General features: G+C 34.1%; 6 protein-coding genes, 1 long non-coding RNA gene, 1 other non-coding gene and 4 pseudogenes across 17 annotated transcripts; 7 read left to right on the top strand and 5 right to left on the bottom strand.

Annotated features, from left to right (window-relative positions):
• Positions 1-2,379: 2,379 nt before the first annotated feature.
• On the top strand, positions 2,380-7,455 carry LOC107931203 (mitogen-activated protein kinase kinase kinase 3). 2 transcript variants are annotated; one of them, XM_016863011.2, is made up of 11 exons: positions 2,380-3,056; positions 3,547-3,885; positions 4,101-4,188; positions 4,322-4,384; positions 4,549-4,709; positions 4,813-4,888; positions 5,315-5,374; positions 5,518-5,625; positions 5,733-5,969; positions 6,667-6,770; positions 6,861-7,455. In XM_016863011.2, exons 1-11 carry the CDS (start codon positions 2,569-2,571, stop codon positions 7,114-7,116), a joined length of 1,980 nt encoding a protein of 659 aa, XP_016718500.1. In that variant the 5' UTR covers positions 2,380-2,568; the 3' UTR covers positions 7,117-7,455. The 2 variants fall into 2 exon arrangements, with proteins under 2 accessions (XP_016718500.1, XP_016718510.1); XM_016863021.2 differs by having other exon boundaries at positions 2,422-3,056; positions 3,565-3,885.
• A 7,833-nt stretch (positions 7,456-15,288) lies between these two features.
• LOC107931196 (T-complex protein 1 subunit eta) lies at positions 15,289-21,927 on the bottom strand. Of its 2 annotated transcripts, none has more exons than XM_016863000.2 (14): positions 21,707-21,927; positions 21,356-21,616; positions 20,973-21,098; positions 20,674-20,877; positions 20,100-20,269; positions 19,884-20,019; positions 19,327-19,443; positions 19,082-19,201; positions 18,902-19,000; positions 18,723-18,812; positions 18,001-18,088; positions 17,804-17,892; positions 17,613-17,687; positions 15,289-15,633 (listed from the first exon to the last, which is right to left on the bottom strand). In XM_016863000.2, exons 1-14 carry the CDS (start codon positions 21,719-21,721, stop codon positions 15,535-15,537), a joined length of 1,689 nt encoding a protein of 562 aa, XP_016718489.2. In that variant the 5' UTR covers positions 21,722-21,927; the 3' UTR covers positions 15,289-15,534. The 2 variants fall into 2 exon arrangements, 1 of the variants encoding a protein (XP_016718489.2); XR_005905927.1 differs by having other exon boundaries at positions 15,502-15,633; positions 17,774-17,892; positions 21,707-21,909.
• Positions 21,928-50,879: 28,952 nt separating this feature from the next.
• Positions 50,880-51,518, top strand: LOC107942699 (protein MKS1). The gene has a single exon (XM_016876413.2). The coding sequence runs from the start codon at positions 50,880-50,882 to the stop codon at positions 51,516-51,518; it is 639 nt and encodes a 212-aa protein (XP_016731902.1).
• A 704-nt stretch (positions 51,519-52,222) lies between these two features.
• Positions 52,223-59,796, bottom strand: LOC107942701 (uncharacterized; annotated as a pseudogene).
• Positions 59,797-59,869: 73 nt separating this feature from the next.
• Positions 59,870-62,508, bottom strand: LOC107942703 (lariat debranching enzyme). Its single transcript, XM_041083901.1, has 7 exons — positions 62,375-62,508; positions 61,475-61,581; positions 61,098-61,291; positions 60,794-60,976; positions 60,580-60,656; positions 60,268-60,407; positions 59,870-59,934 (listed from the first exon to the last, which is right to left on the bottom strand). Exons 1-7 carry the CDS (start codon positions 62,506-62,508, stop codon positions 59,870-59,872), a joined length of 900 nt encoding a protein of 299 aa, XP_040939835.1.
• Positions 62,509-65,292: 2,784 nt separating this feature from the next.
• LOC121210795 (agamous-like MADS-box protein AGL61) lies at positions 65,293-66,396 on the bottom strand. The gene has a single exon (XM_041082357.1). The coding sequence runs from the start codon at positions 65,990-65,992 to the stop codon at positions 65,294-65,296; it is 699 nt and encodes a 232-aa protein (XP_040938291.1). The 5' UTR covers positions 65,993-66,396; the 3' UTR covers position 65,293.
• LOC107895170 (peter Pan-like protein) lies at positions 66,193-69,241 on the top strand (annotated as a pseudogene). The gene is made up of 11 exons (XR_005906572.1): positions 66,193-66,204; positions 66,376-66,491; positions 66,588-66,741; positions 66,845-67,026; positions 67,257-67,349; positions 67,446-67,511; positions 67,626-67,658; positions 67,927-68,016; positions 68,242-68,298; positions 68,720-68,815; positions 68,922-69,241. The product of XR_005906572.1 is annotated as a peter Pan-like protein (transcript).
• A 1,703-nt stretch (positions 69,242-70,944) lies between these two features.
• On the top strand, positions 70,945-81,062 carry LOC107942697 (uncharacterized). Of its 5 annotated transcripts, none has more exons than XM_041082359.1 (11): positions 70,945-71,364; positions 72,840-72,872; positions 72,965-73,054; positions 74,680-74,835; positions 75,671-75,863; positions 75,945-76,169; positions 77,076-77,265; positions 78,695-78,853; positions 79,143-79,618; positions 80,435-80,660; positions 80,759-81,062. In XM_041082359.1, exons 1-6 carry the CDS (start codon positions 71,194-71,196, stop codon positions 75,950-75,952), a joined length of 651 nt encoding a protein of 216 aa, XP_040938293.1. In that variant the 5' UTR covers positions 70,945-71,193; the 3' UTR covers positions 75,953-76,169; positions 77,076-77,265; positions 78,695-78,853; positions 79,143-79,618; positions 80,435-80,660; positions 80,759-81,062. The 5 variants fall into 5 exon arrangements, with proteins under 5 accessions (XP_040938293.1, XP_040938295.1, XP_040938294.1 ...); XM_041082361.1 differs by adding an exon at positions 77,749-77,884 and having other exon boundaries at positions 79,143-80,660; XM_041082360.1 differs by having other exon boundaries at positions 79,143-80,660.
• Positions 81,063-91,387: 10,325 nt separating this feature from the next.
• Positions 91,388-100,880, bottom strand: LOC107942696 (uncharacterized; annotated as a pseudogene).
• A 5,163-nt stretch (positions 100,881-106,043) lies between these two features.
• LOC121203501 (uncharacterized) lies at positions 106,044-107,813 on the top strand. Of its 3 annotated transcripts, none has more exons than XR_005905926.1 (4): positions 106,044-106,599; positions 106,682-106,780; positions 106,949-107,124; positions 107,659-107,813. It is a non-coding gene; the product is annotated as an uncharacterized lncRNA (long non-coding RNA). The 3 variants fall into 3 exon arrangements; XR_005905925.1 differs by having other exon boundaries at positions 106,045-106,599; positions 106,682-106,808; positions 107,023-107,124; XR_005905924.1 differs by having other exon boundaries at positions 106,045-106,599; positions 106,682-106,808.
• Positions 107,814-112,619: 4,806 nt separating this feature from the next.
• LOC107949973 (uncharacterized) lies at positions 112,620-125,851 on the top strand (the record flags this gene model as incomplete). Its single annotated transcript, XR_005905923.1, has 21 exons — positions 112,620-112,891; positions 113,384-113,629; positions 114,281-114,338; positions 117,213-117,251; positions 117,356-117,482; positions 117,645-117,684; positions 117,778-117,838; positions 117,961-118,150; positions 118,597-119,673; positions 119,816-119,897; positions 120,083-120,150; positions 120,464-120,514; positions 121,654-121,704; positions 122,763-122,842; positions 122,945-122,999; positions 123,247-123,344; positions 123,873-123,941; positions 124,095-124,283; positions 124,529-124,637; positions 125,140-125,391; positions 125,475-125,851. It is a non-coding gene; the product is annotated as an uncharacterized protein (transcript).
• A 9,430-nt stretch (positions 125,852-135,281) lies between these two features.
• Positions 135,282-144,102, top strand: LOC107939828 (regulatory-associated protein of TOR 1-like; annotated as a pseudogene).
• Positions 144,103-144,179: the final 77 nt, after the last annotated feature.

Here is a 144,179-nt window from a genome sequence, read left to right as displayed (position 1 = left end):
TTACAAAGCTCCCATTATGATGTCCCCGAATCATAAATAGGAAAACATTATTTGGTTTCAAGCACCGATTTCAACTTTGGCGACCATTACTAGTCAGGTTATAAGCATAACTCGAACCTTGACACTCGGACATGACATTCAGTCAATGCATTCGATTTCAACTTCAGTTGTTCGATGTCCTGAGGTGGAAGTACTTATATCGGTATGCCATCAACCTACATCGATTGGCAATCCGGTGCAGATGTTGATCGTAACATAGTATATAGAAGAACTGATGATTTACTCCCTACATTCGAGTCCAACAAGGGTACATTGATAGTAGATATGGCTTTCTGGCAAGTCTGTATTGCAAGTGTCATTTGCATTTCTTCGAACAAATTTGCCTACTCCTCTCCTCCACCAAAAGTAGATATGACTTGCCAGTCTAAGCCAAGGCATGATCTCCATAGATGTCGTCATGTTTGGTGTAAAAAAAGGTTCGCGAATGGGTATGAAATTCATCATATGATCCCAAATTTCGATATACTCTTTGTTGAATTCTCGTCAATTTTCATCGATTTTCCTTCGCAAATCAAGCTTGTGTGGTGTTTCGATGTATTGTTGTGCCAACGAAATTTTTTGCCTCTACTTGAACTGCCGCATCACTCGATCCGATTCGTGCATCTCCACTGTCGCGTAAACTATCAATCGCACATTCGCATCCCTCCTACTCTGAATGGCCAAAAATTCAAGCGGGGCATATTCTATGATATTCGGATCGGCGAGTATGACATCTATTTAAACTATAGTGCACAATTAGCTACAAAATTTTAAATTCCAAATCATTGCTTAATTATTATAGGTTTGAAAAATTCAATAGTTTCAAGTATTGATCTAATAGTAGCTGGATATCTTTGAACTGCTCCGGTTGTCCCACATAACTCCACCCATGGTTTCACCTACTCAAACAATATGTTAATTCCAACATATAATAAATAAACAACATTTACTATGGTTACTATATATTATTATCAAATGAATTTTACTTTGTCACAAATGAGAATGTATAAAGGTTGTCCACTTGGGGACCTAAAAATGGTAGTCGCCACCATACCCATTACTACAACATGAGCAAGTAACTACTGATTGACATCTTATTCAATTCCATCGCCTGAGACAACTCCTTGTACAACGTGGCCAACAAGGCTAAGCCCCAACTTAGTCAACCACTTTATTTAAAGTCGACTAAGTGTAGTAGGCACCTTTTGTATACCAGATTTTGAGATTTATCGAGCATTAGAATGCCCTCGATAAACTTCATAGTGAATGCTCGGGCGTATTATTCTTTTTCGATGTCAATTGTGTCCTTAGGAAGGTCTTTGAAATTATCTTCCAACCATTTCATCTCTATCTGGCCACCTTGAAATTTATTCGGCACCTTCCCTAAAAATGCCTCGCAAAGGTACTCCTTACCAAGAATGACCACTGCCCTCGTAACAATTGACCCATCCACCAGTAAGCTAAGTTGTAAAACAACGTCCTCGAGAGTAATTGTACACTAACCGCATGAAAGATGAAATACGTGTGTCTCAGGTCTCCATCTTTCCACTAACGCGCTGATAAGCGTAGGATCCAATTTAAGCCTCCGAGCATCCAAGATGCATGTAAAAATCATGCATATTACAAATAACCAAGAATTTCATTGTCTGGGCTATTTGATAAATTGTATGAACCCCTCCAAAACATGATCATCCACCTATTTATATCAACAAAATAAAATAATTTAATTTTTTTTAAAATTAAAAACTTTAAAATTAACTTAATTGAAAAACAAAATTTAAAAATTTTCCTTACCATTACCGATTGAGCGGCAAAAATGTGCTTGTAGTTGAAACGAATAATAAAACTTGTTTCGTGAAAATTTAATTAAAATGAATAATCTACGAAATAATAAAATAAAACTATAATATTTTTATACAAATATATTAGTAAATTTCAAATAAATCTTGAGAAATTTGAGAGAATTGAAAGTTTAGAGAGAATAGAGAGAGTTAAATTTAAGAGAAAGAATGAAAAATGATATGATATTTATATGAAAATGAAATAATAGTTGGACTCTTTAAAAATTTTACAGTTGTTACGAAAGCACATCAAGCTGAACGCTCTTTGATACTCTATCTCTAAAATCGATGTATTTCTCTAAAAATAGCTTATTTCTCTAAATTTTGAAAAACCATCTATTTGGCTAATTAAAAAAACGATATACTTATCATATATATATATAGAGACCTTCAAAATATATATAAGAAAACTAATAATTTTATAACTAAATATTATCATTAAAATATGATATCTTATTTTATTTTATAACTAAATATTATCATTAAAATATGATATCTTATTTTATTAAAATAAATAAATGCAGAAATAAAAAGCTATCCTTCTCTCTCTTTTTGTCTGAAGTCTTTCTCATCATTTCCTCTCGGTTTCCTCCTCTCAATATAATTTTTTTTCTGCACAAATCAAAACATTTCTTCTTCTTCTTCTTCTTCATTGTCTTATAGAGAATAACATTTTCTTTTTTAAAAAATGCCTGCTTGGTGGGGTAAAAAGTCGAATAAGAACAAAGAAGAGAGTCAAAATCGAAGTCCACGAGGCACTAGCATCGGAGTAATTAAGCTTTCGCCTAATAAACCAGATGCTACTGCCGGATTTTCCTCCGGCGACGCTGCTGGCAAAATGAAAGTGGCCGCCGCCGCCGCCGCCGATGACAAGAACAGCAACTACTCTAAGAGCTTTGATGGTGGAGGGCTTGTTTTAACCACCAGTAATTCACCACGTGCCAGCAGGGAGTTCAGCGTTGTTGTTGGTTGTAGTGGTGGTGGGTCATCCGGGTTTTCGGGTTTGGATTCGGATTCAGGTGAAAAAATAGGGATTCCTTTGCCTACACCATCCATCTCACCGATGCAGAGTGATCATGTTGTGGGGTTAGGATCTGGGTGGCATTCGGTTTCAAGTGATAGCTCTTCTGAAGATAATCAGATTGCAAATGATCCGGTTCAATTCCTTGCATACAGGTTTCCTTTTCCCTTACATGTATTGGATTCTAAATATTGAAGGATTGATTTTCATTTTTTATTAAAATCTCTGAATTAATATGGGGCAGTTACTGATAATTTTTCTTTTGGTATATAAAGCAGTTGTTGATTAATTAATAAGATATAGTTTTTTTCTGTCTTTTCTTGGGTGTCAGAGTTTGACATGTTCTTTTTTTTTAAATAATTTTATCCATATGTATTTCCTTCCTTTTGGGTCTGCCATCTGTTAATATTTTCAGCTTTTGGAACTGAAATTTCCTGTTAACACTTACAAATTAATCACTGTTTCATGTTCAGATTGAATGTAATTCTTGAATGATACATGTTGGATACTTACATCTGTAAATAATATATCATATGTCTGTAACGAGCCAAATATTCAATATTATTGTATGGTATTGGGTTGTTCACACTCAAATGAAGCATTACCTGTAATGATTTTCAAAGAGCTGACATTAACTGAATCTAGGTCCTATATTGATCCCAGAGGCCAAGGTGAACCTAGAATGAACACGAGGTCGAGAAGCCCTGGTCCGGGGTCGAGAGGAGCAACCAGCCCGACGTCACCTCTTCATCATCAATTGTCTGCGGTTAGTCTAGAGTCTCCTACAGGCAGAAAGGAAGATGGCAAGTCCGTGTGTCATAAGTTGCCTCTTCCACCAGGTTCTCCTACTAGTCCCTCTGCTGCCCTGCCTAGCACAAGAACTTGTGGAGTGAATGAAAATACACCTTTTACTCTATCGAAATGGCGAAGAGGTAGACTCTTAGGAAGGGGAACTTTTGGACATGTTTACCTTGGGTTTAATAGGTAGGACTTGCTTTCTGTATCAGTTAATTATCATACTCTGCCATTCATAAAAGACTTAAGATTTATCTGTCACAGAAATTAGCTCTTGTCATGTATTTCATGGTTCCAATCCGGCTAATATGCAAGATAAAAAAGATATTTACCAACATCTTAAGTATGTTTTCAGTTTCTTCCCATTGTATACTTTTCTAAGATTATGCATCCGCGCTTGACAGTGAAAGTGGGCAGATGTGTGCAATAAAAGAAGTCAGGCTTGTCTCTGATGATCAAACATCAAAAGAAAGCCTCAAGCAACTGAACCAGGTAATAGTTTTGTCTGATTCTCACTGAATAGTGATACATAATTTCTGTTATTCTTTTACCAGTTGATATTGAGATCATTTACAAGTTGCCTCATTTTAGTGTCTGGTTTTCTAATCCTTTTTAATGTCAACAGGAGATAAATTTGCTTAGTCAGCTATCTCATCCAAACATTGTTCGGTACTATGGAAGTGAACTGGTAATTTTTTTTTAAATACTGCTTTAGAAGACATGACATGCAAATAATTCACTTACATTACAAAATGAAAAGAAAGGGGAATGGAGAATGATATTTGGAATCCTTCTCCTGATACCAGTTAATTGTACCTTGCTTCATTGTAAATCTAATTGCCATTTTTTCAGGGTGAAGAAACACTCTCAGTTTACTTGGAATATGTCTCTGGTGGTTCAATCCACAAATTGCTTCAAGAATATGGTGCCTTCAAGGAACCTGTCATTCAAAACTATACAAGACAAATTCTTTCTGGGCTTGCTTACTTGCATGGAAGAAATACAGTCCACAGGTACTTGGATGTACTTCTGGTTATGGATGATTTAGTTGTCTGTAGTGTGGAAATTTAGCATCAACTTTGTTATGTTTTTAAAGCTGTGGGTTTTATGTTTCAGAGACATAAAAGGGGCAAACATATTAGTAGATCCTACTGGTGAAATCAAGTTGGCTGACTTTGGCATGGCAAAACATGTATGTTACCTTATCTCATCTTGGGGATGATAGGCTTAATTCTAGTATACTGAAGCTTCAATGCCTCTGAAATTAGTTAGTAGCTAAGAGTAACAAGTGTCTACTACATGACATTTTGATATGATGCTAGTTTTGATTGTAAAGAAAACAGAGGTTAAAATGAAAATTGTCTTTTGATATATATATCTATATAATATTTATAATGCCTTTTAGACCATCACTTGAACCGCAGTTCTATCTAAGAAGTTAATGTTGAAGTCTTGAGACTGACAGTCTAATTAAAATTGAAAATGGCAAGTGACATTTACAGGTGTAAATCTAGCGAATTGAAAATGTGTAAATAAAAACTGAAAATGGACAGTGATCTTGTCTGCCTACTTCCTTTTCTTTCACCAGTTAATGAACAATTCTTTCTTCCTGATCTAGATAACAGCTTGTGGTACAATGCTTTCATTCAAGGGAAGTCCTTACTGGATGGCACCTGAGGTATTGCTTTTCCTCTCTCGTTCAATTATATGATAACGGAATCACCCCCCTTTTTTTCCACATTAAAAACCTTTCCAAGTCTATTTCATTGCTAATTATTTTTCCCATTATGGCCACTTATTTGTATATTTTTCCGATTTCAGGTTGTAATGAATACAAATGGCTACAACCTTGCAGTGGATATCTGGAGTCTAGGCTGTACCATACTTGAAATGGCTACATCAAAACCACCATGGAATCAGTATGAAGGGGTGCGACATATTAATTCTTAACATCTCTTGGATAATGTCTTTTTCTGGCTAGCTCAAAACTGTTCAGGAATTAGGATCAATCCTTCTGTTAATTCTGAATTCAACAGGTGGCTGCAATATTTAAAATTGGAAACAGTAAAGATATCCCAGAGATTCCTGATCGCCTTTCTAATGAAGCTAAAAGTTTCATAAGGCTTTGCTTGCAAAGAGAACCGTCAGCACGTCCTACAGCCTTGCAACTGCTAGATCACCCTTTCATTCATGACCAAGCAACTACAAGAGTTGCTAACATCAGCATAACCAAGGATGCATTTCCTTATACTTTTGATGGAAGCCGCACTCCGGTATATATTCTTAAGATGCTTGTTTCTGTTTCTTATTTTTCTGATGGTTTTTATTACTCTGATTGTATAGACATCATCTTTTATACATCCTGAACTGATTGATTTAGAAAACACTTGGAACAACTTCTGCTACTTGGTTTTAATTTAAATATCATGAACTTTTTTATCATCATATCATGTTGTTTCAGAAATGGATACTGCACAAACAGAAACCTACTATTTTTCATACAAGGTTTGATGCTCCTGAACAGATTGTGATTTCAAGATGACCTTATTTACTAGAATTTATAATTGGGTGAAAGTTATGGATGCAATCATTACGCTTGTTAAAATCTAAACATGAAAACAATATGTGTATTAAACTGATCTAAAGTTGGCTCATGTTTATTACATTGTTTTGAAATTGATTGGTATATGAACCGATAGTTTCTTAATTAATGTTTCTATACATCAAATTTTTAATGCAATTTCTTTGCTTGTTTGAGCTTCTTCCATGTTTTATGATGCTTTTCAAAATTTTATTTTACTCCTGAAATGCAAATTGATATTCCTTTTCAAGTAGCAGCCATACCTTTATCTTGTTTTGCGCTATTTAAGCTTGCAAATATGAATGAGCATATGTACTTGAAGTTTTCTTATCAGTAACTAAAGCTGAATTTAAGCTAATCTCTCTTGTTATTTTTAACTTTCTGAACAGCCCATATTAGAACTGCAGTCCACTAGAAATAATGTCCCTTCATTTGATGGAGATTATGAGATGAGGGGAATGACTACAACTTCAAGAGCTTTGAGGAATCCGAGGTACTAATTATGTTGTCTTTCATTTCTGCACTCAAAGTTTATGGCACAAAGTTCTAAAGTAACTTGCCTGTCATGTATTCATATGCACAGAGATAATGCAAGAGCAATCACATCTTTGCCTGTATCTCCTTGTTCAAGTCCATTAAGATATGGTGCAGCTCACAAGAGTTGTTTTCTTTCTCCTCCTCATCCGGCTTATCAGTTTGTAGGACAGAGCGGATTCTTGTGTGATATCTCTGGGAATGCTTCGAGACCAAATCCAAAGTACACTTTGGATCCTTGGCTTCAAACTTCACTACTAAAAGTTCAAACACCGAGCACCCCTCCACGAACGAGACCTATTTGAGATAATTGTAAATAGGGGACAGGACAAATATCCATTTCCTCTCCATCCCCAAGTCCAATGAAATTGAGTATTTTTCTTTGATGGAAGGATTCTCCCTCCCTATTCTGGTAAATTTGGCCATCCCATTCTTCTAGCCAACTAGAAAAGTGATTGCATTTTTAGCTTAAGGCTACGCGTAGTGGGAATATTAGGGGACAATGGGAGTTTTGTTGCAGGGTGAAGATAAAACGATGCTCCAATACTTGAACTTGTAACACTCTCGTTGATTTTTGTATATGGAAGGTGGTCACTTAGCCTGTAACATTCTCGTTGTTCTATACTAGTTAATGATGCACGTAATACCGTTACTGGTTGAACAGGTAATTTTGTTATGCGAAACCATCTCATTTCAGCCACAGATTGATGCTTGTTTTTGAAGCAGCGGGAGAAGGGTAACCCCTCCTTTCCCATTGAAGCCTGAGTGGGTCATTTTCCACTTTTCCTTTCAAATCTTACAAATACCTATATCGCCTAACAAAACAAAGAAGACTGTGACCGTGCCAGGTGGTCTGTTTCTGATTGTAGTTGGTGGGGATATAGAGATTGACGAAGTCATTGAATCTGGACTGCTACCGGATCATGTGTTCAAACTTCCAAGGTCAACGCACTAAAGAAAGGCGGCTCCATGATTAACGTGCCCAAAATGCTTACTTGGGTTTTCCAAGGTGTCCTTTTCACTTGCTTTTAATTCTATACCATTGGGTTCGGATTGTTGAAGTTTTTTCCAGATGTTAATTTAGTTTATTTATCTCGCTTTGGGATCCCAGATCGCTATCAAGGTGGTAATTTGCTGTTAAATCTAGTAAATAATTTTAAATAAATATTATTTAAATAAATAATTTAATTTTTTATAATATTTAGATAAAAGAAGCCACAAAAACACAAAAGCAGTAAAAGAAAAAGCAGGCCAGAATTGATGAGCTCCAACCATCGAGACTCTTTCAAGTTGCCCAGGTCCCAGAACCAATTTTTAAAATGTCCTTTGACATTGGGGATCAAATAATGTCCTCTGCCAAGCTTTATGTCAAGTTTCAAACTACCCCCAATGTGCTGGCAGTGACATGCTAAGATTGCTCGAAGTGACTTAAATCTTTAGGATTTGTTCATTACATCAATAGATGGAAGCCCAAATTTGAAAAAAATAAAAATAAAAACTTTGAATCTATAAAAATACCATTCATTTCCTTTATATTTTAAAATTTACATTAGACGAAATAGTGACTCATTGGTTAAACTATGGTTAAACCAATAGTTTAGCATGAAGGGCTTAGGAATAGGTGCCTTAAGAGTAGTATTGGATTAGGTGCTCTAAGAGTAGTATTTTCATCAATATACACTTGTAATCTTTTTTTAACAAATTGGTTAATAAAATAAATTCATTAATTAAATTAATATATTTTGTATAAATTTTCGTCAAATAGTTTTTGCACTCAAAGCAAAATGGAAGCAAATGTTACTCATTGGTTGTCTAATGTTTAACTAATACCAAGCGGTATTAGGTGGTCGGATCATGATACAAAAAGAAAGCTTATATTGGTAGACGAACCTAAACATGTACTTAGTCAAATAGAAAATGAGCAAACTGATTGAAAGACTAATATGTCTTCTATCAAGTCCAATTAGGGAGATTCATTGTCTTAGACATTAGAGCGGATGACTTCCAAAAGATAGAGACATGTATGTGACTAACTGGACTAAATAGGACCCAAGCGGAATAGACCTAAATCTGTTTATGGATTTATTCACTTGTAACGTTCATAGTTTGGCACACCAACCACGTAACTCGTACACTTTAATGTAAGTAAAAGCCCGAGTTCGAATAGATAAGGAACCGAAAGTTAGTGTATTTGGTGTATGACTTCTGCAGTTTGTAGCGTCATTCACAATAGTGGAATTCATAACCTGAGACATAGGTAAATGATATCTATTTATTGGCATTACATGGTTGATGAAAAGTCAACATGGTCATGGGTCTTTTGTTTTTATGATGAATGACTTAATTACTATTCGATAGTAATTGACTTTTCATGATGGAATATGTAGTGGTTACCATGAGATAAAATAGGATCATATTTGGCGAATGTATTTTATCCAAAAGAGATCAATGAGATCTTATGAAGGTAACACACTTATGACAATGTCACTCGACGAGCACTGAATAATTGTTTTCGTAATGGTTTGTCATTAGGAGGAGCTTAATCACGATACTATAGTAGAATGACTTCATGACTAAATAAGTTTATAATTAATAGACGAAAATTCAAAACTTAATTATAAATCATTTAAGCCCTAATTACATATGTCCAATTGATCCCTCCGCTAGCTCATTGAAACCATAAATGAATTGCATGTTTGAATAAAAATGAACAATAGGAAAAGAGAAATGAGACACATTCAGGAATGATTACGTTTTTTTTTTTCCGAAATGGAAAAATGGAATTATTTGAAAATGAATGTAGGTTTCCAAAATGGAATTGGAAATGATGCATTTGCAATTATATATAGATTACTTAAAAATAATAGAAAGAATGAGTTTATGTTTTTGAACTATTTTGAAGCCCGAAAATGAAAATAAATCATTTGGTCACAGTGAACATGTTGAGTTGTGGAATATTGAACATATTTTCTCGAAATTTTACTAGGGGTAAAATCGTTAAAATTTTATCGGGGGTAAAATAGGGATGAGAAATTTATTTTATATAGAATATTAAAATTTATTTTGGGAAATAGAAAAAACAAATCGAGTTGAACTGCATTACAGAGTACTGAGTCAAAAAGCTCAAGAAGTAATTGTAATTAGACCTGATGTGAGAGAGACCCATACTAGAATGTGTTGTTCACCCCACTCCTACTCTAAGTAGGAAGTTGTTTTTTTATTTAAAATAACTACTACAACTCAAGAAGGGCTCTACCTTCTCTTCTTACAAATAGATGGCATCGGTAGGACATAATACACAACTTTGAGAGATTGTTACTCAGCCGAAAAATAGAGAGATTATTCTTAACTATTATATATATTTCTCTAAAATAACAATTTTACCAAATTCTATTAAAGAAGAGAGAATTTTCGTTTTCTCAAAATAAAGAGAGAACTTTTTCTAGTTTTGTGTTTCAATTCAATTGGTTCGAGCCCACGCTTGAAGCAGTTGAAGATCGTTTGGTTGAAAGCTGAGAACAACAAACGTCTGCTAAGCCAAAAACACAGGTATGAATTTAGTTAGAGTTTATTGTTATAAATATCACAAATCGGATCGGTTTTTAAAATTTTAATTTTTCGTTGTGCAAGAAAGCCATTTTCAAATTGGAATTTTTCTAAAAAAAAACGTGTTTGACACCTTCCCTAAAAATGCCTTGCAAAGGTCCTCCTTACCAGGAATGACTACTACCCCCTTAACGACTAGCTCATCTACAAGTAAACCGAGTTGTAAAGCTACGTCCTTAAGTGTGATTGTACACTCACCGCAAGATGGAATGTGTGTGTCTCAGGCCTCCATCTTCCTACCAACATACTGATAAGTATGGGATCCAATTTATAGTCCTGAGCATACGAGACACATATAAGAATCTCGCATCTTATAAATAACGACAAATTTCACTCGGTGTGCTCTTAGATAAATTATGTATGAACCCTTCCAAAAACCGATCATCCGCCTATTTATATCAACAAAATAATTTAAAATTTTTAAAACTTTAAAATTAACTTGATTGAGATTAATGAAAATTAAAAATTTTCCTTACCATTACCGATTACACAGCAAAAATGTGCTTATCGTCGAAATGAAAAAGAGAACTTGTCATTCATGAAAAATTAATCAAAATGAATAGTTTACAAAATAATAAAATAAAACTAGAATACTTGTATACAAATTTATTGGAAAATTTCGAACTAATCTTGAGAGAATAGCGAGAATTGAGAGTTTAGAGACAATGGAAAGAATTGGATTTAAGTGAAAAGAATGGAAAATGTCTTGAGTATTTATAAGACAAAATGTTACTGTCAGGCTAGGCTAAAATTTTATCATTGGCGTGTTTGAAATTTTACCATTGGGGAAATGACTGTAGCGAGACGCGCTTTCACACTCTCTCCAAAAATGACCTATTTCCCTAAATTTTCAAAAAAAAAATGGTTTGTTTGACCAATAAGGTTTTTTTGGCATATATGGTTAATTTAGCCGCAACTTTTTCTTTTAGATTTTTTTATTTTTTCTGAATTTTTTATTTTATGTATTTTATAATGTTTTTTATAATTTTTTATTTTATTACCATTTTTATTTTTTTATAATCTTTTACCAATTTTTCTAATAATTTTAATAATGTTTTAGTATAAGCAATATCTTTCATGTTCGTTTTGTAACACCCCTATACCCGATCCAAATGTACGGATCCGGTATAAGACTATTATATTTGGTGCCAGAACGGTTATGGATGGATACCGTTTAATTTAAACATTTAAACATATTATTTTCAACTTAGATCAACCACATTTAGTCTACCCATGTACATGTCATTTTAATTCAAAATATGGTACCTACTTTTGAAGCTCTTGAGGATGTGATGAGATGAGAAATCTCTTCACCCAATTTTACCTCTTAGAGTCTAACAGTACCTACGCGTTAAAAATAAACGCGCTAAACCGGTGAAGGCTTAGTAAGCACTACAAGAATAAATATGAAAATAAATCATAACAAAATATTTTAAAACTTATTCAATTAATACATATTTGCACACATATAAGTTTCTTCACTTATGCCTTTTTTTTTAATAAAAAAATTAACTTATCTTTTTGTAAGTTATCAAACTTACCTTAACACATTGGTATTTCACTTTTGTTCACATCTCATATTTTTAGCCCAAAGTAGAGTTTATAGAACACACTAGATATATGGAACAAACATAGAGGTGCATTATTATGCACTAATGAATAGAGAGCACGGATGTGCTAATCAGAGAGCACTGACGTGCTAATAATCAGATAGCACTGACGTGCTAATAATCAGATAGCGCGCTAAGGTTTCTTAATGGCATGCCACTAATATCCTAGCAGTTCTAATCCTGTCTACTTGGACAAATTATATCATGCACACATATCTCTTTTACACTTTTTGTATAATGCTTTTACATACTTTACAATTTAATCCTTGTAACAATAATCCATATACTTATATCTTCACTATATTTAATAAATGTAATCTATTTTCTAAATTCAATATTCACCCATAATTCACTAATAATCCTTATAATGTATTTCACATATCACTTCTATATATTTTGTAATTTAGTCCTTATCACAAAATTTCATGTAGCAATATATTTTACTTTTAATAACACATATAACATAATTCGATACTTATTAAGATTCCAAAATACACTACAACATCAATGTTTTTCATTCTAAGTGTTATGCACTTCACTTTTCTATTTCTAATATAAATTTTCTCAAATTTACAATTTAACCCTTAATTTTCCACAACTTAGGAAATAATTGTAGTTTGGATTACAAAATTCATATATTCTTTTATTTTCCACCTATAATTTTCTTAAATAAATTTCATAATTCCATAATCTAATTTTTAATTCTAAGTAATTCTATACCACAATAAAAGCATTTAAATAAGATAATTTAAAAATCTTGTAGTACTTACAACAAAAAGGTTGAGATAATGTATTTTATTCTGCCTTCACTCTTTAGCCTTCTCTTTTCCTTTTTCTTCAATTAGGTCCTTTCCTTTCTTAACCGAGATCTCCGACTCAACGTTAGCTACGGAAATTGAAACAATTAAAATTTATCAGTACACTACAATTTTCATATTAAATATTTCAATTTGTACTCAACCTTTGCTCACATTTCAATTTAGTCCATTAATCAAAACTAACTTTATTTTATTTAAAACTAATTTCATGTTATCATTTAAATCCCACTTTAGACTAATTTCCACTTTCAAATTTCACCATAATCCCTAATTTTTAAATTCTCTCAATTTAGTCCCTATTATTTCAAAACCTATAATTTATTTTACAATTTAATCCCTTTTCACTTCTATCTTAAAATTTTATCAATTTAACCCCTAACACTTCAATTTATTCAACATGAACAACATCTAATAATCTACTAACTTTCAAATTTTCAACATAAATCAAGTAGTATTTATCTCTAGGATTCCGAAAACTCAAAAATTACAAGAAAATGACTTAATTTATCTTACCAATTAAACTTCAAACTTGAAATCTCTAATTTTCCCTTTATCCTTCTTTCCCTTTTCTTTCCTTCCTATTTTCGTTTAATCTCTGTTTCTTTTTGTTTTGTTTCTTTCTTTTTCATTTCCTTTATCTTATTTACCTGTTTATAATTATACATTATAATATATTTTTAACAAATATCTATTACTTAAATAAATATTTGTATTATAAATATATACATATATATTATTACATTTGTATACTATCATCATCATACATTTATCTTTCTTTAATAATAATAATAATAATAATATAAAATATAAATATCTTTTATAATAATAATAATACTAATGTCATAATATAAATAATAATATAAAATATAAATATCTTTTACTTATTATTTAAGAAAATAAATAAATTACAAGTGTATTAATATGTATTTTACACATATACATTATCATCACCGTAATTTAGCATAAATTTATTTATTTCACAATATAATATTTTATTTATAATTAATATAGATTACAATATTATAATATAATAATATACATTATAATTAAATAATACTTAATTACAAAAATCTAAGATTTTTATAAGTGATTGCCGCCTCATTTAATGGAATAGGCTTAATTTCCCATTTAGTCCCTCTTATTTTCTTTTAATCTACAATTAGACTTTCACACGTTATTTAATTTAGTTTTTTTTCCTAATTTATCTTAATTAAGCTAAATTCACTTAATCAAAACCTAATTAAACACACCCCTAGACTCATAATTACTTCTAATAAATATTTACGAATTCGGTTTACTAAGACGAAGGCCTGATAATATATTTTTTTATGCCCGTGAATTTTAGGTCATTACACGTTTTACGGTCCATGCAGACTAATGGTTTGTTTAATAATCCATTGAAATAATTAAATTAACTTAAAATTCATAATTTTAAGTTATTTAAATTTTTAAGCATGCTTGGTACCATGATAAAAAAAACAAATGATAGAATTTTTCAATAAAAAGTGTGAGAAATGATAAGTAGTTACTTATCACTTAATATAGAATTTTTTTTCAATTTTTTTTATTTTATTTATTTTAACATTAACCTTTAATTTTTTTAAATTGCATTTATTAAACAACCTAATTATATCTCGTACATAATTGTAAGACCAAATAGATTTTTTATTTTAAATTTAGTACTTAATTTATTTTTCAGTTTATCAAACATTACTTAACCCCTTCGGAGTTCATGGTTGTCTCTCTCATCAATGTTTACTCTAATATTTGAATTTGTATCTTCCCCTTCGAAGTTCATGGTTATCTCTCTCAACAATGTCTACTCTAATATTTGAATTTGTATACTCCAGTGTAATATGCATTATGACAACATCCAATACTTACTAATTTTTTTTATTTTTTATAAATTTTTGAACTTTCTGCAACTTTTTATATTTATTTAATTTTTAGTTTTTTTTTCAATTAATTATTAATGTGGTTTATGTAAGCTACCATTTGACATCCACATTTAACTTTTTTTTTATCCCATTGTAATTAACTTATAAAAGAAAATAATTTGAAATTAAATGAACCGTAAAAAATAATAAATAAATAAGCTAAATTGACTTTTGTATAATTCTTAGGCTAATAAGATCATTCTGATTTTTAAATAATTTATTGTTACAATTTTCTAATTTATTAATAATTTTATATTTTTATATAATTTCTTATTTTTTTATTAATTTTTATTCTATCTATTTTCTAATTGCCACGTCAAAATTAGAGAGAACAAAATTTTCAAATAAAAAAAGTACAGAGATTCAATATTTATAAAACTATATTTAAAATTTAAAAAAATACAAGAACCTAACATTTTTAAACCTATTTTTAATATTGGTAAATTTTAAAATACCATGTAACTTTAAAAAATCTGATGGACAAATTAATTAAAAACAGATTTTCATTTTCCTTCACTCACAAAAATTCCTTTGAAAAATAAATTTAAGGAACAAGTGTAATTTTCTACAGCAAACGAAAGCACCAGCCACAGTTCACAAAAAATCCAACATTCAATCCCAGATTTTGGTCATTCGGATGCCACATCTAAATAGGCACCTTCACATTTTGGCCCTTAAAACGGTAGTTCATCTACGGCATAAAAGGAAATAACACAACCAAAATTCGATAACAAAAAAATGAAACAGCTATCTCAACGCCTCCTCATTCCTCGTCCACGGCCAGGGAAACCACCTCCGCGACCTCTGCCACCCATGGCACTTGCAGCAGCTTCTCCCTGTGCACTCTCCGACTGCAAAAACACACAAAAGCAATGAAAGAGCTTTACAGCCCTGGTAATGCATTGGCATGCATCAACACCAACAAGTAGTTCCACAAATATGGACATAATGTAGGTCATTCTGCAGCACTAATAAACTTAAGGCCTTTGTTTTTTTTAGGACATAATGTAGGAAAATATTCTCTTTCCATATCTCATCCATATTCTCAAAAATAATTATTATAAAATTAGTGCGTCAATGTGACAACGGATATTACTATTTTAGATTTGTGGTTCAACACATATCTATACCTACAAGCAAATGTTATCAGGAATATTTGCTTGAGACTCAACAATCGCTAACCCCCCCCCCCCGCCCCCCAATCAAGACCAAAAATATTCTCAATTTTATTGTATCTCATTCCTTTTGCTCTTCCCAAAATGCCATTAATTAATCTCAATACATAATACAACAAATTATAGCAACAGCATTATAGATGAATAAGCGAGGAAAGACAAGCGATAAACCAAGTTCAACTTCAATCACTGACCTCAACAATCCCCACTTCTATTAGGAAATGAATAAGATCCTTATGACCAGAGGGAATCCTATAACAACATCATGACTCACAGGTTTTAACAACTCCAGAGAGGCTAGGGATTACGGATAAGAGATCTTTGGTAGGTTACCTGGGGTAAAATTTATGGCACCAATAGAAGCTAGTACAAAGTTTAGTTGTTAAAATTTTTGGGTTTGGGGTTTAAGAGTAATTATTAAGACAGGCTTCGAATTTCAAGTTTTCTAAATAATGAAGGGCTTTGAGTAATTTTAAAATCAAAGAGATTTCCTCAAGTTGGTCAACTGAAAATTTCACATTGTAGCCATCATCCACTTCTCTTTATTTTTCCTCTTGCAACAGAGGTTGTATTAAGACTTGACATCCTTCAAGGACATTTTCGGATAGACAAAAAAGAAGATAATTACATAAAACAACTCGCATTTGAACTTTCATGTCAACTTTTAGGTAGAAAACTAACCCCCCCCCCCCCAAGAGTTCAGAACTACAAACTTAAATTTAACTTTCATCTACATTTGATTATCATGAAATTTTGCATTGTCTACACTAAGGGTATAAGCAAGTCAAACTACTCAGATCATAGATTTATGCGATTGTACATTGCTTTCCATGCATCATTCCTCAAGAAGGGTGATTATGATTATGATTATGATTATCAAAATTTTAAGCCAAGGGTGAGCTCCAATAACTCGATATTTTGATCTATAATACTTAATAATAGGAGGATTTATGAAGCTTTATCAAGTGTAAAAGGTGCACTTATATTTCCCGAGACACTTTTGCTGTCTAGCATTAGAACATACACCTCAACAACACTGATTATGATTATCATAAAGACCAGTGTTATCAAGGGCAAGGCCTATTTGATCAGGCGCAAATCTGGGTGAACTTTTTTTAAGGCAATAAGCATGGAAAAACCACTGCCTGATTGAGGTTCTCTTTTATTTCATTCATTTTTCACTTTTTCCATCAGTTATACCTTTACAGGTAAGAAATGGATAGTATCAAACTCCATATTTCTCAATATCTGAGTATTCAGCTATACGCAAGAACCACAAGGAAATCATGCATATTGACTAATAAAAAAATGCATGTTCCATAGATAAACTAGACCACACTTATGTCTTAAGCTTTATATACAAACACACACACACAAAAAACTAGCACATAAATATATTGTGCTTTACTTCACTCAGGCTAGTGCTTTACACCTTGCGCCCAAGGCAATATAAGGATTCTAGCACCTAGAGTGAGCTTTGAACCCCCTTGATATCACTGATAAAGACACCAATCACTGAAATTCTGGAGCATTTTGGTCCACAAATGATTGCATCATATATAGATATAAGGATCACATGGAGAGAAGCAATTGACACAACACAGAGTATAGAAAAGTATGCATGTGCATCTTAGACAGGGAACAACAGTCATTACCTTAGGATTCTTAACAGTCTCATCGACACTTAGAATAAGACATGCAGCCTCAGTTGCAGCATTGATTGCATTCATCTGTCAGCAAACATTTCAGATGCCAGAGGCACAAAATTTATGAAATTAAGATTAGCAAAGAACTAAAAGGTGAAGAATTAAATAACCAATTGTTAGTCGGAAATTGGTCAAGCCACCTTTACAACTGATGGCTCCCACACAAAGTTTGCAAATGAATCTGCTATTCCGCCAGTGTTGATCTCCACTCCGTAAGGTGCACCCTCACCTGTTCAGAATCTCAAACTGTTAAATGAGAACCTTTCACTGACAACAATAGTTTAAAGAAAAGATTAAAAAGAAAAAAAAACTAAAAAGGACAAGAAAAGAATGAAACCAGATGGAAGTGCATGCTTGTGCCTTAATTTGTTCAACACATCAGTTGCATCAAATCCAGCATTGTCACAAAGCTGCCGTGGAATAACCTGAATATGAGAAGATACATCGAGATGTCAGATACTTGTTTCCATTGTTAAATGCAAAGGTTCATCTTAATAGGAGGCAAAGTTACACCCTACCTTCCTAAATATATTGTCCTCATGATAAAATTGAGGAAGTCATACTATAGCAGCATAATATAGTGATCTCCAAATAAAAGCATACATAAACAAGGACAATAAACTGTATATAGTAACATGGGTAAAATATTAAATCTTCCTGCAGATGTATCAAATACATTAGTCCTCTGGTAATTATTCACACAGCAAGCTCCTTTTGATATGAAAATGAATTCAAATTTGAGTATCGATTTTCAAGAAAAAAATACTAATAACTCACAAGGTTCAGCAAAATCAAGGAGTGAGACTTTAGCATAAAGTTGATGTTGTGGCATGTCTATGTGTAAATGCATGTCAGGTACATGACTTATTTTGCATAAAAAATTTCAAAAGAAACTTTTTTTTTGGTATACAAGAGGCCAAAGCCTAGGGGGAAATTGGGAAGGGAAAATTCACAAGTTCTAAGGACTGAGACCCAGCCTTACAGAATCTATACCCTAAGGAGATGAGGAATCATTTCAGCTAAGCCAGGAAGGAAAAAAAAAAGTGCAGAAACACCCACCTCAAGTGCTTTTGCATAAGAGTTAATAAAAAGTTGAGATTTCCCAGCTATTGTGCGTGCATGCTGCCTCAAGTATCGACTTATCTCCATCTGCCACCAAACGCAAGTTTTACATATCACGATAAAAAATTGTCCTCAAATATGCTTAAAAGTTAACTTGTTATATTGTAAATACATACATCTATAGCACCACCTCCAGCAACTACAGTAGAGTTCTTCAAGGCTCTTCTAACAATCATAATTGCATCATGTAAGCTCCTCTCAGCTTCTTCAATGAACTGAAAATAATAATGCAGTCTCCAGCATCAGCATGAAAAGTGATACATGTCAATAAATATCACTAGTAAAATATGAAAAACCTGATCTGCTCCACCACGTAGAACTATAGTAGCTGTCCGTCCTGATGGGCAACCACTGAATATATTAAATCTTTCATTTCCAACCTGCTTTTCCTCAAAAACCTCACATGTTCCTAGAACCTTCAAAACAGAAAAGAAGAAATTTAAATTCAAGAAGTTCAATAAGACAGAAAAGTTTGACAGGTTAAACTTGAAAATTAAAAGTTGGCTGCATTTTCAGCAGTACATCTAATGAAAGTTGCAACCTCATCAATTATGTTGTTAACAGATGTTTGTATAGTTCCACCAGTTGCAGCAGCAACCCGATTAAGATCTTCCTCAGCTACACGACCAGCACAGAAAATATCTCTATCTGCAAAATACTGCCAATGAACATTCAAGTCAATAAAACTTGAGAGAATAAAAACTAGTCATGATTACTGACAAATATCACTCAAAATTCTATGCAAAAGCAAAACTATCAATAGGTAGAACATAGAATCTGGAAAGAAATAGTTATGATTTATAATAGAGAGAATAAAAACTATTGTCAAATAAGAAAATGCACATGGCTACATTATCTTTTATACAATGCCCAATGAAAGAACTCATACAAGCAGGTAATAAAGTAGCCAGACAGAGAAAGGCCATAGGTCTTTCACCAGATAAAACTTATTTTCACAACCATAAACATGTATTAACTCAATTTAGTCAAAGCATAACCCCAAAAGGAAAATGCTTTAAAAGATTGTGTTAGTTATAATTAGTTAAAGAAACAAGTAAATACAAATGCAGTATCTACGATCAAGGCAAAATCTCATACCTGTGTCGCCAAATCACCGATAGCCAACCGTGAAAGAACAACTTTTGCACCACTCTTCACACATTTATCCAACTTGTCATAAATGATATTCCATTCTGCATCAACTATTGATTGATATTGTGATGGATCTGAAAGTCTGTAGCATATAAGGCAAAAGGCAGAGTCAATAGCCACTTATGAAAAACAATTCAAATCTAAGACAGCAAAAGCTACTACCTTATCTCAGCATTTTCTTTCTCAGATTTCAGTTCCAACTCGATGTTTAACAGAAGTATTCTGGGATTCATGAACTTCTTTGGCTGCTGCTCAAAACCAGCATATGAAAATGTCTTTTTAAAGGCAACACCATTAACCAAAAAGGAATCCCTCATGTTACCACCAGGAACCTAGAAAAAATATATTGATCAATTTTTTATGTGATACAGTGATATTTGATACAAGAAACATAAAATCGTAATTTAGATCCTAAAATCCATATTTTACACAATATAGAAGTTTCTACAAAAAATCAAAGTCAAATGTATGCCCACCTCATTTCCTAAAGGTGCATTGCAACATTTATACTTACATGAAACTAAATCACTAAGGGATGAGAACCTAAACATAAAGAACAGCTAAGCGCTACACTCAGCGAGAAAGTAAGATAGTGTAGTATGAGACACACTGGGTCCAAAATATCATTTTCCATAACAAAATGTATGGCACCAATACAAAAGATCCAAGTACTAAAGCCAGAGAAGGGTAAAAGGCAAAAAAAAAGGTTGAAAATAAGGCAAGAACAGAAGCCTACCTTCTTAATTCCAATCATATTCAACCTATCTTCACTGCCAATAGCAATAACAGCATCCACAACCATTGATGCAAAGAACTCCTTTTCTCCACCAATGAGTTTTGAAGAAAGTGTTGTAGCAGCACATTTAGCTAATAAGCTTTTCTTCTCTTCTAGACTTTTCCCCTCTATACTAACAGCTAGTTCTTTGATCTTCTCAATTGCCTGTCCATATGTAATACATTCAACATAAATAGACTCATAAAGACTACAGCAACATCTAAACCATGAGAAGAGGGGGGAGGGGGGAATAAACTTACCAAATTGCAAGCAGTTCGATAACTGCGAATAAGATTTTGAGGGTGGACTCCATCCTCTACAAAAGGCTTGGCCTCTTTTAAAAATTCTCCTGCTAGCAGTACAACAGTTGTAGTACCGTCACCAACCTGTAAGATACACATGAAAAAAAGTTCTTTAAATCCTCTAAACAGCATGAAAAAGCATTGGATCTCCATAACATCAATACCTTTAATCAGATTCACGATGCGGGATAAAACCAACTTAAAATTGAACTATCAGTTTAGTAATGAAAACCCAATGTTCATGCGACTAGTTGAACTATAACTCAAACTATAAATTTGAGAAAAGGAGTCCGATTCTACAACAAAAAAGAAATTAAAAGAAGAAGAACAATGAGTGTGACCTCGGAGTCCTGAGACTTGGCGATATCAACAAGGATCTTGGCGGCAGGATGGACAATATCGAGGAGCTTCATGATGGTGGCGCCATCGTTGGAAATGGTGACATTTCCTTTGTCATCGTGGATGAGCTTGTCCATGCCCCTGGGACCCAGGGTCGTTCTAACCACATCAGCCACTGCGGTGCAAGCGTTTATGTTGCTGACGAGCTGCGCCTTCCCCTGTGATGTGTCCGTCCCTTCTTTCAAAAGAATGATTTGGGGTTGCTGCAAAGAAGAAAGAGAAACATTTTAGTAGCAGTTAAAAAGAAATAAATTCAAGATGCGAAGAAAATGAGTCAAGAAAGGTGAATGTACCAGCATGGATGCCATTGTTGCTAGGGTTAAGCTTGTTGTTTAAGGGAGAAGAGAGATGGAAGAAGGAAGTGTTTTTAGGGGTTTAACTCTTTCGGAAGGCCGAATTTGGTTGTTTAACCTTTTAGACTATATGCTTATATCCCTTACACTATAATGACTTTTTTTATACTGTTTTTATAGTTTGTACTTAAAATAACCTCTCACACTTCGTTTGTTTGTTTGTTTTGGATGTAAAAGGGTAGATTTGTTTATATGTAAAATGATTTCTAAAAAATAATTTTTAAAATTTAGGTTATATTTTTTAAAAATTTAATATTTTTTTCTGTTTATTGCATAAAATATTTTTCGGTTGTTTAATACATTTTATATAAAATTTTCATAAAAATTGTTCCAAAATGAAATAAACATATTGAGAATTTCTTATTTTTTCATTGTTTAATTGAATTATTTTATATCTATTAAATTTATGTTTTATATTATTTTTGCATATATTGTAATAATTTATTTCTTGTGTAGGGCATAACATGGAATTTTGTAGAAATAATAAAAATAACAATAAGAGCAGCAACAATGAGAAAAAAAAAGTATTATGTTGAATACATGCCATTAGCAAAATAAATAAATAAACAAAAATTTGTGGTTTGACAATCTATATCAACTTCAGGCCTACTTAAATCATTATTCTCTAAGCGAACCTAAGATCCACTTAGACAACATTAATACCAGAATCAGGTCTCCTATCATTAACATTAACAAATTGGTCAACCGACCAGCAAAATGGCTCCCATCGAGCTCAGTATTTGCATTTGCAATCACAGTTTGATTTGATTCTAATATTGGAGACCTTAAGAGTTGAGACACATTCAGTTCCTTTTCTGTATCAACCTGATTAGATTGTTTTTTTATACTTTCAACAGTAGATGCGTTTCCCCCAGGTGATTTGTCAATATTGTCAGTTGGAAAAGGATGACTAAAAGGATTTGACTGAAACACATATTTAGTCTGCAATGACCTTGAAGCTAATGGATTTCTCGGAGGAGTAGGAGAAGTTAAATGATGAGCAAAACTTTCAGCCTGTTACTGTGGTGATCTTCTATCAATGTTATGTGACACACTTGGTTCTTCTTCTATACCAACCTGATCATATTGTTTACCAGTATTTTCCATTGGAGATGCATTTGTTAATAGTACCTTAAAGTAATTTTGGGACACTTCGCTGTGGAAGACTGCTAAGTAGCTTGGGAGTTTGGTGTTTGCTCCATCTCCACCTCGAAGTAGAAAGGTGGTTGGAAACATGAGTGAAGAAAATAACTTCAAATCATGACTGTGCTAAGTAGCTTGGGAGTTTGGTGTTTGCTCCATCTTCACTTCCAAGTAGAAAGGCATGTGTGATGAGATGAATTCCCAAAAACAAAGAGTGAAGCAATAAATGGGAGAAGCATTAGTTAAAGTCAAGTTGAAAGCGACAATAAGTGAGTTAGACTAGGAATCCCTATGTTCTTTAATAATTGACTAAATACAATCGAATACACACAACTGCACTTAAGGAAATTCTAATTTTAGGGAAAGGTTCTTTCATTTCTGGAAATGAGTTCTTATTAGACAGATTGCACATATTCTTGAGTGCAGGGTATTCTGAAGACTAAAAATTGCCAATGTTTAATCAATTCGGTAGTGTAAGTACATGCAATAAAGTGCATCAGAGCATGTATTAGTTGTTCCGTTGCATTGCATTACTTGAGGACAAGGAATAATTCAGGTTTGGGGGTGTGATAACTCTTGAAATGAGTTATAATTCATACTTTTAGACTTAATTAATTGCTTGTACTTAAGTAAAAATAGCTTCATTTTAGGTAATTACATGATCATTTCTAGTCAATCGAGCAGTGCATATAAGAACTTGAGATGATGATTACTTTATTGCATCTTTACTTTTAATTGCTTATGGAAAGGTCTTGTGGCTGATTGGTAAGTTTAATCGAGAAGGATAGCAAAGGATGGAGGTTTGTTGAGGCATTATGAGAGGTTGTCATGGTAATGCTTGTGAAGAAAACGATAAACACCCAGCCAGCAATGAGAGCACTCAACATTTGGTCCCCCACATGCACGTGTAATAAAGAATATTTACCTCAAAATTAGGGAAAAAACAATTATTGGCTGACGACTTTTACTCTAGAGGAAAACCCAAGTATAAAAGGCAATAAAAATGAGAGAGACAATGACGGCAATTTTTATGAGCTTGGATAGAGATCTCATGGTGGCAAGAAGGGCAAGTTGAGCTGACTGTGAACTTTTGTGAAGACGAGCAATAATACACCGAATTAGGGGGATTGGAGTTTTGAAACCTATATTTATTCCTCTGTTCTAAACTAATATTTTGGGATATTGATACGAAAACAACTTTAATTTGTGTAGCCCAGCCATGAGCTAACTTAATACGGTTGGAGTTTGCTTTCGATGATGTTTTAACTTCGATTAATGTTTATTCTCACACCCTAAAATAAGGCCTAGGAGTTTTATAGCCTTCGAGTGTTCGAAATTCTGTGACATGGCATATCAGTAATGTTTTTAATTATGGTTTTTAGAAAATTTAATCAATTCCTAAAAATGAGTTTTAAATAATTTTAATTTTGAAAATAGGACTGGTTTCCAAAAGAGACAAAGTTAAGAGTTTTTATTAAGAAATTTGACCAAATGTCCAAAATCAACCTAAAAACCCCCCATTTTCTAAATAGTTTTCACGTCAACTTCTCTTCCCCCATATTGGTGTCTTCCGTTTGTTTTTCCTTTACTCTCCCAACCAATTTTTACTTTTAATTCCTAACCCTCTTTGATTTATATCACCTTTTAACCTTAAAACCTCCATTTTAAACCAAGAAAATCACCCAAAAACTTCATCATCTACATCATCTTCTCCAAATGTGGATTTTTCTAGATTTGTGTCAAAGCTTGTTTTTCTTCCATTGAAGGTAACCATTCGAATTTCTATTAGTTTTAAATGATATCCGGTATCTTAAACTGAATTTTTAGCCATTGAAATGCATGTTCTAAATAAAAATAAAAAATTGGGTCTTTAATAGTGAATTTCGAGTTTGTGGATAAAAATGTGGTTTCAAAGTGTTTTTCAAATATTTTTAACATGATTAGAAGGTTTCTAAACTTACTTTAAATTTTCATTAAGGATTTCTAAGGATTTAATAATTTTTTATGAAAATTGCCATAAACATGTAAAAAATTTCGATACCATGAATTGAGTGGTTTTGAGTAGTTTAAATGTTGAAAATCAGTCGTAGGTGAATAATTAGATGAATGCAATTCATTTTAGGCAAAAAGATTAAGTATAGATTGAGATATATGAGTTTCAAGTTTGCTAGTCGAAATTTCAGTTTCTTGAGGAATATAGCTTGGGCTTGCATTTTTGGTTGGTTTAAGTGAGTCTTTGGTTGAATTTTGATTGTGTATATTGTGTGGTTAATATGTGTGAAGCATCAGAACCATTGGAACCTTCTACGAGCAAGGCGAAAGACAAAAAAAGCTAGTTTAAGCTTTCGGCTTTTCGACTAAAGCGTAATTGGTGAGTGTTTGGAATTGCTACTTGTAGACATGATTCTTAGTGTTGATTGAGAGCTTAGGAATAGCCTAAACCTCTATCATAAGTTTCGAGTGTAAGCTCTCTATTTTCCTTGTTTTATTTTTGTCAAATTATGCGAATATTTGAATAACTATGAATTGATTATTATGATGCAATATTGCGAATTACATTATATTGTGAGTATATTAAATATGTCGACTGACAGTAATGGTATGGTGTTAGCGATACAAAGATGTGCAGTGAAAGTGTGCAAAAGTCGATAAGTATGTATGTGTTGCATTATGGAATATGATGCTAATGTAACAGGTTTTTGTATGTGATAAATTGATTTTAATGCACTCATATGTTGACAGATATATGATGGCTCAATGACCATTATTGTGGCACTTTAAGTGCAATTAAATGTGAATTTCATAAGCATGCATTGTGTACAATTTTGTGATATGAATTGACGAATATAAACAGAGATGATGTACATCAAATCATTAATTAAAAATGTGTAATTATGATGTGGATATTTTGGCCTTGTGACCTTATGAGACCGTTGGATATAGCTGGCATGCTATAGGATTGTGAGTACTCATCTATATGTATTATGTGATTTGGGCGTTGAGGCCTTGGGACATGTTGGAGAGATAAAAGAATGTGAGCTAAGCTCCATTCAACGAGACATGTTTGGTGTGTTGGAGAGTGCTAGCTTTATGCTTCACTTTTGGGATATGTTTGACTCTATGAGTTAATTGGTGTATTGGAGATCTTGGCTGCTCATTTCAAACACACCTCAAAACCTCTCATCCTTACAATTCTCTCTCACTTTCGCTCTTCAAAACCCTTCATTTGTTCTTCATTTTCCTTCCCATTCCCTTGCCAATTTCACCTCTTGGAAAAGAGTCCTTCAACCATCGTTTGAAGCAGCATTCAAGTGTTTGTGGAAGCCTCGGTTCAACAAAAATAAATGGAGAATGAGGAGCAGAGCTAGTCAAGCCTCGAAGAACCATCAGATTTGATTTTTGTTCCTTATCCTTTTAATTTTATTTTTGTTATTATGAACATGACTATGAATACTTGTGATGTTGATATGTTTAATTTAATTAATATGGCTTGAATTTAATTCATGTTAGGTTGATTACATTTTGTCCACTTAAATTATTAAAATTTTGTTTTTGTTATTATAGGCCTTGGTAAGATGTTTGATTAAGTAAAACCATGACTAAGTTATTATTACATTATAATTGTAAGGTAACTAATGAATTAATTATTTAAACGGGTTGAAATTGTCATTAATTGACACAATACTTAATCAGTGTATCTTTAATCATCTAAGGTAGCTGAGGTTTAAATTAGCGATGGTATTTGACAATACATTAGCCTTGCATAACTTGCAAGATTATTGTGATTAAACTGTTTCAATATAGGAATATATTGTTACCTCACTTAATCTTTTATGTGCTTATGAAGATTAATTAATTGTTTGTGTAACACCCTATACCCGTAACCCACGTCGGGTCGGAGTACAAGGCATTACCTAATCGATTTCATGCATACCACCAATCTCAAGTTACCAAGACACGGTCCTGATTACAACTTTTTCAATTTCTACTTTAAACTTCTTATTATGGGCCTACGAGCCCCACATCGATCATTGAAAATTATTCAGAACCATTCCGGATCCTTAACCAACCTTAAAAATTTTACCCTTAAAACAGGGCACACGCCTGTGTGGAAGGGCAGCACACCCGTGTGACTATTTCGACATCGTTGTGCCGATGACCATGTGGCTCACACGGCCCTAACACTCTAGGACACGCCCGTGTCCCACACCCGTGTGGAATTAAATTCTAATTCACACCTACAGGGGTTTTCACATGGCCAGACACACGCCTGTGTCAATAGCCCGTGTGCAAAAACCTGAGTATTTTGTTTCTGACGTCAGCATCCCTAAAATGTCACACGGCCATTGTAATAACCCATACCCGTACCTGAGATCGGGATAGGATACGAGGCATTACCGAGATTTTCAGAATAATTTCAATTAATTTATATTATTTAGTATTCATTTTCATGTTTCATGTAACATCCTTTTCAAATATTCAATTCAAACATCATATAAAATACGATACAATATTTAAATTGTCATATTTACATGCTCATTCAAGATATACAAACCTACCTGACTAAATTGCAGAAACACCAAGATTTAGGGGCATATTGGTAATTTACCATTTTCCCAAATTTCACCCAATCTTAAATTGATAATTTCATTCAATTTATTAATTTAGATAATAAAACAATTTATTCCCTTCAATTTAGTCATCTTTGACATTTTACAAAATTACCCCCTAAAGTTTTACTTTTATTCAATTTAGTCCATGAGCTTAAAACATGCAAATTAGCCATGCTAACTGAATATTCATATATATTTTCCTCCTCCTCCTCTCCATTCCACATCCTTAATGTATATATCATGCTTACAAGTAACGTTATCAACAATTTCACTATTGACTTATATGTATATTCAAAGCTATCCATCTGTGTCATAGCCACTAAATTATTTATATCTGGAGCTATAGAACTCCAAATTAAGATCCACTAATTTTTTCTGAAACTAGACTCATATATCTTCTTACCATAAAATTTTCAGAATTTTTGGTTTAGCCAATAAGTACAGTTTATTCTTTAAATTTTCCCCTGATCTGCTGTCTAATAGTTCTGACCCTTCTTCACTAAAAATTAATTATCTCCTCGTAAAAAATTCAAATGATGTTTCAATTTATTTCTATTGAAAATAAATTCATTCAGGATTCTAAACATATAAATTTAAGCCCCTAATTATTATTATCCATTTTTTTATGATTTTCCAAAGTCAGAATAGGGTAACCCGAAATCATTCTGACCTTGTCTCACAAAAGTTATTGTATCTCATGATTTACAATTCCATTGCTTACATAATTTCTTTTATAACAAACAAGACTCAATAAGCTTTAATTTCATATTTTATTCATCCTCTAATTCAATTTATACAATTTTTGGTGATTTTTCAAAATTAAACTACTGCTGCTGCCCAAAACAGTTTTAGTGCAAAATGTTGACTTCCATTTTACCCCAAATTTCACAATTCATACAATTCAGTCCTTGCTCAATTAACCCCTCAAATTAATGCTTTTTCTAGACATTATAAGTTATTTCATAACTATTGAAATTCATAATTTCCACATGAAACTCTAACTTCAAACTATTTTACAATTAGGTCTCAAACATTCACTTTCTAATCAATTCTTTCAATAAAACCAGAATATAAACAATTTAAAACTCTAATCCCATGCCAAATCATCATATACTTCCAGCACTCATTCAAAACAACTTCAAAAATTAGACATGGAATCAAAAACTAATGAAATAGTAAGTTGGACCCAATTCTAAAAGTCTAAAAACATAAAAATTTCAAGGAGAAAGCAAGAATTAAACTTACATGAAGCTAGAGTATGAAAACCAACTTGAACCCTCCTCCATGGCTGTTTTTCAGCTGATGAATATGAAGAGAAATGAAGAGAATTCTAGATATTCCAATTTAGTCCCATTTTTATTTAGCCAATTTTGGCAATTTTCCAATTTTACCCTTATTTCATTTATTTCCTGATTTTTCTCAGCTATTGCCGCCTAAAATATCTCCTTTGGGCTTATTTGCACTTTAGGTTCTTCCTCATTTGACAATTGAGCTATTTAATCCTTTTAGCAACTTTTACACCCTTTTCAATTTAGTCCTTTTTATTTAATTAACCACCCAAACGTCAAAATTTTCTGACTAAATTTTAATACTACCTCACCAACACTTCATAAATATTTCTAAAAATATTTATGGCTCGATTTATGAAGTCGAGGTATCGATACCTCATTCTCGACCCAATTTACCTAATTAATTCTTTTAAATCACCAAATTTACTAATTCAAAAATGCTTTTATATTCACATTTGACTCATAGGTATTAATTTATTAAATTTTTAACTCACCCGTCGGATTTGGTGATTTCAAATCTCTATTCCCGATACCACTGAAAATTAGGCTGTTACAGCCATGGCACACGCCCGTGTACTAGGTCGTACCTTTCACACAACTGAGACACACGGTCGTGTTTCTGCCCGTACGTTTATTACCATGCATACTAACTTGAAATTTTTACATGCAGGGGACACACGGCCGGACTACACACCGATGAGGCTGACCGCGTGTCACACACGGCCTAGACACATGCCAGTGTGTCTACCCGTATGGACAATATAAGGCTATTTACCAAGCCTCATTGCCACCCTTGCATACCTATTTTCATACAAATACCAACCAATACCAAAACAAGCATAATTTCTATAATCAAATCAGCCACAATAGACATTCGTTCAACCATGAAGATGCATCTTCTAATTACTCAAAATGAATGTTAGCCATCATTCAAAGCTTAATGCAAACTGTGGGATCTATCCCAAACCAACACATTTGGCCAATTCTCAAAGGCACAAAATAATAAGGCCTAAGTCCTATACATGTCATATTCAAGAATATAAATCCAACTATACCGAATGTTTCGGCTGATAGTGTGATCGATATCTCTGACTTCTGGTGATCCTTGAGCTAGATAGGCGGCTTTGTAAAGAAATGGAAAGGAAAGGGAGTAAGCATAAAAGCTTAGTATGTTGCATATAAATGAATATACCACAACAATACATCGATAATCAACATGCTCATAATACCAAGGTAAGCATAGATATAACTTACTCATTACCATCCATACAAGTCACATATTATAAAATGAGCTCACATCTCATACGTACCAATTAGGTACCTGTCCCACTCACAACACGGTTATACTTTCCTCATTAGATTATAACTTTCACTGTTGAACCATTAGGAACACTACCGGATATTCCATAAGCCTCGCACATGGGGTAAGTGTGCCAATGCCATGTCCCAAACATGGTCTTACACTAGCTATGATCAACGAGGCCAATGTCATGTCCCAGACATGGTCTTACACTGGCACTCGTCTCAATGCCGATGCCATGTCCCAGACATGGTCTTACACTGGCTCTCATAATTTGGTCGATACATGTCCTAGACATGTCTTACACTAGCTCACACAAATGACCCAAATGTCATGGCATGAATATCTGGTTTTCTTCCTAGGGTTCTAACGGGAATTAACTCGTCTCAATTTCAAAATCAATCAAATCTTAATATATCAATTCAATGACAATTCAAACACATATATCAACATTGTAGTTGTGTTATTTACATACAACTTACCTCGGATTACAAAACGTACATGACTAGTCGGTTTAGTCGATTTGCCTGGCCTTCTCCCAGTCTAGGTTCGGATTTGAAAATTCTTGATCTACAAATAACAAAATGCACTCATTTAGTCACTAAACACAATTAGGCAATTTAAAATTTACATCTTAGGTAAAATGATCATTTTGCCCATGGACCTTACCATTTTTCCCTTTCATATCTCAAGCCTAGCTAAACTATTTTTACTCTTATAGCAACCACATATTTTCACCATTTCACACACTTATCACCTATTTTGCAACTTATGCAAAATAGTCCCTTTAGGTGTTTTCATGCTAACACCTTTTACAAAAATTGTTTATAATACAACTAGGACTCATATTTTTCCATAAAAACTTAGCAACTATCACAAATACATCAATGAAAAACCCTAAAATCTTAATTATTTTGCAAGATAGACCCCTCATTTGAAAGCTCATGCTTAAGGATCTCAAAAATACAAAAATCACCAACAATGGACATGGAAATCACTTACTTATGAGTGCTTCAAGTTGCTGAAAAATTTAAGCTACTCCAAGATTACCTAGTGACTCTACATTACCTACTCCAAGATTGTTTATAACACAACTAGGACTCATTTTCTTTTCCACGTTGAAGTCTCATATTTGAGCCACCCAGATCTTTATAAATAAATTTGGTTATCATTTTTATTTATTTCATATTCTAATACGTTCAATTAATGCTCTAGGTAAGATTACTACTTTACCCCTGAACTTTTGATTAATGACGATTTCATCCTTAGGCTCAGAAAAATAAAATTCTTGTAATTTAGTCCTTGTTTCAAGCCTAATTATTCTTATATATTGAGAAAATCCCATGAATTCTATAAAATAACAAAAATTTTCATAATTTCAACACTTTTCAATTTAATCCCTAAAACATGTTTTCACCCGATCTTGATCTAAATTAATAATTTCATTCAACTTTGTAATTTAAATAATAAGATAATCTATTTCATGCAATTTGGTCACTTTTGACATTTTTACAAAATTACCCATAAATTTTTACTTTTATTCAATTTAGTCCCTGAGCCTAAAACATTCAAATTAGTCATGCTAGCTGAATATTCATATATATTTTCCTCATCCTCCTCTCCATTCCACATCCTTGATGTATATATCATGCTTATAAGTAACATTGTCTATAATTTCACTATTGACTTATATGTATATTCAAAGCTATCAATACGTGTCATAGTCACTACATTATTTTTATCTTAAGATATAGAACTCCAAATTAAGATCCGCTAATTTTTCCTGAAACTAGTCTCACATATCTTCTTACCATAAAATTTTCAGAATTTTTGGTTTAGCCAATAAGTACAGTTTATTCTTTAAAGTTAACCCTGTTTTGTTGCCTGATAGTTCCGACCCTTCTTCACTAAGAATTAATTATCTCATTGTACGAGATTCGAATGATGTTCCTACTTATTTATATGATCTTCAAAATTCAGAACAGGGGAACCAGAAATCATTCTGACCTTGTCCCACTAAATTTATTATATCTCACAATTCACAATTTTATTGCTTACACCGTTTCTTCTATAAAAAACTAGACTCAATAAGCTTTAATTCCATATTTTATTCATCCTCTAATTCGATTTCCAAAATTTATGGTGATTTTCAAAAGTTAGCCTACAGTTGTTGTCCCAAACTATTTTAGTGCAAGATGTTTATTTACCATGTTTATAACACCCTTATTTTTTTCTCTACACTATTTCTCAGTACTTTCTCTTATTTTCTCTTCACTAACATATCAAGAACATAAGACCATATACAAGAAAAAACTCTACATTAACATCAATTCCATGTTTTTTCAATAATATTAATCTTAAAAATATATTGAAATCTTGATGTTCGTACCTTGTCCCATTGATTTCAATCTTTAACTTGATTTTCTCTCTTCTCCAGCTTTTATTTCTTGAATCTAACTTAATATCCCCATAGTCTCCTTGTGCATTCTAGATTTCTCTCTCTTCCAATTGACCATTTTGCCCTTTGTGATCTTTTAAAATTCCATCATTGAATCATCACATAATTTGATAAAATTACGATTTAGTCCCTTATAATTCTTTTCCTATTCAATTTAGTCCTAATTCATCCATTTTCCTTAGTTTCTAGATCATTCCACCCTTAAAATATTTTCAATATTAGTCCTTCAACTTTTTTATATTTACACTTTAGCCCTCAAATTTTTAGTATTTACTCTTGTACAACAAAACTTTTCTCACTTTTACAATTTAGTCCTTTCTTGAATTAATATATCATAATATACTTCCTAATGTTCACATAACTCAGAATTTTCCCTTTTTGTCACTTTATTTCCTTACTTTACTATATCAAGGATAATATCTTACTGTAAAAATTTTTGGAATATTACAGTTTTACTAAAGTAATCAATCTAGGAGAAATTTCGGTTATCCCGTTCTTTAGTTACTATAATAGTTAAAGTCGATTACCAGAGAATTACTTATTCTTTAACAGTGACATTGCACATCCCAAATAATCTTCAGAAAAATCTAATATCTCATCCAGAACTCTCTTTATTTGCTAACCAACTCTCGGCTCTGACTACATTATTACTCGTTCAACTGCTGAACTCTTCGGCTTCACACTTGTGAACTTTCTACAACAGAAATACTATAAACAATTTGGGATATAGAATTTTGAGAACGATGAGATGGACATCGTAAAGCCACAATTTTATTTTCTTATGTATACACATTAACATAACATTCATTATTAATAAAAACACCATAAGCCTTTACTCTAACCTTTATAGATTCCTATTCATCATTGACAACTTTTTAATCAGAGACTTGAATATCACTTTCAGCATCATTGGAATTAGCTCAATTGAAAGACATCTTTATCTAAATGATAACATAATTCATTTGAGTCAGGAGATATCACACTATCTCAGGTTATATAATGGCATGTGTTTCTAGACTCCACACATGCTACGTTCAACTTGAGAACCGACTAAATCGTAGCTCTGATACCACTAAATATAACACCCTTAATTCGTATTCATCGCCAAAATAGGGTTACGGAGCATTACTATAAGAACACAACTCATTTGCTACCAATTACCAAGTTTCCAATGGATGTTAACATATATTACACCGACTTAAAGCTTGCTAAGCACTAAGCTTGATCAACACCGACATTAAGCCTATTAGAAAGTAAGCCTAAATAACACCGGCACTAAGCTTGCTAGGCACTAAGCCTGAATAATACCCTATTTGGATATACAGTACGATTCAACATTTAAATAACAATATAAATAGAACTAAATGATTAAATCATTAAAAAGGAATTGAGTATAACTATACATATACATAAACGAACTTACAGGACTGGTTTGCAGTAATTGCAAAAGCACAGGAACTATTCCGCAATCTTTTCTTTTCCACGATTGTCAACACGCTCTTGATTTAAAATAATAGCTTCATTCAATTAACAAAATCAATAGCCAAAATCAATCTTTCTATACAATTTAGTCCTTTTAACATTTTACAAAATTACCCTCAACTTTTCATCTTATTCAATTTAATCCCTAAGCCTCAAACACAAAAATTACCCATTTTTTTACATCAGAACCTGGTCGATTCTTCCATGGCCTCATACCAGCCCCTACCTGTATTTATTTCCTTTTAAGTACAAGAAATTTCATCATTTTAACAATCTAGTCTTTAAACATTAAAATCATCAAAAACTACTTTACAAAGTAGCCCAATCTAACAACAAAGCTTAGAAATCTTTCAAAAGCTTTAAGAAAACAACTTAACTCATCAATGACACAATCTACATTGTTTGACAGTTTTATAAATTAGTCCTCAGGTTAGCTAGGTTAAGCTAATACGAGCTCCCAAACAGAGGCATAGCCAGAGGGGCTGGCATAGGCCCCGGCGCCCCCTAAAATGTAAAATTGTATTTTAGGCCCTTGAAATTTTTTAAAAAATTTAAATTAGTAAAGGTAAAATTTCACTTCGGCCTCCCTAAAATTATAAAAATGTGATTTAATCCTTTACAAATTATAAAAATATACACTATAAAAAATTAAAATTTCATCCGGCGCTCCTAAAAAAATTTTATGGCTTCGCCCCTGCTCACAAACATAAAAATTACTAAAAACGGGCAAGAAAATCACTTACAATATCCAACCATAGCTTGACTGAGCTTTACCCTTCCAGAAATGGTGTTTCTACCAAGCTTGGCCAATTATGGTTTGAAGAAAGTGATGAAATTTTTTTCATCTTTTACTTAAATTTATTTATTTACTAATTTACTCATTTACCCTTATTTTTAACTTAATAAGTAACCAAAATCTTACCCATTTTTGTCCATCACCATTCTATATGTTTTAATAACCCTACTAATCCCTATGCTTAACTTCCTTTATCAATTTAATACTTTTAGCTAATGGAAACCAACTTCCTCCACTCTTAATTAACTATCTAACTAATAAAATTTCTTATCCAAAATTTACTAAGATTCTAATGACCTCGTAAATATTAAATGATTAATATTTACGGACCGACACTTTGGAGTTGTGGTCTCGAAACCACTATTTCTGACACCATTGAAAAATGGATTGTTACACCAATCATAAATTTATCTTAGGGATTTAGACGTTTAGAAAGAAATTTAGATTTTGACACAACCTGAAATGTAGTCAAATCCAAGTCAGATAAAACAATTAAATAAAAAACTAAGATAAATAAAATAGAACAATAAATCAAATATTAGAACAATAAGGAAGAAAATAAAGAAGATAGCTGGAAAAGATAGAACGTGACATGTAGAAGTACTAAGAAGCCTGAGAAATAAGAAAAATCCACAACCCCCTTCAAGTGGCTCTAATTTTCCTTTCAAGGAAGAAAATTTGACAAGAAAAAGTTTGGAGATGATCCCCACAATCTGAAAAGATTGTTAAAAATCTTCTAAAAGAAAACTCAAAAGGAATTCTTGGAAATAAAAACTCAAAGAGAATTTATTAACTTAAAAGAGAAGTTATTGAATAATAATGAAATGATATTTGTGTACAATGTAAAGGTCTTTATATAGGCTAGCTAAATAAATCTAAATAGAACTCTAAAGTATATTAGAACTCTAATTAACCTGAACAAGAAGTAGTTTTAAACTAAACTTTCTTATTGATATAAAACTTCTAACTAACTTAAAATACTTAGTAATTATAAAAAAATCTGAATAATAAATAATAAAATAATAAAAGTTGATAAATACAATATTGGACTCATATATAATAAAAATTAAGCCTAAAACCTAAACCCAATATGACTTAAACTCGAATTAAAAGCCCGAAACTCGTAACTCCAGTCATAATCTCGTCCAGAAATTCTACTCGCCCAGTCTTCACTAAAATGGTCATAACTTGAGCTCCCAAACTCAAAATTGAGTGACTTGTAGTGCGTTTCATAACTAAATGATAGATTTCAAACCCCATAGAGACATCCTAACTAATAAATGTCTGGATCTCATCCAAAAAGTTATTGTAAGTCTATTGATTCCCCAAACATAAAAACTAGCAGTTTCAGTAAATGGAATTTAATAAATTTCATCCATTTCGAGTGTAACGCCCCCACGCCCGAGACCGTCGCCGGAGTCGAGTATGAGGTGTTACTAAGCTTAGTTTAACATTTTTAGAATTTTGGATTATTTGTTTCTACATTCACAGCTTTTAAGCTACTTGCGTCACAGTCACAAGAAAAATCATATCTCGAGTTACGAAACTCGAAATCAAGATCCGTAAATTTTCCCTGAATCTAGACTCATATACCTATCTACTAATTTTTTTATAAAATTTTTGGTTGGGCCAATTAGTACAGTTTATTAGTTAAAGTTACCCCTGTTTCAGGACTTGGCTGGTCTGACCTCTGTTTACTACGAACCACATTTCTCTCTGTACAAGATTCATATGACTATGAGGTTTGTTTCTCCTAAAACTAGACTCAATAATGATTCTTAGGATATAAAATACACCACCTAATTATATCTTTAAAATTTATGGTGAATTTATAAAGTAGGAATAGGGGATTCAGAAACTGCTATGACCCTGTTTCACTAAAATTAAAATATCTTCTAACATATAATTCCTTTACCTGTTTCATTTGTTTCATGTGAAACTAGACATAATAATCTTCAATTTGATATGTAATCCATCACCAAATTCAATTGCTATGATTTTTAGTAAATTTTCAGACTCGTGTCAGTGTTGCTACAGTATTCTATTTATGGCAAATTTCATCCCTCTTATGAGTTTTTATGCACTAAGAATCTTAATAATTTTCCTTAACATCAAACATAATCTAAACTTACCATTTTCATAATTTATCATTATCAAATATTTTCTCAACCATTTTGTCACCATATCATAAGATCATTTACACAAAATAAGTATATTGCTATACATGCCATACTTAAATTTACAAGCCATTTACCAAAAATCTTCCGGATAGTGTGACTGAGCCTTCGACCTATCCCGACTCCTGAACTGGCTTGTCCAAAACTACAATGAGTAAGAAGGAGGGAGTAAGCATAAATGCTTAGTAAGTTCATATGTAAATAATAAATAACATAACAAACAATCAAACTAATCAACATTAGCATATATCATCAACACACTTATCACATTTTTTAATCATTTTTCATCATCTTATTACCTTATCGTGGTTGTAGTCAACACTCAACCCGAGGGTTAAATACATACCTGTCCAAAATATCCATTTCTCATCACTTACCAATACGTCTCTTTTCATCTCGAGTATTCCTCCATTTGAGTAAAACTTTACCCGTTGAACACATCGGAATATAATTTGGATACATGGATAATTTGCGTATAAGTGCCACATATTCAATCAAGCAATCATGTAACCCGCCCATAAGCGAACTCGGACTCAACTCAACGAGCTCGGGCGTTCGCATCCATAAGTGAACTCGGACTCAACTCAACGAGTTCGGATGCCTAGTTACATCTCACGAACTCGGACTCAACTCAACGAGTTCGGACATTCGCATCCATAAGTGAACTCGGACTCAACTCAACGAGTTCGGATGCTCAACCATCCTAGTGACATGTCACTTGTATCCTAATCTATTCCTAAGGTTCAAACGGGATTTTTCTCGAACACTTATCCTTGCCATCTTCCATAGAATGCCGAAATCAATACTCGGTAACAATTATATTTAACAAGTAGCTCACATAATTTACATATTATTTGAAATTAACCACAAAGCATACATTTCATAATGAAATTCAGCATAACACATAATTAATATCAATAACTTAAAAATAACAATTATGCTACATTATTTACACATGAACTTACCTTGGTACCAAAATACAAAGATTTTGCAATTTAGTCCACAATCTTTTCTTTTCCTCGATTGAGGTCGATTCCACGTCTTTCTTGATCTAAAATAACACATTTAGCTCATTTAATACTCACATTATCAAATTAATCCTTAACTCAAATTTTGGAAAAATTACAATTTTGCCCCTAAACTTTTGCATATTTACATTTTTGCCCCTAGGCTCGGGATTAAACTTTATTCCTTATTCTTATGTTTTACAACATGCTGATCACTTTTCTCTTCTATGGCAACATCAAATTCTCACTCTAACATGTACTTGTGACTATTAGGTATTTTTACCGATTAAGCCATTTTACTCGTTTTTGCTTAAAATCGAGTAGTACAAGTTGTCTAACATAATTTAAAACCCCATATTCTATCATAAAACATCAAAATACACAAATTTCACCTATGGGTATTTTTCCAAATATAAACCCTAAGTTGAATTATTGCTAACATAAGTTTAATCGAGCTACCGGGATTCCAAAAACGTAAAGAACATTAAAAACGGGGCTTGGAATCACTTACTATGGAGCTTGAAAGCTTGAAACAAACCCTAGCTATGGAGAACCCTTGAAATTTCGACCTAATGAAGAAGATGGACAAAAATTGGCTTTTAATTTTGTTTTTAATTCATTTTAATAACTAAATGACCAAAATACCCTTACTACTAAACTTTCCAAAAATTCCTTCCATGTCCTAATTTTGTCCATGAACTTAAAATTGGTCAAATTGCTATTTAAGACCTCCTCATTAATATTCCAAAACAATTTCATACTAAAAACTTCTAGAATGCAAGTTTTGCAACCTATTCGATTTAGTCCCTACTTTCAATTTAAGCACTTTAGGCATAGAATTTCATCACGAAATTTTCACACAATCATGCAATCATATCATAATCATCAAAATAATTATAAAATAATTATTTCTATCTCGGATTTATGGTCACGAAACCACTATTCTGATTAGGCCCTAATTCGGGATATTACAACTCTCCCCCCTTTAAGGATTTTCGTCCTCGAAAATCTTACCTGTAAACAGATGTGGGTATTGATTTCTCATAGTTTCTTCGGATTCCCATGTAGCTTCTTCTACTCCATGCCTTTGCCACAACACCTTCACAAGTGCAACATTTTTATTCCTTAGTTGTTTGACCTCTCGAGCTAAAATCTTAATTGGTTCTTCTTCGTAGGTCATATCTGGTTGTAGTTCAATTTCTGTCGGTGAAACTACATGTGAAGGATCCGAACGATACCGACGTAACATAGATACGTGGAACACATCATGAATCTTCTCAAATTCAGGTGGTAATGCTAGCCGATATGCTACCGGTCCAACTTTTTCAATTACTTCATACGGCCCAATAAAACGCGGACCTAATTTGCCCTTCCGTCCAAATCTAAGGACTTTCTTCCACGGAGACACCTTTAAAAATACTTTATCACCAACTTGAAATTCAATGTCCTTTCGTTTTAGATCTGCATAAGATTTCTGTCTATCTGAAGCAGCTTTCAAACAATCTCGAATTACTTTCACTTTTTCTTCAGTTTCTTTTATTAGATCAACTCCATAAATCTGATTTTCCTTGAGTTCAGTCCAATACAATGGCGTTCGACACTTACGACCATATAATGCTTCATAAGGTGCCATTTTCAAGCTCGTTTGATAACTATTTTTGTAAGCAAATTCTACCAGCGGCAAATATCTTTCCCAACTTCCTTGAAATTCCAATACACAACATCTAAGCATATCTTCAAGAATCTGAATTACTCTCTCTGATTGTCCATCAGTTTGTGGATGAAAAGCAGTACTGAAATTTAACTTTGTACCTAACGCGTCTTGCAACTTTTGCCAAAACCGCGACGTAAACATCTGAAATAATCGACAATGGTATTCCGTGTAATCTAACAATTTCTCTAATATACAGTTCAGCCAACTTGTTAAGAGAATAATCCGTACGTACCGGGATAAAATGAGCCGACTTAGTTAATTTGTCAACTATTACCCAGATGGCATCTTTCTTTCCTGGAGTCAATGGCAATCCTGAAACAAAATCCATAGTAATCCGATCCCATTTCCATTCAGGAACCATAATAGGCTGAAGTAATCCCGAAGGCACTTGGTGTTCAGCTTTCACCTGTTGACAAATTAAGCATTTGGACACAAACTCTGATATATCTCTTTTCATTCCATTCCACCAATACATTTTCTTCAAGTCATTATACATTTTCGTACTACCCAGATGAATCGAGAAATAACCACTATGTGCTTTCTGTAGGATCTTTTGAATCAATTCCTCATTCTTCGGTACACAAATCCGATCTTTAAACATTAAGCACCCATCAGAACCAATTTTGAAATCTGACTCTGTATCAACTTCACACTGTTTTCTCTTGGCTTGCAAATCTTGATCATCTTTCTGAGCTTCAGAAATCTCTTGCAAAAACATTGGTTTTGCTCTTAACTCTGCTAGAATCGAACCATCATCTGACACTTTCAACTGAGTGTTCATAACTCTCAAAGCAAACAACAACTTTCTGCTCAAAGCATCAGTAACCACATTCGCTTTTCCCGGATGATAATCAATAACAAGCTCGTAATCTTTCAATAATTCCAACCATCTTCGCTGTCTTAAATTCAAGTCTTTTTGTGACATCAAGTACTTAAGACTTTTATGGTCGGTATATACCCGGCACTTTTCACCATACAAATAATGTCGCCAAAATTTCAAAGCAAACACCACCGCAGCCAATTCCAAATCGTGAGTAGGATAATTTCTCTCATGAGGTTTTAACTGCCTCGAAGCATATGCCACCACTTTTCCTTCTTGCATGAGCACACACCCCAAACCATTTAGAGAAGCATCACTATACACCACAAATTATTTACCTGATTCGGGCTGTACTAACACTGGTGCCTCTGTTAATAACTTTTTCAATTCTTCAAAACTCTGTTGACATTCTTCCGTCCATTCAAATTTAACATCCTTTCGGAGTAATCTAGTTATAGGAGCAGCAATTATAGAAAATCCATTTACAAACCGCCGATAATACCTAGCTAGCCCCAAGAAACTTCTAACTTCGATTACGTTTTTCGGTGGTTTCCAATCAACAATGGCTGAAATTTTACTAGGATCAACCCGTATACCATCACCTGAAACAATATGACCCAAAAATCCAACTTCTCGAAGCCAAAATTCACTTTTACTAAACTTAGCATACAGCTGCTTATTTCTCAAAGTTTGCAAAACTATCCTCAAATGCTCAGCATGCTCTGTATCATCTTTTGAATAAATTAAAATATCATCTATAAACACCACAACAAATTTGTCCAAGTATGGCCGAAATATACGATTCATTAAATCCATAAACACAGCAGGAGCATTTGTCAATCCGAATGGCATAACTAAAAATTCATAATGACCATACCTTGTTCTAAAAGCAGTTTTAGGCACATCCGACTCTTTTACCCGCAGTTGGTAATACCCAGATCTCAAGTCAATCTTTGAAAACCATGTCGCTCCTTTTAGCTGATCAAACAAATCATCAATTCTTGGCAACAGATACTTGTTTTTGATTGTCACCTTGTTTAACTGCCGATAATCAACACACAACCTCATAGAACCATCCTTCTTTTTCACAAATAACACGGGAGCACCCCAAGGTGAAAAACTCGGTCTCACAAAACCTTTATCAGTCAACTCTTGCAACTGCGACTTTAATTCCTTCAACTCTGCTGGTGCCATTCTATACGGAGCAATCGAAATCAAAGCTATTCCCGGTATCAAATCGATACCAAATTCTACTTCCCTGACTGGAGGCAAACCCGGCAATTCTTCTGGAAATACGTCCGCAAATTCACACACAACCGACACTGATTCAACTTTCTTTTCAACTTCTTTTGTATTAATTACATACGCCAAATAAGCTTCATAACCCTTTCTCAGATATCTTTGAGCCGACATTGAAGAAATCACACTAGGCAATGCCTCTGATTTATCTGATTCAACCTGCAGAGTTTCACCATTTCCACACTTTAATTCTATAATCTTTTCTTTTCAATTTATTTTAGCATCATGCAATGTCAACCAATCCATACCCAAAATAACATCAAACTCATCAAACGGCAACAACATCAAGTCGGCCGGAAAGTAATGATCCCGAATCATTAAAGGACATTTCTTACATACTTTATCGATAGTCACACATTTGCCTAATGGATTCGACATTCTAATCATAAATTCTGTGTTCTCAACAGGTATATTCATACTAGACACCAATTTCATGCACACATATGAATGAGTAGAACCGGGATCAATCAAAGCAATAACATTAACATTATAGAGGGAAAATGTACTGGTAATCACATCAGGTGAGGAAGCATCTTCACGCGCTTTAATAGCATAAGTTCTAGCCGGAGCCCTTCCTTCAGGTCTAACTGGTGCATCCCTGGCTTCATTCTTACTGCTTGCTTCGCTCCCAGCTTTTCTTGGATATCTTCCTCTCGAATCCGCCCCACTTGTTTTTGTATTCTGAAATTTTTCTTTTTCAGCTCTCTCTGGGCAGTCTCTAATAAAATGATCCGGAGAACCACATCGAAAACATTCATTTGCTCTACAAGGACCAAAATGATTTCTACCACACCGCTGGCACTCAGGTTTAACAAATCTCGAGTTCCCTACACTGGCTGCCGAAGTAGTCTGGGATTTAGGACCCACATTTTGCTTCTTATAATTCCCATATGATTGCCCAGCTGAAGCTTGGGAACGAGGATTCATATTCCTTGACTTTCCAGGTTGCTGTGAAAATGAACCGCTCATCGGTCTTTTCTTCCAATTTCTAGTCTCAGCCTCTACCTTTTTCTTTTCTTTAAGTAAGTCTTTGGCCTTACAAGCTCGATCAACCAATACTACCATTTCTTTTAATTCAAGAATTCCAACAAATACCTTGATGTCTTCGTTGAGCCCGTCTTCAAATCGTCGGCACATCTTGGCCTCTGTAGGAACATACTCTCTGGCATACTTACTTAATCGAACAAACTCTCTTTCATATTCTGTAACCGTCATATTACCTTGCTTCAGCTCAAGAAATTCTTTACGCTTCTGATCAATAAATCTTTCACTAATATATTTCTTCCGAAACTCTTCTTGAAAGAATTCCCAAGTTATTTTCTCTTTCGGTACCACCGAAATCAAAGTCTTCCACCAATTATAAGCTGAATCCCTCAACAAAGATATAGCGCATTTCAAACATTCTTCAGGTGTACAAGATAATTCGTCAAATACCCGGATTGAATTTTCAAGCCAGAACTCTGCTCTCTCGGCATCATCATCAATATTTGCTTTAAATTCTTCGGCCCCTTGCTTGCGAATTCTATCAACTGGAGTTCTGTGAAATTTCATCAGATCCATACCTTGAGGCATCGGGGGTACAGGTTGAGGAATTGGGGTTGGTGGGGGAGGTTGTACATTTGGGTTCGTACGAACGAACTCAGTGTACCATGCACTCATCATTTGGAGAAAGGCTTCCCGACCCCTTTCTCCTCCTCCCTGACCAACAGTAGGAGGTGGATTTTCAGTCGGCGCTGCTCCTTCAGCTGGAGCTGGCGCTGGCGCATTACTCTCTACTTCATCTGCCACAGCTGGATCGGGATCCATTTACTATAAAAAAATCATTTAAAAAGGTCAGAAGTCGTCACACTATCACAATTTATACATATGGCATGTATAGCAAAATCTGTACATACAACACGTAGTCCGAGAATTGACTAAACCTGCTCTGATACCACTAAATGTAACGCCCCCACGCCCAAGACCGTCGCCGGAGTCGAGTATGAGGTGTTACTAAGCTTAGTTTAACATTTTTAGAACTTTGGATTATTTGTTTCTACATTCACAGCTTTAAGCTACTTGCGTCACAGTCACAAGAAAAATTATATCTCGAGTTAAAAAACTCGAAATCAAGATCCGTAAATTTTCCCTGAATCTAGACTCATATACCTATCTGCTAATTTTTTTATAAAATTTTTGGTTGGGCCAATTAGTACAGTTTATTAGTTAAAGTTACCCCTGTTTCAGGACTTGGCTGGTCTGACCTCTGTTTACTACGAACCACATTTCTCTCTGTAAAAAATTCATATGACTATGAGGTTTGTTTCTCCTAAAACTAGACTCAATAATGATTCTGAGGATATAAAATACACCACCTAATTATATCTTTAAAATTTATGGTGAATTTATAAAGTAGGAACAGGGGATTCAGAAACTGCTATGACCCTGTTTCACTAAAATTCAAATATCTTCTAACATATAATTCCTTTACCTGTTTCATTTGTTTCATGTGAAACTAGACATAATAATCTTCAATTTGATATGTAATCCATCACCAAATTCAATTGCTATGATTTTTAGTAAATTTTCAGACTCGCGTCAGTGTTGCTACAGTATTCTATTTATGGCAAATTTCATCCCTCTTATGAGTTTTTATGCACTAAGTATCTTAATAATTTTCCTTAACATCAAACATAATCTAAACTTACCATTTTCATAATTTATCATTATCAAATATTTTCTCAACCATTCTGTCACCATATCATAAGATCATTTACACAAAATAAGTATATTGCTATACATGCCATACTTAAATTTACAAGCCATTTACCAAAAATCTTCCGGATAGTGTGACTGAGCCTTCGACCTATCCCGACTCCTGAACTGGCTTGTCCAAAACTACAATGAGTAAGAAGGAGGGAGTAAGCATAAATGCTTAGTAAGTTCATATGTAAATAATAAATAACATAACAAACAATCAAACTAATCAACATTAGCATATATCATCAACACACTTATCACATTTTTTAATCATTTTTCATCATCTTATTACCTTATCGTGGTTGTAATCAACACTCAACCCGAGGGTTAAATACATACCTGTCCAAAATATCCATTTCTCATCACTTACCAATACGTCTCTTTTCATCTTGAGTATTCCTCCATTTGAGTAAAACTTTACCCGTTGAACACATCGGAATATAATTTGGATACATGGATAATTTGCGTATAAGTGCCACATATTCAATCAAGCAATCATGTAACCCGCCCATAAGCGAACTCGGACTCAACTCAACGAGCTCGGGCGTTCGCATCCATAAGTGAACTCGGACTCAACTCAACGAGTTCGGATGCCTAGTTACATCTCATGAACTCGGACTCAACTCAACGAGTTCGGACATTCGCATCCATAAGTGAACTCGGACTCAACTCAACGAGTTCGGATGCTCAACCATCCTAGTGACATGTCACTTGTATCCTAATCTATTCCTAAGGTTCAAACGGGATTTTTCTCGAACACTTATCCTTGCCATCTTCCGTAGAATGCCGAAATCAATACTCGGTAACAATTATATTTAACAAGTAGCTCACATAATTTACATATTATTTGAAATTAACCACAAAGCATACATTTCATAATGAAATTCAGCATAACACATAATTAATATCAATAACTTAAAAATAACAATTATGCTACATTATTTACACATGAACTTACCTTGGTACCAAAATACAAAGATTTTGCAATTTAGTCCACAATCTTTTCTTTTCCTCGATTGAGGTCGATTCCACGTCTTTCTTGATCTAAAATAACACATTTAGCTCATTTAATACTCACATTATCAAATTAATCCTTAACTCAAATTTTGGAAAAATTACAATTTTGCCCCTAAACTTTTGCATATTTACATTTTTGCCCCTAGGCTCGGGATTAAACTTTATTCCTTATTCTTATGTTTTACAACATGCTGATCACTTTTCTCTTCTATGGCAACATCAAATTCTCACTCTAACATGTACTTGTGACTATTAGGTATTTTTACCGATTAAGCCATTTTACTCGTTTTTGCTTAAAATCGAGTAGTACAAGTTGTCTAACATAATTTAAAACCCCATATTCTATCATAAAACATCAAAATACACAAATTTCACCTATGGGTATTTTTCCAAATATAAACCCTAAGTTGAATTATTGCTAACATAAGCTTAATCGAGCTACCGAGATTTCAAAAACGTAAAGAACATTAAAAACGGGGCTTGGAATCACTTACTATGGAGCTTGGAAGCTTGAAACAAACCCTAGCTATGGAGAACCCTTGAAATTTCGGCCTAATGAAGAAGATGGACAAAAATTGGCTTTTAATTTTGTTTTTAATTCATTTTAATAACTAAATGACCAAAATACCCTTACTACTAAACTTTCCAAAAATTCCTTCCATGTTCTAATTTTGTCCATGAACTTAAAATTGGTCAAATTGCTATTTAAGACCTCCTCATTAATATTCCAAAACAATTTCATACTAAAAACTTCTAGAATGCAAGTTTTGCAACCTATTCGATTTGGTCCCTACTTTCAATTTAAGCACTTTAGGCATAGAATTTCATCACGAAATTTTCACACAATCATGCAATCATATCATAATCATCAAAATAATTATAAAATAATTATTTCTATCTCGGATTTATGGTCACGAAACCACTATTCCGATTAGGCCCTAATTCGGGATATTACATCGTGCATGTACCATTCCTCGTTTTCTCAAAAAGATTCATCCTCGCATATTGCCTTTGATCGAATCTTGGTTTGATTTGTTGGGCCTCTTATCTTATTTTGGGCCTTAAGGTAGTGTAAGCCCATCACATCCATGGCAACATATAGGTGGTATTATGAGTAACATAGGAGCAATCAAAGCTCAAGTTGGTCGAATGGAGCTTCGACGAACCAGTGGACTTATGACAAAGAGTGTGACATACCTGAATATTCAGACGTGTTTTCTTGTGTTTTGTATGAGTTCTTCGTGTTAAGAGCAACTATGCAATCCAACTCCGAATAGTTATCTTCTATAAAAGATTAGTTGGGGCAAACGATGAAAATGCCCCTACAAATATCAGAGGCACTGCCCCCATTGGAATAGGTTGTACATGATTTTCCCAATTCTGATTAGGAGAACTATTGTATTGTCGTCAACCGTCTTAAATTAGATTATGAAATTCAACAAGAGTTTGGAACAAAAAACCACGAGGACGAGTTAGATATGGTCGACGGTGTTTCTGGTCCAATTGACATAGAGGTCTAGGAGTTCATTTCATTCTCATTCGATGAATAAGGTAAAACTTGAGTAACTAGAGCTTCACGTGACATGGAGATGACGAGGCTCGAGGTAATAATATCCTGAAAAATAAGTTGGGGTTGGCTCGAATTTGATACCCAATGGCTTGTTATATGGATGTTACATCAGTAAAAAATAAGGAAACATTATTGGAATCGACCAAAGTTGCTGGTGCAGATACATCAACAGTGGAACATACGAAGATTCAAAGTGTCGAGGTCCAACTGAAAGTTCTTTTTTTGTGGTGATCGGATCATCCCAACTCTGAAAAAGGGCTTTTATTTTAATTTTCTTTATTTTTCATTAGTTCTTTTTTATTTATTTTAAGTCTTTAATTACGTGTTTTATTTATACCATAATGGTTGCCAAGCTCGTGAGGTGGAAGAACTAAAAAATCAAGGAAGTTGAAAATTTGCAAATTAATAGAGAATGGCCAAAAACAGGGAGTCACATTGCGATGAAGGAGCAGTCGACTTTGCGATGAGGCACCTAATTTAATGACATCACTTAGGAATGTCACGTTGAGTCATGATGTAATGGATTGGAATTTGAAATTGAATCGTGCCGTTGAAACGATGAGAGAGTCGACGTTGCAATGAGTTGACATGTATAAATGACTACCTCTCGACGTGTGAATGTCGAGAGTGTAAATTTGTGCAAAAATATAAATATAAGAGTTAAGTGCGGTTTCTGTAAGTGAACAGGTCAAATTGTAATATAGTTTAAGTGTTACAACGGAAAACTGATACGTATTCTGAGGATCGTATCTAAGGGATTGCAAATTGGAGAAAATCACTATTAAATTAATTACCTAAAATAATTGCTAATCTAATTAAGTCACGAATTAGCAATGTTAATTCAGAATAAAAGAAAGATAATAATTAAAATAAACTAAAATCTATGTGTTTATAATGTTTTGAATTGAATTGAAACTTATTAGGATGATTTGATGATGTTTGGAGATGTTTTAAAGTGTTTTAAAATCAACTCCATGCACAGGGGTTCAAGTATCAAAACATGGTTTGGTTGTACCAGTACAACCAATTTGCTATAGTTCAAGGCAAAAGTACTAATACATGGGGGAGAGGTACTGATACCTCTGCCTAGAGGTGTTCATGGGCCGGGCCCAGCTGGGTTCGGGTCGGGCTCAACTAAAAAATCATGCTCATTTATTGGGCTCAGGTAGGGCCGGGCCTAAAAAATGGGCCTAAAATTTTGCCCAAACCCGACCCAGATAAAAATACTAAAACCCGGGCTAGGCTCGGCCCGCCCATATTAATTTTTTATATTATTTTTATTATTTTAAATATATATAATACATCAAAAATACTAAAAATATCAAAATAAATATTTCCCAACAAATTGAAAATAAATTTTGAAAAATATGTAGACTTAAATAACACTAATATAAATGCAACTTAACAAGCAAATGATTCTAAAATAATAAAAAATTTAACAAATGCCTTTAAAATAATAAAAAAATTAACAATAAAATAAATTTTATACAATATCCAAACAATAACAACAAAATAATAGCAACATAATAGTAAAATGGTAGCAAAATATGGAGAAAACAACAAGAAAATAACATTTAAAAATAAAAAAATATATGCAGATTTTTTTGGTCCTTTAGTGAATTCAGGTCGGGCCCGGACTAAAAATACCTTACCCGAGGCCCGGCCCATTTTTAAATGGGCCTTATTTTTTTGTCCAAGCCCATTTTTGGGCCTATATTTTTGTCCAAACCCTCTCACATTTCGGGCGGGTCTAAGCCAAAACGACTCCAAACAAGGTCCAAATGATACGATCTTGCAAAAAAATCCTTAGAAAGTGATTTGAAAGTGTTTTAGGACTTTGAAATTGTTATATTATTAAACCAAAATGGAAAGTGACTTGATTTTTAAGGGATTATTTTGTTCTAATTTTGTAAGTGTACTTTTTGAGTCAATTGAGAAACTGAAAACTAGTTTTGTGTATTTACCCTTCCTAACCCTTGAACATTTATTTGAGTTAAATTTGAAATGAGTCCCAAGGTTCTAGAAATGTGGCACCATGAATATTTGAAATTCTGAAAATCATTTCATTATGAATTTTTTCCAAAAAAATAATTTTTTAAGTGCAAGAATTATGTTGATGTAACATTTTTTTTCCATATTAATTGTTAGTGCGGGTGAGAGGTGTTACAAATATAGTAAACTCGAAATATCTTAATTTAAGAAATTTGTCTTTCTTTCTTTTCATTTTTGTATGAATTCTCAAGAGCAGTCTAGATTTCCCTAAGCGAAGTGATATTTCTGTAGAGTTCAAATAATGAAATATATGAGGTAATTCAAAATGTATCCACAAAAATACACTTATCTTCTTTCCTTTATAGTAACTTTAGCATTTGTAGGCATTGCTTGTGGTAATGATTGAATATTTGGATCAAGAACATAAAAGGTTTCAATGTAGTTTAAAGAAATTCATCTTATTTTTTCCCTCTTGTATAATTGGTATCATTGAACCATCCAACTTGATCATATATGGATGAAGTTTCATACTTAAAAGTTAATTCGGAATTTATGGTTGTAGGAAATTATAATAAAAAGGCTTAATATTGTTAAAAATATATAGTAAGAAAATAAAAAAAAATTAATGAACTTCGTGAACTACTAAATAATCATATATTAAATAGGTAATTTTGAAGAAAGGTAGACTACATTATTGGTTAGTAAACTATGTGTAAGTTTTTGTTTTGGTCACTTAACTAAAAAATGTTATAATTTTGTTACTAAACTATTCAAAACATTTTATTTATGTCATTGAGCTCTTAAGCTATTTTTTTAAAGTTCAGCTAGCAAGTTTCAAATGACAATTCAATGAATGGTACGATGGACTAGAACCCATTAATAAGCAGAAGAACATACCTTAAATCTAAGTCGATTTAATGGTAATTGTTGGAGATCAGAGGGAAAAACTATTTGAATTTTTGTTCGTAGATTCATGACTTCGAAATTGTTTCATGAAAAAAAATTAAACTGTATAAGAGAAGGAGAAATAAAATTTTCAATTGGTATAGGTAGTGCGAACATAGAAAGCAATATAGCATCAATTTCAATAGCTTAGAGATTTAAATGAAAAATTTTGAATAGTGTAATGATCAAATTGTATTTTTTTAATTAAATAATCAAAACAAAAACTTAAATAATAATTAATTTACCTTTCAAACAAATTTTAAATTGTTTTGTACAAAGCTACTTTATTAAAAAAATATTTAAGTGTTATTATGGAATTTTTTAGCATTTTTACTTTTTTAGTACCATAAGTTTTGATTAACTGATAATTGTAGAAATTGATTGAAATTTTCTGTGTAATACACATTTTAATGATTATAGTTTAATTAAGACCATTAGACACCAATTGGAATTTTCCTGCTGAAAGGGAAGAGCAAAAGACCCTTGGGGCCAAAAGAAGCTTATATGATATAATATGAAAATTTAAGTGTGAAATGTGATTGGAGAGAAATTAGAAATAATTAGGGAAAAAATTAAGAAAGAAAGAAAGAATAATTGCATTGACTTTTCTTTTTGGTTCGTGTTTTCCAAAGTCAAATAATTTTGCCTGAAAGTGTTCAAAATGATTCACTTCAAATCTACCAACAAATTTGGTCGTCCCTTTCCCTTCTCCTACCCCGAAAAACCCGTCTCTTCGCCGCTCATCATCAACCATGGACTCTCAATTCCCCGCCGGCGGGACAACCCCAAGGCGTCAGCTACAAATCCAAGGTCCACGCCCAACCCCACTCAAAGTCTGCAAAGACTCCCATAAAATAAAAAAACCGCCTCATCCACCACCCCACGCTGCCGCTGCTTCCATCCCACCACCCGTTGCTGCAGATCAACGCCGTCGGGAGCCGGTTATCATCTACGCCGTCTCACCCAAAGTCATCCACGCCAAAGAATCCGAGTTCATGTCAATCGTCCAACGCTACACGGGACTTTCATCCGGCAACTTCTCTGGCGATGGTGACGTATCCCCGGCGGCAAGGTTGGCAGTGACCGAAAAAGCGAGTCCAAGCCCGAGAGAGAAAATAGTGGACTCGGGATTTATGGGAGAAGGTGGGATGGAAGAGGCTCTGATTCGGACACCTACAGGGATACTTTCGCCTGCACCGGAGACGTTACCGGCGGTGGCGACTGGGACCTTCTTTACGCCAGCTTCGGAAGCGAGACTGATGTCGCCGTGGCATGAGTGGAGCCCGATGTTACAGGGAAGTGCGTTCATGCCAAGCCCTTCTGCATTGCTTTCAGGGCCTTTAATTTCTTCTCCAAATTCCGATTTTTTTGCTCAAATTTGGAACTTTTAGCCATTCTTTGTTAATATCTACATCAAATTTTGGCTCTACAAATTTGGGGATTCCATTATTAGATTCAGGGGCTTCTTAAATTGTAATAATGTTGTTAATAATGTCTTAATGTACTAACTTTTTTTTTCATACATAGCAGTATAAAGAGACGAAGAGTTAGAAAAATTAGTATAGGATGGTAAATTTGTTTTGCAAGAGATTTTGTGTCTTTTAACTGTAATTTTATTTTAGTGGTATTTGGATTTGAGTTTTAATTGTAAAATTTGGTAGTTTGTTGGATAATGGAGACTGAATTTTTCATATTTGTTTTTGTTTTTTAAAGTAATTGAATTAGGATAAGAAGGTGAGGATTTAGACCAGGTTGGTTCCGTTCAACTTCATCTGCATCCCTGATACAATCATGGGGGTTTGGTTTATTTATTTATAATGATTGTTCATCTTCACTCACTAAAATGTGCAATCATATGATTGACAGCCTTTATTTTGTCGTATTGTATTCCTGTCACATTAATTGGTTTCATTAAAATTAGTGATACATATCATTGAACACAAATAATTCCCCCTTTATCTGTTGGTCCATTTCTCAGTTCTTATGTCGGATGCTTCCATTTTCCAGAAAAAAAGCCTAGCCTAACACACATACACTTTTCTTCTACATATATATAGATGTGAATGCCATTTGCAGAGAAGCATGAGATAGCCAGTTGTTAACACACGTATTCACTTTTCTTTGACTAAATATAGATGTGAATGCCATTTGTTAATCAAAAGGGGAGGGACCAGAAATGTCTGCTATTGAGTAAATGACAATGTTAAATAATGGTAAAGATTGGTACAGGCTTCAATGTTGAAACCAAAACTCCCATGGTTCAAATCTTCAGGGAAAGAATTGAAAGCCCCACAACTTCTTGTTGGACGTGGTGTGGGTATGTTTTTGGCACCATTCAGCACTTCTCCCACGCGCCCCAGGTGCTTCTCGCGCACACCAGGCGTTTCCAGAGCCGGCTGGACCCTTCTTCTCCGTTCTGGTCGCAGCCTAACACGGTCATGTGCCTGATGTGGGCTGGTTGTGCATACCTGGCCCTAGTTCACTTGGTTTGGACCCTGTGGTTCACAAAACCTTAGAAAAACAAGCTTAATCAAGTAAGCATGAGCACTTCTATTTTTAGCCCTGATTGAGCTAGAGCTTTAAAAACAGAAGTCAATCGAGCTCAAAACGAGTTTAGAGCTTCTTACTGCTTGAGAGGGGTTGAATCGATTACACTCCTAATTCTGACTGAAGAGAAAAATACTTACTTTCTGCACAACCAAGAGCTGCGGCAGTAACTGTGGTGAAGAACGGATTACCAGTTCCCACTGCAAAAATGACAACCCTTCCTTTCTCCAAATGCCTCACAGCCCTTCTCAGTATATATGGCTCTGCAACCTCCGACATACAAAAAGCAATCTGGACACATGTTGGGATGCCAATACTCTCCATTGTTGCTAGAAGAAATACAGCATTCATTACAGTTGCAAACATTCTAGTAAAACAAACGCAGCAATAATACAAATGAGAGAGAAGATTACAGTCATTGCATAAAAGAAATTTCGATGCATAATTAATTCTTTCTTTCAGTTATTCTTTTATAGTCTATTAATAAATGAGCTGATTCTTCCTATGTATAAAATAAAATTTCCAATGCCTTTTGCTACTATAACATAGGAAACATCAAATAAAATAAAACATTTACCCAATGCCCAAGAAGATCCATGAAAAATATGATACCCCCGACACAATTGCAACCTACAACAAGTACCTAAAAGGATTTAGTCTCCTTCAGTCAGTCAGCCCATATGACAACCAGCAACTCTTTCTTGCTAAGCAACTTCCTCCCGGTATTTTTAATACCTTCATATGAAAGCATTTTATCAAGTAATTTCAAGTCAGCTCAACTTCATTAATAAGTAAGATTGATACCATCTTATTTTGTAGTATGAATACTTTATCCTGCTCAAACTTCTTTTCGAAATCCACCCAAATAAAGCAGATATCTTTGTTAGTAATCTCCAATAGCAACGCATGATCTTCAATCTAAAGGTTTAATCATCCCATGCTTTCAATGCAAAATTGACAACAATTAAACATTATATTGCAACAATACACTTGCTAAAACCGAAAAAAGTCAACCAACTTTTAAAATGACTAGAGGAGAAAGAAAAAGGGACAAAGTATATAAATGGAAGAAGAGGCTTCGGACTAGCCTCAATGCCCAAGCGCATCAATGATGCAACCTCCCTTGCAATAGCCATTGTAATCTATATCCAAGCAGACGCTTCAATATTATCAAGAAAAGATACAATACACAAGATAAAACAATTATTCACATCAAAACCTTTCTGTCAATGTTTTGAGAGTGATCTGCAAGTGCTTCTCCACTTCCTTTAAGCAAAACCCTTCACCATATATAAGATGGCTTGTCATCCAATTGCATTCCAAAGGGATCCATAGACATCGTGTGATTATGCCTGCTAAAACAAGGTGGTCAAAAACATTGATAACCAAATGTTTTCAAGAATGTTGAAAAAAAAAATGGAGGGTCAGAGAGAAATTCAAGCAGCTGTTCAGCAAACCAAGGTCAGGTGGTTAAAGAATCCACTGTACAACTTCAACAACAACCCACGTGTATGAATCAAGAATTTCATTTCAGTAGCTTTAAGAAAAGCAATGAGAGATTGAACGCTCAAGCATGAAAGATTATAATAGCATCCTCAATATACCAAAAAAAGAAAAATGTAAGGAGAATCAATAATTCTGATTCATTAACCAACCAATCACACAAGGAGAAAAACAGAGTCTCAAGTATCATATATGAAGGGGATTCCTAAAATGATTTCTTATGCACGTGCAAGCACCTAACAGCTTCGCTCAAGACCAAGAATCGTTAAGAGAAATTCCACATCCCTCATATACCTTTTCTGAAATGTATGAGCACAAAGACATGTACACTGAATGAGTTCTTATACACTGCTAAGATGAGCACAAAGATATGTTTGACACCATAGTACATTGAACGAGTTTAACATACAACAAGATTGGTTTAGGACATCCAACTGATACAACATGGCTCCAAATACTATGTTAATGTGCTTGAGAGAATAATTTGATTATTAGGAACAAAAATGAACAATTAAAACATCAGTAGCACAAGTCAACCAAAACTCAAACACCAAGTAAGGAACAGACAGTGCCAGGACATGGAAATTCCAATGATCGCACAGAGAACTCAATAAAACAGAACAATTATCACCATCAAGCCATGAAAATACTTCCCTTCAAATGCCAACCTTACCTAATACATCTGCTATCTCATTTCCCTGAAAACATTTGACCAGCTGACTGATCCCATTAATGAACCTAATAATTTCAAGGCATAAGGCCACTTCCACGTTCATTCCTTAGAATCCATCCTCTTAAATACAATAAGCATCCCTCAAAATTCCAACAAATTCTCATCTATTACCCTTAGCAAGACCACTAGTGAAAATAAATTAAACAAAAATAAAAAACACAGCCCTTTATATAGACAGCTCTTAAGACAAACAAAAGAACCTCTACTCTCTCATTCTAACTTAGAATGTGCTACCCCACAAGTCTTGATGCATTACTTTAGGCCAATAACGGGCTACTTGTCAAAATGCACAAGGACGACGTATCTTCTCCAACTTATAAGGGCAGGGGGTGTTCGCATTTCTATCCATTTTAAGATAAATTAACATAATTTTGATTTGCTTATAGGTTTGAGACTGAAAAAAAAATGTGTTGGATATATTCTCTAACGATATCATAACTAGTTAAATAGGCCCTTTCATTTCTCTGTAGCTTCTAGTCAGGCTGGCTTGGGCTTTTGGCATGTTGAGCAGTTAAATAGGTGACAATCAAAGATAATGTGTTATCCTTTTTGTTAACACTAGCTGATATCTGATATTTGATTAACATTGAGTGAAACGTGATAACAAAATATCAAACGGTTTAATTAGAGAAGAATGAAAATATTCAGCTATGATTATAGTTTATGTTTGCAAAGCTATAATCTGAAGTTGAAAGTTTTACATTTTTTAACCTCTTAGTTCGATTTCTATTTGGGGATGCTAATTTATGTTATTGTTTTCTGTATGAATCATGCATTCACCTCGTCAGTTGCATGCAAGTGACCTAGTTTTATTTATCTGTTTGGGGGCTGGTTCACAAGAATATATTCTTGCTATTTCTTTAGGTTAATACGTTAATTCTTTTCTGCTAGGTTTAATTTTATTTGACATTAATTTGCGCTAACATTATGTTTGTTTGCCATTTTTTTTTGTTTGTAGGTCTTAGCTTTTAGGGACATAGCTCCCAAGGCTCCTGCGCACATTTTAATTATTCCAAAATCAAAGGATGGCCTAACTGGTTTGTAAGGTACAATTTTTTTTTGTCCTCACGACTAACTGATTAGCAGTAAACATTTATGCCCTCTATCATAGAGGAAACTACAATTATGGCTGGGAATTAATTTGGAAAAAAAGGATGGAGTATTGTTAAAAGAATGCTGCTCAAATTTTGTCAATCTGATTTGCCTTTTGCGTTTTGCTCACTCTTAATATGATGATTTTGTTAAAGGGATGAAGTACTTTACGTTTGAACTATTAGCAATTTCTACTCAAATATGATGATTTTGCCACTTCCTTTTTATAATATATATATTTTTGCTTTTGTTCCATTTAGCAAATTTTAAAGAAGCATAAAGGAAATTTGAAATTTCACAGATGCTAGCTGGTGATCAGGGTGGAAATTAGATCATTCGGATATCCCTGGCTGGAATAACTATGACAGGTATCTTGGTTCAAACACGCAAAAAACTCTAAACCGGTTACGAAATCAGCTGAACCGAGCAATAAAAATATTGAACCAACTCTAAACCGGTTACCAAATCAGCTGAACCGAGCAATAAAAATATTGAACCGGAACGGGATATAATGGGTATATTCTTGGAATAGCTTATCCCGAATTGGGATATCCCTGAGCAGAATAAGAATGAATATTAATTAGAACAAAACACTAGAAAAATCTGCTCCGACGCAAGCTAACCCAATAACACAGTACTTACTAAAACGCCATCGTGAGAATATTTAATGTCCAATTCTCTGAAAATATTTAAAAACTCAGTATGATTTAATTAGTGTTTTCTTAAATATAATGTTTTTACTTGTTGAAAAAGGGAAAATCAAGAGACAATAAAAGGGAAAGAAACAAGAAAATATTTCCATCTATTTTCTGCTATCAGTTAGGGTTTTAGGGTAGATACTATAGTTGATAGAAACATATCTTCACTATAAAATCTCATAAATAGGACTGAAAGATTTGTAAGAAAATGTCCTTAAATACAGAGGGAAACAAACAATCGAAAAAAATGAAAAAACTAAAAAAGAAGCACACATAACAAGAGATAAACTATCAAAAAAATGAGGACATCACAAGATTTAAAAAGACGAATATAAGCAGTGTTTCATAAGGCTGAACACCAAAACGAATAACAAAAAAAAAATGAAAAAACTAAAAAAGAAGCATAAATCTGAAAACTAAAACAGAGATGAAAACTTGTTCTAAAGATGAAAACCACAATACCCACAGAAATAAGAGAAGATAAGCATACCTGAAATCATACCTGAAATTACAATCCGATGAAGGGTGGGATTTCAATATCCTGCTGTAGCAAGTGTGTTTTGTTGGCACGTGGTTACAAAAAAGCTAAAAAAAAAATCAGGAAAAAAATGGAAAGAGACCCAGATAGAATCTTTGTATTAAAGAAAGGGAGGAAGAGAAAATAAAAATAAAAAAACCAATAGAAAAAGAAGGTAAAAATCCTATCATTGACCTTCGAGTGATCCATTTTCCATTCACGGATTTCATACATGCAGAGCAGTATTTCAAACGTCCATATATCTGTGCATATTACAAGCAAAGCTCATGATGCTTTAAAAGAAAAACTGCTTGAACAAGATAGCATAACTTGTTTCTAATATGTTACCTGTAAAGTCAGATCTAAGAGTTTCACAGGAACTTGCACTTGTTCGATGCACGGTGAGAAGGAACACAGAGTTCCATCTTGCTTCAACATGTTTCAAGCTGAAGGAGCTAGCCAAGGTGAGGCGAGAGAAATTTGGCCTAAAAAATTTTAGTTGAAAAAGAGAAGCTGTACCAACAAAAATGATGACAGAATAAGTAGAAATTATCATGAGTTAAAAATTTTCTTTCTAAAATCAATTAAAGAAATATATATTAAGATGTTCAGAAAATAGAATGTTGGAAGATGGCACATCATGCTATCATTCTTCAGAGTGATACCAAAAAGAAGAAAAAAAGGTACCTAGGTAGCATAAGATAACAGTACAATCGTTACTGTAATGGCTCTAGACAATGAAACCCAGATAACTAAGACTGCTAGGAGATAAACAGTAATTTAATATCTTCCTTAACAACTGAACCCTGGCCTGGTGAAGAAGGGATTCACCAAAAATATGCCAATGGAAGCGTAAAATCTAAGACTTGAACGCAAGTGCCAACAACATAATAAAACAAAATGCAGTCATGAATGACTCTGACCAGCAAGGGGAAAAAGAAATCAAAGAATAAACTCCATGCTACCTCCAGACAAGTTCTACTGAAAAAGGAAATTGAAATGAAAACCTAACTGAACTCAAGCATTATGGGACTTTGTTCCTTGACCTCCATAAGATGTGTCAAGCACGAATCTAACGGTTTATTGCTCATATAATATGCCGAATATTTTTCAAGTCATGCTATATACTTCTTGATTCATTACAGACAACTTATACATCAGAACATTTCAAGATAAGAAACCACAAAGTACAGTTCCTCACCAATATCCTCCAAGGTCGAAGGTTCTGTCTCTGTACTCCTACTCTTTATCTCCATTGGATTTACCTTCAGTCCCATCATCCTTCTTATAATCGTTTGGTCTAAGATCAGGACCAATTTCCCTTACCCAACTTGCAGCATAAAGCCTAGAGGCCTCCTTGAAGACCTAAAGAAAGATGACAGGTTTTTACTAGTTATATACTAAAAATAAATAAATGCCTATTATTCCCTAATGCATAGGCAAATAATAGGTTCTTGAGCATTATTTGACATTCAAGTGGTTAAGTTAACCATCAAGTAAGCAGAACAGTACATAAAAGTCATTTGATCATTTCAATATCCCAATGATCTAATTCCCACCCTGATCACCAGCTAGCATCTGTGAAATTTCAAATTTCCATTATGCTTCCTTAAAATTTGTTAAATGGAACAAAAGCAAAAAAAAATATATATTATAAAAAGGAAGTGGCAAAATCATCATATTTGAGTAGAAATTGCTAATAGTTCAAACGTAAAGTACTTCCAAACATACATTCTTGATTTAAAGTAAAAAACCATGCATCTTTTTTCTTCCAAAGAAAGGCTTCAGAATTCTAAAATGTTTTGCTTACAGCAATAGCAACGACGCAAAAAATAATAATAATAATAAGAGGTTAATTTATAAACCAAGCTTACTATTTTACTATGATGGAGAAATGAAAGAGCCGTGCTCTTTAAACTGGCAGTAATATCTAAACTACAATCCAGTACTAATATAGCTTCTCCATCACATAAACCATAAAAAAAAATACAATTATATAAAGGAAGGGGGGAAATCCAGAATCTAATAGCATTCATCATTAAAACCCAAAAATCAATAAGCAAACAAAACTCTTACTACAGAAGAGAAATTGGAAAAGAAAAGTACCAACAAGAGCTCGTGCCAAGTCAATTTGCGGCGCTGTTTGATGTGAGGAAGATCAGGCAATGAAGAAGGGAAAGCTATTTCTTTGAGATTGTATCGGACGTAGTCATACAGCTTCCTGCACACAACTTCTACCTTCATTTTAGGTTGATATAAGAGATACCCAATTTGATTAAGCTAATGAATTATCTTTGTTGTTCGACGGTCTAAATATTTAGGGGAAGCAGGCTATTAACAGGGTTCAGCGGTACTGAGGCCCGTGGGCTTTTGATTTATTTGATTTTCCTTTTTTTAACCTTTTCAAGATTTTCAGGAGCTAGGTCGGATTTGGGAAGGTACGTTGCTTGGTCCTGCTTAGATCGAAGCAAAAGGTATTCCTAGAATCATGTATACTCTAGGTTTGACTGCATCACAATGAAGATTAACTAAAAGCTGCTAAGTACCGTATAAAGGGACAATGCATCAAAACTGAGTGGGACAATGTAAATAGAAAACTCTTTACCCTTTTGAGGCAATGAAGCAGGAGTATCCCTGGAGTCCGATGCATTATCAGGGAACATAAAGAAGATCTAGCAATTCCAAGAAAGATACAGTCTGAGGATTACCGGGAGAACCTACACAAGGTGAGAAAATTTTAATAATTAAAAAAGAAATCGAGCAAAAACAAATTGCAAAAGTCATGATTATTCTAGTTGCAAATCTAAATAAAAAAGAACGCATTCGCTAACCAACAATTAATTGAGCAAAAAGAAGACAAAAAATGAAGGATAGTGTTTCATAACGACTGCAACGATAATATCGAGATGCCTAACCATTATAGTGATAAATGGTATAAATATGCAAACATATATGGTGAGTTTCTTAAATCCAAAAGATAGAACCATTAATGGAGATACTATTAGCACCTCAAAGAAGGAAAAGCATCAAAATATCACCATATTATTTACCAGAAAAAGCAGTGTTTGAAACTGAATCAGAGGGTTTGTGAGGTGGAGCTGTTTGAGAAAATTCACAAGGTTTGGCTCCCCTGTCTTCTATCCTGCTCTTAACCCGTTGACAACAATCTTGCATGTTGAGCTTTGTTCTCCTACATATTAGAACAGCAGTTGTCGGCTCACAAGTTCTTGTAGAGTAATAGTACTTGCAAAAATAGAAAATTGCACATTTTGAAATAAAACATTAGTCCACCCCACCCAAGAAAGAAAGAAAGAGTGAGATGAGTGGCATGGTCAAAACAAAAATGTCATATATACACACACCCAACGTCTTCATGGCGGAAGGTCAAAGGAAAGACACAGTTCAATTTCCGCGTTATTGCCAGCCATTCTTCATCGTACTGAACCTCGTAAGGTCCTAGATCAGATCAATATGAACAATCTAAAAGATCAGAGAAAGCCAGAATTCATTTATTAGCTTCCAGCAAAGACCAAAAGAAAGAACCTAAATGAAATGGTCAGAACATATGATAGATACCTGCAAGAACTTGTGCCCTGGAAGGCATTTATCGAGTGCAAGAAATTTTGTCACTTGACCACCCTCTTCATGTTCAACATGAGCGGTGAATTTGCAATGCAAGTGAGCTGAAAACCAATACGATGGTTTGAGTTTTTCGAGCAGCTGAGCAGTAGGTTTGCTTCCAAGAGTTCCTTGCTGGATCTAGGAAATATGTTTCAACCAACAAGCAACCAGGAACGGTCAACAAGAAAACTGAATACGCTTGATATGAAGATTTTCATTCTGTCACATATATGCATTTCCGCCAATTGAATATAATTACCTCATCTTTGAAATATTTTTTGTAGCGAACAAGTTGTTGCCAGTTCCCATAATCAGTGATGCTGAGCGGCCAATCGTGTGAAAGGAAAACATCTATCAGTTCCTCTAGGTGCATAAGCTTGTGAACATCGTACTCCCGGACATGATACACAGACCTGATAGTATTGTCATTATAAGGTGGCCTTTCATGGTTTCCTGCTCAAGGAAAAGCTAATTCATTTCAGTTTCAAAGCTTCGACTCTCCACCCTAAATAAGAATCAATATAACATATCTGACCCTCGCTTGCAGTAAATAAACAATCGCCATTAAAAGAACTCCAGAATAAACATAGAATAGACAAGTAAAAGAACTTCATACCCAATCTAAACAATAATTACGCGCATTGTAAATTCCGAAAAGTCCACCGATACAGATATTGCCAAACTTCACAACCACAGCATACCCCAAGAAGTATATATTAGGTGCTGCCCATCCCCCATAATGCCTAAAGTTCACACATTTCAATCGCAGAAGGTAAAATTCAAGGCCTTTTCATAAAAGAATCAAAATCCCCAAGCTAGAACATATGAAGAAAAGGGGGTGGGTTACAATTCCCATAAATAATTGGAAGCTTCATGATTTTGCACCCGCAAAACAGATAATGACACTAAAAATACTGAACCGGGACGGGAAATGATGGGAATATTCTAGGAATAGCTTATTCTGAAATGGGATATGATGGGGATATCCCTGAGGCAGAATAAGAATGAAAATTAACTAGAACAAACACTAGAAAAATCTGTTCCGATGCAAAGCTAAGCCCAACAACACAGTACTTACTAAAACGTTGTTCTGAAAATATTTAATGTAAAATTCTCTGAAAATATTTAAAAAATCAGTATGTTTTAATTAGTGTTTAAGCAAAGATTTAAAAGAAATAGAAAATAACACAAAAGCTATAATATTAACCAGAGGGAAACAAACAATCCAAAAATAAAGAACATATAGTAGACGATAAACAAACAAAAATGAAGAACAAGGCCGACATCTATAGATCTGGAAGACGGAACGAAACAGTGATTTCTAAAGCTAAAAACCAAAACCATAAGAAAAACCCACTGAAATACAAGTATAAAAGCATGGAGCTGAAACTAAAAAAGAGATTGATACCTGAAATGAGTCTCCGTTGAAGCAAAGAATTTCAAAAATCACAAAAACCAGAAACGGCAGAGAAAACATAGGATTTCTCTCTCACGAAAACTCTCTTCCTACTATAGCGTGTGTTTTTTAAGAATGACAGGAAAACGTCGGAAAGAGACCGAGAGTGAGAGAGAATCGCCGAAGAAATGGGGAGCGAAGTGGGGAGCGTGAAGGTCTCCTTAAACACCGAATAAGTAATCGGTGGTGAAGAAACAGAATAGAAATCAGACATTCATTGCATAGGCGCGTAATGCAACAAGCCCGTAATAAGGCATTCCATTTAACCAAACATGTGTATAGGTACGGAATAGGGTTGTAATACCTATGCGATTATATTGAACTAAATATGGCCTTAAATTTTAAGTTTGAGCTAGTGTTTTTGGGCTTTCATTTTAGCGTGTGTGGGGCTGTGAACCTCTTAAATTTTAGTTACTGAATTTTTGAGCTTACGTTATACCCCATGTACTAAACTTGTTTTGGGTCTTCATTTAATTAGTTAGATAGACCTTAAATTTTAGTTACTAAATTTTTGAGCTTATTTTATACCCCATGTACTAAACTTGTTTTGGGTCTTCATTTAATTAGTTAGATGGGCCCTTTTATTATTATTTCGTTCTCTTACTTTGGGTTTTATTAAATTTTGTTTATAAACTATTTATCTAGTTAATTTAATATCTAGTCCGATATATTTTAAAAAATAAAAAAAAATTCAAACCGTTTTCAAAATAAATAATATAAAAACTCTTTCTTCATTCATCTCTCGCACATTCGGTTCTCCCTTTATTCCCTCCTCTTTTCTACTATTTTTCTTCTTTTTCTCTCTTTCTCCTTTATTGTCCTTTCTAGCAAAGTGCTGCCGCTTCCTCCACACACTTTCCAGTGTCTTACCTCCGATCAGGCCAGCTTCCTTCTCATCATTCGAAATTTAAGTCCTCAAGTATCTCTATCCAATCCATTGCCCCTCATTTATTCGAAGATTCTCTCTCACTCTCGGTCTCTTTTCAACGTTTTCCTGTCATTCTTTTTTAGCTTTGGGTATCCACAGGCCAAAAAAACACACGCTAGAGTAGGAAGAGAGTTTTCGTGAGTTTTTGTGATTTTTGAAATTCTCTGCTTCAACGGAGACTCATTTCAGGTATCAATCTCTTTTTTAGTTTCAGCTCCATGCTTTTTTACTTGTATTTCAGTGGATTTTTCTTAGGGTTTTTGGTTTTCAGCTTTAGAAATACTGTTTCGTTCCGTCTTTCAGATCTATAGTCTATAGATGTCGGTCTTGTTCTTTTTTTTTTGTTTGTTTTCTTTTTCATATTGCTAGGTGCTTGCATTAGTCAGTAAGTATTGGGTATATTTTCTTTAAAATAGTTGGAATTGTTTGAGTTCTGTTGGGTATGATTTGCAAATGGATTTTGATTGGAAGTTTTAGGTAGACCCATGGTATCTCTGTATGTCAGCTGAATGGGAAGTTTTGTGTGATTATTGATATATCCATTTGGTGAAAATACTCTGATTTTGGTGAAAATACTCTGATTTTGGTTAAAGATAGAATTATACTCATCTGTGTTACTTAGCCTCACATGAAGGGAAATTGAGTTGCAACCTTTTAAATGAATAGGTTCTAGTCGCAATCCTTAGATTAACATAATTTTAATTTGCTTATTGGTTGATGCTTTTTTACTTGTATGTCAGTGGGTATTTTTATGATTTTTTTTCTGCTTTATAAATCCTTTGTCTTTGCCTTTTCATCTCTGTTTTTAGTTTAAGATGTATGCTTCTTTTTACTTCTATTTTCAGTGTGTTTTTGTCACGGTTTTCTGTTTCACCTAGCCTTACATGAAGGGAAATTGAGTTGTAATCTTTTAAATGAATAGGTTCTAGTCGCAATCCTTAGATTAACATAATTTTAATTTGCTTATTGGTTGATGCTTTTTTACTTGTATGTCAGTGGGTATTTTTATGATTTTTTTTTTCTGCTTTATAAATCCTTTGTCTTTGCCTTTTCATCTCTGTTTTTAGTTTAAGATGTATGCTTCTTTTTACTTCTATTTTCAGTGTGTTTTTGTCACGGTTTTCTGTTTCACCTTTAGAGAATCACTGTTTCTTTCCTTATTGGAAACGATAGATGTTAGTGGTTAGATACCAAAATTGATAATTAAGTACCAAAATGTGAATAAAAATTTAAGTAACAAAAACGTTAAAGAAATATATAAAAAATTTAGAAGGCTAGTGAATTAAGTTTTTCTAAAACCCTACCACAATATTGTGTCCAATTCAAAAAGATGAAAATAGCAGTGGAAGGGTTCATGCATGGAGATCTCGACAAGGTCTACAAGACCATTAAATACATCGAAAATACTCGCAACATCGAAATCGACCTCCTCCTTTGTTGCGGTGATTTCGAGGTTCCTCCTCTTACACCCTCACTTTCTCCCTTCAATTTGCTGTTTTTATATGAAAATTTGTCACTTTCCAAGTACTCATTTTTTATATGAACTTAATTTTTTTTTTCCTTTTGCAACTTAGGCAGTCAGGAATGAAAGAGATATGGATAGCCTCAATGTGCCTCCAAAATATAGGGAGATGAAGTCATTCTGGAAATACTGTTCAGGTGAGGAGGTTGCCCCAGTTCCCACCATTTTTATTGGTGGAAATCATGAAGCTTCCAATTATTTATGGGAATTGTAAGTCACCCCCTTTTCTTCATATGTTCTAGCTTGGGGATTTTGATTTTTTTATTTAAAGGCCTTGAATTTTACCTTTTGCAATTGAAATGTGTGAACTTTAGGTACTATGGGGGATGGGCAGCACCAAATATATAATTCTTAGGGTTTGCTGGGGTTGTGAAGTTTGGCAATATCCGTATCGGCGGACTTTCTGGAATTTACAATGCACATAATTATTTTTTAGGTTGGGTTTGAAGTTCCTTTACTTGTCTATTTTGTGTTTATTCTGGAGTTCTTTTAATGGTGATTGTTTTATTTATTACAAGCGAGTGTTGAATATGTTATATTGATTCGTATTTAGGGTGGAGAGTCATGACCATCACCAAAATTAAAACCTTCAACACCTCCGGTCTCTCCGACGGCAAAGCCACTGTTTTGGATGGCGAAACTGTTGCCCATACCATCAGGATTAGCCACCGTCATGGCAGTCGACATGGCAAAAACATCTTCCATCAATGCACTAGCCCTATTAGCCACATTATTCCTTAACTCCTCCAAGGCTTTAGCATAAGCTTCAAGTTCCTCAATTCCCATATTATTATCAATAGGGTCATCCCACCAAAACAGTCCCTTCGTTTTTCTCTCTTCCTTTTCCTTTTGGATCTCTTTGCTTCGCTTTTTTTCTTCCTCAAGTTTCTCTAATGTCTCTCGGATCTCCTTGTTGAACTCTTCGAGACATGGAGCAATGTCGTCACCAGACATCATCAAACCATCATCATGGTTAGGGTTTTTGCTAAGGTAACGCTCCAATATCGTGTCGATATCGGGGTGACCAAAGCAAAACCGTTTTCCTTTGGGAGAGAACACGATGATGCCGATGTTGCAACCGCATAAAATGCAAAGCTCGATCGCTTTCTTGAACAAACCAGTGCGGCGCTTGGAGAAAGTCACTTGGCGGCTGCTTTCGTTTTCGAGTTTCTTTATCGGAATCTTCTGGCGACCCCTTGTTGCCTTAGTGGTGGTGTTGCTGCTTCTGGTTTGATTTAGAGATGCCATTGTTATATCCTATGTACATCTTAGAAAAAAATGGTATTCTTCTGAAGGGAAGAAAATTTATAAGATTATATCCAAATTAAAGCAATTATATATATGGTAAGTTGAATTTTTAGGAGAATTGATCCAAATTTTCAACTTAGTATTAAATAATATCCTAAAATTATTATCTCAATATTCTCATTTCAAACTATAATTAGAGCATGTTTGGTTGGGTGTATTGGATTAGCCAATACACCCCTAATCCGTGGGCCCCACTAATCCCCACTTAATCCCGTGTTTGGTTTGATGTTTTGCCTATTACAGGCCTATTACAACACGGATGTAATACTCATTTTCTCTGCTTCAACAACGATTAGCCATTCCGTTCCAAAAGTAAAGATTAGCTAATTGTTTCTGTTTTACCCTCCCCAGCCAAAATCTGCTGCTCCACCCCACCCTCTCCCTCCCAACATCAACAGCAGTTTTCTTCGAACCAAATCTCCACCGTCTCAGATCGCCTGTGAGTAATCCCAACAACAGTTGCCAGAGAAAATTGCCCTTTCTTCAAAAACCCAGCCCTAAATCCTTCTCCTCTTTCAATACTCCATTCGAACAGGTTGTGGCAACAGCAACCGAATGTAGACCATATCACAGGGAATAAAATCCGGAATAGTTTTATGTTTTCGAGGGGGAAGCTTCCTGGTCCTCTTAGGCAACTTCAAATGGATTTGAGAAAATTGATGCTTCCTTATACCGCTCTCAAACTCAAGGTAATTCATTTCCCTCTTTTTTGTTTAAAAAAATGAAATTTTGTTGTTTTATAAGTTGTCCCTTTAACTAGATTTATTGTTTGTCGTTGTTTAATGGTTGCAGGAGAAGAAAAGGAACAATTTGAAAGACTTTTTGAATGTTGCAGGGCCAATGGGTGTAACCCATTTCCTCGTTTTATCTAAAATCAAAACTTCGCCTGTCCTTAGGGTTGCAAAGACCCCTCAAGGCCCTACTCTCAATTGCGCCCTCGTTGCCCGCAGGATCTTTTCAAGAATCCTCCTTTGGTAATTTCTTCTACTCACACTGTCTCAGCAGTGGAACTTTTAAGGTTATTGTAATTCTTAGCTGCTTGTATAACTTAGAAATGGATGTCTTTTTATGAGCCAAATATTGTGGTGTTTTTTTGTATTAAAACATAACTAAAGAGAGATTGAAACCTTGTTCTTTCTTTGAGTTTATGCCTTAACTTGTATGGAACCTTCATGGTAGTAATTCTAAATATATCTTTGGGCAGATTGTTCTGTTTGGTTTTGCAGCAGCAGATGAACAATTAAGGCTCACGACTATGGTGTTCAAGGACATCTTTCCGGATATTGATATCAACACTGTGAGTTCACTTAGACAGTTAAATTATAGTATTCAAAGTGATCTTATTTCTTTTCTTCTTCCCTCTTTAACATTGTTTGGACATGAAATGTTACAGGTTAAACTCTCTTCTTACCAGAGGATTGTGTTGATTAACTACAATAAAAACGTTTCCTCCCTTCATGTATATTCAACTGTTTGGCTTGTTTTCATTTTTAAATTACTTAATGCTAGTATATAGAAAATGGATTTGTTATTTTTATTTGGCCTTGACTTTTCCGTTGTATATATTTTGCAGCCTTTTCAAGCAAGGAGTCAGTTGTTCACAAAGGTAATTTTCTGAATTTATCGTTTCTTTGTTTGGGATCCTTTTTTGGGTAAATTTGCCTTAACTATATAATTCTGTACATTATGGTAAGAGCTGTATGCCTAGATCAACAAATATTTGCTATTCCATTCAAGTTTATGCATACTGAATTGGAGCTATCTTTTTTCTCTCTTATAGTTTCAGCATATGCTGTCTGTCAACAACACATGATGCACTTTTTCCTGTCTTGATGTTTATAGTTTAGTGTTAATATCTAAAATATGGACTTCAGAAAGATCGTAGTGTTGGAGAGGCAGGGACATCAGCATTATTGGATGATTCATGGTTTTCTTCTGATAGCTTTCTGCACTGCTTCTGCAAGGTAGTTTCATGATTTTTAGATATGTAGTTGTGCTGACTAATTGTTAGCATGATTATTTTTCCTTGAAATAGTTGAAACCTGCATCTTTTTGTCAAGTTCTGGCATTTAGTTAGAAATAGGATCACCTGACTTATTGTTTCATTTGTACCTAACTTCAAAGTAACCATTTTTTAGTAACATTAGCCTACACCAAAATTGATAAGTAGTTTGATGGTGGAATCACAGGATTTCTTTTCGTTAGTGCAAGATGCTTCAGTTGTTGATGGAGATCTTCTCTCATGGGTATGTGTTCTAAGCCTTGCTTTTCTACGTTTCAATTCTTACCAATTTTATACTTGCCAAAACATGTTACGAACTAGGAAGGTTTTTACACTTCACCTATTTCTTCCGTATAGTTATCCCTTTCCTTTTTTTTTTCCTCCTCTTAAAAGGAGTCAATGGTGACAAATGGAGACTAGGCTTATTATTCATATAGTACTTTTTATCTTCAATATTTAACTAATTAAACCTGATTGTTAGATATAAAGACTGCCTGAACTGTGTGTATATGAAAACCCTTAAAATCCTTGGGTGATTTGGCTAGTATCTGATGGGAGAATATAGATGACTTTTAGTCCCCTGCAATTATTTATTTGCAAGCGGCAGGTATAAGTAAATTATGTGAAGTGAAAATCCTGAGTTTCAATATATGTGAATTTTGCAGACAAGGAAATTAAAAGAGCTGCTTGAAAATAGTTTAGGATGGGAGTTCCAGCAGAAAAGTGCAGTTGATGGAATCTACTTTGAAGAGAATGATGAGGTCTCTCTCTGATTTTTTCATCTCCATGAACTTCAATCTCTCTCTCTCTCTATATATGTATATAAACAACATCATCCCTCACCATTCCTGCTGTTAACTTGTGCAGTATGCTCCTGTGGTTGAGATGTTGGATGAGCCGAGCGGTAGCGAACCCACATCTTAGATAGTTACATCATGTCTTATTATTTTTTGTTAATACATTAACGGCTGTTAGGGTAGTTTTCAACTTTGGAAATAGCAAGTCTGTGGTATATCAGCCTATAGGATCAGAGGTAAACAACACTTGAAATTAATTCCATGTATAAATCAATTATCTAAACTACAATGAACTTCCAATCTTGTCTCAAAATTGTGTGATCATGGACTGGGACATATGCTTAATTTAAGCCCTGAAATGCAGTGTTCGATAGATACAGCTATTTTTTACTTGATGTTCTTTTGTTCCATTCTGTTTATCCTGCTTTGGTTAGAGAACTAGACAAGGGGTGATGCATTTATGATGAACTCCTTTCTCAAAATAAAAAATTGTCTAAAATTCAGTACAATATTTAGAAGATAATAGTAATGGTTATTGAATTTATGTTTATTAAAAATTAATCAATAATTGAGTTGAAGTAAACCGGTGAAATGCTTACAAATAAATATTCTTTTAAGTTTGGATTCAATCTTTAAAATTGCATATAAAAATACCAAAAGATGAGAACACCGTTATATAAATATTTAATTATTTTATTAAAATAATTAACTTAGAAACAAATATTATATTTTTGTTCATGTAAATAATTCTTAAATTTGAATCTAGATAATTATTTTAAATTTTATTAAATCATATATTTTAATTAAAATATATTTAATATTAATTATTTTAAATTATATTTTATAGTATCATATATTATGATTTTAGTAAATTCATATAAGAATATTGATTATTAGAATTTTATTAAATTATATATTTTAATTAAAATATATTTAATAATTATTATTTTAATTTATATTTTACAGTATCATATATTATGATTTGAGTAAATTCATATAAGAATATTAATTATTAAGAATTTTATTAAATTATATATTTTAATTAAAATATATTTAATAATAATTATGTTTAAATATGAGTAAATTATTTATTATTGATATTAATAATCTTATTAAAATTTAAATAAAATAATTTACCAAAACAAATTTCTGCTAATTATTAAGAATTTTATTAAATTATATATTTTAATTAAAATATATTAAATAATAATTATGTTTAAATATGATTAAATTATTTATTTTTGATAATAAATAATCTTATTAAAATTTAAATAACAATAACAATAATCATTTACCAAAACAAATTTATGCTAAGGGTATTCTGGTCATTTTAGTTTTCTCCATTATGCTATGACACCTCTATTACATTCAACCAAACACAGTTTTACTATTACGTTTCTATTCCATTACATTCAACCAAACAGTTGATTTGCTATTACACATCTATTCCATTACACCTCTAATCCAATACACCTCTAATCCAATACACCTCTAATCCAATACAGCGAACCAAACGTGCCCTTAAGGTTAAAATATTAATTAGTATAATGATCATATTTTCACTTTTTTCTTCTTTACATGTTACTTAAAAATATCAAATTAATTTTTACTTAAAGGTGGGTTTGGATGGGTGTGGTGCGCTTAGCTTAATTTTCACCGTCACCGCTGTTTTTGCACTAAGTACATATAAATACACATCCCATCCAAACTCACCATTAATTTATAATCATGAAATTTAACTCTTTCTTACACATTGCACTAGTTAATGAAGAGAAATAATTACACAATCCCAATTGGTATATTAAGGCTCGATTTAATTATCTAATTATCATATTTATTCAAAAGATACTTTGATAAAGCTTGTAATGGTTGTCTATGATTGTCGTGTAATAGGAAATAATTAGAGTTTCCTTGTGTATGCTTTGAAACCATAAATTATAGAAGAAAAATCTTGATATTCATAATCAAATTGACATTTTTTAGTTTAGAAATATATTTAGACATTGAGAATATTAAACTGTATTAAATGAAATTTTGTAAGGTAAACAACTCAATTATCACTTTATTAAATGAGTGTATTAAATAGTAATAGTTACTGTTCGCAGGAGAAGATCCCCTCTGCCCGTTTTCATCAGTCTTTTCAAATTCCCTTCCTTCCCATTTCTTCACTATCTCTCTCTTCAAAATTTTCCTCTCTCATCCGTTTTCATCTCTTCCTTCTTAATCGTTCCTGTTATTTATTTATTTTATTATTGTGATATTGAAATCACTTGCTTCATCCATAGATTTTGGGTTTTTAGCCCTAGGAAATATTATTTCGGTTCGTCTTTTCAATTCTATGGATGTCGGTGTGGTTGATCTTGTTGGATGCTTTGGGAAAGAAAGAAATTCTGGTTCTGCAAGATTTCACCAGCCATGGCCTCTCTTTTACAGTCAACTACTTTATTATTCATATTCTTTATTACATTGATTCATCCCAAATAGACACGCTATTCCCTTCATCGTATTGCATGGTAATGTTCTTATCCCAATATCTTTTCTTTTCAATTTTAATGTTCTTATGCACTCTCCCATGGCTTAAATTCTGTTAATTGTACTGGTTAAACAGGATTAGATGCCAGTTTAAGCTGATGCCCATATTTCTTTTATTGGATATCGTATAATATTGACTGTCAAAACAGTAGTAATTGTATTTTGGTTTTCTAATAATGTGGTTTGTTCACAAGGTCGATTATTGTACAATGCATCGCGGATTCCCCAAGCTTAAACATACCGATTCCTTTTCATCCATGATTGTTGAAATTCTCCAAGGACTAAATTGTGAAATTGTCCAACTTTATGCTAGCTTAAACATACCTATTCCTTTTCATCCATTCAACAAGTCAACACATTCACACTCATACACATATTAACCATTTCCATCTCAATATAATACTCAAAGTTAGCTACATATAACTATCTCAAAGTACTCAACCATAACAAACAAATACTCAACATCATTCTTTGCCTGGCAAGGTTGACCATTTACCTTTCTATTCCACCTGAATCTAAATAATTTTGAGTCATGTCTAATGCCCTGTGAATACTATCATATTTTAGGAAAGAGACCAACCTATTGATTTAGCAAGCAAGAAAACCTTTCAACACAAAGAATCTGTTTTCTTGTACCGCTACATCTTGTGTTGTATTCGCTTGTTTGATATAGCCACTTTGGTGTACCATGCAATGTTCATTTCTTATATATGAAAACTTTTACCGGAAAGGGATAGAAGGAGCTATTTTTCGTTTAAACATTGAAGTTTGCAATATGATTGACATCATTTTTATCTTAGTGGCCTGAGGCTTCAGTCAGAGAACCAGATCTAAGGCCGCAGTCTTTGCCTGGCTGCTAATGTTCTGGATCTAACCTATTATCATTTGTTGTCACATGAACTAGTAGTGCATTACATTTCACTTATCATCCGCTTCTATTTATTCTTGAACCATGTCAAAACCTTTTTGGCTTAATTAAAATTAATTTGAATGGATAAGGTTCCATCTTAAACTATGTCTATATCAAGCCTATGAAGTGTAATGTTTCACATTTATTGCAAATTGTTTTGGATGATTAATGTGTCTGCTTGTCATTATCTTGAGACTTACATGGATTATGCAAGACAATTTGCAGTTAAATAGGTGACTATCAAAGATAATCTGTTGTCCTTTCTGTTAACACTAGCTGATATCTGATATTTGATCAAAATTAAGTGAAACGTGATAACAAAATATCAAACGTTTTAATTAGAGAAGCATGAAAATCTTCAGCTATGATTATAGTTTTTGTTTGCAAAACTATAATCTGAGGTTGAAAGTTTTAGCTTCTTAACCTCTTAGTTTGATTTCTAATTGTGAATGTTAATTTATGTTATTGTTTTCTGTATGAATCATGCATTCACCTTGTCAGTTGCATGCGAGAATGACCTAGTTTTATTTATCTGTTTGGGAGCAGGTTCACACGAATATATTCTTGCTGTTTCTTCAGGTTACTATGTTAATTCTTTTCTGCTAGGTTTAACTTTATTTGGCATTCATTTGCACTAACATTATTTTTGTTTGCCTATTTTTTGTTTGTAGGTCTTAGCTTTTAGGGACATAGCTCCCCAGGCTCCTATGCACATTTTAATTATTCCAAAATCAAAGGATGGCCTAACTGGTTTGTCTAAGGTACAATTTTTTTTGTCCTCATGACTAACTGAGCAGTAACCATTTATGCCCTCTATCATAGAGGAAACTACAATTATGGCTGGGTATTAATTTGGAAAAAAAGTATGGAGTACTGTTAAAAGAAAGAGAAGGAAAATAGGAGTGAAATTAAATGGAAATTGTATGGAGAAATTCTGGTGGTAAAGACTAAGAGAGTCTTAGTGGTTATAAGAAGGTGGGGAACTGAAAGAACATCAATGCTGAGGAAAACCGTAAAACTTGATATGCAAGTATTGATAGGTATAGGCCATAAATCCATGAGATAAATTGAGCTTCTAAATATATCCGTACGGTGAAAAACCCTAATAAAAGCTTAAAGCAATATCCATTATTCATCCTTGTTGGAAGAAATTGTCTTTAGAGTTAAATTGCATATATCCCTCCTTCCCTGAGTCAAAATAGATGACCTTCCCAATGAACAGGAAGTATGTCACCGAGTCTAGAATTAAAAAGCTCATCACCAAGTTATTTCAATCCATCAACTTATTGCAATCACTAAAACATTTGTAAGGTGTGTAATGAAACAAACATAAGGCTCAAAGATGTCCGATGAAATAATTTAGTGTTAGAATTTGCAATTTGTGTATCCAAGGCTTGTTCATTTGTTTTCTATGTCATAATCATGTTTAAGGTGTCATGTATTTATTATAAGTTTTGACATTTTAAAATGATTGGTGTTATATTGATTTTGATATGTTTTTGTGCTTGCATAATATTGTATTTTAGCTATTTTTCTTGTGTCGTGTACAATATTACCAGGTCTGTTTAGTGACAATATTTTCTCTAAAGGTTTCTCTTTTTAGGACATCGGCCATTCATATTAACCCAAGGTATCTCTCTCTACAATTTCTGCTGTCGGCAAGTGTTATCCCAGCTGTAAGCGTCGTAAATTTCTTTTGCCGGACAACTGATTTAGGCAACCCAAATAAGATCGCTTGAAATGTCAAGCTGATAATCACCTGCATCTATGACCTCCATGCTCTGCTCTTTTGCAACAGTAATTTAGCAATATTTTTGTATGTCTCTTGAAATTATCTTCAATCTTAGTTTCACGTCTGAGTCACCCGTTCATTTCTTTCTGTGGCATGTTTTCACTGCTTTATTCGATATGTAGGTTTCTCTACCAATGCATCATGTGCAAATTTGAAAGGACATGCTAATGTGTTTTTACCAGGGAACTATATCTAACTCCTTGTGCTATTGCAGATGGATATACCTTCCAATTTGGCTTTATCTTTCCTTTTCTTTCTGCTACTATCTCGTGCTTTGAGTAGTCTTTACATGCATGTCACCTTTTAGCCTGCTTTTCTTGCATAACACAATTAATGAGCTAAAACATACAGGAACAAGCTCAGTTAACTTCTGTAGATCAAATGAGAGGGGGAAATATAGAAAGTTTGGCTGCAATTCAGCAGACTAAGATACTTGCACATACACTCTCTCAAAGCAGTGATCCTAAGTTTCGGGTTATTTAAAACTGTTTGGCTAAATACTTGCAATGTGTCAAGATAGCTCTTAATGATATAATCCTTACTATGCATGAGTTAATATATGTACTTATGTGCTGTATGTTTTGGGGCATGCAGAATTCAAAATTTCTTCAATTTGTATCCAAGATGAGTCGTGGTGAACTTATCATTGATGATAATCAGGTCAAACCAGCATCAGAGAACTGGGCAACAGAATATCAGCAACAGTACACTGTAGGTGCTTCTTGGGCTGATGAATTTGCTCATGATGAGGCAAGTAGAGATCTTGTGGAAGCTAAAGAAGCTTATAGATTGATATGTCCTGATAATCAGTCATAAATTCCTTTTAGCAGTTTCCTCCTTTTTTTCTTCTGCCTTGCCTACGTAGACTAAAATGGAACTAACATTACTGACCTTAGGTAGTAATCTCATTCATCAACCCCAGGGGGTTGAAACTAGTTTTGATGATTTGAGAATGTCCCAAATGATAATGATGGTTTGGTTAGTGCTATTATCTATATATCTACTATAATTTAGCAAATAAAGTGTGAATGACTAATGATTCTGTATTATTACATCTTCAGTTGAACTTTTAAATTAACTAAACTTGTAAATCTTATATGAGATTATCTATATTTGTTATTCATAAAATATGCTACTCACCGTTTTGGTGGTTCTTAGTATTTCTATGGGCCAAACCAATGGGTCATGGGGTTTGCTACTAAATTGAGCAGTGAGACATTATTGATTATAATAAGTTAGAAGATAAACTGTCGCCGATGATTCTTGTAATTGTATATCTCTGTTTGGTATTAAACCAGCTAAAAACATTGTAATTTGTATAAATGTTCTTATTATACAGAATCTGCTACTCTGGTTGGTGGTTCTTTGATTCTTCTTCAAACTGATCAATGGGCTGAGGAGTTTGCTACTGTATGAGAACAACTAGGGTCTTTTGATTTGTTTATTCAGGATACAAAGTGCAACTAATGATTCTGCGTGTTATAGATTATTTTGAGACTCTTAAACCGTGCGAAGCTCTTATTCTTATTTGAAATATTCTAATTTTCTTCATTTCATTAAATGTTCTTGACTTGATGGTTAATAGGTTTTCCATGGACCTGACCATTGGGCCAATGAATTTGGTGCTGAAAGATTGCAACAAGAGTGTGTGGATGATCAATGGTCAATGAATTCTCAAAGTTGCATGTTGATGACTGGGCAGAAGAATTTGGTCGTCAAGTTGGTGAGGGGGCTTTGGGAGATAGTTCGTCTGATAACTGGGCAAATTCATATGATGAGTAAGTCTGGTAGCCTTGAAGAAGTTCACTTTATAACCTCTCTTAATTCTACATGAATGTTTTGGTTGTGAAAACTTGTAGGTTCCTAACCGGTCGGACACTTCAAGGGGTGTCTATGTATTTTCTGATATGAATCCATATGTTGGTCATCAAAATCCTTTAAAAGAAGGTCAAGAGCTATTGAGGAAAGGACTTTTGAGTGAAGCAGTGCTTGCCCTAGAGGCTGAAGTTATGAAAAATCCTGAGAATGCTGAATGTTGGAGATTGCTAGGAATAACCCATGCTGAAAATGATGATGACCAGCAGGTAATCCACTTTGCTCTAGTTTGTCAGAGTTGGATAGTTCATGTGTATTCTTACACCAAAAGACATTGTTTTTGTGTTCTTTAATACTACAAGAATTTCTATTAAGAGATGTGACTGCTTGTCTCTTTCAGCTCTGTTCAGCATCTTTGGTTATGATTCTTTGCCTGGCAACGTTGACCATTTACCTTTCTATTCCACCTAAATCTAAATCATTTTTAATCTTGTCTAATGCCCTGTGAATAGCATCTTATTTTAGGAAACAGAACAACTTATTGATCAAGCAAGCAAGAAAACCTTTTGAACACAAAGGATCTATTTTCTGGCTTGATATAGCCATGTTGGTGTACCATGCAATGTTCATTTCTTATATATGAAAACTTCTAGTGGAAAGGGATAGAAGGAGCTATTTTTCGTTTAAACATTGAAGTTTGCAATATGATTGGTATTACGTTTATCTTAGTGGCCTGAGGCTTCAGTCAGAGTACCAGATCTAAGGCCGCAGTCTTTGCCTGGCTGTTAATGTTCTGGATCTAACCTATTATCGTTTGTTGTCACATGAACTAGTAGTGCATTACATTTCACTTATCATCACTTCTATTTAATCTTGAACCATGTCAAAACCTTTTTGGCTTAATTAAAATTAATTTGAATGGATAAGGTCCCATCTTAAACTATGTTTAAATCAAGCCTATGAAGTGTAATGTTTCACATTTAATGCAAATTGTTTTGGATGATTAATGTGTCTGCTTGTCATTATCTTGAGACTTACATGGATTATGCAAAGACCTTTTTATACTTCTGTTATTCTTTATTAATGCATCTGCAGTTTTATGTGGTCTTTATTGGGGTCCAAATATTTGACTTTGTAGAAGAAATGTAATTCACTAATTAGATATCTCTGTACAGGCTATTGCAGCAATGATGCGCGCTCAGGAGGCCGATCCTACCAATCTGGAAGTACTTATGAAATTAAAAATTTCAGAACATTAGCTTTGTGGTTTCGAGGATAGTGCTACCACTTTTATTCCCTTCTTCACTGCGCGGCTGCTGCTGCTACTGTTTCTGTTCGCCTTCAGCATTTGGCTTGGTTTCTCAAGTAAGCATTTTCTTTTTATTCGTCTTTACTATTGTCCCTATACACTCGTTGATTTTGTTAGACTTTTTTTTTCTAGGGTTTCTGTGACTTAAAATGAAATAGCTCTCTCGTATTTTTCATTAATTTACTTTTCTGTTAAAGATTATTAGGATTTTCTGCTTTCTGGGTTGAGTACAAAATTCCTTGTGTTGCATTTCCTAATTCAAATGAAAGAAGGATTCTGACTTGTGCTCATCTTTGCATATTTGATCCTCTGTTTTCCTTTTGCTTTAGTGTTACTTTTGAATCTAGGGTTTTTACATATAAAAACGAAAACAGGATGTAGTTTAAAACACAAAAACTTAGTTTTGAAATGGTGCTTTAGGGTTGGGAATAGGGTTAGAATTTCTTATTCATCTGCCGTCTTCAAGATTCGCCAACATGACCTCTCCTCTTGGCTTTTTTTTTTCAATAATAATAATATTATTATTCCCTTCGTTGCAGCTGCCTAGGCTTTGTTTTATGATTGGATCAATGGATTCTGGAAATTGTGCCAGCAAAAATTCTCCCAAGTTAATTAAAAACTGCACAGACGAAACTGATAGGGTAATTATTGATCCTTCGGCAACTACTAGACAAGGTAATAAGGAATCTTCTCTAGGGCCTATCACCTCTGATGCGAACAGAGGAATTGGAGAGTTCCCCTATAAATTTAATTCTCCACCCACCGAAGTGAAGAAAGCACAAAATCATCCTCACTTTGATCCTGATACCACCATAAACCAAGAGTCAATGGTTTCTGTCAACCATAGTAGACCTAGAACCCCAAAGGATGGTATTTTCGACCCATTTGCTCCTGGCCCAGAATGCATGGTGTTTGCTCCTTCCTACAGGAAATATGTTGATGAAATGAGGATAACTGTTGCACGCTGCCTAAATTTTAACATCTCTGTTGGAACTGGGTTCTGTAAACCATAGAACTGGTGTAGATTCTATTTCAGATGAAGAAATGTTTGAGTCTGTTTATGAAAATCTCTTGGAAGTTATCGTTTCAAACCAAGCTGAGGGTTCATATTTTTGGGATCTTTGCTTATTTAGCAATTAAAATCTAGTTTGCCTAAGCCCTGATCTGATTTCTTAACTGGACTGTTTTTGAGGGTTCATAAAACTTAATTGAGTTATTGCTTTTGCATTTTAGTATTGCAAGAACTTTGCTGAAAGAGTGCTGTAGCAGGAAGGTAGTTTGGTCACATTTGAAAGGTTCATGTTGTCCTAATTTTTAATGATGCTTGAAGATGATTTTTGCTTGCGGTATTCTGCTTTGTTTTGCTTTCTTGTCATTTTGCTCAGAGTGGAACAATTGGTCTCTTTGTGTCTATGTTGTTGGAGGTTGAATATTTATCGTAATACGATCAATTAGAGACTTTTGTTTTCCATCTGTGTGCCATAGGTGGTACGTGACAATCTTAAAACAGTGAAGGCAATTGCTTTGGAGTACGCGGGATACTACCGTTAGATGTGGACACTTTGAAGCCTAATCTCATTGAAGGGAAAGTTTTGAGTTCGCTATCTGATTCGCAAAGAGAAAAAAGTTGTTGAGCAAATATTTGTATGCTTTGCTTCTCCATTCATTTTCTGAACTTTTTGCAGTTTAAAAACAATAACAGAATATTTAAATTAATTATGTTATTATGCATGGACAATATGCTGATTATTGCCCAATGATAAACTTTTGCTTGTGCAAGCATCAATAAAGAGGGGAATGTGCTCCTACTGTATCTTTAAAACACTATTTTTTTCTTCTCTTGTATATTGATCTTACCATAGAACTTCAGCTTAATGATGTGGAATAATTGCCTCTGTTTCCAACTTACTATCCTAGTGGGATACTCTGATAGGTTTTTGGACGAGGAAGACACAGAGTGGATGCCAGCTGGTATTGGACTGGTTTTGGGCCTTGATTTAGTTAGTTAGATGGGTCCTTTTTTCTTCTTTTTTTCTTTTGTTTTCTTTTTCTCTCTTCCTCCTTTATTGTCCTTTCTAACAAACCGCTGCCGCTGCCTCTGCCTCCACACACTTTCCAGCGTCTTACCTCCTATCAGGGCAGCTTCCTTCCCATCATTCGAAATCTAAATCCTCTAATATATCTATTCATTTCATAGCTCCCTCGTTTCTTCGCCAATTCTCTCACTTTCGCTCTCTTTTCAATTTTTTCCTGTCATTCTTTTTGAGCTTTGGGTAACCACAGGCCAAAAAATCACACGCTACAGTCGGAAGAGAGTTTTCATGAGAGAGAAACCCTAAGTTTTCTTTGGCATTTCTGGTTTATTTATTTATTTTTTAAATCTGCTGCTTCATCGGAGATGCATTTCAGGTATGAATCTCTGTTTTAGTTTCAGATCCATGCTTCTTTACTTGTATTTCAGTGGGTTTTTCTTATGGTTTTTGGTTTTCGGCTTTAGAAATCACTGTTTCGTTCTGTCTTTCAAATCTATTGATGTCGGTCTTCTTCTTCATTTTTGTTTGTTTGTTCTTATGGTTCTTATGATTGTTTGTTTCTTCAATATCGTTTGGGTGTATTTAAAGCTGTTAAACTGCATTATATTTGTTGAGGGAATAAGAAAACAGTAATACTGAGTTTTTAAATATCTTCAGAGAATTTGATATTAAATAGTTTCACAACGTTTTAATAAGTACAGGGTTAATTTTCATTCTTATTCTGCTCTGGGGATATACCCTTTGTATTCCGTTTCAGGATAAGCTATTCCATTAATATCCCCATCTTATCCCATCACGGCACAGTATTTTTATTGCACGGTTCAGTTGTTTTTAGTTTCCGGTTCAGGTTTTTTGCGTGTTTGGACTGGACTTCCTGTCGTACTTATTCCGAAGGGGATATCCCATTCCAGGGATATCCCGGATTGGGGATATCATATATAAGGATACCCCGGCTTGGTATATCCCATTCCAGGGATATTCGAATTTAGGATATTGGAATTTGAGGCTTGGGGCTTGGGTTTAGGGGTGGGCAGGTGTTATCAATTAGAAAAGCCGTGTGTCATCATCAGGTGACCAGAATATGTACCAAAATTTTCATTAACCTTATAAATTATTAAAAAAGAATTGACGGTGAGGTTTCTTTTTAATTGAAATGGGCTTTTTTATAATAAATCCAACAAGCCAATTCTAGGCCATTGACGACTTTAATCCAACAAACCAAATGGACCGTCTAAATGAGGGGAAGAAAAGAAGGAAGCCAGCCAGCCACTAAGAAATGAAGCTTCTCTCTCCTTTATTATAGGGTTTATGAATAATCTCGATTTCAATCTCTCTTCTCCTGACATATCTCCGGCAATAAAACGCCAGCATTTCATTCCATCTTCGTTTGTTGGGTTTTGGGTCAGATCGACTCCCGGGTAAGAATTCATGCCTTTGTTTTACAGTTCGACTCCTTATTCCGCTTCTCCTAAAGATTCTTCTCATTTGAATCTTTCCCATTGTCGTTGTTACACAGCTTTTGGTTTGGAATTACGGGTCGATCATAGGATGGTTGACTGAATCGGTTTCCAAATTGGGTTTTTGTTTTGTATTGTAAGCAATTTAGTGAATTGGGATTATAAATCCATAAATCCATAAATGGATTTTGGATTTCTTTGTCTTTGTTATTTCAGAAAGTGATTTGTTTGTAATTTATGCTTTTGGTTGGTTTAAAATAGTTTAACTATTTTGGAGTAACATAGGGATATTGCGTTGCCAGGTATCAAATTGTACACTCTGCTTGTCTCAGGTTTTAGTGAGAACTCTTCATTAATATCTAAGCTGTGACTTAAAATTTTTCATAGGATGGATGATCTCTTTACAGTCAATCATCCAGGACAGATGTTTGAGTTTTCATGTTGTCTTTCGTAAATTCTCGGGTCTCTAGAACATTACTTGGACTAATAAATTAGCTTTATGGTTAAAAGGGTGTGTTCCTTACATCTGTAAGTGTTCTCGTTTTTCTTAATGTCGGTTCGAAGCTGTTTGAAGAATCTCATGTCTTCCAAGATAGCATCTTATCTGAAAAAAAGTGGCTTCGGATTTTGTGTAATTCATATTTTAAGCAGCTTTTGGAAGATGTTGCTTTGTTTTTGTGGTAAGTGATTCAAGTAACAGAGTTCTATTTAAGCAGCCATTGGTTAATGACTTCGGCTTATATCGTATTAGTTTGCATGAATTTGATTCTTTGAACAATCTTCTTGTGGTGTTTTGGGTTTAATTCAAAATTTCCCGAATCATTAATGGTTGGTGTGGAAATTTGATTAGGACAATGTGAAAAAGTTATGCTCTAATTTACCGAACTGTCAAGATATAGGTATTTTAGGGGAAGCCTACTCTCTGTTTACTGGTAAGTTTAATCTTGAGTGTTAAATGAGGTTGATATCCTTTAATCTATAGTTTTTATATTTTTAAGGACAGGGAATAGCTGTTTCCAATTACTTCAACACTTGGCTGTTTTCATTTAATCTACAGTTAAAATATATTTAAGGCCACTTTCCTTATACAATTGCTGTTTGATTTTCTTTTTTCAAGGAAAAATGCAGTTTGTATGGCATTGTTGTGTGTTTTCTAATAGAATCGAAAGTAAGAGACTTTGGGCTCAATTAACATCAATTTTAACTAGAAGAACATGGTCATATTTCGAGTGAAAAGTCTTGCATTTTATCTGGTGCTAAGGTGGTGCATATTAGTCCGTCCATGGATCAATGCATATTTGGTTTTCTTTTCACACTGCTAGGTGCTTTCACTCATCAGTAAGGATTGGGGTAGATTTTCTTTAAAAGAGTTTGAGTGGAGCTCATCGATGAACTTAGTTGGAATTGTTTGTGTGCTAATGACCGTACCTTGTTCTAAAAGCAGCTTTAGGCACATCTGACTCTTTTACTCGCAGCTGATAATACCCAGATCTCAAGTCAATCTTTGAAAACCATGTCGCTCCTTTTAGCTGATCAAACAAATTATCAATTCTCGGCAACGAATACTTGTTTTTTATTATGACCTTGTTTAACTGCTGATAATCAACACAATTTCATGGAACCATCCTTCTTTTTCACAAATAACACGGGAACACCCCAAGGTGAAAAACTCGGTCTCACAAAGCCTTTATCAGTCAACTCTTGCAACTGCGACTTTAATTCTTTCAATTCTGTTGGTGCCATTTTATATGGAGCAATCGAGATCGGAGCTGTTTCCGATATTAAATCAATACCAAATTCTACTTCCCTGACTAGAGGCAAACCCGGCAATTCTTTTGGAAATACGTCCGCAAATTCACACACAACCGGCACTGATTTAACTTTCTTTTCAACTTCTTTTATATTAATTACATACGCCAAATAAGCTTCATAACCCTTTCTCAAATATCTCTGAGCCGACATTGAAGAAATCATACTAGATAATGCCTCTGATTTGTCTGGCTCAACCCGCAGAATTTCACCACTTTCACACTTTAATTCTATAACCTTTTCTTTGCAATTTATTATAGCATCATGCAATGTCAACCAATCCATACCCAAAATAACATCAAATTCATCAAACGGCAACAACATCAAGTCGGTCGGAAAGTAATGACCCCGAATCATTAAAGGGCATTTCTTGCTTACTTTATCAACTATCACGCATTTGCCTAACGGGTTCGACACTCTAATCATAAATTATGTGTTCTCAACAGGTATATTCATACTAGACACCAGTTTAATGCATACGTATGAATGAGTAGAACCAGGATCAATCAAAGCAATAACATTAATATCATAAAAAGAAAATGTACCGGTAATCACATCGGGTGAGGAAGCATCTTCACGTGCTTTAATAGCATAAGTTCTAGCCGGAGCTCTTCTCTCAGATCTAACTGCTGCATCTCTGGCTACATTCTTACTGCTTGTTTCACTTCCAGCTTTTCTCGGATACTTTTCCCTCGAGTTTGCACCACTAGCTTTTACACTCTGAAATTTTTCTTTCTTAGCTCTCTCTGGGCAGTCTCTAATAAAATGATCCGGAGAACCACATCGAAAACATTTATTTGCTCTGCACGGACCAAAATGATTTCTACCACACCACTGGCATTCGGGTTTAACAAATCTCGAGTTCCCTACACTGGCTGCAGAAGTATTCTGAGATTTAGGATCCACATTCTGCTTCTTAAAATTTCCATATTGCCCAGCTGAAACTTAGGAACGAGGATTCATATTTCTTGACTTTCCGAGTTGCTGTGAAGGTGCCTTACTCATTGGCCTTTTCTTCCAATTTCGTGTCTTAGCCTCTACCTTCCTCTTCTCTTTAAGTAGTTATTCAGCCTTACAAGCTCGATCAACTAGGACTACAATTTCTTTCAGTTCAAGGATCCCGACAAATACTTTAATGTCTTCGTTGAGCCCGTCTTCAAATCGTCGGCACATCTTGGCTTCTGTAGGAACATATTCCCTGGCATACTTACTCAATCGAACAAACTCTCTTTCATATTCTGAGACTGTCATATTACTTTGCTTCAGCTCAAGAAACTCTTTACATTTCTGATCAATAAATCTTTCACTAATATATTTCTTCCGAAACTCTTCTTGAAAGAATTCCCAGGCTACCCTCTCTTTCGGTACCACAGAAATCAAAGTCTTTCACCAATTATAGGCTGAATCTTTCAACAAAGATGTAGCACATTTCAAACATTCTTCAAGTGTACAAGATAATTTATCAAATACCCGGATAGAATTTTCAAGCCAGAACTCTGCTTTCTCTGCATCATCATCAATATTTGCTCTAAATTCTTCAGCCTCTTGTTTACGAATTCTATCAACGGGGGTTTTGTGAAATTTTATTGTATCCACTCCCTGAGGCATTGGAGGCATAGGTTGAGGAATTGGGGGAGGTCGTACATTTGGGTTTGTACGAACGAATTCAGTGTACCATGCACTCATCATTTGGAGAAAGGTTTCCCGATCCCTTTCTCCTCCTCCCTGACCAACAGTAAGAGGTGGGTTTTCAGTCGGCGCTGTCCCTTCAGCCGGAGCTAGCGCATTACTCTCTACTTCATCTGTCACAGCTAGATCGAGATTCATTTACTATATAAAAATTATTTAAAAAGGTCAGAAGTCGTCACACTATCACAATTCATACATATGGCATGTATAGTAAAATTCGTACATACAACACGTAGTCTGAGAACCGACTAAATCTACTCTAATACCACTAAATATAATGCCCCCACGCCCGAGACCATCACCGGAGTCGAGGTTGAGGGGTTACCGAACATAATTTATCAATTTATGAAACTTCAAATCATTTGTTTCTACATTCACAGCTTTCTAGCTACTCACGTCACAGTTACAAGAAAAATCATATCTCGAGTTACGAAACTCGAAATTAAGATCCGTAAATTTTCCCTCAATCTAGACTCATATATCTATTTATTATTTTTTTTCTAGAATTTTTTATTGGGCCAATTAGTACAATTTATTAATTAAAGCATCCCCTGTTTCAGGGTTCGACTGCTCTGACCTCTGTGTATTACGAATCAGATATATCTCTATAAAAAATTTCAATGACTATGAGGTTTGTTTCTATTAAAACTAGACTCAATAAGGAATCTTTACATATAAATAACAACTTCTAATTATTTTATTAAAATTTATTATGAATTTTTAAAGTTAGAACAAGGGATCCAGAAATCACTCTGGCCCTGTTTCGCAAAAGTTTAAATATCTAATAGAATATAATTTATATTCTTGTTTTGTTCAATCCATATGAAAATAGACTCATTAAGCTTCAATTTCATAACTTACTAATCATTTACTTCTATTTATACTATTTTTAGTGATTTTTTAAATTCATGTCATTGCTGCAGCAATATTCTGTTTTAAGGCAAGTTTCATCTTTCCATTAATTTTTATGAACTAGATAACCTGTTAAACTTCCATGATATCAAACATGATCTAAATTAGCCATCACCATGACTTATCAATATCAAATATTTTCTCAACCAAACATGGCCATATCATAAAATTATTTACACAAAATAGGTATATTGCTATACATGCCATACTTAAGTAGTTGTACAAGCCATTTACCAAGATAAAAGTCTTTTGGATAGTGTGATCGAACTTTCGACCTGTCCCGATTCTTGAGCCGGCTTGTTCAAAACTACAGTGAATGAAAAGGAAGGAGTAAGTATAAATCTTAGTAAGTTCATATGTAAATAACAAGTAACATAACAATACAAATATACCAAACAGCTTTAGCATGGTACCAACAAAACATATATCACATCTTTAAACATCATTCATGTAATGCCCTGTACCAGAGACTGTTTTCGGAGTCGAACACGAGGTGTTAACGGACTTAATTCATTAATTAAACAGCTCATACAATTCATTTTAAAATTTCCAGACAAGCTAGCTAACTGAATCACAGTCGCTTTAAAAATCATATCTCGAGTTACGAAACTCGAAATCCAATTCTGTAAATTTTTCCTGAAACTAGACTCATATATCTATCTACTAATTTTTTTCTAGAATTTTTGGTTGGGCCAATTAGTACAGTTTATTAGTTAAAGTCTCCCCTGTTTCAGGGTTCGACTACTCTGACCTCTGTATATTACGAATCAGATATCTCCCTGTACAGAGCTTCAATGACTATGCCGTTTGTTTCTAATAAAACTAGACTCAATAAGGAATCTTTACATATAAAGCATGACTTCTAATTATCTTTGTAAAATTTATGGTGAATTTCCAAAGTCAGAATAGGGGATTCAAAAATCGCTCTAGCCCTGTTTTACAAAAATTTAAACATCTCATAAAATATAACTCATATACCTGTTTTGTTCCATTCATATGAAAATAGACTCATAATTCTTTAATTCCATATTTTATTCATCATCTAATTATATCTCTACTATTTTTAATGATTTTTCAAACTCACGTCACTATTGCTGTCTTAATCTATTTTATGGTAAATTTTACCTATTTCATGGTTTCCATGGATTAGCTAGTAATTTGACATACATAACACCAAATATGATCATGATTAGCCATACCAATGGCTAATCATTACCAAGCATTTTCGTACCACTCAATAACCATATCATAAGACCATATATACAAAATGATTATAATGCTATACATGCCATACTCAAAATATACAAGCCATTATGACAAGATGGTATACGGATAGTGTGAGCGAGCCTCCGACCGTTACCGATTTTCGAGCTGGCTTGTCAAAACTACAAGGAATAAAAAGGAGGGAGTAAGCATAAATGCTGAATAAGTTCACATGCAAATAGCAAGTAACATAACCATATAAGCAAACATAAAACATCATTTGCATAATCATCACCAAGACATTCATACCATATTTTCATTTATCATCTTACCATATTGTTGTTATATCGATTTTTCAACCCGAGGGTTAAGTACATACCTGTTCAAAGTACCCATTTCACAACACTTACCAATACGTCCCTTTCATCTTGAGTATTCCTCCATTTCAGTAGAATTTTACCCGTTGAACACATCGTAATATAATTCGGATACATGGAAAGTTTGCACATAAGTGCCACATATGTAGCCAAGCTACTATGTAACCCGCCCATAAGTGAACTCGGACTTAACTCAACGAGCTCGGGCGTTCGCATCCATGAGTGAACTCGGACTCAACTCAACGAGTTCGGATGCCTAGTTACATCTCACTAACTCGGACTCAACTTAACGAGTTCGGACATTTGCATCCATAAGTGAACTCGGACTCAACTCAACGAGTTCGGATGCCTAGTTACATCTCACGAACTCGGACTCAACTCAACGAGTTCGGACATTTGCATCCATAAGTGAACTTGGACTCAACTCAACGAGTTCGGATGCTCAAATATCCCAGTGACATGTCACTCGTATACTAATCCATTCCTCAGGCTCAACGGGACATTTTTCCCAATCATATGTCTCAACCATCTTCTATGGAATGTCGATACCGATACTCGGTAGTATTTCACATTTTCCAAGTATATCACATAATTTGACATATTATCAAACAATTGTCACAAGTATGATATTTCATAATAATTATCATATCATTTAAATAACATTAAAACATTTAAAACAATAACTATGTTACCAACATTTACATATGAATCTACATCGGTATGCGAAAATGGCTACTTTTACCATTTCGTCCACAACTTGGTATTTTCCCCATTTTAGCCTGAATTTCAGTTTTCCTTGCTCTATCATTTAAAATATAGTCTAATTAGGACTCACATTATTCAAATTGACCCAAAATTATATTTTGGAAAATTATAATTTTGCCCCTAAACTTTTGCATATTTACACTTTTGCCCTAAAGCTCGTAAATTAAACTTCAGCCTATTTTTTTATGTTTTATGACATGCTGATCATTTTCCCTTCTATGGCAACATCAAATTCTCACTCTAACATGTACTTATGACTATTAGGTATTTTTACTGATTAAGCCCTTTTGCTCGTTTTCACTTAAAACCGAGTAGCACAAGTTGTCTAACATAATTTAAAACCTCATATTCTATCATAAAACACCAAAATACACAAATTTCACCTATGGGTATTTTTCCAAATATAAACTCTAGGTTAAATTATTGCTAGCATAAACTAAATCGAGCTATTGGGACTCTAAAAACATAAAAATCATTAAAAACGAGGCTAGAACGGACTTACAATCGAGCTTGGAAGCTTGAAAAACCCTAGCCATGGTTTCTCCTTGCTATATTCGGTCATGGGCTTGGGGCTTGGGGCTTGGGGCTTGGGGCTTGGGGCCTAAGCCCTAAACCTTAAGCCCTAAACCCTAAACCCTAAACCCTAAATGAAATGGTCAAAACTTATAATACATACCTGCAAGAACTTGAGCCCTGGAAGGCATTTATCGAGTGCAAGAAATTTTATCACTTGACCACCCTCTTCATGTTCAACAAGAGCGGTGAATTTACAGTGCAAGTGAGCTGAAAACCAATATGATGGTTTGAGTTTTTCGAGCAGCTGAGCAGCAGGCTTGCTTCCAATAGTTCCTTGCTGGATCTAGGAAATATGTTTCAACCAACAAGCAACCAGAAATGGTCAACAAGAGTTCCTTTTCTTCATATGTTCTAGCTTGGGATTTTGATAGTTGCTTGACCATTTCAGCTTTGAAAATGGGGTGACTTACAATTCCCATAAATAATTGTAAATCAAAATCCCCAAGCTAGAACATATGAAGAAAAGTGGGTGACTTACAATTCCCATAAATAATTGGAAGCTTCATGATTTCCACCAATAAAAATGGTGGGAACTGGGGCAACCTCCTCACCTGAATAGTATTTCCAGAATGACTTCATCTCCCTATATTTTGGAGGCGCATTGAGGCTATCCATATCTCTTTCATTCCTGACTGCCTAAGTTGCAAAAGGAAAAAAAAAATTAAGTTCATATAAAAAATGAGTACTTGGAAAGTGACAAATTTTCATATAAAAACAGCAAATTGAAGGGAGAAAGTGAGGGTGCAAGAGAAAGAACCTCGAAATCACCGCAACAAAGGAGGAGGTCGATTTCGATGTTGCGAGTATTTTCGATGTATTTAATGGTCTTGTAGACCTTGTCGAGATCTCCATGCATGAACCCTTCCACTGCTATTTTCATCCTTTTGAATTGGACACAATATTGTGGCAGGGTTTGAGAAAAACGCTGAAAATCAAAATCTCTGACAAAAGTACACAGGAAAGAAACAAAAAGAATAAACGAGTGAAATATTAGAAATATTAGGCTATCTGGACAGAAATATTAGAAAGAAAGCCAGCCGAAAAAGTTTAAAGCATTATCTTAAGTGAGATAAAAGGGAGAGGAAAGAAGAGACTTTACTTTGGTCAGACCAAAGACTGCAAACCTGAACCAACAACACCCCAAACCCACACAGCTAAACACACCACACTCCAAACCAGAGATAAAAAAAGAAAAAAGCAAAAAGACAAATGTTGAAGCAGATTCATACCTGAAATCAGTCTCCCATGAAGCAGGGGTTACAAAAATCGGAACAAAGAAACGGCAGAGAAATGAACCCACTGAAATAGAAGTAAAAAAATCATTGATCGGAAAACAAAATAGAAATCAAATGGCAAAGACAGACAAAGACAAAGTTCAGGATTCATACCCCAAAATAAGTCCCCGATGAAGCAGTCGGTTTCAAAAACCACAAAAAACAGTGTAAGGTGTGTGTTTTTTTTTTGGCCTTTTGTTACCCAAAGCTAAAAAAATGAGAGGGAAGAAATTGAAAAGTGACCGAGAGAGAGAACCGGTAAAGAAATGGGAAGAGATTTGGATTGAAGAGATATATTTGAGGATTTGTTATGAAAACAGAATAAATGAGGAAGAAAAAGAAAACAAAAGAGGGAGACCAAGAGACAGAGAGAGAAAGAAACGGATAATAAATGTGCATAGATTGAAGAGATATTTGATAAACGGCTAACAAATCAGTTTTGGGCCATTTTAACGGTCACTTAGTATTTTATTTTGATTCCCCCTTTAAGATATTAAAAATAATAAATGTGCAAAGATTGAAGAGATATTTGATAAACGGCTAACAAATCAGTTTTGGGCCATTTTAACGGTCACTTAGTATTTTATTTTGATTCCCCCTTTAAGATATTAAAAACATTCAAGTCTACTGTTTGACTTCGGAGAAAATGCAGGATGAACAGAATTTGCCAACTCACACCGAACCGGGGTCATAAAAAAACCGGAACCGGGATATCAGAAGAATGGGATATCCCTGAGGTAATACTGAACCGGGATATATGTGGAATGGGATATCCCCCGCCGGAATAAGCATGACAGGTAGACCGGTTCAGACAGGAAAAAAAAGCTGAACCAGCCACTAAATCAATGTTTCTCTATTCCTGAATTCAATAAATCCCACAGCTAAGAAATCAATGTGAAAATCATTCAAGTAAAAAAGATTATGTAAACTTGCCTCTCCCCTTTTGAGCTATCTTGGGATTTGGAATCTATTAACAATCAAGTCATTACTGGAATCCTCGTCAAAAAGATCTGAGAATAGTAGGAGGTAGAGAGAAGCCCATGCTGCAATTAAAGCATGGAAAGTTGAAAATCCCCTGTACAAGATAAGGCTATCTAGATCAATGTTGCAAAGAAATTTAGGAAAGAAAGTTATATTTTGAACAATTTTTTATACAAGAAAAAGGAAAAGAAGAAAAGAACATATGACAAAATTGCACCGATTGTTTCATTCCACTTTTTCTTTATCACTTAGAGCACGTTTGGTTCGCTGTATTGGATTAGAGGCGTAATGGAATAGAGGTGTAATGGATTAGAGGTGTAATGGATTAGAGGTGTAATAGCAAATCAACTGTTTGGTTGAATGTAATGGAATAGAGGCGTAATAGTAATCTTGTGTTTGGTTGAATGGAATAGAGGTGTAATAGCATAATGGAAAAAACTAAAATGACTAGAATACCCTTAGCATAAATTTGTTTTGGTAAATGATTATTGTTATTGTTATTTAAATTTTAATAAGATTATTATTATCAATAATAAATAATTTAATCATATTTAAACATAATTATAATTAAATATATTATAATTTAATAAAATTCTTATATGAATTTACTAAAATTATAATATATAATAGTATAAAATATAATTTAAAATAATAATTATTAAATATAATTTAATAAAAAAATATAATTTAATAAAATTCTTAATATTAAAATATTCTTATATGAATTTACTAAAATCATAATATATAATACTATAAAATATAATCTGAAATAATTATTATTAAATATAATTTAATATAAATATATAATTTAATAAAATTCTTAGTATTAAATATTCTTATACGAATTTACTAAAATCATAATATATAATACTATAAAATATAATCTAAAATAATTGATTTTGTGGATTTGATTAATTGATGACTTAATAATTATTATTAAAAAAACCCATTTGAATAATATAGTGTGTTAAATATCTTTCTTTTTTTTTAAAAAGAAAACATGATTTGTTTGTAGCATTTTACTTTTTTTTGTTTCGTTTGTTGAGATAATTTTTGTAGTGTTAATTATAATTGAACATAATTAAAAAATTAAAAAATAAACTCCATCAAACCTGTGAGCCATTCAAACTCCATCAAATTCTATTAGTACAAGACTCTTGTAATTCTATAATAACAAACACAATGATACTATTTATTTTGTTACAAGAAAATTGATCAGAAAAGATCTCTGCTTGGAAATGAAAATAATTTAGATGTAGATATTCAAACTCCAAATCTACTTGATAACACATAGTACATACTGAAAAAAAAATCAAGGACTAACTGATATTTAGGAAGAAGCTCTAGGTAAAGCACATTCTACATTTTTGGATATGTTCCCACAGCAATATCGGTATATTGATCTTTAGAAAGAAGCTCTAGGTAAAGCAAACAGTTCTAGTGCATTCAAGATGAACATGAAGGCAACATATTTGTAGAATGCAGGTCTTGCTGCAGAAGGACAAAGAAGCAACAGTAAGTCTATGATTAATCAACTTGCAAAAAATGTAAGTAACTTAGATGAACATACCAGGTTACCTTTCTCTCCACTTGGAATTATGCATTTAGTGGATTACATTTGTGCTTGTATGGTTCTTGAACACAACATGATTCCAACAAATTTTAGGCGCTACTTACCGCATGAATCACAAGTTACAAATGCATAAAACTGTAGATCCTTCGTGCATCCTTTAGCAGCTTCAGAAAAAGAGAGCAAGATCTCTGTCTACAAGTTTTCCAAACAGAACATATTTTAACTTGAAATGTAAGGCATGAACGATTATTTTTATATTTATTTAACACCATTAGCATGAAATCACATATTTTTCACAGCAGGAGATGCATGCTTCAATATAAATTTATAATCTGCATCAATGGCAAACTACTTACTGATTTAAAATGCAGAGTCCAATACTATATACCAGCGGAAAGAAGAAAATAATACCTGATGGCCATGGCATGGCACAATCCCAACTTGAATTGTCTGATAGTTAATGTTTTGGTCTCGGGATATCTTGTATCTTCATCATATTCACCTCTGGTAATATGCAAGTCAGGACAAAGTGTCTTCAAGTAATCTTGAACTTCCTGAAATTTTAGTCCGAATTAGCTGGGCCAGTGGTAATTTTAATAAGAAAAACAAAAACCGTAAAAGTTCAATTGGTAGAAATACTATGGCATAATTTCCATAAAGCTAAAGCTAACAAATCAGGTTCATTTGATTTGTTGTTGGCTATGCAAATAAGAGAAAAATAGCTTTTCAAAAGTGCTTTTAGAGCCATAAGCAATACTAAACAGATAGTAAACTCTTAAATTTTAGACCAAGCTTTTCAAAAGCATTTTTCATAAGCATTTTTTTGCAGCACTTTTCAAAAGCAATGAGAAACTAGCCCTTAGTGACTAACTTCCTACATGTTTCTAAGTTCAACCAAATATGTACTTCAATCCTACTTAATGCTATGCTACACGGACTCTTCTCGTTTTCTCAAAAGTGGCACATATGCCCTACACATATTCAAAGGATTGAGATAAAATCCTTCAAACATACGGAAAAGCTTCGGAAATTTTGAACATACTCATGTCAGAGTTGGGCACAAACTAGTATCTGACACGTGATTATACGCATTTCAGATCAAACATGACAGGAATCATTCTTTGCATGTATAAATGCAAGGTAGCAGCAATGGCTATTCGGATCAAAATTACAATTATCAAATAAAACAATTGCTGGCGATCATTTAAAATACTGATAATTCAGGTATGGTAGCTTCTGCTGCTTTTCCCAAATTCAAACTAGCAAATAATATCTCTTCGCATATTACAACTCAAAGAGAAAATAATTGGGCAAAAACATGAAATCCAGATTAAATTAGGCATAAATTTAGCATAACTACTACAAAGGAATGAACAATCCATAGTTCCAAAAAAGGAAGAGAAAATTAATATATTCAATTGCTTGCTGAGAAACATAAAACCCAAAGTGCTAAAGAACTGGAACCAAATTCAACTATGATTTCAGCTACAAAAAAAAATCCAGAAAGGAAAAGAAAGATGGGATACCTTGATGCAAAGATTACCAGTGCAAAAGACGTGTTGGATCATTCCAGGAACTAGCATGAACTTGAATTTGGGAGGGAGATCAGCCGCCCGATGGGGTATATGCAAATCCCCCAAAGCCAAAACCAGCACTATCTTCTTCTAATATCTACCAATAACTACAGCAATTTGATTCAGAAATTTTGAAAGAAACCCAAACAAGGAAACATGAGCATGAAAAGAAATTGTATAAAAATGATTGATTACCGGTGAAAGATTTGGCTTTCAATTTGGGAATGAAACCCAAAAATGCACATAAAACACTATAAATCGGGTGAAATATCAAGTAGTTCCAGAAAAGAATAACTTCAAAATCATTTCTTCCTAAGCACCCAAGCACCGAAATATAAAATCAAACAATAAATCGTGAAATGGATGTGAGAAAAAGGGGTGACCTTGGAAGGATCGACTTTGGGGAAGCTTTTGACAACGTCGAGGACTCCGTCGATTACTTTGGGGAAGCTTTTGACAGCGTTGAGGACGAGGGCAGAAAACGGAAGAGAAAAAAGGGAAAGACGCGGAATGGGTAATCGGCGCTGAGGGGCCGTAATGCCTATTACGCGCAATCAATGTAATGGGGGAGTAACCGATTCGGCGGGGAATGGGAAAACAGCGAACCAAACAACCGTTTCCTGGTGGGCCTGCTGCATGGGGGGGAATACGCATGCAGAGGGGGGGAAAACAGCGAACCAAACACGCTGTTAGTTTTCCATATCCTTTGAAACAAAAAGGGCTGATAAAACCTGTTATATCATAGACTTGCAAGAATAATATCGAACATATTTAGAACTTAAATAGAGGGAGAGAGACTATCTCAAAACAATATTAAAAGGCTGTTACTTAGAATCGAGGGTTAGTGTCAGATATAATATAAGGATGCGTCCAACATGGGTATACTAAACCTTTTAAAGTTCTTCCATATATTTAGATCATCATACTTTAGAAGGAAAAAAAAAAAGAAGAGTCTAGGTAACATAGTTTAAAAAGACAGATAACTCAATAAGTTGCATTAATCTCGAAAACATTTCAACTATCAAAAATACCAACAAATAGACCCAGAAAGAGAAGTGAAATTACCTTTACCATATAAAAAAAAAATTCTTATGCAGCTACTCAATTTACTTCTAAAGCTAAAGCCAACTTATGATATTTAATGATAGAATTGCATTATGTTTCCAATGCATGATTCTTTTGTTTGGAAAGTTCAAATACTCCCAATGTAAGAATATCTAAATATGAGCATCAGAAATTAGATAAATATGTACATTCTGTACTCTAAAAGTGAAATGTGAATTCCGATGTACTGATGACAAATCTAATACTGCAGTTCTAGGCAGTCCTAAATAGGCAGTCCTAAATAGATTAATCTAAGGTCAAGTGGTTTAAATCTAATCTTCAGGGGGTTTCGATAATTTCCCTAAATAGTCCACAAACTTTGGCAACTTAGAACAAACCTAATAAACTACTCCAACTTGAGCATGGACAGCAAATGTAGATATGGACAACTTTGACCCAAAATTCAAAGATACAGGTCCAAAAGTGGAACCACTACCAAGGTCTTTTAGACGTCAGTGTGGAGCTGTCTTATCCTAAGTTTCCCAAACCCTTTTATGCTTCATTTGAGGTTAGAAATCTCGGGAAGGCAGGTCTTTTATGAGTGTTAGCATAATTTAGTTGCATCATTGTTGGTGCCAAACCATTTTTTTCTCAACCAACCTATTCTTCCTCTCTGTTTTAAGGTACTATTCACGGTCATTCTCTATTTCTTAATTGCCAATTTCAAAGCCTATTCCTAAATTTTGGATAAAAATAAATGGTAGAAACTGGCCGAATATGATTCTAAGCAATTTTATACTACCATAACTATTACCATTCCCAGAAAAGAAAAAAGCTACCTATGGAGCTAATCTATCAACAAGATTTAGGAACAAATTTAATTATCACGAACTAGATAAGGCTGAGGATGGTTTACTGAGTGCCAAGATTAGAGTGAATTGAATTTATAAAAGATGGAAATGAAAAAGAAGATTAATAAAAGCCATTGAATTTGACCGAAATCTACAAATAAGAAAGAGCTGAAAAAAGTTCCAATCCACCAAAAATGTCGTTGATGAAAGCAAAAGCATATTGGACTACTTACTAGTTTGCAGGTGATGATGCCCCAAAAAGCATGATGCGAGCCAATGTATTGGGTCCTCTCTCACGGAAACTAACTTGCTACTCTAGCGTTGGTGTTTTTTGAGATTTGGTCTCCCAAAGCCAGGAAAAAAATGAGGAGAAAATTGAGAAGAGAATCTGTTCTGAAAGAAGAATAAAAGGAGGAAGGGAGAAAAAGCAAGCAAGAGAGACAAACGGCTAATGTATTGGGGAAAGTTATAGATGGAATACGGAGAGATAAACGGCCAATAAATGGGGGTACGTGATTGAAGATAGGGAGAAACGGCAATAAATGGAATAGGTATGGATTAAAAGAAACGGTTAGTAAAGGAGTATTTAATTTTCAAACTATGGAAAAGTAGCAGGATTTGTAAAGTCAGCAGAAAACGGGTAATGGGCTCCTTTTTAAAAATAGACTGAATTTAACTTGAAAATTAAATAAGGAGCAATTTTAAAAAATGTAAATATTAAAGTTCAAATTTTTTATATGTAAATACTTTAAATTTTATTAGCCATTCATAAATAATTTTAATGCTAGAAAATCAATAAAATATATATCTAAAAATATAGAGAAGAAAATAACTTAAAATTTTGAACTATAAAGAGAAATTGATAGAATTGTCTATTTAAATTGGATCAGACAATATTTTACTTGAGGTGGACTTGACTTTTTAGCCTTCAAATCTATTTTTTACAATATAATACTATATTTATTAATTAAAAAAAGAAAAAAGGGAAACACTTCTCCTACCCATTATTGCCCCAAATCTAAGATTTTTTATATCTCCAACTTACAGTGACATTGTAGAGAATTTTTATTTCTCCACCGTTTATTCGTTGCTTTATGTTTTATGGTTCTCCAACATACAGTTTTAATTTTCCATAAATCCATCCCATTAAACTATATGAGAGAGCATCAGCACCATATTAAACACGAGAAGCAAAAGGTATTCTTAGAATCATGCATACTACTGCATCACAATGAAGATTAACTAAAAGCTGCTAAGTACTGTATAAAGGGACAATGCATCAAAACTGAGTGGGACAAGGTAAATAGAAAACTCTTTACCCTTTTGAGGCAATGAAGCAGGAGTATCCCTGGAGTCCGATGCATTATCAAGAACGTAAGGAAGATCTAGCAATTCCAAGAAAGATACACAAGGTGAAAAAATTTTAATAATTGAAAAAGAAATCAAGCAAAAACAAATTGCAAAAGTTATGATTATTCTAGTTGCAAATCTAAATAAAAAAGAATGCATTCGCTAACCAACAATTAATTGAGCTAAAATAAGACAAAAAATGAAGGATAGTATTTCGTAACGACTGTGACAGTAATATCGAAATGCCTAACCATTATAGTGATAAATGGTATAAATATGCAAACATATATGGTCAGTTTCTTAAATCCAAAAGATAGAACCATTAATGGAGATACTATTAGCACCTCAAAGAAGGAAAAGCATCAAAATATCACCATATTATTTACCAGAAAAAGTAGTGTTTGAAACTGAATCAGAGGGTTTGTGAGGTGGAGCCGTTTGAGAAAATTCACAAGGTTTGGCTCCTCTGTCTTCCATCCTGCTCTTAACCCATTGACGACAATCTTGCATGTCGAGCTGTGTTCTCCTACATATTAGAACAACAGTTGTCGGCTCACTAGTTCTTGTAGAGTAATAGTACTTGCAAAAATAGAAAATTGCACATTTTCAAATAAAACATTAGTCCACCCCACCAGAGAGAGAGAGAGTGAAATGAGTGGCATGGTCAAAACAAAAATGTCATATATACACACACCCAAAGCCTCCACGTCAGAAGGTCAAAGGAAAAAGACAGTTTAATTTCCGTGTTATTGCCAGCCATTCTTCATTGTACTGAACCTCATAAGGTCCTAGATCAGATCAATATCAACAATCTAAAAGATCAGAGAAAGCCAGAATTCATTTATTAGCTTCCAGCAAAGACCAAAAGAAAGAACCTAAATGAAATGGTCAGAACATATGATAGATACCTGCAAGAACTTGCACCCTGGAAGGCATTTATCGAGTGCAAGAAATTTTGTCACTCGACCACCCTCTTCATGTTCAACAAGAGCAGTGAATTTACAGTGCAAGTGAGCTGAAAACCAATATGATGGTTTGAGTTTTTCGAACAGCTGAGCAGCAGGCTTGCTTCCAAGAGTTCCTTACTGGATCTAGGAAATATGTTTCAACCAACAAGCAACCAGAAATGGTCAACAAGAAAACTGAATACGCTTGATATGAAGATTTTCATTCTTTCACATATATGTATTTCCACCAAATCGATTATAATTGCCTCATCTTTGAAATGTTTTTTGTAGCGAACAAATTGTTGCCGGTTTCCACAATTAGTGATGCCGAGCAGCCAATCGTGTCAAAGGAAAATATCAATCGGTTCCTCTAGGTGCATGAGCTTGTGAACATCATACTCCCGGACATGATACACAGACCTGATAGTATTGTCATTATAAGGTGGCCTTTCATGGTGTCCTGCTCACGGAAAAGCTAATTCATTTCAGTTTCAAAGCTGCGACTCTCCACCCTAAATAAGAATCAATAAAACATATTTGACACTCGCTTGCAGTAAATAAACAATCACCATTAAACGAACTCCAGAATAAACATAGAATAGACAAGTAAAAGAACTTCATACCCAACCTAAACAATAATTACGCGCATTGTAAATTCCGAAAAGTCCACCGATACGGATATTGCCAAACTTCACAACCCCAGCAAACCCCAAGAAGTATATATTAGGTGCTGCCCATCCCCCATAATACCTAAACTTCACACATTTCAATCGCAGAAGGTAAAATTCAAGGCCTTTTCATAAAAGAATCAAAATCCCCAAGCTAGAACATATGAAGAAAAGGGGGTGACTTACAATTCCCATAAATAATTGGAAGCTTCATGACCCGAATAGTATTTCCAGAATGACTTCATCTCCCAAAATTTTGGGGGCACATTAAGGCTATCCATATCTTTTTCATTCCTGACCGCCTAAGCTGCAAAAGAAAAAAGAAATTAAGTTCATATAAAAAATAAAGTGACAATAATATTGGTCTATTTGCTCAAAAAAATTAGCTTCCACAGCATATTTAAACCGCATGCCCCTCAAAGACTCCTTCCCAGCAATGCTCATATCTGCACATTCAGCAGCATTTATCATGGTGAGGCCAGTAGCAATTGAGGTTGCCTTGCTAGGAGGGGGATGAATGAAAACTAGTGACTGTACATTACCTACTCCAAGATTGGATGACTTCCCTGGTTTTCTTGTCCCATATTCTTCAATGTGTTCAGATTGTTCATGACAAGCCTCATGAATGATGCTATGCAAATTATCTACTGAAACAATAACCACTTCATTTGGATATGTTTCTGGAACAGTTTCACATGTATCACTGACTTCGTCATATATCAAACAACAATATAACACATTGGTTAACCAACTATTGACCTAAACAATACAGGATTTATCAGGGATAAAAGGCAAGTATATACCTCTGCAAGGCAGGGAGGGCGAGCATCATATTTGCAAGTTTTATCTTATTGGTGACACCAGAGAAGGATTTAAATGTTGCAGCTGCTTGCCTCAAAGCCGCTGATTCTTGAGGATGCTGCAAGGCCCACTCAAACTGCAGGCATCAACCCATCAGAAAATATTTATATATTAGTAATAAGCCATGAGTCAGAACAGTTATTGGAAGTATTACATATAATAAAATCAATTAGCTCAGAAAATTTTAAATTTTGGAAGCATTCTTCACCAATCAAGAATGTCTCTTCGAGTGTCAAAAAGCTGCCTTTTCGGCATTTAAAAAAAATCCGGCATTCTCTATCTCTTATTGCTGTATGGCTCAATGTAACATACACATTTGTATATAGCACTTCATCACTAAGCATGGACAACATAAGACAATTAAATTTCACAATAAAGTAGATAAGAACCCAAAAAACCCCCTAAACTAAAGGTTTCCTGCCATAGCCAAATCTCATCTAGACTGAGAAGATATTCATCTGCAGTGGCTGGAATAAGTTAACCAAATACCATAAGAATAAAAAAGATGATACAAATGCATGAAAACTCAAGGTAGAATATAGCTGCTGAGCCCAACAAAATTCCTTGTTACAACAAGCAAGCTAGGATCCAGAGCGCATGTATACAAGAAAATCAACAAGCGCTAAATGATGAGACTTGTGAGATAGACCAATTCATAGTCATATAAATGGCATTTCAAGCATAACCTGCCAGTTTTCTACTAAGCCCAAAAGGTGATGCAACAGATTCAAATACAACCATGTTATAGACTATATATAAAATATAAATTCTTGTAGTATTAAAGAACACAAAAACAATGTCTTTTGGTGTAAGAATACACATGAACTATCAAACTCTGACAAACTAGAGCAAAGTGGATTACCTGCTGGTCATAATCATTTTCGGCATGGGTTATTCCTAGTAATCTCCAACCTTCAGCATTCTCAGGATTTTTTATAACTTCAGCCTCTAGGTCAAGCACTGCTTCACTCAAAAGTCCTTTCCTCAATAGCTCTTGACCTTCTTTTAAAGGATTTTGATGACCAACATATGGATTCATATCAGAAAAAACATAGACACCCCTTGAAGCGTCCAACCGCTGAGGAACCTACAAGTTTTCACAACCAAAACATTCATGTAGAATTAAGAGAGGTTATCAGCTTAGAGTAAGGGACCTTTCTTCTTTCCTCTATTTTTTGTATTCTCAAATTTTCTCTATCTCCCTATTCTCAAAACCCTAATTATATATTTTTTATTTCCCTTTTTGATTCATCAATCGAAGCTTGCCAATTGCCAACAGTAATCTCCCTCGAAGAATCATCAAGGTTCCTCTTTCTATCTTCCTTCGATCCTTCTCGATTTTCTCAATTTGTTTGTTTCCCGAGATTTCTCAATAAATTCTTAGTTCTTTAACTTTGTTTTTCATTTTCTTCGCTCCTAAAGTTTAGTTTAGTAACTAAGTTTTTCTGGCTGTGATGAATAAAAATCCTCAGTGTAATGGCCAATTTTTTGCCCAAGTCAATAGACCCAAAATAACAAAAAGAGTTCAAAAAATATAAACAGTCTATTTACAAATAACCCAATTATTAAACAAGCCCAAACCAAAATCCTGTTAGCCCATTACCTAAACTAACCCTAATAGCTCAACTACCCAAAATGTTTCAGCAACCCTAAGCCCTACCTTGTCTGCCGCCACTCTTCACCAAATGGCCACCGCGTACACCACCAATCGCAGGCCTCACGCGCATCTGACACCACCTGCAAGCACGCAAGCAACAGACAAACAATCAACAAGCAAAAAAACAAAAAGAAGCAGAAAACAAAGAGCAAAAAACAAGAAAGAAAAAATAGATAATAGAAGTAGAATGAGTCGATCTTCGGCTATAAAAGGCCACATTCGACTTCTTTGTTTTTTACGCATATTAGGCAATCAAAAAAGGCAATACACCAGCAAAAAAGGTTGATGTCTGGCTTTACTTTTCTTTATCTTCATTTTCGTTTTTTTTTCATTTCTTTAATATTTCATTTTGATTTTAACACAAATCTATTAAGTAAGAGTAGATATAAAACAAGAAAAGAAAAGGAGAGAGGAACCTCACCTGAATCGTTCGCTGTTGCGTCGCCGGAGGTCTCCCCTCTGTCGTCGGGACTAAAAAGGGGTGGGGATCCATTTTCCTCGTTTCCTTCTGACTCAAAGAAGGCCAGGCCTTCGAGCTCCTCTTGGAACAAGGCCGAGCGACTCATTTCGGTGTATCACCAGCCACCAAACACGGTGGTGGCGCGGTGGTCGCATGACTGAGCAAAATGGGGGGCTTAAAACCCTAGCAGAGGAATTGAAACGGGGGGGTGGTGTTTAAAAGTGTTTAAACAGCAGTAAAAGAATGAAATCTTTTAAAAAAAAAGGAAATTTTTTAGCTTAAATGAAAGGAGCAAACAACACCGTTTAGAAAGGGGAGGGGTCCGCATGTCTCCCTTGAATGGGAAATTGCCCACTTTGACCCCTCCCCCTTTTCTGACCCTTGATTTGATCCTGATTTGCGTTTTTATCCTTTCAAATAGTGCCCAATTATTTTATTTCATCGCTGATTTGGTCCCTGACCTAGACAAATTAAACGTTGTGCATAAGGGGTTGGGGAAAATTTCCCAACCAGTCCCTTAAGGTTTCGGCACATTTTAAATAAGTCTATTACCCTTCTTTTTCTTTTTTGAATTCTTTCTTTAATTTTATTTAGATTTTAATTTAGCCCTTTTAATATTCGCATTCATTTTATTCAAATTTGGACCCTTAATTTTTATTGTTATTTGTAATTTCCCCCTTTTTCACATCAATCTAAGCCTTTCTTTTATTTGTTTATCTTAAACTATTTTCATTTACCTTAAATTTTATATATTATACTGTTTTAAATTGTCTTAGATATCTGTTATTTTAAATTATTTCATATACTTTAAATTGCTTTATCCATTGTTTATTTTAAATTCATTAAATTGTATTATTTATTCTAAACTATTTTATTATGTATTTAAAATTTTTTTTTTGTATATTTTTACTTCCAAATTTCTATATCCAAACGATTATAAGAAGGTTGATGGGACTGAAGGTAAATCCAATGGAGATAAAGAGTAGGAGTACAGAGACAGAACCTTCGACCTTGGAGGATATTGGTGAGGAACTGTACTTTGTGGTTTCTTATCTTGAAATGTTCTGATGTATAAGTTGTCTGTAATGAATCAAGAAGTATATAGCATGACTTGCAAAATATGCGGCATATTATATGTGCAATAAACCGTTAGATTCGTGCTTGAGACATCTTATGGAGGTCAAGGAACAAAGTCCCATAATGCTTGAGTGCAGTTAGGTTTTCATTTCAGTTTCCTTTCTTAGTAGAACTTGTCTGGAGGTAGCATGGAATTTATTCATTGATTTCTTTTTTCCCTTGCTGCTCAGAGTCATCCGTGACTGCATTTTGTTTTATTATGTTGTTGGCACCTGTGTTCAAGTCTTATATTTTATGCTTCCATTGGCATATTTTTGATGAATCCCTTCTTCCCTTTAAAAATCAAGAAGGAATGTGTTAAAAACATAGAATTTTGCAGACAGAACTGAAACTATTCCAAGAGAACTAAAGACAAATCACATGTCTAGGAAAGTTGAGAAATTTCAAAACAAACAATTCCAGGGTGAAGATTGTAGCAGAAAAGTATAAACAAAGCTTTACAAGCGTGCAACTGATGACACAGATGTATGTCTCAACATTTCATCTACCTGGTAGAAATAGAAGAATGCAATACAATCAGAAAAAGAAGAATACCACTTAACGTAGAAAATTGGAGGCAGAAATTCTAATAGCATGCATTCAGCGAGACGGGACTGAAAACTAATTTCATAATAGTAAGTTTCTAAAGTTACAAAAATCTCTTCTATTTAACCCAGTGTAGAGGGGGGTGGTTAATTTCTTAACCTTTTCTAACAAGAATTTCCATATTTAAATTTAAATTTATCATTATTAAAGACTTAAAGTCCCGTAAAGCTAGCAATTGAGCTAAGGGGAATCTTCTCAAGTAGAAAAGCTAATCAATCTTTCCTATTAACAACTTTCAAGTCTACTTCAATCCAAATTGCATTCAGTGATTAAACATTTTGTACTATAATAAAAAAACCATGCAAGATCAACTTAATAACAAGCATGCAGAAATAAATGAACATAGGCTTTACTATTTTTTAAGCTCTGGGCCATACTATCTCCATAAGTGGCAACACAAAATTCAATACAATTTAGAACATAGTAATGAGCATCAACCAAGACATTGCAACCTTCAATGTCAAGGTGTATGCCTAGCAATTGCACCTTAGCGCCAAATGATAAAAGCACCCTAGAGCCTTTAGGAAAAGTACATTCGATCACACATGCACGCCTGGTGCATCTAGATACACTTTTCTGTGAGGCAATAAGTGCAAAACAAAAACCCAACTACTTCAAGTTCAATTAGGTTTCTTTTTCCTTTTAATTAATGTGCATAATATTTGCATATCCAACAACAGGCAAGAACAACATGGGATCGTAAGGAAATCATGCAGATTGGTCTATTAATGAAAAAAAAATTGCACATTTTGTAGATAAGCTGGAGCACAATTTAGAGTTTATTATCATAACTGTATATATTAACCTTGGTATATAAATGGATAGACACATATATCTTATGCCTTACTGCACTTAGGCAAGCTCTTTTTTTAAAGTTTTCGCCCCTCGCACCTCAGGAAATAAAAGAATTTTAGCACCTAGAATGCACCTTGTGCCCTTGACCATACGAATTCTACCTACCAGTCATAATATTTTCAGGTACTTTGTTGTTATTAAAGGAAACTTCCTTGCACCTTCTTGAGAAATAAGAAGACATGTTTGACAAAATTTCGTGTTCTTGCACATATTAGAATAGCATATTAAACAAAATCATATTAAGCTCCAAACTTCTTGATTGTACTCCATTCCAGGCTAGAGACAACTCCCAGCTAGATATCCAACAAAAATATTTTGAAAGAAATACTAATCATGCAACGCCAGTATGCTTACTTGAATTTTGTCTATACTTCACCTTTTTTTTTTCTGTACATTGAAATTTTACTAGTAAAAAAAAGTCCAAGATTCATTCAATCAAACATTAGCAAACAGGATAGAGAGGATTACTGAGTCTATGGCAATAGAAAACCGGATATTTCCACCTCCTACCAGTCCTACAAACAATCAAAAGCAACAATAAAAAAAACCCAACAAAAACCATAAATGAATTTACTCAACAAACAATCAAAAGCTTATGTTGATCTTTCAAACTTGAAAAGGATTTGCAAAAGATTTACCTTTGCCAAGTTCAATAATTGAATTGTACAACTTATCCATATGTTTAACTTCCGTAAAAACATTAGCAGTACTCGAAACCAAAGCTTCATTGGGAAGAGCTGTGAAGTTTCCACTACCTGCTAATTGATCCTTCCAACCAGGTGGATCACTGTAACAATCTAAAATTTGAATCCTGAGATGTCACCCAAAAAGATTTAATTAAAGGAAATAAAGCAGAACTCGTGCAGTTTTACAGCTTTAATTTATCAGGAAATTGGTTAAATTTCGTTTCTTCATTTAGAAAAAACAGTTAGAGCCAAAAAGAAATTCACCGTTTATCCGATGAAGCGACGTCAGTTCCTTTGTTTTTCAGCAAATCCAAATAAAACATGGATTCCAGGAAAATGAAACGACAAGGCCTCTGCAACAGATAATAACTAAATAATTTTCCTAATTTCAAGTTAATAAAGGTTAACAAAACAGTTTTCCGAGAAGAAAATCAAAGGAAAGCGAACCGTGACTCAGGTTTTCCTGCCAAAATGGAGGAGAAGAGCTGAGAAAGCACGTGAGAAAACACTTGTAAGGCAAGGGAGAAGCGGCAGAGTCCTTGATGGTGAGCGCAGGCACAAGCTCACCTTCTAGAGTGAGAAGATACTCTGCTGCAGTCGCTGGAATAAGTTAACCAGACCCGATATAGGTGTGGCCTTTATGACGATGGCTGAGAGAGGTTAGCAGATAGCAAGCGAAGAACCCTTTTCCCGGCTTGCCCTTATTTTCATTTCCCGATTCTCTTATTTGTTCCTGATTTTCTCCTTCAAGATCCCGGCATTTGAAGTCTTCTGTTCGTGACTTCCTCTGCTTGAAATAGGCATTGAGGGATTTCGAGTCTCCTTTCTCGCTCCTCTTGCTCGCTTCATTGCATCTGGGGCAATTTTCCCCCTTCTCATCTCTCTCCAATTCACTCACAGCACAGCAAATGGACTTGAATTTGGATGTAGTGGAAGTTAATTCGTCAAATTTAAGACAATTAATTCGAGGAAACCTATTAAACAAGAGTAGGGTAACATTGCATTTTACCCCTCTAATTAATCTTTGAGATAGTTGATGGGTACACCAAAACTAAAGTTTTTATGCTTAAAGGTATATAAATTGTACAAGAATGTTAAGATTTTAAAGTTAAAGTTCAGATTGTGTGATGGACACATATGTTGACCAGAGATTTACAGCCCCAAATACTGAAACAAAAGTTTAAAAATACCAGCTCAACCCTTAATCCAGGCCCAAAAAAATATATATATAGTCTATAACATGGTTGTATTCGAATCTGTTGCATCATCTTTTGCGCTTAGTAGAAAACTGACAGGTTATGGTTGTATTCAAAATGATTTGAAATTTTTATTATTTATTAGTTTTCTTTGAAAAACTTTTACTTTGGGATATAACATATAATTTTTTTTCATTTTTTAAATAAAAATTTAAATAATATTGAGACTGTAAATTTGAATAAAAGGCTAAAAAAAATATCTTTACAAACATGATATATACATGAACAAATAAAAATTATTTCTATTGATTATTATTTTCCCTTTATTATCTCCTATTTACGATTTCTTGTTTCCGTTTTTTTTTTTACGTTTCTTTTCTGTTTTACTCCCCTAAATAAAGAATTAGTTAATGAAGGAATTAAATTTTACCGTGAAAGCGTGGCCCGTTAGGGGATTGAAAAATTCAGAAATTTGCCCGTTGTATTTCCAAATTCCTATTCTTTCCCCATTTAGTAGCCAATTTTCTTATCTTTGTCTCTTGTTTTCTTTTCTGTCTTCCTCCTGTCTTCTATGGAATGATGGAAGGGTTTGGTTTCTGAGCGAAGAAAATCGACAGAAATTTGTTTCAAACTTGACATTAGTATCCCTTTTTTTTTTATTTTTTATAATTACTGTTCATCCTGCATTTTCCCGGAAGCCAAACAGGAGCACTAAATGTTCTTTATTTCGAAAATTTTGTACTCTTACTGAAATATTGAAAAAATTTCAGTTGATCCCTTGATAGAAGCTTAAATAACCCATTTCAAAGTTGGTAATGGCTTTGCAGACTGCTGCTTTGGTTCCAGCTAATTTCACCCTACCCAAAAGAGGTTTTCTTTTTAGCTTTTTACTGATGAAATGGTTCTGGGTTTCTTTTTTCTGTTTTTAATGGTGGGTTTTTTTTTGTTGCAGGGAAAATCAGGTCCATCTTTCACGGATTGTACTTTCTTTGGGGTCTCACTTTCTGACCATGCCAAAGCTGATTTCAGTTCTTCTGCATTAAGATGCAAGGTTTCATTTGATCTTCTAAGAAATTAAGGTTTCAAATTTGAAATTAATTTTCCCTCATTTTCCGATTAACCACGAGTCAGTGTCTCCGATTTCCCCTTATTTTTTTTCTAACGTATCTTTTCCTTCTCTGTCTGTTAATTTCCCCAAAACAATTTTATTGTTTTAAAGAATGTTTTCCGCCTGAATGAGGGGAAGAAAATAAGGACTTGGAACATGTCATGTACAATTTTATCTGAATCCAGGACCGGTAGTGGCTCATTAACAACATCGTTTGCAAGAGCTGTGGCGCCAACGGGACATGTGTATACCTTTGATTTCCATGAACAGAGGGCTGCCTCAGCTAGGTAAGCCTTAATGTTTATTGTTTGCAAAAGTGCATTGTGATGAAATATGATATGGTAATTGCTTAGGTTAAACTTGAATACTGGGTTATCTTGAGTTGATGTCTTCATAGATCTACATTTTGTTGCCGTGATACTTCATTGTCTCTAATTGTCTCGGTTTACAGATCTGTATTAGTTTCATTAGTGAGTGCATTGTTATGAAATTTTGGTTTCAAAGATTGTTATGAAATATGATTTTAGAAACTGCTTAGGTTGAGCTTGAATTCTAGGTAGATTTAAGAAGTCTGTTCAGGTAGATGTATTGTTTGAAATACGAGATTCTGTTGCTGTCATGCTTCGTTGTCTCAAAATTATCTCGGTTTTATGGAACCTTGCGTAGGACTCATTTATGATGCATATTTTATCCCATTATATGGTTTCTGTTTGTCAAATTGATAATAGAAAGATCCAAGAATGGTTGTTTATTTTTCTTTGATTCTTCTGTTTTGGTTCGTGAAAGAAGGAATGTTTGATAATTTTTCACTCCTTCAACAGAGAAGACTTCGAGAGGACTGGAATAAGCACTTTAGTGACCATGGGAGTCCGAGATATTCAGGGTGAGTGATTTCCCGATCAGTTTTCTGGGTTGGCTGACTCCGTATTTCTGGACCTACCGGAACCGTGGCTTCAGCTTGAAACATGTTGAAACAAGATGGAACTCTGTGTTCCTTCTCACCGTGCATCAAACAAGTGCAACGTTCATGTGAAACTCTTAGATCTGAGGTTACAGGTAACATATTAGAAACAAGTTATCCTATCTTGTTCAAGCAGTTTTTCTTTTGAAGCAGTTTCAAAACTGCTTTGAAACTTAAACCTAATGATTATTCTCTTTGGAACAAGCCTGGTGCAACACAAGCCAACAGTGTGCAGAGTGCTGATGCAATATTAGCTTATCACCAGGTAGCCTCTTCATGATTCCCCCTTGAATAGTGGTGGCCTATCTATATACCACCTGATATGTTAATTTCATAATTACTTTTTTTATAATTAAATTTTTTTTTCCCTATCCTAAAATTTTGGGGTTCTCTTTACTAAGTTGGAGCACCTGTAATGTGTGAAATTCAAAATATATGAGTACTAGGATTTTACTAAGAATCAATTTGTATGGTGTGTTGGTCACTATTTTGCATGTTAGGCCAGAATAAAAAAAAATGAATTATGAAGGTGTTGACAATGTCGGCAAGGGTGCTGTAACTACCTGAACCATTTGAGGTGCAAGTTGTAAAAAAAGCACTCTTTTGAGTAAATTAAGGTGAATATGTAAATTTGTGCTTCTTGAATCAAGGGGGCTTTTTCGCTTCTATACAAAAAAGTGTGCCTAGGACTTGGCTTGTGCTTAATCAATTGAAAGGATGGCATAAAGAAATGCAAAACATGTGATAACCCAACATGTCAATCTTCTGTGTGCCAAACTCTTATGGGTTGCATCATCTTTTCCTCTATTTCTCTTCTTTCTTACCTTTCGATGGTAAAGTGATGCATTGGTGTGTTACACAGCTCTCTTAGAAAACAAACTAGCTCTTCTATTGAGCTCCATGTAATTAGTTATTTGATTTGTTGAAGCTATTTGTTAATTTAGATGATTTGATTATGCACTTCCTCAATTGACATATACCCTTGATCATCTCTTTCAAAATGCCCTTTTTAATGCATTCCGATATTGCATATGCAGTTTGATTTGTTTAGCCTCTGTTACTGAGATTGTCCGTTTAAAATTATTTGATGATAAACTTCCCTTTACCTGTGGTGGCCATATTTTCAGCACTATTGAATTTAGTCTTTTGGTCTATGTCTGAATCTTTAGGCACTAGATTTGAAGCCAAACTATGTGCGTGCTTGGGCAAACATGGGTATCAGTTACGCCAACCAGGTTTGTTATATCTTGCACTGTTCTCTCATTGTCTTGACATTCATGAAAAGGGAACTCCAATTACTCTACCCCTCTAAATATTTTATTTTACCGATGAAAATAAAATAAAAATATTATAATATTGTTATGTTATAAAATAAAAACCCAAAGTTTCTCTCCGTTAAATCAAGATCCATTGTCATTAGCTTCTTTCTCTCTCTCGGAAAAGGAAAAGAAAAGGTTTGAATTCATGATTCAGCGGTAGCTTCTTCCGAATGAGTGAGTCGAGGTAGTGCTAGTCTTTCTTTTAAGGTATAAATTTTGATTCTTTAGAAAAATCTTGTTTTTGCTTCATCTCTTTTTATTCTGTTTGGTTTCTGATCGAGGAAAATCGAGGGAAATTTGTATCGAACTTGACATTAGTCCTTGTTCTTTTTAAATAATTCCTGATTCACCTGTGAGTTGGCAAATTCTGTTCATCCTGCATTTTCCCGGAAGCCAAACAGGAGACTTAAATGTTTTTAATTTCGAAAATTTTGTTCTCTTACGGAAATATTGAAAAAATACATGTCTTTCAGTCCGATTTCCCCTTAATTTTTTTCTAACGTCTTTTTTCCTTTACTGGCTGTTAATTTTCTTATTCTGTTCCGGCTTTATCTCTGTCATATTCCGCCTCGGAATAAACTATTCTCCGGATATCCTGCCTTTTCTTATTCCGGTTCTGAATTTTTGGCTTCCAGTTAATGGGTTTTAGTGGCCGGCTCAGCTATTTTTTGTTGTTTAGACCGGCCAACCTGTCATACTTATTCCGGCAGGGGATATCCCATTCCAGGGATATCCCGGTTCGTTGTTATCCCGAATTGGTATATCCCGGCTTGGGTATATCCCATTAGGAATATCCCGATTCCCCACTTTTTTTCCTAAGTCTTTTTACCTTCTTTGTATTTAATTTCTCAAAAAAAAAAAAGTAATTTAAAGGAGTTATTAATAACCATAAATGTTACCGTTGTCACATGGGGATTTAGAAAATTAAGTTCTCTCTCTTCCGTTCAATAGCTTCCCCATTTCTTCACCTATTCATCACCTGTTTAAATTTATTTTCCTTTATTTATTTCCCCTTTTATTCTCTGTTGTTTTTCCATTCTTTGATCTCTGTTAATCCTCTCTTTCGTTTTCTTTATTCTCTTTCCCTTCCTTTCTTGTGCTTTTGTAATAAACCCCAGACACTGCCGCGCCATCAACACCTTCCGGCGTCTTACCTCCGATCAAAGCTCAGTTTCCTTCCCATTATTCGAAATTTGAATCCTCAAATCTATCTCTTCTATCCATAGCACCCCATTTATTCGCCGACTCCCTCTCTCTCTCTCTGTGTCTGTTTTGAATTTCTTCCTCTAATTTTTTTCTAGTTTTGGGTCACCGAATGCCAAAAAAAACACAGAAAGACTCTAGACTCGGTTTTCTCTGCCGTTTCTGGTTTTTGTGATTTTTTGAAATTCTCTGCTTCATCGGTGACTGATTTCAGGTATGAATCATCACTTGTACTTTGTCTTTGTCTTTGCCATTTCATTTTCTAAAGTCTCAAGTTTTAGTAAAGTCTCTTCTTTCCTTTCCCTTTTATCTCACTTAAGATAAGTATCATTTTTGCATTTCAAAATAAAAGGACTGAAATAAAAAAAAAATGCATATCTAAAGAAATGTGACAGATACATGAACAAATAATAAATGAAAGAGAAAATGTTACTTATATATATTGTTTTTTCCATAAAGATTACAATGAGTGAAACTCTCTCAATGACATGTTTCTTTCTCCTTTAGTCTCTCTTTTGAAAAATAATAAATAATGACCTATTTGAAAAAAATGTAAATATTAAAAAATTAAATTTATTATTACTAATATTTTTATAGTTAATTTTATATTTTAACCATTCTTTATATTAAAAGATAGATCAGGTCTGATCCAATTGTATCACAATATTTTTATAAACATTTTAATTAATTGTTTTGCGACCACTTTAAATTACTTGTTATATTAAATGATAAATCAGGTCTAACATTTAATCACCTAATCAAAGAGGCTTTTTAATGAAAATGTCTTAGGGCGCGTTTTCATCTGACGTTTTTACTCTCTCCAAAAACAACATATATCGGTAAATAAAAAGAACAACACAAATCCTTAAGGTAAAGGGACCTTTCTTCTTTCCTCTGTTTTTTGTATTCTTGAATTTTCTCTCTCCCTATTCTCAAAACCCTAATTATATATTTTTGATTTCCCTTTTTGATTCATCAATCAAAGCTTGCCAATTGCCAATAGTAATCTCCCTCGAAGAATCATCAAGGTTCCTCTTTCTATCTTCCTCTAATCCTTCTCGATTTTCCCGATTTGTTTGTTTCCTGAGATTTCTCAATAAATTCTAGTTCTTTAAACTTTTTCTTTGTTCATTTTCTCAATAAAACATTTTAGAATTCTGAAGCCATTTTTTGGAAGAAAAAAACGCATGGTTTTTTTACTATAAATCAAGAACGTATGTTTGGAAGTACTTTAAGTCTGAACTATTAGCAATTTCTACTCAAATATGATGATTTTGCCACTTCCTTTTTATAATATATATTTTTTTGCTTTTGTTCCATTTAACAAATTTTAAAGAAGCATAATGGAAATTTGAAATTTCACAGATGCTAGCTGGTGATCAGGGTGGAAATTAGATCATTGGGATATTGAAATGATCAAATGACTTTTATGTACTGTTCTGCTTACTTGATGGTTAACTTAACCACTTGAATGTCAAATAATGCTCAAGAACCTATTATTTGCCTATGCATTAGGGAATAATAGGCATTTATTTATTTTTAGTATATAAGTAGTAAAAACCTGTCATCTTTCTTTAGGTCTTGAAGGAGGCCTCTAGGCTTTATGCTGAAAGTTGGGTAAGGGATATTGGTCCTGATCTTAGACCAAACAATTATGAGAAGGATGATGGGACTGAAGGTAAATCCAATGGAGATAAGAGGAGTACAGGCACAGAACCTTCGACATTGGAGGATATTGGTGAGGAACTTTACTTTGTGATTTCTTATCTTGAAATGTTCTGATGTATAAGTTGTCTGTAATGAATCAAGAAGTATATAGCATGACTTGAAAAATATATGGCATATTAGATATGCAATAAACCGTTAGATTCGTGCTTGAGACATCTTATGGAGGTCAAGGAACAAAGTCCCGTAATGCTTGAGTTCAGTTAGGTTTTTATTTCAATTTCCTTTTTTAGTAGAACTTGTCTAGAGGTAGCATGGAATTTATTCTTTGATTTCTTTTTTCCTTTTCTGCTCAAAGTCATCCGTGATTGCGTTCTGTTTTATTATGTTGGCACCCGTGTTCAAGTCTTATATTTTACGCTTCCATTGGCATGTTTTTGGTGAATCCCTTTTTCACCAGGCCAAGGTTCAGTTGTTAAGGAAGATATTAAATTACTGTTTATCTCCTAGCAGTCTTAGTTATCTGGGTTTCATTGTCTAGAGCCATTACAGTGACGATCATATTGTTATCTTATGCTACCTAGGTACTTATTTTTTCTTCTTTTTGGTATCACTCTGAAGAAAGATAGCATGATGTGCCATAATTTTCAGCAACAGAGGTGGATTCCTTTACCTATTGGCTTCGACACCGGAGTTATGGACTTTGGTTCTAAGTCATAGGACTCAGATTCTTTATATTGCGGATATTAGCTTTGTGATTATGTACTTGGAAGTAGTTCCGGGTTGTTTGGTTCTTGAATCCGGGACCGGTAGTGGCTCATTAACAACATTGTTTGCAAGGGCCGTGGCGCCAACGGGACATGTGTATACCTTTGATTTCCATGAACAGAGGGCTGCCTCAGCTAGGTAAGCCTAAATGTTTATTGTTTGCAAAAGTGCATTGTGATGAAATATGACATAGTAATTGCTTAGGTTAAACTTGAATACTGGGTTATCTTGAGTTGATGTCTTCATAGATCTACATTTTGTTGCCGTGATACTTCATTGTCTCTAATTGTCTCGGTTTACAAATCTTTATTAGTTTCATTAGTGAGTGCATTGTATGAAATTTTGGTTTCAAAGATTGTTATGAAATATGATTTTAGAAACTGCTTGGGTTGAGCTTGAATTCTAGGTAGATTTAAGAAGTCTGTTCAGGTAGATGTATTGTTTGAAATACGAGATTCTGTTGCTGTCATGCTTCGTAGTCTCAAAATTATCTCGGTTTTATGGAACCTTGCGTAGGACTCATTTATGATGCATATTTTATCCCATTATATGGTTGTTTATTTTCCTTTGATTCTTCTGTGTTGGTTCGCGAAAGAAGGAATGTTTGACGATTTTTCACTCCTTCAACAGAGAGGACTTCAAGAGGGACTGGAATAAGCACTTTAGTCACAATGGGAGTCCGAGATATTCAGGGTGAGGGATTTCCCGATCAGTTTTCTGGGTTGGCTGACTCCGTATTTCTGGACCTACCCCAACCTTGGCTAGCCATTCCTTCAGGTTGAAACATGTTGAAACAAGATGGAACTCTGTGTTCCTTCTCACCGTGCATGGAACAAGTGCAACGTTTATGTGAAACTCTTAGATCTGACTTTACAGGTAACATATTAGAAACAAGTTATCCTATCTTGTTCAAGCAGTTTTTCTTTTAAAGCATTGCTTGTAATATGCAATCCGTGAATGGGAAATGGAAACTTGAAGGTCAATGATGGAATTCCACCGCATGCTCTCCACGCAAGAGGAGGCTGCCTTCAAGTGAAGCAAGTGTGGGGAGCTTGCTCCAACAGTCATGGCTTGGCCATCAGCTTAAACTCGAGGGCATAGCGGATATTTGACATTCGCAAGGAAGTTTTTCTTGATTCTTTGTTATGACACATTCCTGAGTATTCACTTTACAGATTTTCATCCTATTTTTGGCCTGGTTTAAAATTACTGTTGTGAGTTTAACATTGTCGAAGTTCAGGTCGGACCAGGCCTACAGGTATCATAGTGTCTTTTGATAATTAAATGATACATTAAACAGCTTCTGACGTCTCTCTAAATCCTTGATGAGAGATCCTTCTTTCTCCTGTAAATTGTGTCTCCTCTGTCTCCCTTTATTCTGATTTTTTCTTTCTTTTTCTTTTCTTTTTAGTATTGTTTTTTTATTTTCTCTTCCTCCCTTTCTTTACTACACAGATTCTATCTGGGTATCTTTCCATTTTTTTTCCTGATTTCTTTTGTATATTTTGTGTAAACACATGCCAAAAGAACACACTTGCTACAGCAGGCTATTGAAATCCCACTCTTCATCGGATTGTAATTTCAGGTATGATTTTCACTTCTACCAACTTTTTCTTTTCACGTCTTTTTTAGTTTCAGACCTATGCTTTATCTTCTTTTATTTCTGTGGGTGTTGTGGTTTTCATCTTTAGAACAAGTTTTCATCTCTGTTTTAGTTTTCAGATTTATGCTTCTTTTTTAGTTTTTTCAGTGTGTTTTTGTTATTCGTTTTGGTGTTCAGCCTTATGAAACACTACTTATATTTGTCTTTTTAATCTTGTGATGTCTTCATTTTTTTTTGTGATAGTTTATCGCTTGTTATGTGTTTTATTTTTTTCGATTGTTTGTTTCCCTCCTTATTTAAGGACATTTTCTTATAAATCTTTCAGTCCTATGAGATTTTATAGCGAAGATATGTTTCTAACAACTATGTAGGTATCCACCCTAAAACCATAACTGATTAGCAGAAGGTAAATGGAAACATTTTCTTGTTTCTTTCCCTTTTATTGTCTGCTGGTTTTCCCTTTTTCAACTAGTAAAAACATTATATTTGTTGAGGGAATAAGAAAACACTAATTAAATCATACTGAGTTTTTTTTTAAAAAAAAGCCCAAGTGGTAATATCAAAGAAAAAAAAAATTCTGGAATGAAATGGAAATGAAATGAAAGATCGGAGAGGGTATCGTATCGTAGGTATATGTTTAACGACATTTTCTTATAAATCTTTCAGTCCTATGAGATTTTATAGCGAAGATATGTTTCTAACAACTATGTAGGTATCCACCCTAAAACCATAACTGATTAGCAGAAGGTAAATGGAAACATTTTCTTGTTTCTTTCCCTTTTATTGTCTCCTGGTTTTCCCTTTTTCAACTAGTAAAAACATTATATTTGTTGAGGGAATAAGAAAACACTAATTAAATCATACTGAGTTTTTTTTTAAAAAAAGCCCAAGTGGTAATATCAAAGAAAAAAAAATTCTGGAATGAAATGGAAATGAAATGAAAGATCGGAGAGGGTATCGTATCGTCAAAGAGAAGCTCGGGGCATTAGGAAAATTACTGGGACTGAAAGACTATTGAGGAATTAAAAAATCTATTTTTTTTTCTTGTTCTAGTTAATTTTCGTTCTTTTTCTGCGTCAGGGATATCCCTGTTTTAACCTGATTCGGAATAAGCTATTTTTTGAATATTCACATCGTATCCTGGTTTTCCCTTTTTCAACTAGTAAAAACATTATATTTGTTGAGGGAATAAGAAAAAAACTAATTGAATCATACTGAGTTTTTTTAAGAAAAAAAAAGGCCTAAGTGGTAATTTCAAAGAAAAAAAAATTCTGGAATGAAAAGGAAATGAAATGAAGATCGGAGACGGTATCGTATTGTCAAAGAGAAGCTCGGGGCATTAGGAAAATTACTGGGACTGAATAACTATTACGGAAAATAATTAAAAAAATCTATTTTTTTTCTTGTTCCAGTTAATTTTCGTTCTTATTTCCAGCCAGGGATATCCCGCTGATATACTGATGCGGAATAAGCTATTCCTAGAATATTCACCTCATATCCTGTCCCGGTTCTGCATTTTTATTGTCCGGTTTAGTTGTTTTGGTGGCCGGTTCAGATTTTTTTCGTGTCTGAACCGGATTACCTGTCGTTCTTATTCCGTCTAGGGATATCCTATTCTATGGATATCCCGGCTTTGTGATATCCCGCCTAAGGATATCCCGGCTTAGGTTTATCTCATTCCCAGAATATCCCGATTTGGATTTAGGGGTGTGAGGCTTGGGGCTTGGGTTTACGGTTGGGCTGGTGTTTTTGGGCTTTAGTTTTAGTGGTTGGGGCTGTGGACGCTTAAGTTTTGGTTTACTGGGTTTGGGTTTTATTGAGTTTTATGTACATACTGGTTATTTAGTTATTTTAATATCCGAAATTTTTTCAAAACATAAAACAAAATTCAAACCGTTTTCAAAATAGATAATATAAAAACTCTTTCTTAATTCATCTCTCTCACGTTCGGTTCTCCCTTAATTCCCTTCCCTTTTCTCCAGTTTTCTACTATTTTTCTTTTTTTCTCTTTTCCTCCTTTATTGTCCTTTCTAACAAACCGCTGCCGCTGCCTCCACACACTTTCCGGCGTCTTACCTCCGATGAGGCCAGCTTCCTTCCCATCATTCGAAATTTAAATCCTCAAATATATCTATCCAATCCATTGCTCCCCATTTCTTCGGCGGTTCTCTCTCACTCTCGGTCTCTTTTCGAAGTTTTCCTGTCATTCTTTTTTAGCTTTGGGTATCCACAGGCCAAAAAAACACATGCTATTGTAGGAAGAGAGTTTTCGTGAGAGAGAAACCCTATGTTTTCTCTGGCGTTTCTGGTTTTTGTGATTTTTGAAATTCTCTGCTTCAACGGAGACTCATTTCAGGTATTAATCTCTTTTTTAGTTTCAGCTCCATTCTTTTATACTTGTATTTCAGTTGGTTTTTCTTAGGGTTTTTGATTTTCAGCTTTAGAAATCACTGTCTCGTTCCGTCTTTCAGATCTATAGATGTCGGTCTTGTTCTTCATTTTTGTTTGTTTATCGTCTACTATATGTTCTTTATTTTTGGATTGTTTGTTTCCCTCTGGTTAATATTATAGCTTTTGTGTTATTTTCTATTTCTTTTAAATCTTTGCTTAAACACTAATTAAAACATACCGAGTTTTTAAATATTTTCAGAACAACGTTTTAGTAAGTACTGTGTTGTTGGGCTTAGCTTTGCATCGGAACAGATTTTTCTAGTGTCTTGTTCTAGTTAATTTTCATTCGTATTCTGCCTCACGGATATCCCCATCATATCCTGTTTCGGAATAAGCTATTCCTAGAATATTCCCATCATTTCCTGTCCCGGTTCAGAATTTTTAGTGTCATTATCTGTTTTGCAGGTGCAAAAATCATGAAGCTTCCAATTATTTATGGGAATTGTAAGTCACCCCCTTTTCTTCATATGTTCTAGCTTGGGGATTTTGATTCTTTTATGAAAAGGCCTTGAATTTTACCTTCTGCGATTGAAATGTGTGAACTTTAGGTATTATGGGGGATGGGCAGCACCTAATATATACTTCTTGGGGTATGCTGTGGTTGTGAAGGTTGGCAATATCCGTATCGGTGGACTTTCCGGAATTTACAATGCGCGTAATTATTGTTTAGGTTCGGTATGAAGTTCTTTTACTTGTCTATTCTATGTTTATTCTGGAGTTCTTTTAATGGTGATTGTTTATTTACTGCAAGCGAGTGCCAGATATGTATGTTGATTCTTATTTAGGGTGGAGAGTCGAAGCTTTGAAACTGAAATGAATTAGCGTTTCCTTGAGCAGGACACCATGAAAGGCCACCTTATAATGACAATACTATCAGGTCTGTGTATCATGTCCGGGAATACGATGTTCACAAGCTTATGCACCTAGAGGAACTGATGGATATTTTCCTTTCACACGATTGGCCTCTCAGCATCACTGATTATGGGAACTGGCTACAACTTGTTCGCTACAAAAAACATTTCAAAGACGAGGTAATTATATTCAATTGGTGGAAATGCATATATGTGACAGAATGAAAATCTTCATATCAAGCGTATTCAGTTTTCTTGTTGACCATTCCTGGTTGCTTGTTGGTTGAAACATATTTTCCTAGATCCAGCAAGGAACTCTTGGAAGCAAACCTGCTGCTCAGCTGCTCGAAAAACTCAAACCATCGTATTAGTTTTCAGCTCACTTGCAGTAAATCTAGCCTCCAGCTAGTTTTCATGAGAGGGAGGAACTCTCTGCCTTTTCGGGTTTTCTGTGATATTGAAATCTCCTTCTACATCGGATAGTGATTTCAGGTATGATTTTCACTTCAACTATGTTTTCTTTTTCACATATTTTTTAGTTTCAGATAAGCTTATTTTCTTTTATTTCTGTGGGTATTGTGGTTTTCATCTTTAGAAGGTGTTGTATTTGGCCCATTCACTTTTCTAGAAATGGTTTTTTTTTTTTTTTGTGATCATTCTTTGCTTGTTTCTTGCTTATGATCTCACCTTGGAGCCTTAACATCCATTGATCTTGCAATTATCAACTTAAACAAGATTCATATGCTAATGAATTATAGGAATCCATCATCCCAGGTAGGTTTTTATAAATATTGTTAAGAGGAATCTCAACTTAAAATTGATCTAGAAATTTGGCTCTCATTTACAATTAATGGGGCTATAATGTCTAGCAGCTGGCGGCATGTAAATTATAAACATGAAGAATTCCTCCTCCTGAGATGTTTTTATGTGTATTGCAGGTACATTTTTTACCTTATGTTGTCTCAAAAGGTTCTGGGAGACATTCTAAGAGGAGAAAACACTGGCCTGAACAAGCTTTCATTATGACATTCAATCATTCCGGCCATCCCTGTTTTCTGATCCAAGTCATTCCACAAGTTCACAATGTTCCATGGCAAAGTAAATGTGGTACAAGTACATTAATTTCTAGTTGACATTTTAAATAAATTCTAAAGCTCTTATAATACTAAATTTTTAACAAATTAGCTTTATCATATCTCGTATTCTCAAAACCAAATGCATTGATCATGTCATCATCTCCAAGACGATTCTCTGATCAAACATGGTGAATACTGGGCTCAACATGATGAACTACAAGGTGCTTGTTTCAATGCCTCGGAAGTGACCACAGGAAAAACTAATGATAACACGAATGATGGCATGGTTGAGATTTCCGATATTGAAAGGTTGGATAAGATGTTGGAATTTTTATCTAAGAACATCTGGGAACATGTTGAATCTGATGAATTTATGGAACATGTGCGTCAAGGTTTGGATTCTCAGCCCTCTTCACTTGGTGGAAATCAGGCCACGTTAATTCAGCTCCCATCTCATATTCTACCATTAAACCGTGATCCCTTGATCTCACCAACTGGGAGAGTCGGTGATCATGTTGATAATGATCACTATGGAGTTCGACCATTAAACCCTGATCCCTTGATCGCATCAGCTAGGAGAGTTGGTGATCATGTTGATAGCGATCACCATGGACTTTGTGTACCAGAAAATATGGAGGATTCTCAGAATGTGTCATGTTTTCACCAGCTTATAATCCCTTATGAACATTTTGCTGACAGGGTTGACCAACTATCCAAATCCCAAGATAGCTCAAAAGGGGAGAGGCAAGTTTCACATTGCTTTCTTAGCTGTGGGATTTATTGAATTCAGGAATAAACATTCCCAGGTGAGACTGTAGCCTGGAAACACTGCAACTGTAGAAGATCCAGATGTTTGAAACTGTAAGTTCACATGCGAGACAGGCATTTCACTTGAGTAATATGTTACTCGGACTTGGTTTAAGCATATACCCGAGATCGGTATGTTTCATTTTCTTTTAAGTTTTCTTCATGTATTTAGAAGATGTTTGGAACATCATACTCCAAATGCTCAGAGGGTGCTCAAAAAAAGTGAAGATGATTGGAACATCTGTTGAGTTTTGTTGTTTGTTGTGATTGGCAGTTATTGTGAGTGCTTTGCAGCAGGGATTTACTGCAATGATTGTTGTGCATGTGATAACTGTTTGAACAAGCCAGATTATGAGGTATTGTTCTCGATATTCGACATCAAATTGAATTGCGTAACCCTCTCGCATTTGCTCCACCTATTGTTAACCCACCTAATGATTCCCCTAATTTTACTGTAATTATAACTTCTATGATCTTACACTTTTTTCCCTTTAAATTTGTGTAATTTGATAAGTGTTTGACATGATGAACACTCCATCAGCCAGGCACAAAAGCGGATACAAATGCAGGAGGTCAAAATGGCTAAATTAGTATTGCGAGTGCTATTGGGTATGTTTTAACCTTTTAGCTCCATGTTACTTATGTTGCTCCCAATTTCCTTTTTTATTTTTAAGAACTTGTATTCAAGATCCATGTGTAATATACACTTGGACATAGATATGTTATATGAGCCTCCAATCTTTAACTTATTAAACAAATCAGTGTTAGACATAAACTGACAACACTCAAGTTTGTGTTTAATAGATGGTGTTCATCTTATTTCCTTTTCGGATGAAAATTCAACTTGTTAAGATGATATAGTATATGAACTTAATTATCTCTAATCAATCCGACTGCACAAACATTCTTCATTTATTTTTAGGTTAAGGATGCCACTATGAGGATTGTGACAATTCTTTTGGCAAGAAGTCAGGTAATTTCTAAACTTGAAAATGATTTAACATATCTATAAAGCCGTCTACATTTGCACAAGCAGCCAAACTTAAGAGGGGGCTCCTGCCAAGGAGAAGGAACTAATAAATTGAGCCCACTTTCCTTTTTAAGCCATTGGTGAATGACTTAGGTTTTTATTGCATGAATTTGATTCTTTGAACAATTTTCTTGTAGTGTTTTGGGTTTAATTCAAAAGTTCCCGAATCATTAATGGTTGATGTGGAAATTTGATTAGGACAATGTGAAAAAGTTATGCTGTAATTTTCTGAACTGTCAAGATATGGTTATGTTAGGGGAAGCCTACTCTCTGTTTACTGGTAAGTTTGATCTTGAGTGTTAAATGAGGTTGATATCCTTTAATCTACTGTTTTTTATATATTTAAGGTCAGGGAATAGCTGTTTCCGATTACTTGAACACTTGGCTGTTTTCATTTAATCTTCAGTTAATATATATTTAAGGCCACTTTCCTTATACAATTGCTGTTTGATTTTCTTTTTTCGAGGAAAAATGCAGTTTGTATGGCATTGTTGTGTGTTCTCTAATAGAATCGAAAGTAAGAGACACTGGGCTCAATTAACATCAATTTTAACTAGAAGAACATGGTCATATTTAGAGTGAAAAGTCTTGCATTTTATCTAGTGCTAAGGTGGTGCATATTAGTCCGTCCATGGATCAATGCATATTTGATTTTCTTTTCACACTGCTAGGTGCTTTCACTCATCTGTAAGGATTGGGGTAGATTTTCTTTAAAATAGTTGAGTGGAGCTCATCGATGAACTTAGTTGGAATTGTTTGTGTGCTGGTACTTACATGATTTGGAAATGGATTTTGATTGAAATATTCAGGTAATATCTAAATGCATGGCATGGCTAGAATTCGGGATGCAATTTAACTGAAAAGGTTGTTGTATATTACAAAGTAGTTTCGAGTGGTTATTGTGTTGCATTAGAAGATGTTAACTAGGTGTTGTTTTCTTTCTTAGAATACAGTATATTTGCCTTTTTTGATCTTACAATGAGAGTTTTCTTTTTAAGTGTCATATTTGAATTGTACTATTTGTTTATTTTAAAAAAAATCCAAATTATTCATCTTTTGCTTTGGTATTGTTAATTATGTAGAAAACGAAGGTTTCTCTTTTGAGGACGTCGGCCATTCATATCAAATCCAAGGTATCTCTCTACAATCTACTGGTTTTCTTTGTTACGCTACATTTTGAAGCCAGCAGATAGTTGGGTTTCTATTTGCTAATGTTGGATAGTAATTCTCCTTAAAAACTACCCATCTTCATCTGTTTTATGCAATTTAAAGTAAGTCTGGTAGCCTTCATAATGTTGATAGTTGATTGGACAGAGAGATTATAACTTGATCACCAATCTATCGTAAGATTTTTGTATTTAGTTGCAGGCAATTGTTCATTACCTCTCATTTTTCCACTGGTTTGGTTTCCTTCATTGCGCTAGTTTGGTTTCTTTTCCACTGATTTGATTTGTTTTTCTCTAGCAAGCCTTATTAAGATTGTGTATAATTCTTTTGCCTTCATTGTTTTGTCTCTTTTCTTTTGCCTTGAATGTTTAAATGAGAAGCGGAAGCAGGAGCTATCATCTCTCTAAATCTCTAATGAAACTGCATTATCTAACTTGAGCCTTGCAAAAAAGGGCCATCAGAAATGGGGAATTTTAGGTCTTACAAGGAAACTAGAGGGCAGGGTGTACGGTGGACAAGGTTTAAAATGAGTGGCAATTTTGGTAATAGTGGAATGAATGAGGTGAGTGTATAAGAAGACAGATAAAGATTAACAGTGTGTGGTGTGGGTTATAGAGTTGAGATGGCTTAAACTTCCTTCCTTGGCTTCTAAAAATCGAAAGCTTGTAAGTGGGAAATATTCCCACTTAAATATGTTACAGGATATTTTTTATTTATTACAGGATATTTAAAAGATTTTATCTCCTAACTATTTTTAAACATGTTACTCTTATATTGTTTTACAGTGTAATAATAGGGATATAATCCACAATTGAAGGAAATATATCAATAAAGATAATATTTTCTAATTTTTATGTACAACATTGATTTCCCTAAAAGTTTAATTATTAATCATTTAGTGTTTCGTTTTCCAGTTTTCATTTATTTCCCTATGTTATGGCTAAAAAGAAGATCCAAACTCAGCTCAGTTGTTCATTATGTCTGAGTAACGATAATTGAAATAGCTGACATCAATAATTTTCAGAACTAGAACAAGATCTTTCTGTTTCCGTCATTTTGCTATCATATTTGGCTGGAATCACAAGCATGTGAGAATGAATGAAGGTATTTTTTTATAAAATAGTAATTTAATTCAGAACTTAGAATTGTTTTTTATGGGTTTTATAAAAAGTTGAAATTTTCCTGTAAATTTTGGTTTGTATGCAGCAATGAATACTTCAGAGATTGGAGTTCAAAAGCCTGATTCTGCTAGTGCAAAACTGTAAGTGTCATTTTATCAACTATTTTTTGTTTGTTTGTTAATTTATAAAAAAAAAAAAGATTTAAAGAAGGGATTAATTGTTACCCAAAAAGAAGAAGTGATTAATTAATTAAGGTGTAACTGTGAGAAGGAACTAACAAATTGAGTCCACTTTCCTTTTTAAGCCATTGGTTAATGACTTCGGTATTTATCGTATTAGTTTGCATGAATTTAATTCCTACCTTCTCCGTTTCTTTTAACATATCAGGAAGTGGAATTGGCAGTGAAAAAAGAAGTAGGAAGTTGCAATGATGGCTTTAGGCTTACTGTTTTCCTCAAATCTGACGTCTACATCTACCCCCAGTTGTTAAGTATCTCTTCAATCTACATCTAACCCCATTTATTTGCTGTTTCTCTCTCTCTCTCTCGATCTCCCTCTTTTGTTTTCTTTTTCTTCCTCTTTTCTTCTGCTTTTATAACAAATCTTCAAATATTAATGAATTTGGCTTACTGTTTTCCTCTTTTTCTGTTTTCCTCTTTTTTATATATTAATAAATTCGGGTCTTCCTGGCATTCTAGGTGATAGTTTATTCTTAATGGAACTTTGGATATGTGGTAAATATTTTTGTTTTGGGGAGTAAATTTTGGTACAAAAATTGCATTTTAGTCCAACATCATCTGTGTATTCAATTGAATGTGTTTTCCGTCTTTTAAGGATATTGCTTATTGATTCCTCAATGAAGATAACTTTCAATCGCTGCATTAGAGATGGAGATTTGATTATTGCACATGAGAGGCATGATACTATGAAAGCTGTTAAAGTGTGCGAGAATTCGATTCTTCAAAATCGTTTACATGAGATTTAGTATAAATAATTGTTTTAATTTGATTTAGGGCAGTGCTGATGAATTGAATAGAGGATATTTTGATGATATATCTGAGCTAAAACAAAACGGTGGTAAGGTATTAACTGATTTGTCCTTTTTATATACATATAGGCTATATCATTTGCAAATCTGTTCAAATTAGTTGAATTGCGACTGATTTCTGAGTAAAATTAATGTTACTTTCTGTAAACATTTTAATTGTTAGCGGTTTTTTTTTTTTTCCTGGCAGATTGCACTGGCAAATAAGATTCTAATTCGCGGAATTGCAGCAAGGAAGTTTCCTGCCGTGGATGTTATATATTCTGATGGTAGAAAATCAAAGCTGCCGACTGTTTTTGATGCAAGTGGCGTTGATGCTAGCAAGTTGGCTGTCCCTGAAGCATCTTTAGTCTGTCTATCATTTAGAGCAAACTCTCAGGTATGTTTCCTTTTTCTATGTTTGTTTTGGATTAAATTTATGTATTTCTTAATGATGTTATAAATCTTCCATTTTTATCATGACAAGAGAATGTTGAATAGATAGTGCATTGCTTTAAAATTGTGATAAAGAGGCATATCAGCGACTCCATGGCAATGGAGGGGTTAGCACTAAATTGCAATCATGAAAACAACAAAAACATGAGAAACAAAAGATGTTTATAGTTCCGGGTTGTTTGGTTCTAGAATCCGGGACCGGTAGTGGCTCATTAACAACATTGTTTGCAAGGGCCGTGGCGCCAACGGGACATGTGTATACCTTTGATTTCCATGAACAGAGGGCTGCCTCAGCTAGGTAAGCCTAAATGTTTATTGTTTGCAAAAGTGCATTGTGATGAAATATGACATAGTAATTGCTTAGGTTAAACTTGAATACTGGGTTATCTTGAGTTGATGTCTTCATAGATCTACATTTTGTTGCCGTGATACTTCATTGTCTCTAATTGTCTCGGTTTACAAATCTTTATTAGTTTCATTAGTGAGTGCATTGTTATGAAATTTTGGTTTCAAAGATTGTTATGAAATATGATTTTAGAAACTGCTTAGGTTGAGCTTGAATTCTAGGTAGATTTAAGAAGTCTGTTCAGGTAGATGTATTGTTTGAAATACGAGATTCTGTTGCTGTCATGCTTCGTAGTCTCGAAATTATCTCGGTTTTGTGGAACCTTGCGTAGGACTCATTTATGATGCATATTTTATCCCATTATATGGTTTTTGTTTGTCTAACTGATAATAGAAAGATCCAAGGATGGTTGTTTATTTTTCTTTGATTCTTCTGTGTTGGTTCGCAAAAGAAGGCATGTTTTATGACTTCGAGAGGACTGGAATAAGCACTTAAGTCACTATGGGAGTCCAGGATATTCAGGGTGAGGGATTTCCCGATCAGTTTTCTGGGTTGGCTGACTCCTTATTTCTGGACCTACCGCAACCTTGGCTAGCCATTCCTTCAGGTTGAAACATGTTGAAACAAGATGGAACTCTGTGTTGCTTCTCACTCTGCATGGAGCAAGTGCAACGTTCATGTGAAACTCTGAGATCTGACTTTATAGGTAACATATTAGAAACAAGTTATCCTATCTTGTTCAAGCAGTTTTTCTTTTAAAGCATCATGAGCTTTGCTTGTAATATGCAGAGATATATGGACCTTTGAAATACTGCTCCGCATGTATGAAATCTGTGAATGGAAAATGGATAATGATGGGAATTCCATTGCATGCTCACCACGCAAGAGGAGGCCGCCTTCAAGTGAAGCAAGTGTGGGGGACAATGCAAGTTCTCCGACAATCATGGCTTGGCCATCTGCTGAAACTTGAGGACATACTGGATATTTGACATTCGCAAGGAAGTGTACCTTGAAAAAAGTATAACTTTGCAATCAATGCAAACACTTAGTTTTCATCCTACTATTATGATTGATTCTTAGCTATGACACATTCCCGAGTATTCTGTATTATTACATCTTCAGTTGATTTAGCAAATAAAGTGTGAATGACTAATGATTCTGTATTATTACATCTTCTGTTGAACTTTTAAATCAACTAAACCTGTCAATCTTATATGAGATTATCTGTATTTGTTATTTATAAAATATGCGACTCACCATTTTGGTGGTTCTTAGTATTTCTATGGGCCAAACCAATGGGTCATGGAGTTTGCTACTAAATTGAGCAGTGAGAGCTTATTGATTATAATAAGTTAGAAGATAAACTGTCACTGTTGATTCTTGTAATTGTATATCTCTGTTTGGTATTAAACCAGCTAAAAACATTGTAATTTGTATAAATGTTCTTATTATACGGAATCTGCTACTCTGGTTGGTGGTTCTTTGATTTTCTTCAACCTGATCAATGGGCTGAGGAGTTTGCTACTGTGTGAGAGCAACTAGGGTCTTTTGATTTGTTTATTCAGGATACAAAGTGCGACTAATGATTCTGCGTGTTATGTATTATTTTGAGACTCTTAAACCGTGCGAAGCTCTTATTCTTATTTGAAATATTCTAATTTTCTTCATTTTGTTAAATGTTCTTGACTTGATGGTTAATAGGTTTTCTGTGGACCTGATCATCGGGCCAATGAATTTGGTGCTGAAAGATTGCAACAAGAGTCTGTCGATGATCAATGGGTCAATGAATTCTCAAAGTTGCATGTTGATGACTGGGCAGAAGAATTTGGTCGTCAAGTTGGTGGGGGGCTTTGGGATAAGCTTGTCTGATAACTGGGCAAATTCATATGATGAGTAAGTCCGGTAGCCTTGAAGAAGTTGTAAAAAAAGCACTCTTTTGAGTAAATTAAGGTGAATATGTAAATTTGTGCTTCTTGAATCAAGGGGGCTTTTTCGCTTCTATACAAAAAAGTGTGCCTAGGACTTGGCTTGTGCTTAATCAATTGAAAGGATGGCATAAAGAAATGCTAAACATGTGATAACCCAACATGTCAATCTTCTATGTGCCAAACTCTTATGGGTTGCATCATCTTTTCCTCTATTTCTCTTCTTTCTTATCTTTCGATGGTATAGTGATCCATTGGTGTGTTATACAGCTCTCTTATAGGGTTGAATTATTTACTTGCTCCATCTTTGTAAGCTTAGGCTGCTAAAAAGATTCTCCAAATAACATGTTGCACCTAGTTGGACCTTAGAAAACAAACTAGCTCTTCTTTTAAGCTCCATGTAATTAGTTATTTGATTTGTCGAAGCTATTGGTTAATTTAGATGATTTGATTATGCACTTCCTCAATTTACATATACCCTTGATCATCTCTTTCAAAATGCCTTTTTTAATGCATTCAGATCTTTCATATGCAGTTTGATTTGTTTAGCCTCTGTTACTGAGATTGTCCATTTTAAATTATTTGATGATAAACTTCCCTTTGCCTGTGGTGGCCATATTTTCAGCACTATTGAATTTAGTCTTTTGGTCTATGTCTAGATCTTTAGGCACTAGATTTGAAGCCAAACTATGTACGTGCTTGGGCAAACATGGGTATCAGTTACGCCAACCAGGTTTGTTATATCCTGCACTGTTCTCTCATTGTCTTGACATTCATGAAAAGGGAACTGCATTTCTTTCTTTATGTCTTCATTTCCTTTTGCATATTTCTGAGATGGTCAATCCTTCTAAATGAAAATTTATGGGTATGTGATCAGGAATTAAATCACCTTGTTTTCAATATATAGGTCTCAACATATTTTGGAAAAAATAATTCGTTGAACATGAAGAGGGTGGGCGAGTGACAAAATTTCTTGCACTCGATAAATGCCTTCTAGGGCGCAAGTTCTTGCAGGTATCTGTCATATGTTCTGACCATTTCATTTAGGTTCTTTCTTTTGGTCTTTGTTGGAAGCTAATAAATGAATTCTGGCTTTCTCTGATCTTTTAGGTTGATATTGATCTGATCTAGGACCTTATGAGGTTCAGTACTGTTAAGAACAGGCTTTTTCTATTCCGTTTTATTCATAAGAAATTACATAAATATTTATACACATAGTAAGCCTAACTTAGGAAACTCTATACTAGGAAACAGACTAACTCTAGGGATGCTGTCTAAAAAAGACAGCCTTAAAGTTAGGGATAGTAATCAGTAAAATATTTACAGAATCCTATCTGATACACTTAAATATTCCTTAATTAGTAAACTGTAATCTGACACTCCTTCAAGCTGGGAAGTGGATATCATCCATTCTCAGCTTGCTTACTAGTTTTTGAAACAACTTTCCAGACAACCCTTTGGTAAGTATGTCTGCTAGTTGATCATCAATGGACACAAATGGAGTGCAAATTAAGCCACTGTCCAGTTTTTCCTTTATAAAATGTCTGTCAACCTCAACGTGCTTCGTACGATCATGTTGAACTGGATTATGTGCAATATTGATAGCAGACTTATTATCACAATACAACTTCATTGGACCTTCCCACTTGATCTTCAAATCTTCCAAAATAATTTTTAGCCATAATAGCTCACAAATTCCACGAGCCATCGCCCTAAATTCAGCTTCTGCACTAGATCTAGCCACAACATTCTGTTTTTTACTCCTTTAAGTCACAAGATTGCCTCCTAGGAAAGTGCAATAGCCCGAGGTTGATCTTCTATCAACCATAGACCCTGCATAATCTGCATCAGTATAGGCTTCAAGGGTTAAGTTCTCCCCCTTTTTAAATAGGATTCCTTTACCTGGCGTGCCCTTTAAGTACTGTAGAATTTGATACACAGCTCTAAGATGTGATTCTTTGGGGTTGTGCATAAACTGACTTACAACACCGACTGCATAGGCAATATCCGGTCTGGTATGGGACAAGTAAATGAGCTTCCCCACAAGTCTTTGATATGAACTTTTATCAACTGCTGCATCTTCTAGTGCATCTCCAAGTCTGTGATTCACCTCTATGGGTGTGTCTGCTGGTTTACATCCCAACTTGCCTGTCTCTGTCAACAAATCAACTATGTATTTTTGCTGAGATATGAAGATTCCTTCTCGAGAGTGTGCCACTTCAATACCAAGGAAATATTTTAACTTTCCGAGTTCTTTGACTTCAAATTCTTTTACTAGGCATTTCTTTAAATTCTCCATTCCTTCCAGGTCATCACCAGTCACTATAATATCATCTATATAGACTAATAAAACAGTCAGTCCCCCTGAAGATGAGTGTTTTACAAATAGAGTGTGATCTCCTTGACTCTGTTTATATCTCAACTTGAGCATTACTTTGGTAAATATTCCAAACCAAGCCCTCGGGGACAGTTTTAGTCCGTACAAAGCCTTTTTTAGTCTGCAAACTACCTGTCCTATATTTGGACCGAATCTTGGTGGAACATCCATATAAACTTCCTCCTCAAGATCACCATGTAAAAAGGCGTTTTTTTATGTCAAATTGCTGTAATTTCCAGCCTCGGTTGGCAGCTAGTGACAACAACACTCTCACAATGTTCATCTTTGCAACAGGGGCAAATGTCTCAAGGTAGTCTACTCCATACATTTGAGTGTACCCTTTAGCAACCAATCTTGCTTTGTACCTCTCCAAAGAACCATCTGATTTATACTTCACTGTGTACACCCAGCGACATCCCACTGGTTTCTTTCCTCTCGGTAATTTCACCAAGTCCCATGTCTTATTTTTTTCAAGAGCTTCCATTTCAACCTTCATGGCATTTTTCCAATTCTCATCTTCTAATGCCTCGGATACTGTTTTGGGAATGGAGATAGAATTTAGGCCAGTAAGAAAGGCTTTGTGGTTATGGGACAAATTTTTGTAAGACAAAAATAAGTACAAAGGATGTTTTATACAGGCTCTAATCCCTTTTCTAATAGCAATGGGAAATTTATCTAAATTTTCAGTAGTTTCAGTAGTAGGTTCAGCAATTACCTCAGGTTGTATAAGAGGAGAAGATGATTGAACTTGCATCGGTGCCTTCTTCCTTGAGTAAACCAGTAAAGGACGAGTAGTGTCCTGAATCCATCTTTGTGATTTGGGTGTATTAGGCTCTGTTTCAGGTTGTTGGACAGGAGCTGGAATGTGAGTGTTTGGTTGCTGGACGGGAGCTGGAATGTGAGTGTTTGGTTGCTGGACAGTAGCTGGAATGTCAAGAAGAAAGAATTCTCTGTCCTTATCTTCTGTGAATAAGATTTCTCCCTGAAGATAAGGACGAGTAAAGAAATTCTCTTGTTTTGCAAAAGTAACATCCGCTGATACATAAAATTTTTTTGTGGCTGGATGATAGCATTTGTACCCTTTTTGAGTGGAAGAATAACCGAGAAAGACACTTGACAGCTCGTGGATCAAATTTTCCTCTATTTTGAGAATGTACATGTACAAAGGCAATACAACCAAATATTTTAGAAGGCTACTTGAAGTACTAAAATCAGGAAAGAATTTTGCTAGAACTTGCATAGGACTTTGAGATTCAAGGACTTTTGTAGGCAATCTATTTATCATATGAGTAGCAGTTAAAACAGCCTCCCCCCAGTATTGTTTAGGGACATTTTTTTGGAACAAGAGGGCTCTTGTAATAGCTAAAATGTGACCATTTTTTCTTTCGGCAACACCATTTTGTTGGGGTGTGCTAACACAAGATGACTCATGTATAATGCCTCTTTCTTGGAAATATGGCGAGAGAAACTGATTGAAATAGTCCTTGGCATTGTCTGACCTAAACCTTTTTATTTCAGCTCCAAATTGTGTTTTGATCATGTTGTAAAAGGTTGGAAAGACAGACCTTACATCAGATTTCTGTTTTAAAAGAAATATCCAAGACACACGGGTACAATCATCAATAAAGGATACAAACCACCGAGCCCCAGAAATATTTGAAATAGTGGATGGTCCCCAAACATCACTATGAATAAGAGTAAAAGGAGCGGATGTTCTTTTATTGCTTATCGGAAAAGAGGTACGTTTATGTTTTGCAAGTTCACAGACATCACAATGGAATTTTTCAACAGTTAATCCTTTGAACAATGAAGGAAACATAATTTTAAGGACTCTAAACGATGGATGACCAAGGCGGAGGTGATGGAGCCAAATTTGGTTTTTATTGGTTTTAATAGATTCGGATATGAAAGATAATGGTGAGGAATTCAGAGCACTAACTTCTCCACTGGATTCCTCGAGATAGTATAGGCCATTTACTTCCTTAGCATGTCCAATCATCCTCCTCGTATTCTGTTCCTGAAAAAGACATCGATTGTGATAGAAAACCACACTACAGTTAGACTCTTTGGTAATTCTTTGGATGGATAGAAGATTGGTAAATAGTTTTGGAACATGAAGGACATTTTTAAGAGTAAGGGTTTTGTTTATAACAATATCACCCTGACCAGCCACTGTGATCACAGAACCATCGGCTACTGTTATCTTTCTACTACTAGGACAAGGTGTATATGAAACAAATTTTTGTGAGGAGTGGGTCATGTGGTCTGTAGCTCCTGAGTCAATGACCCAAGAACTTTTTGTGGGTATATCCGAGATTTTAGAATTTTTAGAAGAGGATATACCTGAAAAAATCAAACCACTAGTACCTATTGAAGGAGATTTTTCCAATGATCCCAGCAGATTCTTCAACTTCTCAATTTCTTCTTTACTGAACTCAATAGATGATTCTTGAGAATTCCCTTCTCTAGTGTTGCTGGTTTTGACAGTTTTAGCCATGTTTCTTTTGAACAAATTCTACAGGCTTGAGGGTTGATCGGGAATGAGAAGAAGTTGCTAGACAAAGAAAAAAATCCCAGAATTTGAGCTAAAAAAACGGCTTTGATACCATGTTAAGAACAGGCTTTTTCTATTCCGTCTTATTCATAAGAAATTACATGAATATTTATACACATAGTAAGCCTAACTTAGGAAACTCTATACTAGGAAACAGACTAACTCTAGGGATGCTGTCTAAAAAAAACAGCCTTAAAGTTAGGGATAGGAATCAGTAAAATATTTACAGAATCCTATCTGATACACTTAAATATTTCTTAATTAGTAAACTGTAATCTGACAAGTACGATGAAGAATGGCTAGCAATAACACGGAAATTGAACTGTGTCTTTCCTTTGACCTTCCAACGTGGAGACGTTGGGTGTGTGTATATATGACATTTTTGTTTTGACCATGCCACTCATCTCACTCTCTCTCTCTCTTGGGTAGGGTGGACTAATGTTTTATTTGAAAATGTGCAATTTTCTATTTTTGCAAGTACTATTACTCTACAAGAACTTGTGAGCTGACAACTACTGTTCTAATAGGTAGGAGAACAAAGCTCAACATGCAAGATTGTCGTCAATGGGTTAAGAGCAGGATGGAAGACAGAGGAGCCAAACCTTGTGAATTTTCTCAAACAGCTCTACCTCACAAACCCTTTGATTCTTACTTTTTCTGGTAAATAATATGGTGATATTTTGATGCTTTTCCTTCTTTGAGGTGCTAATAGTATCTCCATTAATGGTTCTATCTTTTGGATTTAAGAAACTTACCATATATGTTTGCATATTTATACCATAGGCATCTCAATATTACTGTCACAGTAGTTATGAAACACTATCCTTCATTTTTTATCTTCTTTTAGCTCAATTAATTGTTGGTTAGTGAATGCGTTCTTTTTTATTTAGATTTGCAACTAGAATAATCGTGACTTTTGCAATTTTCTTTTGCTCGATTCCTTTTTTAATTATTAAAATTTTCTCATCTTTTGTAGGTTCTCCCCGTAATCCTTAGATTGTATCTTTTTTGTAATTACTAGATCTTTCTTATGTTCTTGATAATGCATCGGACTCCAGGGATACTCCTTCATTGCCTCAAAAGGGTAAAGAGTTTTTTATTTACCTTGTCCCACTCAGTTTTGATGCCTTGTCCCTTTAAACTGTACTTAGCAGCTTTTTGTTAATCTTCATTGTGATGCAGTCAAACCTAGAGTATACATGAATCTAGGAATACCTTTTGCTTCTCGTGTTTAATATGGTGCTGATGCTCTCCAATATAGTTTAATGGGATAGATAATTGATCATTTGCTTTCAACCAAGGTAGAACATTGAATACGCCTAATGTTTTGAGCTTTGTGCATATCATACGTAATGCTATAACTTTGCCTCGTCCACGTTGTTTGAACTAAATCCATTAAATTTCTTAAGGTGACATCGTTTTTCCTGTTGGTTCATTAGATGATTACAGCGAAGACATTCCCAATGAAGATGAGGATCATCTACAAGATGATGCAGAACGGAATAATGAAAATCGGTCCTCATGAATGTGAATAATATTTTCTATCAACCAAGAGGTTTATTAGTGCAAAAAGATTGATGGCAATATCTTGCTATACTATGAGGCCTTGTTTGTGAGGTTGGCAACTTGGTTTAATGGCCCACACTTTTCCAACTTTCATCAGTAGATGAGAGCACCTATACAAGTTTCATCAGTAGAGGAGAGCACCTATACAAGTTTCTTTCTTTCTTTCTATATAAAATAATGTATAAACATCAAATATTATATCAATAGCTATTATCACAGCATTCATTATATGAGCTTGAATTTGGAATCTCAAATTTTTTGGTGCTTTTCTAATTGAATTGATGTTATTAATATGGATAAATGACAATAGCATGGAGTTTGTATCTTGCTTCTTGCAAATTTAGTAATTTGTTGTATTCCGACATCCAGGAACATCCAAGGCATGGCACCCTTAATCAGGCATGAACTTTGTTCTTTTTCAATAAGCAATTTTCAGACATGGCCATTGGTTACAATCCATTAGCACATTTATAAGATTATTAAATTGTTTAAAGAGATATTAGAAGGGTGAACTAGAAAAATTGTAAAGGAAATTTTCGCATTTTATTCTTAGTTTTATAGAACATAAAAAGAACTCTTATTTTAAGATATTGTGATTTATAAATTGAAATGTAAATTTTGATATCGAAGAAATTAAAACTAGGATTAATGGTGCAGTTATGGTGGAGGAAGGAGATGTTAAAGCCTTTTAGAAGGCTGTGGAAGAAGATGATGAATCTAAAAGTCTATTATATTGTTTTTGGGTCTAATCAATTGGCTTAGGATGCTTTTAATGGAAATATATTAGAGTTTTGTATTTGAGGTGGTATCAGTTTATGGAATAAGCCAGGGATTAGGCGGGGCTCTTGCTAGAGTTGACACTGAAGTATTACATGAACAATGTTCAGAAGGTACAGCCTTCTGAGTCACAGGTTTACTCTGTGATTATTAATATTCCTTATTGTGAATTTTATTTGGGGGCTTTTCATTGATATTGTGTTCATTAGAGGTTATAGAAGACACGCCACTATTTCATTCTATCTAAAATTTTTTACGTTTTCTAACTCCTCCTTTACTTATATTTTATAGTTTCTCTCAATCCATAAATGCAATCTCATTGATATGCTCGTTTCGTCCATGGTAGTATAAGTTGCCATACTTCCATTATTTTTTTGAGTAAATCAGGCTGGTATATTAAATAAAATAAAATTAATAGAATTAAAATACTCAAAATTTCAGATCCAATATAGACTTACAGAGCTTAATTATGCCTGCATATATGTGTTATTATTAAAATGTAAAAATAAATAAAATCATCAGGACTTAAGCAAAATAAAAGCCTGAAAAATAGGCCTAATTTTATCTGGGTTTAAGTACATCATGATAGTAATATTTAGAAAAAGATTGTATTTTTAATCCATAAAAACTGAATATAATGTCAAATTTTGTTATGCCCTTTTCAAGATAGAAGAATAGCAAAGGGGTTTCCTTAACAACTTTTTTAACAAATTTATTAATAAATAATAATAATAATTGTGTGCTCACTCTACTTTAAATTTTCATTTTATTGTTTTTATTTATGCAAAAAGAATTAATCTGTTAACTATTTTTATTTTGATAGTTAAGAGTCATAGCTTTTTGCAAGAAAAATTATTGAATTAGCTCTAATTTTATTAATTAATAAATATATTATTTATTTATTTTTACAAATTTTATATTACATAAAAAAGTAGATTTCAAAGCTGAAATGTTAAGTTTAACTTAAGAAAAATATCATGTATTTATCAAGTTTGATCCAATTTAACATGTAGATAACTCTAATCATCAATCAAATAATATAATTCAATTTAAAATTTCTAAACAGTAAATTTAAATCATTTTATTTTTAAATAGATAGTTATATACATTTATCTTTATAGTTTAAAATTTTAGGTTATATTCTCATTTATATTTTAAAATATATATTTTATTAAATTTCCTAATAATAAAATTATTTATGAATTGCAAAATAAAATTGACAGTTTTTAGTTTGAAATGTTCAAGAATCGTACATAATCCTATTGAAGGAATAGAAAAATTCTACTTAATCCTAATTAGTATTAAAATATATTAAAAATTTTAATATTAAATAAATCCTTTAATTCTATAAATATTAAAAATGTAAAACATTAGTGATTTAAAGAAAGATTTATTTACCATAAATGTTACCGTTGTCATCAGTCCAATTTTATATCTCTCTTCATTCCATGGCTCCCTAGCCGATTCTTTTCCCCCTTCGTCTTTCTCTTTCTCTCCGTCTCTTTTCAATTTTTTCTTTTTCTTTTTTAGATTTGGTTAAAGGCAAGCCAGAAAAACACTGCCACCCGCTTCTCTGCCGTTTCACCGCATACCAACGCCAACTGAAGATGGTGACTGAGAACCAGTACCCTTTAGAAAAATATTTTTGAAATCTCGCTATTAACCATTTTCACAACTTTCTTTCCCTCCCCACTTCCAGGTTTGCCCCTTTTGTTCCTTAATAATAATTATTGTTTTTGTAGTAGTTTGCGTTAGTTTGTTTTTTGATATGTTCTGTTGTATGGGTATTTTTCGTCTTTCTCTTTGGGGTATTTTTTTTATTCGGTTCATGAGAAATTTCTTGGGGGGTAAAGGTTTTTTGGAGCTCTAAAATTGAATAACCATGCACTATGATACTTATTTCCTTCAAAGCATGAACTGCAGATTTTTATTTTGCTTAATTGATCTGTAAAATATATGAACTCCTCTTCTTCATCGTAGAGTCATTTCAGTTATGAATCTTTAGTTCACCTTTGTCTTTAGGTTTTAGGGTTTATTGGTTTGAGTGTAACCCGCTTCCTCTAATGTTACTGTGGGATAGTTTGCTTATGTTGTGAATGCTGTGATTACAAGAGTGTCTTTTTGCATATGATTTCCATGACTGCAGTGATTATATTTTGGAAATGTTATTGTTATATTCTGGTGTTAATCGAAGTGTTTTCTTCCATACAGGTTGCTAGATTATTCAATGAAGCTGCTCAGATGTCTCCTGAGGATGCTGATGTACACATTGTCCTTGGTGTTCTGTATAATTTGTCGAGAGAATATGGCCATTGCATCTTTCAAAACTGCTTTGAAACTTAAACCTAATGATTATTCTCTTTGGAACAAGCTTGGTGCAACACAAGCCAGTGTGCAGAGTGCTGATGCAATTATCAACAGGTAGCCTCTTCATGATTCCCCCTTGAATAGTGGTGGCCTATCTGTATACCACCTGATATGTTAAATTTCATAATTACTTTTTTTATAATTAAAAATTTATTTTCCCTATCCTAAAATTTTGGGGTTCTCTTTACTAAGGATCAATTTGTATCGTGTGTTTCTCACTATTTTGCATGTTAGGCCAGAATAAAAAAAAAGAATTATGAAGGTGTTGACAATGTCGGCAAGGGTGCTGTAACTACCTGAACCATTTGAGGTGCAAGATGTAAAAAAAGCACTTTTTTACAAAAAAGTGCCCCTAGGACTTGGCTTGTGCTTAATCAATTGAAAGGATGGCATAAAGAAATGCAAAACATGTGATAACCCAACATGTCAATCTTCTTTGTGCCAAACTCATATGGGTTGCATCATCTTTTCCTCTATTTCTCTTCTTTCTTATTTTTCAATGGTAAAGTGATGCATTGGTGTGTTATACAGCTCTCTTATAGGGTTGAATTATTTACTTGCTCCATCTTTGTAACCTTAAGCTGCTAAATAGATTCTCCAAATAACATGTTGCACCTAGTTGGACCTTAGAAAACAAACTAGCTCTTCTATTAAGCTTCATGTAATTAGTTATTTGATTTGTTGGAGCTATTGGTTAATTTAGATGATTTGATTATGCACTTCCTCAATTTACATATACCCTTGATCATCTCTTTCAAAATGCCTTTTTTTAATGCATTCAGATCTTGCATATGCAGTTTGATTTGTTTAGCCTCTGTTACTGAGATTGTCCATTTAAAATTATTTGATGATAAACTTCCCTTTGCCTGTGGTGGCCATATTTTCAGCACTATTGAATTTAGTCTTTTGGCCTATGTCTGGATCTTTAGGCACTAGATTTGAAGCCAAACTATGTGTATGCTTGGGCAAACATGGGTATCAGTTACGCCAACCAGGTTTGTTATATCCTGCACTGTTCTCTCATTGTCTTCATTTCCTTTTGCATATTTCTGAGATGGTCAATCCTTCTAAATGAAAATTTATGGGTATGTGATCAGGAATGAAAAAGAATTCGTTCAAAATAACACTAGTCTTGATGGAAAGATGAAAGCTTATTTGATTGGTCAATAATAAATTTTTATGGTCTAAAATGTAACCCATTATGGTCAACAATAAATTATCTTGTAAAAGTTGACACGAGATATATATTTCTATCAAGAAAAAGCAGGTTGGGACTGAATTGAATAAAATGAGAAGTACACTAATTCTGAAATTGTACTGGGCGTGTGGCGTAATGACCAGCTTATTCCCATATTCTCTCCTATTTTTCCTTTATTTCTAACGTTCCTCTCTCCTTTATTAGCTACTCTTTTGATTAGTTTTATGTACGTCCAGTAGGCCCGTTCCCTCCCCTAAAAATTACGAAACCAATTACTCTACCCCTCTAAATATTTATTTTACCGATGAAAATAAAATAAAAATATTATAATATTGTTATGTTATAAAATAAAAACCCAAAGTTTCTCTCCGTTAAATCAAGATAGCATAACATTATGGAATTAGTACAGTCAATTAAGTTTGAAATCCTTGAATTTGACGTGGTCACCTAGCAACGGAAGACATGAAGACATTGTGCTCCTCCAGATCAAAGCATTAGAGTCTGGAAGAGTTCACTACTTTGTACATTAAGTAATCTGCTGTTGTTTTTACCATCCCAGTATGTCATTTGCCTTGTGATGAACTACTGACTAAGGAATATATTTTGAATGGTTGGTTGTTTATGTATTTGCACAGTAGAGCCTTCACTGTAGAAACTCAATTCTTTTAATCCTTTTTAATTTCATCTGCAGTAAAGTAACAATTCCCATACCTTCTCCTGTAGCTTAGTGTTTTGAACATGCCATGGTGAAATGTTTTCTATTTTTACCTTTTAGGTTTTGACATGAATTTTGAATCTAAAAGCAAAATAAGGAGACAATATTGTGGAAGATTGTTATGTCTGCTTAAAGAGATTTATAAAGCCTAAACATGCAGAATACAAATAATTTGAAATAGTGTTATACTATACCAAATTTGTTCGCATTCTACTTCCTAAAGTGTGCATTAAAAAGGCTGTTTTTATCTTTCAGCAGCCTCTTTGCTCGGGTTTCTTTGCAATACATTAAGTAATATTTTCTTTCTTGGAACTGAATTTGATTCTTAGATAATAGTATGTTTCTTCTTAATGAATATTAGAAACCATCCCCTAACTATTTTTCCTTTAATTTGTCTTGATATGGTGTGCTTGACCATATTCACTTGACTGACAACTTCATATGCAGATGAAGACAGGATGTGTGGCCCTAGTTTTATGTCTAAATATCAGTGTTGATCCACCCGATGTAATAAAAATATCTCCTTGCGCAAGAATGGAGTGCTGGACTGGTATGTTTTTTGAGTCAATTCTCTCTTATTTTTGCATTTTTGCTATTTAATGGTTATTGAAGCTTTAATGCTCATGATTATTCCTCAAGAAATCTTTAATAAGTTTTGTGTTATTTTAATATATGACCGAACTAAATGCTTGCTGATTCGTTGAGCATGCATGAATTTTTAAGTTTGGATATTGTTTGCCCTTGGCTCTAAACGGTATCTGCTCCTTAGTTGTCTTTATATTTGCATTGGAATGTTGAGAATTACCATAAATCCTGTCCAAGAGTGCTAATTATGATCCTACTTCAAACTGAGCTCTTCTCTATATTTCTTTTTATCAGTTGGGAAACAAGTATCTCCTTTTATGTTAGGGTAAAAAACGGAAAATTTTGTAACTATAAGTAGTTTGGAACTTTTAACATATTGAACTTTTTCAAAGAGGAAGGTAAATTTTGGAGCTTCGGAGTACGTTCTTTTGAAGTATTGTTTTACCGTTTATGGTGTTTGAAGCAGTGGCAAACGACCAACAGAAAATTGGATACAAAATTGAAATAATTATCAAGTTCGGTGGCTAAGAAAGTGTCACTTTTTGTAGGGTTATTGCTGCACAAACATAGTATTTTGCATGCAGTCTCAGGGATGCTTATCTATTTATTGTTTCTATATACAACCCTTGTACTGGCCTTGCTTTATTGGTTGCCAAGAAGGAAAAAGTTGAAATCCTAGTGCTGCACTTGCACAAAATAAGTTTTCAATCATATTTTCTATCCAACATCCATTCTTTGGTCGCAAAATGATTAAAACATATAATTTTTTTTTTCAATCTAATGTTCTTCATTGATATTAGCATGTTCCACTTTTTCTTTCTTTCATTGTTGCAGATCCTTTTTCTATGGCACCACAAAAAGCAGTGGAAACTATTGGGAAAAACTTGAGAGATCAATATGAGAAGTGGCAGCCCAAGGTTTGAACACCATCTTATACCACGTCTCATTACAGGCTATTCCATCAAGTTTAGAATCTAATTCTTTCTATTAAACATGGCCAGGCTCGCAGTAAGGTCGAAGTTGATCCTACAGTGGATGAAGTGAAGAAACTTTGTAATACATGTTGCAGATATGCCAAGTCAGAGAGTTTTATGTCATTACAATGGACATGGTGTTCCAAAGCCAACTGCAAATGGTTAAATCTGGCTGTTTAATAAGGTGTTCACTTGTTTAACTGTTAGGAATCAATTCTTGTTGCTTTTCTTTTGCTCTATTTGGCAATTTTTCTCCTTGCTAAGCCTGAACATTTCCTGTGCTGAGTTATACACAGTATATTCCCTTGCCTATCAGCGATCTTGATTCTTGGCTAAAAACACCTTCTATATATGTTTTTGATTGCTCTGCTGCAGGAATGGTTGTTTGTCTTCCTTCTCTAGCCTTATTTGATTGCTTTGCTGCAGGAATGGTTGTTAATGCCTTCATTGAGGTACTTGCTCGCGTTCTATCCTCAATTTGTCAGTAGTATATTTTCTGGCTGGCGCTATTCAAGTAGACATCATTGTCTTCCTTCTCTAGCCTTATTTGATATTCTTTTTTTCTTTATTTGAATTTGATTGATAGCTTCTTGACTGTGGCACTTCTAACTACCCTGGATCTTCAAGAGACTGCATTCTTCTGGCTGCGTGTGAAGCACATGAGACTCTTCCTCAAAGTGCTGAATGTCCTGCCGATGTGTTTACTTCTTGTCTTACTACACCTATCAAAATGACATTGAGATGGTAAAAGTTCTCATTTGATATGCTTGATTAGGACTTAGTGCTGCATTTAATAGTCAAATAGTATTTGCCTATTTGCTAAGCTAAATATTATCTTCTTTGTGTTTGCATCTTGAATTAACCTTTACTAAGTTTTCTGTTTACTTTTCATTGTTTCTGGATTTTTAAACATGGTATTCACCTTATTGAGCACTTTTAATAAATTGCTCATCTGATTTTAATTTATTTAATTATTTTGTATAAAATGAGCTTATTAATCTTCTGATGGTTGTTATCTCTTCCAGGTTTTGTACACGTTCATTGCTTCATGAGTCTCTTGACTCTTCACTTATTGATAAAATTCCTGGCCGTCAAAATGACCGTAAAACACTTCTAGGGGAATTGAATTGGATATTTACTGCAGTGACAGAAACAATTGCTTGGAAGGTTCTCCCTCATGCTAGTTCTTTCAGTTTATTGATCAGTTGTGTGCCTTCTTTTATTTAAGCAGTTCCTGTATTCTAATCTATTTAATCAACTCTTCTTTTTGTGATGCAGACCTTTTCCGAAGGTTGTTTAGACAGGATTTACTAGTTGCTAGTTTGTTCAGAAATTTTTTCTTGCTGAGAGGATTATGCGCTCTGCAAATTGTTCTCCAATTTCTTACCCAATGTTGCCACCAACCCATCAGCACTATATGTGGTACTACAAGGGATATTGACTTACTTTACAACTTGTTTTTCAGTTGTTTATTTTAAAATTTCCTTCTGCACATTCCAGGGATGCATGGGACATGGCTGCTGAAATTTGCCTTTCTCATCTTCCATCGTTGGTTGAGGATCCTAATGCAGAGTTCCAGGTGTGTTTTACTTCCAGTTTCTTTGCTAATATTTATTTGTTATCCGGAATTTCGCTGACATGTATTGGATCCAGACAAGAATTGAGTACCAGAATGAGAGGGTGCCTATTTACTGCTCATCATGTTCCCTCATACCTGAGTGTACTTTTGTTTTGTTTCAGCCAAGTTCATTTTTCACTGAACAGCTGATAGCCTTTGAGGTATGGCTTGACCATGGATCTGAGCATAAAAAGCCACCAGAGCAATTGCCTATTGTGCTTCAGGTGCTGTACTCTTTCCTTGTCATTCTAGCAGTGTCGGCCAATGTTTGGTTGCCCTTCTTTATGGTGATTTCATATTGGTCAGATTTATGTTAAACAATATTACACTATATCGAGTCCTCAGTGACCTAAGTTATTTTTTATTGGTCAGAGTAACGGATGTCTATTGCCATAGTTTCTAACCACTTAATTTTTGGATTGAAATCCCATTTACTATGAATTTGAGCTAATTTGTTCTCATGAAGAGTAGTCTATGTTGAAGTACATCCATTATAGGTCTGCCTGCTTTTCAGGGCCACTAACAGTGATGGGCAAACAGTTCATATTTACTGTGGCTTAGTTATACAAAAAATTTAAATGTAATATCTGACCAGCTCACGATTGATGTTTCAGGTTTGGCTTAGTCAATGTCATCGATTCCATGCTCTAGTTCTTCTTGGAAGATTCCTTGATATGGGACCATGGGCTGTAGATCTGGTAGTTCTTTAGGGGTGTACTCTTTACTATTTACATTTCACTGTGTTTCATGCTGTTGTTAGGCCCCTTCTGTTGGAATATTTCCTTATTTTCTGAAGCTGTTGCAAACAACCACTCCAGAACTGCGTCAAATCCTTGTCTTCATTTGGACAAAAATTTTGGCACTCCCTCTGAACGAGCAATTAATCAGGGTATTGTGCCAAAGGTCATAGCTTAATCTCTCTCTCTCTCTCTCTCTCTCTCTCTGCCTTTTCAGCTTATTCTTTTTATCTTCAACTTTTGAATGAATTAATTAGATAGGTGAACTACTCGGCTGCTTCTTCATTAAATGAGTGTATTAAATAGTATTATGTTACCGTTGCAAAAGATTTCAAGAATCTTTATTTTTTGGGCAGTGACTGCCCCGCTGCCCGTTTTCGACCTTTTCACATCCCACTTCCTTCCCAAATTTTAAATACTCAAATCATACTTCATTCCATACATTCCTTCTTTCTTTTTTGTTTTTATTATTCTCTCTTCCTCCCTTCTCGTGCCTAGCGGATTCTGTTTTGGTCTCTTTTCATTTTTTTCCTGTCATTCTTTTATAGCTTTGTGTACCCACAGACACTCTACTGTGGGAAGATAGTTTTCGTGAGAGGGAGAAACCCATAAGTTTTTCTCTGCCGGTTCTGTTTGTTGTGATGTTGAAATCGCCTGCTTCATGGGTGAATCATTTCAGGTATGAATATTTACATTAACTGTGTATTTGCCTTTTCTTGTATTTTTTTTAATTTCAGATAGATATCTAAGTTTTCTCTTCCTGTATATGCATACTGCGTTGTAAACCAAGAACGAACGTTTCAATCAGATCGAGTTTCGGGTTTGGTGCGCGTCAAACGCGCCGTCGCTTCGGCTCCCAAAGTGTAGAAATCGTCATCAATCGTGTAAGTTTTACAAAACCTTTTCTTGTTTTTGCTTAGCAGGGTAATTTTTGTAATATCCGTTGAGCAGAATACTTTTCCTCTCTGTTTTTAGTTGATATATGCTTCTTTTCTTGTTTTTGCTTAGCAGAATAAATTTGGGGTTTGTTTTTGTCAGTATAGTTCCTTTTCCAAATAACATTCCAAATATCTGTATAATATTTTTGTAATATCTGCTGAGCAGAATACTATTCTCTCTGTTTTTAGCCGACATATGCTTCTTTTTGCTAATTTGTTCAGTGGTTTTTATTAAGGTTGGTTAATGAATCATTACGGGCCTCGGGGAAGTGTTTCTGGGATTCATTCGTTAAAAATTGTTCAATTTTTTTAAAAAATGAAAATTTTATTTTTAATAAAAATATTAGTTAAAACATTACACTTTTAAACATTTCAACGCACCTCAAAATTTACATTTATTTGATATATTTTTTAATACTTTAATGAGTTATATATATTTTGAATTTTTAAAATAACTTTAATATATTTAACAAGAAAATTAAACACTGATTTAAAATTAAAACTAGATACATTAAGCAGTATCCAATGTCTCCCTAAATTCTTGATGAGAGACGCTTCTTTCTCCTGTAAATTATGTCTACTCTGTTAGTTGTTACCTTTTATTCTGATTTTTACCATTTATTATTATTTTTCTATCTTCTCGTCCTCCCTTTTAATCTGTGTTCCTTTCCATTTTTTTTCCTGACATTTCTTTTTTTACTTTGGTGTAAGCGCATGCCAAAATAACATACTTACTATTTAACAGGATATTGAAATCCCATTCTTCATCGGATTGTGATTTCAGGTATGAGTTTCACCTCTTATTTTACTGTTTGGTTTCTGATTGAAGAAAATCGACAGAAATTTGTTTCAAACTTGAAATTAATCTTTGTTTTTGTAAATGATCCACCTTTGAGTTGGCAAATTTTGTTTATCCTGCATTTTCCCGGAAGCCAAACAGGTGAGTTCAATGTTCTTTATTTCGAAAATTTTGTACTCTTCTGTATCTGTTAATTTCCCCAAAACAATTTTATTGATTTAAAGAATGTTTTAATCACAATAACTGTTACCGTTGACACCAATCTAATTTTATATATATTAATTCAATATCATAACCTGCTTTTATGTTATTTGAAAACTATGCTTTGGATTTTTCCATTTTGTCGTTAAGAATTTTCTTTCCT

Source organism: Gossypium hirsutum, chromosome A12 (genome assembly GCF_007990345.1).
Source record: "Gossypium hirsutum isolate 1008001.06 chromosome A12, Gossypium_hirsutum_v2.1, whole genome shotgun sequence".
Taxonomy (NCBI): domain Eukaryota; kingdom Viridiplantae; phylum Streptophyta; class Magnoliopsida; order Malvales; family Malvaceae; genus Gossypium; species Gossypium hirsutum.
This window is presented reverse-complemented; position numbering and strand designations above follow the sequence as displayed.

Coding starts and splice junctions, on each gene's coding strand:
- LOC121210795 (XM_041082357.1), bottom strand. CDS start 65,992: ATGGCATCTCTAAATCAAACCAGAAGCAGCAACACCACCACTAAGGCA.
- LOC107942699 (XM_016876413.2), top strand. CDS start 50,880: ATGGACTCTCAATTCCCCGCCGGCGGGACAACCCCAAGGCGTCAGCTA.
- LOC107931203 (XM_016863011.2), top strand. CDS start 2,569: ATGCCTGCTTGGTGGGGTAAAAAGTCGAATAAGAACAAAGAAGAGAGT. Junction 5,375..5,517: donor CTTACTGGATGGCACCTGAG/GTATTGCTTTTC, acceptor TTCCGATTTCAG/GTTGTAATGAATACAAATGG. Junction 5,626..5,732: donor CATGGAATCAGTATGAAGGG/GTGCGACATATT, acceptor TGAATTCAACAG/GTGGCTGCAATATTTAAAAT.
- LOC107942697 (XM_041082359.1), top strand. CDS start 71,194: ATGTCGGTGTGGTTGATCTTGTTGGATGCTTTGGGAAAGAAAGAAATT. Junction 72,873..72,964: donor TATTCTTGCTGTTTCTTCAG/GTTACTATGTTA, acceptor TTTTGTTTGTAG/GTCTTAGCTTTTAGGGACAT. Junction 73,055..74,679: donor GCCTAACTGGTTTGTCTAAG/GTACAATTTTTT, acceptor TGGGGCATGCAG/AATTCAAAATTTCTTCAATT.
- LOC107931196 (XM_016863000.2), bottom strand. Junction 20,020..20,099: donor AAAGAAAATGCTGAGATAAG/GTAGTAGCTTTT, acceptor TATATGCTACAG/ACTTTCAGATCCATCACAAT. Junction 18,813..18,901: donor CTGGAGGTGGTGCTATAGAT/GTATGTATTTAC, acceptor GTTTGGTGGCAG/ATGGAGATAAGTCGATACTT.
- LOC107942703 (XM_041083901.1), bottom strand. CDS start 62,508: ATGTCTGATTTCTATTCTGTTTCTTCACCACCGATTACTTATTCGGTG. Junction 60,657..60,793: donor CAGGGCACAAGTTCTTGCAG/GTATCTATCATA, acceptor TACGAGGTTCAG/TACGATGAAGAATGGCTGGC. Junction 60,408..60,579: donor TTCCGCCATGAAGACGTTGG/GTGTGTGTATAT, acceptor TCTAATATGTAG/GAGAACAAAGCTCAACATGC.